This window comes from Electrona antarctica (assembly GCF_951216825.1).
Source record: "Electrona antarctica genome assembly, chromosome: 9".
Taxonomy (NCBI): Eukaryota; Metazoa; Chordata; class Actinopteri; order Myctophiformes; family Myctophidae; genus Electrona; species Electrona antarctica.
This window is the reverse complement of record NC_136790.1, coordinates 14,967,566-15,103,659: the sequence shown is the minus strand read 5'-3', so window position 1 is coordinate 15,103,659 and position 136,094 is coordinate 14,967,566. Positions and strand designations below refer to the sequence as shown.

The 136,094-nt window shown below is 42.6% G+C and overlaps 2 protein-coding genes, 3 long non-coding RNA genes and 1 pseudogene across 6 annotated transcripts in view; 2 read left to right on the top strand and 4 right to left on the bottom strand.

Annotated features, from left to right (window-relative positions):
- LOC306929518 (sodium-coupled neutral amino acid transporter 3-like) overlaps nucleotides 1-19,865 on the top strand; it is a gene marked incomplete at its 5' end in the record, with an annotated part of 39,398 nt that extends 19,533 nt beyond the window's left edge. Inside the window, 9 exons of the mRNA XM_079510079.1 lie at nucleotides 780-862; nucleotides 5,255-5,313; nucleotides 7,157-7,303; nucleotides 9,050-9,129; nucleotides 10,713-10,813; nucleotides 13,994-14,118; nucleotides 14,622-14,766; nucleotides 17,480-17,583; nucleotides 19,625-19,865. Of these exons, the coding sequence (XP_079366205.1) occupies nucleotides 780-862; nucleotides 5,255-5,313; nucleotides 7,157-7,303; nucleotides 9,050-9,129; nucleotides 10,713-10,813; nucleotides 13,994-14,118; nucleotides 14,622-14,766; nucleotides 17,480-17,583; nucleotides 19,625-19,729 (949 nt within the window). The 3' untranslated portion in view covers nucleotides 19,730-19,865. The remainder of the gene's footprint in view (nucleotides 1-779; nucleotides 863-5,254; nucleotides 5,314-7,156; nucleotides 7,304-9,049; nucleotides 9,130-10,712; nucleotides 10,814-13,993; nucleotides 14,119-14,621; nucleotides 14,767-17,479; nucleotides 17,584-19,624) is intronic.
- Nucleotides 19,866-27,841: 7,976 nt separating this feature from the next.
- LOC306929534 lies at nucleotides 27,842-45,859 on the bottom strand. Its single transcript, XR_013790804.1, has 3 exons — nucleotides 45,756-45,859; nucleotides 42,047-44,415; nucleotides 27,842-27,977 (listed from the first exon to the last, which is right to left on the bottom strand). It is a non-coding gene; the product is annotated as an uncharacterized lncRNA (long non-coding RNA).
- Nucleotides 32,846-35,726, bottom strand: LOC306929532. The gene is made up of 2 exons (XR_013790802.1): nucleotides 35,615-35,726; nucleotides 32,846-33,208 (listed from the first exon to the last, which is right to left on the bottom strand). It is a non-coding gene; the product is annotated as an uncharacterized lncRNA (long non-coding RNA).
- A 1,920-nt stretch (nucleotides 45,860-47,779) lies between the features above and the next one.
- LOC306929533 lies at nucleotides 47,780-49,555 on the bottom strand. Its single transcript, XR_013790803.1, has 2 exons — nucleotides 49,328-49,555; nucleotides 47,780-48,034 (listed from the first exon to the last, which is right to left on the bottom strand). It is a non-coding gene; the product is annotated as an uncharacterized lncRNA (long non-coding RNA).
- Nucleotides 49,556-72,581: 23,026 nt separating this feature from the next.
- Nucleotides 72,582-93,009, top strand: LOC306929843 (inter-alpha-trypsin inhibitor heavy chain H3-like; annotated as a pseudogene). The gene is made up of 18 exons: nucleotides 72,582-72,587; nucleotides 73,859-74,002; nucleotides 74,248-74,352; nucleotides 76,200-76,362; nucleotides 76,842-76,952; nucleotides 78,153-78,281; nucleotides 79,432-79,497; nucleotides 80,297-80,462; nucleotides 81,940-82,065; nucleotides 83,437-83,618; nucleotides 86,212-86,384; nucleotides 86,465-86,604; nucleotides 86,752-86,918; nucleotides 87,981-88,094; nucleotides 88,603-88,787; nucleotides 91,800-91,972; nucleotides 92,358-92,469; nucleotides 92,988-93,009. The product of its transcript is annotated as an inter-alpha-trypsin inhibitor heavy chain H3-like (transcript).
- A 4,029-nt stretch (nucleotides 93,010-97,038) lies between these two features.
- Nucleotides 97,039-133,954, bottom strand: LOC306929842 (equilibrative nucleobase transporter 1-like; the record flags this gene model as incomplete). The annotated part of the gene is made up of 11 exons (XM_079510578.1): nucleotides 97,039-97,152; nucleotides 102,865-102,988; nucleotides 104,635-104,821; nucleotides 105,339-105,446; nucleotides 106,738-106,896; nucleotides 107,711-107,829; nucleotides 110,988-111,127; nucleotides 111,266-111,358; nucleotides 111,536-111,612; nucleotides 113,724-113,918; nucleotides 133,867-133,954. 11 exons carry the CDS (start codon nucleotides 133,952-133,954, stop codon nucleotides 97,039-97,041), a joined length of 1,404 nt encoding a protein of 467 aa, XP_079366704.1.
- Nucleotides 133,955-136,094: the final 2,140 nt, after the last annotated feature.

The following is a 136,094-nucleotide window of genomic DNA, read 5'->3' as shown; positions in this document are numbered from 1 at the left end:
CGCTTTACATGTGTGGGGGCCGGGGGGGGGTCAGTCAGTCAGTCAGTCAGTCAGTCAGTCAGTCAGCACGCCAGTCAGTCAGTCAGTCAGTCAGTCAGCATGCCAGTCAGTCCGTCAGTCTGTCAGTCTGTCTGTCATGGCCTGATGATTGAGTGTACGATCGCTACCATGTGAGAGTTCATGCTGACTGCAGTGTCCTCGTTTCATTCTTAAAGGGCAGACAAAGCAATTAAGCGAAATAAAGGTTTCACAAACTGAGTTTGACTCGCACAGGGCAGTATTTTGTGTTTTCAAGGTAAAATGGATTGTGAGGGTCAATTATATGTACACTCGGGGAAAACAGTTGCACACTTGACTTGGCTCCATATGCAGTGATTTATTTGATTGACGTTTCGGGCAATTTGGCCTTCCTCCGAATCGACGTTGTTTCTGAGTAAGGCCAAAAGGCCGAAGCGTCAATAAATCATATGCAGCAAGAGTCCAAGTGTGCAACCTTTTTCCTCCTTTTTAAGATTTGTTTTCCAAAGGTGCGCCACCGTTCTGGCTAGCTTATAGGGTCTTACCCCCTGGTGGTGTGTGTGCACCTCTCTGAGATTCCATTTAAATTGTTTAGTCTTCATCCTCTTAATCAGGACATGACAAAGCTGTTCATGCTGGAAGCCTCTTCAGGCTCATCAGAGTGTGTGACGCCCCATTACCTTTAAATCACTACAATGGATTGTGTTTGTGTCGTTCTGTTCTGAACCAGTGGTTCTCTCTCTCTCTCTCTCTCTCTCCAGAGAATGGTACCTGGAGGGCAACTACCTCGTGATCGCTGTGTCCATCGCCGTGATTCTGCCGCTGGCACTGATGAAACAGCTAGGTGAGAGACCTGTCTGTCTGTCTGTCTGTCTGTCTGTCTGTCTGTCTGTCTGTCTGTCTGCCTGCTAGGGTGAGCCTCCAACTAAATACCATGCTTCTTCTGTCACTTTTTTTTTGCCTTTATTTTACATTTTTATGGAGGGACAGACAGTAGGCTGACAGGAAATGGGGAGAGAGATGGGGGGGAAGACATGCAGTAAAGGCCGTCAGGATCGGGAGTCGAACCCGCGGCACACTGCCAGACTGGATTACCAGCCAAGGTGCCTGGACCACTGAGCCATGGCCCAGGCCCTTCTGTCACATTTATGACACAAAAATGAGCCACAAAGGCACAACGCAAGTGCCAAAGAAAACAGCAAAAAACACTTTCACCCTGGCATCCCTATTTTGTTTTTAATTACAGTCGACAAGACAAGATTTTTCTTTATTTCAAACTAATCTTTGGTAATCACTGGTTACCGGTAACCTCGAACTAAAAATGATACAACAACGATGCTGTTGTTGTTGTATAGAGGGTATATACATACGCGTGAAATCATCAAACTCTTGGGAAGTTATGTGGGAACGCCTACCGAGTGGCCAAAAAAACTATTTTCTGGCCTTGACAGCCCCATACATCCACACAGAAAAGTCCTATCTGATTGCATTTAAACTCACTTTGCCACTCGATTTGCCACGCGGTTTGCCACTCACTTTATGCACGCACACATACCCGCTATTATACAGCATCATTATTTCAAACCTCTCTGTCCTCAGTTGTCTGTCTCTTTGCACTGTCCCTAATTAAGCTATCTAATAATTTAGCGATCGCCTGCCCGCTGTCTATTTTGCTCGGTCGCTGTCTGTCAGTCCACTGTCTTTCAGTCAGTCAGAATACTTCCTTCCGGCTCACCAGTGAAATGCATTTTGGGACGGACACAGATTAATACTGGGACACACTTTTCCGCGTAACAGCGGGCGAGCGATCGCTAAATTATTAGATAGATTACCGTACCCACACTGAACATAATTTGCTGTTCATATATTCAGAACGGGTAAGGACTAGTATTATAGAATTCACATAAAGAATTATTAAATATAAAATGTCCTGGTGGAACCTGTTCTTTGTCCTCTTGCCTTTCTCTCAACGACATCCCGCTGATGTTAGATTAGATATCGCTGTTTGGCCACGCGCTGTGACTCTCAATAGTCCTGCTCTAACGTGGGCCCTTAGTTCCGTTGTAATACATCATTGCTTTGCTAACCTTTGTTGTTATTTCAAGGGCGCCCCCCACAAACACTGAGACCCTTACGGGTCCGTTTGGTTCCATGGACCGTCCGTTTTGTACATTCAGAGTTACAGACCTGTAAGGGTCCATTTGGTTCCATGTGTGCACACTCTCTTAGTTAAATTAACATTCAGGGTTTTGCAGTATTGTGTGGGCTTATTCAGATGAACCTCAGTGCCTGCGGAAGCAGTGTCAAAGTAGGCCTGCTACGCAATTACATGAGAATATGGAGCCAAAGGGAGACAGATTAAAGGTCCCTGATCACGTACGGGGGTCTGCTTCCTGAAGACAATAAGGAGCTAGCGGAACCAATCACTGACATCCAGAAACCCATAATGGGCTATAGCTCCCCTAACATCATTACATCAGTCCAGTCTGCTACTGTACTGTACATCCCTTTGCAAGGTTCAACTGCATTTACTACAGCAATCTACCACTGAATCCAACCGTCATTTTGCAGACCCAGTTGAGCCTTTGTGTGTGTTTTTGTGTGCTTGCTTTTACCTTCTTCTTCTAGATTCCACAACCGATCACGACCACTTTACACTTACAGTGGTCTAGAGCAGTGGTTCTCAACTTGTGGTTCCCACACCATTTTTTTGGGGGGTCCCCAAAGTCAAAGTCGTACGATTAGTCACACACGTTACCGCAGTGAAATCTGTTCTCCGCATTTGACCCGTCTCTTGGAGCGGTGAGCCGCAGCGTGCGCCGCGCTCGGTCACAGTCTAGAAGCTAAAGCCATGGCCAATGCTTGTGATTCCACCAGGCGCCTTTTCAGGCCCACCCAGATTTCTCCAGAGTCCAGGCCCACCATGTCATTAGGCACATTCTGCATCTGCCCCCTGGCGTGGCATAATTCACTGTTGACAGTGGAGGCTCTCCACGTTAATGAGCGCCCATTGTGATGAGGGGACTGTGAGGTGGTCCGAACCAGTGGTTCCCAAACTTTTTAGCTCGAGACCCAAAACAGAGATTTAGACGTTTGCCCCTGGGACCCAGACTAATGATAATAGCAGATAGATCTACAAGCACGCGTTGTGGACTCGTTTCACTACTACTTAATTATTAGTATTATTATTATTTATTTATGTAATGTCTTAGATTTGTTTGTTTGTTTTAAAATGTAACAAACATATTTTAAATGTTTTCATTAAAACATTTTTAAATATACATATTTATTTTAATGTAGGAAAAAGAAAATGGGATTTTTACTTGAGTCGTGGTCCATAAAAAATGGTCCGTGACCCACAAATGGGTCCCGACTCCTCGTTGGGGAAACAGTGGTCCAAACTTATAGTTGTTCCGATACCGATAGGTTACTCGTACTTGGTACTCAGAACCGGCCCCGATACATTGACCCGAGTACCAAAACATCCAATTGACAGTAGGCTGAACGAATGCAACGGGAGCAAGTCTGACCCAACACTGCAGCAAATCGCCAAAAACAGCCGATCTACAAGCATAAATGACAAATGACAAGTGTAGATCGGAGATCCATGTGCATCTATAAGAAAAAGGGGTTAAAATAAGTGGTTACTCAACAAAAATAAAGTATTCATATCGGTACTCGGTATCGGCGAGTACAAAAAAATGAAGTACTTGTACTCGTACAAAAAAAAAAGAAGATAATCGACTGTTATGGCTCGTACACACTGCCCGATATTTGCTCCGATTATGCTGTCGGGAGCATTTTTGGCGCTCGCCGACAAAACCCCCCGATCTGACGTAAAATCGGGGTTTGATCGGCGAGGTTTTGCTCGCTGTGTGTGAAAGGAGCTGCGAGAAGATCCAGCACCGATAAAAGCGCTCGCCGACGCCTCCCCGACCATTTCTGAACATCTAGCACGTTTGATATTTGACTCTGTCGCCGACTGGATATCATACAGTATGAACTGGGTTGCGACTGCGCCCCGATAAGGCTTGTATTACAGCCAATGAGAGCACACTGCTCACAGCACTGCTGTCTGTCTGTCTGAATATATAACCATTATTCCTTGGGTAAATCCCTGTCCTGTGTCGTACATGGTAGCATTATCCCAATGTTGCTGTTAAATAAACCATAACCAACATGTGTGACTATACTTCCATGTGACTACTTCTATGTATTTGATGTATTACCATGTGTTGTTCTTGCTTACTGTTGAGTCCCTCCAGGATTAAAGAGTGTCTGCTAAATGCCTAAATGTGTAAACTGTGTGTTGTTTCAGGGTATCTGGGATACACCAGTGGGTTAATGTGTAAACTGTGTGTTGTTTCAGGGTATCTGGGATACACCAGTGGGTTAATGTGTAAACTGTGTGTTGTTTCAGGGTATCTGGGATACACCAGTGGGTTAATGTGTAAACTGTGTGTTGTTTCAGGGTATCTGGGATACACCAGTGGGTTAATGTGTAAACTGTGTGTTGTTTCAGGGTATCTGGGATACACCAGCGGGTTAATGTGTAAACTGTGTGTTGTTTCAGGGTATCTGGGATACACCAGTGGGTTAATGTGTAAACTGTGTGTTGTTTCAGGGTATCTGGGATACACCAGTGGGTTAATGTGTAAACTGTGTGTTGTTTCAGGGTATCTGGGATACACCAGTGGGTTAATGTGTAAACTGTGTGTTGTTTCAGGGTATCTGGGATACACCAGTGGGTTAATGTGTAAACTGTGTGTTGTTTCAGGGTATCTGGGATACACCAGTGGGTTAATGTGTAAACTGTGTGTTGTTTCAGGGTATCTGGGATACACCAGTGGGTTAATGTGTAAACTGTGTGTTGTTTCAGGGTATCTGGGATACACCAGTGGGTTAATGTGTAAACTGTGTGTTGTTTCAGGGTATCTGGGATACACCAGTGGGTTAATGTGTAAACTGTGTGTTGTTTCAGGGTATCTGGGATACACCAGCGGGTTAATGTGTAAACTGTGTGTTGTTTCAGGGTATCTGGGATACACCAGCGGGTTAATGTGTAAACTGTGTGTTGTTTCAGGGTATCTGGGATACACCAGCGGGTTAATGTGTAAACTGTGTGTTGTTTCAGGGTATCTGGGATACACCAGCGGGTTAATGTGTAAACTGTGTGTTGTTTCAGGGTATCTGGGATACACCAGCGGGTTAATGTGTAAACTGTGTGTTGTTTCAGGGTATCTGGGATACACCAGCGGGTTCTCCCTAAGCTGCATGGTGTTCTTCCTCATCTCGGTAAGTCTGATCCTCCTGATCACATCACACCACAGACAGCATGTGGCAACCAGTGCATGGGGTCCTTGAGGGAGTTCCAGGGGGTCCCCGAGGCTAAATGATAGTTAGGAACCAAATGGACCCATATGAGACTGTAACTCTGAGAGTGTACAAATGGAACCAAATGGACCCTTTATGAGTCTGTAACTCAGAGAGTGTACAAATGGAACCAGGGTCCATTTTGATCCATTTGTACACTCTCAGAGTTAAATTAACATTGATTTTACAATATAAATTGGGGTCCCAGAGATAGAAATGCCATTAAATGGTGGTCTGTAGACTAATATGCATGTCAAACTGGACATCTTCCACCACTGGTACCACCATGATACAAAACAACGTTTTATAAGCTTATATGTAGTCACTATTCATTGATTCACTGCTATACCAAAATCCATTTGAAAATAAATATCACTGTTCTCAATCTCAGGTTGAATATTGATATGCGATCAATTGAGATTCATTCATTACAAAGCCTCAAATTAATTGAGTCCCAGCGCTATTTTCCATCTGGGAGTATTTTGACTAAATCAGTGTATGTATTGTATTACAATGGGAATACATTTATTCATTTCGCAATCTGAGTGGTGCTATTCTTTTTTAAATTATTTTTATTCCGGGGACTGTATACATTTGCTTTGGGACGGTTCAATTGTATTTCGGGACGGTTTCCGGGATGTTTGGTGAAAAAAAGGAGCCGTGGTGGTAATCAACCCAGGTGTGACGGTAATCAACCCAGGTGTGACGGGCCGGGCGGGCGCAGAATGATTGGCTGAAATCAGACCCAGTGTTGAGAGGCTTGTTTTCCTATCCTGACCTCCTTAGTATTCCACTCCCCGTCTCCCCATTTCCATGGGCTAGTTTCTCTCTCTCTCTCTCTCTCTCTCTATCTAGCCTGCAGCTCCCCGACTGCCACGATTCTGTGTGTGTGTGTGTGTGTGTGTGTGTGTGTGTGTGTGTGTGTGTGTGTGTGTGTGTGTGTGTGTTTTCCCTGACCTAGTTTGGATTGTGTGTGAGCTGTAATCCATGCACACTGCTCTCTCCCCCAACTCTGTGTTTGTGTGTGCGACTGTGCGTGTGTGTGTGTGTGTGTATGCGGTTCCCGTATGAGTCCTGTCATGTTTATCCCCCCCCCCCCCCCCCTCTCTCTGCCGGGACGCTGACTGAAAGTCTTATAGATATTGTCCTTGTTTAGCCTATGTTTGACTCTGTGCTCCTCGACCGCGCACAGTGGTGGGAAGTAACTAAGTACATTTACTTAAGTACCGTACTTAAGTACAATTTTGAGGTTTTTTAAGTATTTCCATTGTGAGACAATTTACTATTTACTATTTACAATTCAGGCATTTAGCAGACGCTCTTGATCCAGAGCGACTTACAATAAGCAAGAACAAAAAAGCATGGCAATACATCACATACATAAAAAGTAGTTATCATGAAACATGCGTAAGCTAAGAACGTAACAGTGGAATATCTATATAATGAAAACTATACATATAAACTATACATACTATACTATACTATAGCTTGTAGATCGATGCGTTGTGAGCTTGTAGATCTGATGTTTTCAAAATATTTTTTTTATTACATTTGAAAACTTGAAATGGGACATTCTGTATAATGACTTAATGAGTGCTTTTACTTTTGGGTAACTTTAAGTAAATTTTCATGCCAAAACCTTTGTACTTTCACTCAAGTAAATTTGGAATTCCAGACTTTTTTTTAACGTGATACTTTTAGTCACGTAAAACATTTGAGTACTTTTCTTCCCACCACAGTGTGTGACTCTGTGCTCCTCACACAGGTCATCTATAAGAAGTTCAACACTCCCTGTCCGTTCTCAGACTACTCCTTCAACGCCACTCTCGTCCGCACGAGCAGCGTGAACGCCACGGATCCCGGAGTCATCGACCCCGCCTGCATTCCCAAAATGGTTAACCTCAATTCAGCGGTAGGTCTTCTGTGTAAAGTCAGTGGTTCCCAAAGTGGGGTCCGGGGACCCCCAGGGGTCCTTGAGGGAGTTCAAGGGAGGCCCCAGCTAAATGATAGTTTGTAACCAAATGGACCCTTATGAGTCTGTAACTCTGAGAGTGTACAAATGGAACCAAATGGACCCTAATGGGTCCATTTGGTTCCATTTGTACACTCTCAGAGTTAAATTAACATTGATTTTACAATATAAATTGGGGTCCCAGAGATAGAAATGCCATTAAATGGTGGTCTGTAGACTAATGCATGTCAAACTGGGGTCCTTGAAATTAAACGGGTTGAGAATCACTGCTAGAGCCGTAAACATCTTCTCTTATGGGGGTCCCTGGCATATCCTTTTACAAATGGGGGTCTGTGGGGCTAATTAGTGTCAATTTGGGGGTCCTTGGCATGAAAAAGTTTGGGAACCACTGGTGTAAGTCACTTATTGTTCATCCGCACCGCACAATCCACACAAGCAACCACCTTCCGATTCACCGGCATCCATTATGGCCGTCTGGCATGTCACTGACGATGACACGACACTTCATGTATCACACGCCTCGCCAGCACGTGAATCACAATTCAGCAGCATTTTATCATCAGACTTAATTCGCTGCCCTGCAGAAGAGGAAGCCTTTTTTACAGTTTTTAATTAGGTTCATTCTGATGTTTTGTTGACTTATATAACAGTAAAGGTTCTAAGAGACAGATTGTATTTTGGCATCTGGTGCCAGTCACGCACTGTGAGATTCACCCTCTGCATATTAAATAGCTGACTGTGATGGTGGTGATACCGCACTCTTCTAAATAGCCTGACATTTTACTGTACTCGCACACTGTACCGTTACATTCAAATTGTTGGCAACAGAATCAGAAACCTAAGTAACCTGATGTGTTACTTAGGTAACCAGTACGCTAATAATAATAAGTAATCTAAGATGACTATTTTGGCACTCTGAATTACTACTAAAGATCGCTACATTACACTGTTAGACAGATTACATTAGTTATAGGTTACTGGATACAACCCGAAGACAGTTAATTCATAATCTGCAAGCGACTACATATTTGGATGTAATATTCCCAACCCTGCGTACAGGAGAGGACTGTTGAAAGCCCATTAACCCATTTTGGGCGGGAACCCCTTTTGGTGTTAGCAATATGTTATGCTTTAGCTATTGAAAAATAGCAGATCTACAAGCTCATAGCTTGTAGGTCTGCTATTTTAGAAAAATCAAAGAACGACTGACATAGAAACATAGCTTTTTCAGAAAACAGACATTTTTAGAATCTGATCTCAGGTCAAAATGGGATAATATTAGGAGCTTCTCGCTGAAGCCGATTTGATTATAACCATTACTGATGTCATTTACTGTAGTAGAGTGCATCAGCAGCAGAATATTAACCGGCGGTCATCCTCGATTTTGTTCCACGAAATCTATCCTACTACAGCTCTTTATTTGCGTCCCTTAAAGTAGTTTTTTTCCCCTCCCAACACCCCGGGTAGTAAGTCCAAGCTCGGCTGCTTAGCAGCTTACGAGGAAAGCATTCTTAAATAAAGGCCCGAGCTGGTAAGTCGCCAGGACCAAGTTAATCACAGGGAAACAATTAGCTCTCTGTGATGTGTGCGAGGGAATAATGGGCCAGTAATACTGCAAGGTTGGTGGTAGGACGCCTGGGATCGGCACCGCTGTATCTATGGTGACCTGTTGGGCTTCATTTTCAGACGGCCTACACCATCCCCATCCTGGCGTTTGCGTTTGTGTGCCACCCCGAGGTCCTGCCCATCTACACAGAGCTGCGCAAGTATGTTCACCCCCTCTTTCCAACACGGCAATAGTCTCGCGTATACAGACCAACTATTCCACAATCTCCGAATGCTATATAGAGTCTGGAACTACACCACTACACCACCGAAATCCCAGTAAAGAAGCTGCCATTTCTGTTCACGAATATATATTTTAAAATATCTTTAGAGCTTATTTTTTGTTATTTCCTTTTCTGCTAAGCAACAAGCTATACAGTAGATGCTTAGATGATTTCTATTTATATTAGGATAAATGTGCGCGACTGTAAAGACGAAACGGAAGTGGGGAGGAGGCTCCACTTCCGCTTTATATTTTACTCATGATAGAACTTCCGTTGCTCCAGACTGTATGACGGAAGAAGCATGTGGAAATTGTGAGAGGCAACAGTCTGAGTCAGACTAAGGGCCGATTCATACTCCTATTTTACTGCTGTAGTGCCGAAATGATTTCGGCTCGTCAGACATTTTCAGTAGCACCGAAGAGCCGACTTTAGGACGATACCCCCCCCCCCCCCCCCGAACCTCAAATTACGTCACATTGTAGGCTCTACAGAGCCGAACCGACTTTTATTCGGCTCTAAAATAGGAGTATGAATCGTGCCTAAGACGCCAACAACACTCCTGCTTAAGCCTGATTTATAATAGCAGATCTACAAGCTCGCGACGCGTCGTACCACGATTGCGTGCAAGTGTAAATCAGGCTGATCACAACCCCCGTCACGTCACGTCACGTCACACCACGTGCACTGCTTTGACTTTATTTTGGTACATGTATACTAGGGTGTAACGATATAGTAACTGCATCGAGAAATCGATTTTAATTTCAAGAATCGAAGTATATCGAAATGAAAACAGCAACGTTGACTATGTATCGTATCGTATCGTTTTGCAATGCAAATAATCAATTGTATCAATACTACATTTGTGCGTGGTATTTAGCAATTTTAGAAGAAAAAGGAAAAAGAGGGGTTTAATTACTTACGGTAGTTTAAAATAATGTCAATGTATTTTAAATAGTTACTGTATCGATTTCAAATAATTGAATCGTATCGTATCGGATCGCCATAATGAACCAATATCGTCCATGTATCGTATCGTAAACCATGTATCGTGATACGTATCGTATCGCTGTAAACCATTTTGGGTGGGAACCCCTTTTGGTGTTAGCATCATGTTATGCTTTAGCTATTGAAAAATAGCAGATCTACAAGCTCGGTGGCGCGCTACGAGCTTGTAGGTCTGCTATTTTTGAAAAATCGAAGAACGACTGACATAGAAACATAGCTTTTTCAGAAAACTGTCAGGATGTAGAAGACATTTTTAGAATCTGATCTCAGGTCAAAATGTGTTAAAATGTATCGTTACACCCCTAATGTATACGTATGCTTGTATGTTCTAGCATGTTATCACGATCATCACTGCAGAAAAAGCTCAACGCTTCTTTTTTTTAAAAAGTTGGGTCTAGGCATTCTACTTTGTGGTCAGGTGGATTGTCAGTAGGGTTGTTGATGCTATATCTATGCAGGCTGGTTTATATCATGTCTGTTGTGTGACAACGTGTGGCGATGTCTTCTGATTTCAGCCCCACCAAGAAAAAGATGCAGCACATTTCCAACATCTCCATCGCAGTCATGTACACCATGTACTTCCTGGCTGCTCTTTTTGGATACCTGACGTTCTATGGTGAGGCCTGGCACACTATCGTCGACTAAACTGTGACGGAAAATGTTCGTCGACTACCTTTCTTCACTGACGAAAACTACCGAATGCAAACTACATGAAAACTAAGCTATGATGACAAGAACTAACACTAAATATATTGACAATTTTGTCAATAAATAAAAACTAGACTAAAATGTTAGGACGTTACTAGTGGACTAGTAGAGATCCAGTATAAGTAAAAGACACAACTCATTTTACACTTGGTTGCATGCTGAAAATATCAGATCTACAAGCTCACAACGCGTCGCACTGCGACACATTGTGAGCTTGTAGATCGGCTATTTTCAGCAAGCGTAAAATCAGCCATTACGATGGCATCAAGGCCCGCCAAAATACATTCTAGTCGACTAAATCAACTGTAGAGTTAGTCGACTAAAATCTTACATTTAGTCAACTAAAACTAGACACTACAACTATTCAAAAGACTATGACTAAAACTAAAATCTAAATTGTTGCTGTCAAAAAACAACACTGGCACACTCCCATGGGAGTATAATTATCTCATTATCACGCTCTGTCTCCGTCTGTCTGTCTCTGTCTCTGTCTGTCTGTCTGTGTCTCTCTCTTCAAACAAACAAACAACAGCAGAGCCAAGTCATTATTTTGAGTTGCGGTTTTGTACGGTTTGTACATTTTGTTTTAACCTTTCCACCCACCGTCCTTCCGGCGTGGACGGTTCCCAGGGCTATGGGACCACAACGACGGTTCCACTAGCCTGGGGGAGGGAACACAACACAACCGTGACAAAAAGATCCCATAGCCGGTGACGGAAAATGCTAATAAACAGTATGAATTTGGGAAAGGCAGATAACTGGCTTCCTCACACCCCTGCTTTATACGCCAGAGGTCAATGCCCATGTACAGTTTCAACTTGTTTGGTCAACCCACTGTGGAGAAAAATGGACGGGGGAGGACACATTTTTAATATTAGAATAGTAGTAGGCCTGCCTGGGCCATGGCTCAGTGGTCCAGGCACCGTGGCTGGCAATCCAGTCTGGCAGTGTGCCGCGGGTTCGACTCCCGATCCCGACGGCCTTTACTGTATGTATTCCCCCCATCTCTCTCCCAATTTCCTGTCAGCCTACTGTCTGTCCCTCCATAAAATAAAGGCGAAAGCCACAAAAAAAACCATTAAAAAACAAAAGAATAGTAGTAGGCCTATAGTAATGTTGGAACACTAACGTACTACCTACACCTATTTCTCTTGATTTGATTGCGTTTTGCCGGTCCAGCCTTCGTCAACATCAGGGAAGATCGTAGTTGTATTCTGAGCACCTCACTAATATACCTGGTGTGCAGTGGGGGAAAGTAACTAAGTACATTTACTTAATAAGCAATGTATGTAAGTACATTTTTGAGTGTACAATTTCCAATAGTTTTTACGTCTACTCCACTACATCTCGGATGCAAATTGTATTTACTTGAAAACTTTAGTTACTACCGGTAGTTACTTTGTAGATTTTGATTATCATTACGAAACATAAATTAAACACCAGCTGTATACATTTTGTCCATTTAAGAATAGTCAATATACAATGTGATGCGATGTGTCGCATTGTGAGCTCGTAGATCGGCTATTTTCAAAAGATTTTTTTATACATTTGAAAACTCAAAATGGGACATTATATATAATGAGTACTTTTACTTTTGGTACTTCAAGTAGCCTACATTTTGATACCAATATACTTTGTACTTTTATTCCATGCCATTTACTTGTAACGGAGTAAAAATGTGAGTACTTTTTCAACCACTGCTGGTGTGTGCTTTCTTTTACATTGGGAAGAAAAACAGAACAGCTGGTTTGTGTTGAGGTTGAGAGGATAATCCTGATACAAGTATGCCCTCTAGTGGTCATGACTGAAATGGAAACCATTTGATCTGCAAGGCTGTTCCATAAGGCATTGACCGTTTCTGCGGGAAGGTACTGGCCCCCTTTTTGAAACTTAACTCCTCGCCACTCGCCCTACACACTTCCACTCGGTTTGAGCATAGATGTATAAATAATTAGAGACGGCACCGGAATTCCCCTCCCATCCACTTGCCCTACACTCGTCCTACACACCGAGTAGAAGTGTGTAGGACGAGTGGCGAGGAGCCGGTTTCAAAAAGGGCCCCTGGGGCTCCTTGTGTGTGTGCTTCACTTCCTTCAGCCAGTGTTGCCATGTCTGCTTATTATAAGCGACCTTTGGCTTGTTCTTTTTCCGTAAAGTCGCTTGCAAATAAATTATTGGTAGTTGTTGGTTGTGTTTTTTTGGCCTTGTTTCTAAAGTGTACAGTAGTTGCTTATTTGGGCTTGCTTCCTAATGTTGTTTAAACCAGTGGTTCCCACATTTCGTCACATCAAGGAACCCCGGACTAATATGTAACTGTCCAAGGACATCCAGCTGTAAATATTTTGTGCCATTTTTGTTATACAAACTTTTTTTCAAATAACAGATGTACAACCTAGCCACTTGTTTCTCTTGTTTATCTGGCAACACAGCAAGAGGAAGAGGAACTTATGCACACACAAAACGCAAAGCCTTATGGGGCATAGGAAACGGGTCAATAGAGTGAAATTACAGTTACAATGCTTTTGTCAATACACAGTAATTAGGTCTGGGACTTGATTAAAACAGATATCGAATTAGAGGCTTTGTAATTAATTGATCGAAATGAATCACATCAATATTTGACCTGAGAAGCACCCCCCCCAATTAAAACAGAGTGAATCAATGATTGAATACATAAGTCTAAGCAACAACATATAGTTTATTTTTTTTATCAAGGTGGTACTAAACAGTGCAAGTTTTACCATAATAAAATGCCGCAATTTTAGGAATATATATATCTATATTCAGCGATTCAGGCATCAGTATGATCAGTATGCCCGAAACCCGTCCAAACAAGTGAAAGAATGTGGTGCAAAAATAAGCACGATTAAAATGCGTAATGTTTTTTTTTTTATGTGTACATTTTTCTGTAATTAATGAATCAAAATGAATCCGTTAAAGTCCCAGCCCTAAACAGTAATATCATTGGTTGGTGTGTGTACTGTATGATGTTGTGTGTTGTAGGTGAGGTGGAGGCAGAGCTGTTGCATACCTACAGCCGCATCGACCCGTACGACACTCTGATCCTGTATAATGTTGTGTGTTGTAGGTGAGGTGGAGGCAGAGCTGTTGCATACCTACAGCCGCATCGACCCGTACGACACTCTGATCCTGTGTGTGCGTGTGGCTGTGCTCATCGCTGTCACCCTCACAGTGCCTATTGTGCTCTTCCCTGTAAGTCACATTTTATTGGACGAATAATGCACGCACACACACCCACGCGCACACGCACGCGCACACTCGCACACACACCCTGTAATAAGCTATAAACCAAACAAGGGAGTTTGTATGTATGTTTTTATGCTTTGTTTCCTAGTGTAATGCTTCACCGTCTACTGATTGATTGATTGATTGATTCTTTATTTAAGTGTCATGCTTCCGAAGAAGCCCAGCCCATAATGGACTTACAGGACACTTTTTACAGTTTACAAGAACAATTACAATAAACCGACATGACGGTTTGCAAACAATGATCAATTGAATACCAAACTGACACTCCAGATCCTTACGAGCAGATTACATAACTTGTTTTTATGCTTTGTGTGGGGATGTACAAAACTAGCATTTTTGCTAAATCTGGTGTATTTACGTTTCAATTATATGCATTGTTCATTAATATGCATCGAAATAAACTAAAGTAAAGGGAGGTTGACTCGCTGGTGTTTTTGGGGTTCTAGGTCCGGAGAGCTCTCCAGCAGATGCTGTTCCCCAACAAGACGTTCTACTGGCCTCGCCACATCGCCATCGCCATAGTCCTGCTCACCCTCATCAACATGTTGGTCATCTTTGCCCCCAACATCCTGGGTATCTTTGGCATCATCGGTATGTTAGACCAGGAGTCCTTGACCTTGAGGGAGTTCCAGGGGGTCCCCAGCTAAATTATAGTTTGGAACCAAATGAACCCTTGTGGGTATGTAACTCTGAGAGTGTACCAATCGGACCCCAACGGGTCCGTTTGGTTCCATTTAAACACTCTCAGAGTTAAATTAACATTGATTTTACAATATAAATCGGGGGTCCCAGAGATAGAAATGCCATTAAATGGGGGTCCGTGGACTAATGCAGGTCAAACTGGGAGGTCCTTGAAATTAAACGGGTTGAGAATCACTGCTAGAGCTGTAAAAATCTTCTCTTATGAGGGTCCCTGGCATATCTCTTCAAATGGGGTTTCGCAGGATAATTTGTGTTAATTTGGGGGTCCTTGACATGAAAAAGTTTGGGAACCACTGTGTTAGAAAAATATGTTTTACCCAAACTATAGTGAAAATAGCAGATCTACAAGCTGCACAAATGCAGAAAGTTTAAATGACCATTTTGAGACTAATATTAATCAATGAATGATACATTGACCATGTTTTACCAGACTGACTCCAGCATGCCCCCACACACCTTTACATTGACCATGTTTTACCAGACTGACTCCAGCATGCCCCCACACACCTTTACATTGACCATGTTTTACCAGACTGACTCCAGAATGCCCCCACACACCTTTACATTGACCATGTTTTACCAGACTGACTCCAGCATGCCCCCACACACCTTTACATTGACCATGTTTTACCAGACTGACTCCAGCATGCCCCCACACACCTTTACATTGACCATGTTTTACCAGACTGACTCCAGAATGCCCCCACACACCTTTACATTGACCATGTTTTACCAGACTGACTCCAGAATGCCCCCACACACCTTTACATTGACCATGTTTTACCAGACTGACTCCAGCATGCCCCCACACACCTTTACATTGACCATGTTTTACCAGACTGACTCCAGCATGCCCCCACACACCTTTACATTGACCATGTTTTACCAGACTGACTCCAGAATGCCCCCACACACCTTTACATTGACCATGTTTTACCAGACTGACTCCAGCATGCCCCCAAACACCTTTACATTGACCATGTTTTACCAGACTGACTCCAGCATGCCCCCACACACCTTTACACTGACCATGTTTTACCAGACTGACTCCAGCATGCCCCCACACACCTTTACATTGACCATGTTTTACCAGACTGACTCCAGCATGCCCCCACACACCTTTACACTGACCATGTTTTACCAGGCTGACTCCAGCATGCCCCCACACACCTTTACACTGACCATGTTTTACCAGACTGACTCCAGCATGCCCCCACACACCTTTACATTGACCCTGTTTTACCAGACTGACTCCAGCATGCCCCCACACACCTTTACATTGACCATGTTTTACCAGGCTGACTCCAGCATGCCCCCACACACCTTTACACTGACCATGTTTTACCAGACTGACTCCAGCATGCCCCCACACACCTTTACATTGACCATGTTTTACCAGACTGACTCCAGCATGCCCCCACACACCTTTACATTGACCATGTTTTACCAGACTGACTCCAGCATGCCCCCACACACCTTTACATTGACCATGTTTTACCAGACTGACTCCAGAATGCCCCCACACACCTTTACATTGACCATGTTTTACCAGACTGACTCCAGCATGCCCCCAAACACCTTTACATTGACCATGTTTTACCAGACTGACTCCAGCATGCCCCCACACACCTTTACACTGACCATGTTTTACCAGACTGACTCCAGCATGCCCCCACACACCTTTACATTGACCATGTTTTACCAGACTGACTCCAGCATGCCCCCACACACCTTTACACTGACCATGTTTTACCAGACTGACTCCAGCATGCCCCCACACACCTTTACACTGACCATGTTTTACCAGACTGACTCCAGCATGCCCCCACACACCTTTACATTGACCCTGTTTTACCAGACTGACTCCAGCATGCCCCCACACACCTTTACATTGACCATGTTTTACCAGACTGACTCCAGCATGCCCCCACACACCTTTACATTGACCATGTTTTACCAGACTGACTCCAGCATGCCCCCACACACCTTTACATTGACCATGTTTTACCAGGCTGACTCCAGCATGCCCCCACACACCTTTACATTGACCATGTTTTACCAGACTGACTCCAGCATGCCCCCACACACCTTTACATTGACCATGTTTTACCAGACTGACTCCAGCATGCCCCCACACACCTTTACAGTAAACTCAGAGCCCTCATGCTTTATTATAATATTCTTATTATCTTTGATCTCAAATAAATCCTATAAGTATTCATCAGACATAATACTGTATACGCTAAGCTAAGGCTTTAAAGATATTTGACGCAAAGCTTGACAAATCACCTCAGGAATGCTTGGTATTTCACAGACCTTATCAAAAGGTCTAAATAAAAAATTAAAATAAAATAAAAACAATCTTGTGACAGTTATGCAGTTGAAACGTTAATTCCCCCCCTCAAACCAAAATGTGGTTTCCATAACTTTTCCCTGCTGTGAGATACAGCTTTGACAGTTATCTGGGCTTCAAATGTCTTCTCCCAGTCCATCTCGCAGCAGTTTATGGGAACTGAAAGAACTTGGTGTACTACAGTTGATGGCTGTATTAGCGGCAATATCGTTCCTTTTAACGTGTTTTGTTTTGCCTCCTGTCTGCCAGGTGCCACGTCTGCCCCATGTCTCATCTTCATCTTCCCTGCTGTTTTCTACATCCGTATCGTACCCAAAGAAGAAGAGCCGCTAAGCTCACCCAACAAAATACTGGTGAGGTCTGAGGAAGAGTCTAATGACAATCTACACTAGTAATAGTGTTAGAGCTACACTATGTCACTTTTGATGGTGAATACAATGTGTATGGATGAGTATGTTACAGTACATAATATTTACATCATACAACATATACAGTAACTTACACAATTGTGGTGGATGTTGGTTGGTTTCCCCATTCGTTTATTGAGACATTTACAGTATATCCTGTGGCCTGACTGGTCTGGTCTGACAGTTGGTGCTGAAGGTCAAAATTCCGTTTTTGCCCTGAGCAAGCAGGCAAGCTCCATTAGCTCAGTGGTGAAAATAGGTGCGGTTCCATTAAGCCTTTGCGAAAAAAGGAAGCGTATGTTCATTAAGTCGAAAAAAGAAAAGCGAATTGTCGGTGTTTCCATTAAACTGATAAAATGCGCATATGCAATAAGTTCATGAAATGTGCAGTAGGTTGCACTGTTTTGCCAGTAAAGTGAGGCTCATGTAAAGTAGTCCTAATCGATGTTCACACCATTGATTTGATGCGCTGTATGTATGCTGTATGTATCTCAGTTTAACAGACGGGACCCCATATACTGCGCTGTAATCTGATCCCTGGTCAGCGGCTGACCGACCGTCTGCTGCTTTCACAGTATTGACGACACCTACAGTCAAAGAACGTACAAAGAACGATTTGTTTTGTAATGCTTGTCTTAATATATTCGGGGCACATGTAGCCTATATGTCACGGGACTCCATTGGAGCATACTGGTCGTTTATACTGTAAATTGATTGATTGCAGCTGCAAACAGTTGTGAATAACTTGTTTCATCGGCTATATAGCCTATAGCCTACACGTTTAGGTTGCTTATCTTATGCAATGAATATAAATATTAAATAAATAAGAATAGATGAAGCATATGCATGGATCGAAATCGAATAGCCTGCAGGGAGTAGGGACCCAGGCAGCTAGGTTATATAAAAGTTTAGTCTACTACACTACTCGTAGTCCACGTGTGTGTGTGTGTGTGTGTGTGTGTGTGTGTGTGTGTGTGTGTGTGTGTGTGTGCATGTGTGTGTGTGTGTGTGTGTGTGTGTCTTGCATCCATACAGTAGCGATCCAGATATCAAAATGATCGGAGCGCCCCGATCAACTCGGGAGGATTCAGACTTCATATGGGATCTTTGAACACGCTAAACAATTATTAATCGGACGGGTCGGGTAGTAGTAAATTGGGACCTTATATGTATCCACAACATCACTCCGACACTCCCTCTCCCTCTCTGTCCACCATCCCATGCACCGTTCACTCCACTGCCTCCCCATCGTTGTTTTATTTTATTTTCCAACTGTTCAAAAGCGATATAATGCGAGTTCAATGCTTTCTAATTAAAAACCTTTTCCGCAAGTGTTTCCATACACTATTTGCGCATTTCCCTTTTTTCGAAAAAGCCTAAATCCGCAACCTCCAAGCGAAAAAGTGTTTTTGCGAAAAATGGAGACTTATTCGCATGTTGATGTGTTTCCATCCAGGAGATTTTGCGCAAGAGCCTTAATGCACAAAGAAACGGCTTTATGGAAACGCACCTAATGTCAGCACTTGCGTGTGGGACTGACCATGGTTTGAATTCGGCGTAGGACATGAAAGTGTAGCTCCAAAACTATGGAATGCACTTCCCATTGCAATCAGAACTGCAGACTCACTCCCAATCTTCCGCCGTAGTCTGAAAATTCACCTCTTCAGACTCCATCTTAGCCCGCAGCACTTGCAGCAGCCTCGACGATCTTACAGGCGTATGCAAAGGCTAAACTTATGTAATTTACATAGCATTTTATGTAGACATAGCACTCTATAGTGTATACTCATAGCTTCACTGTACAAATATTCTACTGTTAGACAGCTGTAAGGTGCTTAGCTTGCTTATGATTCTTGACGACTATTTATCTGTATTTGATGTATTACCATGTGTTGTTCTTGCTTGCTGTAAATCACTCTGGATTAAGATCATCTGCTAAATGCCTGAATTGTATCTTTCTCATTCACCCTTTCCTTCTCTCTTCTAGGCTTTTTGTTTTGCTGGGATAGGCTTCCTCTTCATGATAATGAGCCTCAGCTTTATCATCATCGATTGGACATCTGGGAGCAGCAAAGCCAGTACTGGTCACTAGGCTCTGTCGTATCATTCGTTTTTTCAGGTTTTATATTGTTAAAGTAGATTTGAGTTGTTGTTTATTTTCGTTGTTGTTGTTATTGTTATTGTTGTTGTTTTTATTTTGGATCATGTTGTTGAAGATGCCCTGTCACTTCCAAGAGAAAGTTGTGGACACAGACCTTTAAGGTTGGAGGAGCCAAGTGTAGCCTAGCTCACCATAGTCTCACATAGCCAGAAAACCGGAGAGCGCCCCGCCTATCTAAATTATATCTAAGGGTGAATAAACCAGAAACAAATACAGACATGTAAAAACCAACCGCGTTATAGAACCAATGCAAAACATTTTAGGGTGGTCCTTGATATTGGGACAATATCAGGATTGGCTTCCAAAGCAGTAGGTTTTGTTACCAGCTGTTCTCGCTGCTATTTTTCCATCTCCTATCGTCTGGCTACGTGAGAAAAAAGTTCACAAGATCTCTCTCTCTCTCTTTCTCTCTCTCTCTCTGTGTAGACGGCAGTGGCGTGCACAGACATTTAGAGGGGCAGGTGCTCAAGTGAAAAAAGGGCACCTTGTGCAGCGCGTGGAACCGGCCGGTTGCCTTAACCCATTTTGGGCGGGAACCCCTTTTGGTGTTAGCATTATGTTATGCTTTAGCTATTGAAAAATAGCAGATCTACAAGCTCATAGCGCGCCACCGAGTGGCGCGCTACGAGCTTGTAGGTCTGCTATTTTTGAAAAATCTAAAAAAAAAACAAAACTAAAAGTTTTTTTTTTTCAAAAGGGCACATTGCCAAAAGGGCAGGTGGTGCTCTAGCACCCCCTAGTGTCTATCTGTGCACGCCACTGGTAGACGGACTGCCTTTCACTCAATAGCACACAGGAATTGTACATTCTGCCAAATTCTATGAACAGGTGCAGGCCAGTATAATTTCTTGGGAAGTTTAATAGCACATGAATTTTTTTGCACCTTTGCGCCGGGTGAATAAACATGGCTCCTTTCCATTCAGGGGCTGTGCCTTATAGTGAGACTAAAATAGCAAGACGAGTAACACGTTACAACATCAGTGCAGAAGGCTGTCATCTTTAGGCAACCTAGCTGGCCCCACTGAAGACTAAAGCCGTATATTTATGCTTATTGCTTAGTTAGTTGTACACTGTTGTCGTACAACAGCCGATGTACGAGTGTGAACTTGTAGATCGGTTGTTTTCGGCATGAGACTTACATCCGCCAACCCTTTCCATCTGTCGCTACCCTGTCCTTAGATTGACCTATAACCTACCAACCCCCTACTCAAACGTGAAGATCTGTGCTGCCTTCAGGGTCACAGGAAACTATGGCATTGAGTGATATATACCTTTCTTTTTATGATTTTTAAGCCTATTTAAGTTATTCGAGTCATGGCAATATTGTGTACAGCTACAGTGGACGTGTGGCATTAGAATCTGTTATGCACAGGGACATCCGAGTATCGAGCAGGCCTGCCCCTGCTTGTTGTGTGTCTGTGTATTTGTCCTCGATCTGGACAAAATGGTTCTCGTAACTCTGACAGTGTACACATTTGTACACTGTCAATATATGTACAAAACATATTTTCCATTCGGTTTCATTTATGCGCTCTCAGAGTTACAGACCTGTAAGGGGTCCATTTGGAACCCAGAGGGTCCCTGAACCCCACTTTGAGAACCACTGACATAGACAGCGCTGTAAGCCAGCAGGGGACAGAGACACACAATTTACACAGTAAAATCCTCCGTGATTAACTTAACTTTAGAGTGCACAAAGCATTACATTTGTACACTCTTTTGGAGTAGCAAATGGGATGCCGGGTCCCATTATATATACGTACATACACACACACACAAACCACAGGGTCACTTCAATTTGGTGTCTGTAAATATTGCTTCATTTCAGCTTGTGCCCTTTACTGAAATGAAAGTGATGTGATGCCATATGCAGAAAGACATGTAATCTCTTTACTGTCCTGCAAAGTTGATGGTTAACTATAGCACTTTTTGTCTGATAATAAGCACAAGTTCTCTGTGCAGCCATTAATCAAATAACATGCAAATGATGTCTTAGTATAATGCTCATGACATAGAATATATAGGGAGGTCCTCGAGGCACGTCCCACTGGGAGGAGACCCCGGGGCAGACCAAGGCGCAGTTGGAGGAATACACATCGACTCACTGGCCTTGGAGCGCCTCGGGATCCCCCAGGAGGAAGTTACCAAGGAGAGGGAAGTCTGGAGCTCTCTCTGGTGGAGCCGTTGAACCCGGCCGCGACCCGACTAACGGATAAGCGGTTGAATGGATGGATGGAGATATGATTTAAGGGAATGCCCCCCCAGATTCAACTAAATCATTGATCATTATATATCTATCTAAAAAACAAATCAATGTGTGTGGAAGGTCTAACATGGTACATGGACGTTTTGTCAGATTACTACTTGAAGCTAATCTTCCTGTGCGTTTTGCCCCCATGGTCCACATAGGACCCCTCCACTACTCTAGTGCAGGGGTTCTCAACGTTTTTGGCCGGGGACCCCCGGAAATGCTTTGGCAATGTCTCGGGACCCTCGCCCCGCCCCCTCCCGACCCCCAATATAAATTGACTGCTACAATAACCTTAAACCATTTTGGGCGGGAACCCCTTTTGGTGTTTTAAGCATTGTTATAATTTAGCTATTGAAAAATAGCAGATCTACAAGCTCATAGCGCGCCACCGAGTGGCGCGCTACGAGCTTGTAGGTCTGCTATTTTTGAAAATCGTGAAATTAAAATTTAAAAAAAAAATATATATATATATTTTTTTGAAAATAATTTGGGGACCCCCTAAAATAATTTGGCGACCCCCCGAGGGGTCGCGACCCACGGGTTGAGAACCCCTGCTCTAGTGAGTAGAGTAACTAATCAACGGTCGTACTGTAAAGGGGTGTTAATTGAATTGTCTGTGTTGTTTGAGAAGAAACATGGCTCTATTACTGTATTGGAGTTGTGGTGCTTAATGTACACAATGTATTGTTAAATCTTAATGTATACTCGAATGGCAGTACAAGTGAAGTGTTATATTGGTCTCTTATCATTAATAGACGAGCTGTTGTTTTAAACCAGCTGTTCTAACACTTGTTCGGGCTAACGAGCTGGACCAGACTAAAATGACGTCATAAACACTTCAAAAGCCTGATAATGTATATCAGTGTTATTTTACGTTTTGTCTTTTTGTAGTATTGTCTGACATGATGAGTCCGTAGCGTAATAGTGAGGGTTGTTTAGTATTATTATTATTTTTTTTTAACATGTCCCATGTTGCTGCTTTGTGGGATCATACCAGCCCTAACATGGAAATATACCATTCGGCTCTGGTCCCATTTTTATTTTATTACTTCTTTTTTTTTAATGATAAATCTTGTTCTCACACCAGTGCTGTATGAGTATTGTTGTGTAACTGTTAGACTTGTTCTGTCAAACTTAAACCTTTTTTGTGACTAAGCACAAAACATCTTTTCAATTAATTTTGTCTTCAATATTTCTGCAGGTACTGTAACAGTGTTCAGCACAATTTATGGAGTAGTATGGCTGTGTCGCATGCTAAAAGATAACTGATAACACACTTTATTTTTATTTTCAGTTATTTTTGGTGAGCGGGATGGTCGAATTAGCCATGACTTGAGGGCTGCTCATATAGCCATTTTCGTCAGAAAGTCTCATTACAATCTTTGACTCGTCTACGAGATTGTGACGTGAATTACAATTTAGCAAAAAAAGAAAAGAAAAAACATACGGCCTACTGATTTTTTTGACACATTCATTTGTCACTTTTCATGGGTGAAAATGTTATGCGAGATGGAACAAAATCCATAGACCAGTAGTGCTGTTTGCAGCATACAATAGAACTACAGGGGCTTTTTGACATGCACAATCATTGCACATCTTTCCATTATAGAAAAAGCTGCAGTCCATTGTGATTTGGGTGATGCAGCAATGTGTCACAAGTTATATGTTACAAAATTGAAAATACATTTTTGAGGAGTCCAACGTGTTTTTTTTTTCTTCGCCGAGGCACATGATTCCAAACATTCCATCCCAACTCAAACGCAACCACTTAAGCCCTATTTTATACTTCTCGCACAACGACACAAAGATTTTTGAAAATCTTCGCAAATGTGTTCGCTTATAATGACATTCCCCAAAAAAGTAGGGACATCAGGGTTGGAAGTGGTTGAAAATGGCCAGCAACGCAGCGAAGAGCAGATATATATATATATATATATATAGGGGAGACACTGCAACAGTGCAGATAACGTCTGGTGACCTCTCGTGTTGATATTTCAGACTTGCTGTTGAGACCTACAAGCTCACAATGCGCCGCATTCCGCGACACGTTGTTTGCGAGCTTGCAGGTCGGCTATTTTCGACACGTGCCAGTATGAGTGCGGGCTATAAATCCTCATTTTGTCTGATTTATTGAAATGTGTTTGACTGAATAATGACATAATACATATTGACTTCAGCAGCATTTATAAATAATGTATATAAATGTAAACCCTTTATATTCTACTATATATATATGCATATCTAGTTTGTATAATGTAAATAGCAAGGTACAGTTTTAGTCTGATTAAAAATATAAATGTAATCATTTATAAAAGTGCTTTTAAACCCTTTCCCCTTCAATTCATGTCTATTTTCTTGTATCTATCTATATTTTAATACATTGCTGGCAGTTATTGTACTGGAAACAATGTTGCAATAAAGTTGAGGTAACAATATTGGAAAGTGTCTCTATATTGTGTCTATATATTATGTACCCATTTACAGTGGCCGTGTGAACTTGATTTAGATCACGGGTGGGCAAACTTTGATGATTTAGTTTAGAGCATGGGCTTTCAACTGGTGTTCCGTGGACCACTGGTGGTCCTTGAAGGTATTGCATGTGGTCCCTGACCATGCATCTAGTATGTATTATGTAAGCTGTCTGCTCCGCTGTAGTGCTGACATAATGAAGTGACATTATTCCTGTAGATGTCCCAGCCCTGTGGTCGCTTCTCGCCTAAGGAGTCTTACTGGTACAGTACTTAACCCATTTAGGGGCGGGAACCCCTTTTAGTGTTTTAAGAATTACTAGACTGTTATACTTTAGCTATTGAAAAATAGCAGATCTACAAGCTCATAGCGCGGCACCGAGTGCCGCGCTACGAGCTTGTAGGTCTGCTATTTTTGAAAAATCTTGAAAATGTGGCGCAAATCTTTTGAATATATATATTCTTTCAGCGCGAACGTTTTTAACTAAAATCTTTGCTTCTGGGGGGTCCCTGGAACAACATATTTCCAAGTGGGGATCGGCGGCCAATTACATATATTTTTGGGGGTCCTTGACATGAAATATTTTGAAAACCACTGACATAGAAACATTTTCAGAAAACTGCCATGATTTAGAAAACATTTGTAGAATCGTCCTCAGGTCTAAAAATGGGTTAAATTATTCAACCACTAGTTGAGAAACAATGCAGTAAATTACCCCTTGACGTATGATGACAATGTTGTCAGTATTGGGAAGTCGGACATCAAGAAATTACACAGAAAAGGGAGTTAGAATCTCAAGGGAAGCTACCGGATTGCCTGGTTTGCGTCACCAATAAGGAAAATGTTCCCACAATCAATCAAAGTCATGTCTGCTCACTGCTCGCTCATACATAAGTTGACATGAATGGCATCATGAGTTTAATATGGAAGGTTAACACCAGAAAATCCCCCATATCCCCCCTCCCACCACAACAGTGGTCCCTCCCCAGGTTGATTCTCTGTCAGGTTGGTGGTCCCTGGTTCATAATTCAGTTGAAAACCCCTGCTCTAAATCAGAGGGTTTTCAACAGATTTTGACCCAGGGACCACCTTGAACTGTATTGCACTGTATTGTCACTTCACTTGCACTCTCTCTCTCTTTTTTTTTTTTTTCTTTGCACATAAACTAGTTTGTTTATGTCCTGTGTATATAAGACAGAGTGCTCTGAGCAAAATATTTTTCATTGTATTTATTACATATTTGAACATATGACAAATAAACCTGAACCTGAACCATCCTGACTATAAGAGCAACCTGGGGACCACCACTATTGTGTCGGGTGCAGGGGTCCATCATAGATCCTGACACAATAATGTGGTGGGGGTTCATGCACCATTCCATGGGTTAAGAAGATTAGGTTTTTCTCTTTCTTCCTTGTTAAGGTGGTTGCACAGTGACTGGACACGTTTTTCGGAAAACCGACGGAAAAACGCAGCAAGAAAATCAAAAAAACGTGTCCAGTGTGCAACCATATTTACTCACTGATCACACTATCACAGGCTACATTCATGTAGCCTGGCTAATAAGCCAGACTCAAATCACACTGTCGTATGGTATTTGAGTCTGGAGATGCTGTGTATGGATCTTGTTTCCCGGGGGGCGGGTTCAAACATTGTATCTTTGACGCAATTGGTCAGAGCTACTGTCAGTCAAAGGTCTCAAGCATTGAACGTCACTGTACCAAAGCCCGCCCATATTGCATACCGTGTCCCGATTGGCCACACCAGTTCTCTGGTGTAGGAAATGGGCGTACAATTGAGCCTCTCCAGACCGTAATCCGCCGGCAGGCAATTCTTTTTTACCAACGGCTGATTCGGTCTGGCTTATTAGCCAGGCTAACATTCATGAGCTGGACAGAAGAATTATATAGTTTTCAAAGGCACAACATTTTTGTTGGATTCAGCCACATTTGAATGCATCAACTATTTAAGTATTTTTCCATGGACCAAAGAGGACAGACTCATAATCCGTATAATATCGGAATCGGTCAGAATCGATATCGGCAGATAATGACCCTGCAAATAATCGGAGATTGGATATATAATTTCATAATCGTGCACCCCTAATATAACCACAACACAACACAACACAACACAACACACATAACCTACTGTTTATCAGTCTTCAACTGAAAATGAACATTTGGAATTGATGGCTGTTATAAAGCCCAAAACCTCTAGCTCGAACCGAAAGGAAATGGCAAATTCACGGATTATTGAGTGATCAAGAGCAACATACAGTACAGATACTGTACTGTTCCAACTCGCATACCTTCAACGGCAGATACAACACAACATACAAACTGTAGTAGATTCACATCAGCATTCAATTCCAGAACCACAGTTACTGAACATGTTTCATTGCCACCCAGTCAATGGGTCCCATTCCAAAATCACAGTAATAGCAAAAGCTTGAATCACACTAGTTGCGAACGAAGTGAGCACTAACTATAGAAGCTGGCCAAAACTGTCTGTCTGTGTGTGTGTGTGTCACGCTGTAACACCACCCACCCGCCACCAGAGGGCAAAAGATTGGGAGCAAACCAATACGAACTGAAATTGGAACGATACAGAGGTCTCTCTGTGTGTGTGCGTGTGTGTATGTATGTATCATGTATGTATGTATCAAATGTATGTATGTATGTATGTGTGTGTGTGTGTCTGTGTGTGTCACACTGTAACACCACCCACCCGCCACCAGAGGGCAAAAGATTGGGAGCAAACCAATACGAACTGAAATTGGAATGATACAGAGGTCTCTGTGTGTATGTATGTATGTATGTATGTATGTATGTATGTATGTATGTATGTATGTATGTGTGTGTGTGTGTGTGTGTGTGTGTGTCAGACTGCCACAACAGCTGCTTCGTTCGCTTCCCGCGTTTACGCGTCTTACTTGTATACACACAGCATACAACACAAGCAGCATCAACAGCAAAGAAGCAAAAAAAAAAAGAAAAAAGTTCCTACTCTGAGCTGTCTTCTGCTTGACTTCATCAATTGTGTAAGTGATGCCAGGGTCAAACTGTGGAATCCATGGATAGAGAGATAGAGCCTCCGGCTCTCTCTCTAGTTCATGATGAGCTCTCCAGCGGCGTCTCCAGTCATCTCCATCCTCCATACATCTGGCTAGCTGGTCAGCACTTTCCTCCCAGTATCAATGGCATTGGCACCGACCACTCCAGCCTCATTCTCCTGGCTGCCATCTTCTCACTCAGCCTTGGATGTTTAGTACTGCACAGTGTAGTGCAGTGGTCAGGGATATATATATATATATATATATATAGGGCAGGCACTAGGGTTCAGCATCCACAGCATGTCACAGGAGAATGGACTGAGGGATGAGAAGAAGCTGAGCTTGGCGGTCTGGGCCCTGTCTGGGTCTGGGCCCTGGCTGGGTCTGGGCCCTGGCTCATGTACCTGTGGAGCAGGTTGAGAGAGAGCTTTAAGTATAAGTACTGTAAGTACAGACCAGTAAGGTAGCGATAAAGAAAGTGAGCTGACCAAGAATCCCATACTGTACAGTGTACACTGTACCCTGTCACAACTCACTAGCTCAGTGCCGTCGCTACCTATACACGCACTGCAATTAGGGCAACACGCCAAGGGGGGCAACAAAAAGTGCCAAGCCGACCCTCAAATTAACAATCACAAACAGTAAAAATAGCCGATCTGCATGAGGAATAGCAGCGCTCTCGTCGGGAGGGGGGGCAGCACAAATATCCTACGAGTAGGGCAACCAAATGGTCAGCTACGGCCCTGCACTAGCTACAGACAAACATATACAGCCTGTATACGGCATCCTTCCGGTTACAACATACCGTATAGGCCTACAGCCGCCCTAGTATACAGTACATCATCCTATTATATCCTGTCACACAATTATGTGTTGTACTTGTGTCACACAAGTACAACACATAATGTTGGTTTTATATGGGATAAATAATACATTTTAAGAAGGAAGCTGTGGGGACTTTGGACATGCCTGGACTAGGGTATGCCTTGAAATAAATTGAGAGATAGATATCTAGATGTGCAATTCAGGTTGTAAGTAACACCTGGTTCAATATCACTTTCAATTAAACCATCATGGGTAAACAGTTAAGATTCAAGGATTTGGTGCAGTAGCACCCCAAAACAAAGCATTGTGTCTGTATATTTATACTGGCTATTTATGTATATAGGACACATGCTGCAGCACACAGGCACAGCTAGCACTAGCCGCAATTTGCAACTCTAGATTTTTTTATAATGGGATGAATCTAGAGTTGCAATACCCTCCATTGACTCCCCACTCATCATTTTGCGTTTGCGATCTGCTTGTCTTAAACGACGTTAAACTCACCAACATTGAAGCTGTAGTCCAAGCTTGAATTATTCTCTTTCAATCTGCAAAGCTTGTTTTTCATGAAAATCCACCGTAGACATGTTATGAGCTACTTTCTGTCAAGAAGTAGAAATGTTGGAGTTTGGAAGCGCTCGTTTGTATTAAGGGGTCGCACTGCTGCCTCCTGCATTATGTGCAAATGCGAAACAGATGCATGCAGGGACGTTCAGTGACTTACGATGAGCGCTTCCAAACTCCAGCACTTAGAAAAAGAATCACTTGCACAGAATTTCTTGACAGAAAGTAGCTCATAACATGTCTACGGGGGATTTTCATGAAAAACAAGCTTTGCAGATTGAAAGAGAATAATTCAAGCTGCAATGTTGGTGAGTTTAACGTCGTTTAAGACAAGCAGATCGCAAACCAAATTGGAAGAGTGGGGAGTCAATGGAGGGTATTGCAACTCTAGATTCATCCCATTGTAAACAAATCTAGAGTTGCAAATTGCGGCTAAGGTAGGGATAGGTTATAGGTCTCACCTGCAGATAAAACCATAGACATATATACATAGACGCCCCTTCCGGCTCTGAGGCGTGTGTCAAAATTGAAGGCACTATTTTCCCGACATTCCTTGCGAAGAATAGCGGAAGCAAAGCGGAAGCTTGTCAAGCTTCCGCGTGCGTAACATAAGTCCCGGAAAAGACGCGCTGTGATTGGCCAGTAGTCACTTGAGTGACAGCGAGAGACATGGAGGAGTCGCCTTCAGCAAATGCCTTCAGCACTTCTAAATAATAAAGCTGCGGAGAACTGTTGCTTTGTGTTCACTCTTTAATGTTTTCTGTTAGTAATCTAACCCCCCTGGCTCTGATGTTGTATTGTTAATAACTTTGTTGTTTGTGTTTGTTTGTTTGTCTTGTTTTGTATTGTAATGTATACGGTCATGACTGTTATAAAGATTTGTTTAAAAAAAAAAGCCTTCAGCACTGCACTTCCGCCTTCATTGGGATACACGTCGCTCCAATGAACTGCAGCGGCAAATGAGGCATCTATTTCTTAATATCTATGGATAAAACGACCAGCCAGCAGTTTGTTATGAAGATTAATTAACTTCAATTTCCAACTGGCACACACTTTTGTCGCACAGTTTTCACTTCCAACAACCCAGACTACTCCACTTAACTTCCATGAAGTTACATTATATTTCACTCTTTTTTACTACCGAGCTCGTGTATGTCTGTTTTCTTCAGCAGGTGTGTGTGGAGGCTATGGTGGAGGGGGCGTGGCTACCAGAAGAGCCTGCTCAGGCCAGGGAGTGTCTACCAATTCACTGTGTCTACTTTCTAGTGCAGTGATTTTCAATCCTTTTCATGTCAAGGTCCATTATTTATTCTGCATTTAAGCCACGGACCACCATTTAATGACATTTACCCTCTAAGACCCAAACCTTGTCTTAGAATCTTTTGTTGAATAAGATGTTCATTGTTCACAATTCCATGCCGAGCATCCTTTATCTATCCATACATACTCCATAGGAGATAACAGGCAACTACATTCTCTAATTGTGTGGATGTCGCCTGTTATCATTCTCAACGTTTCCAACTCTCCATCATTTAAGTTTAACTGGGGACCACCTGGAACAGCCTCAAGGACCACTGGTGGTCCTCAGACCACTGGTTGAAAACCATTGGGTTAAATAATCGTCAGTGTTTATAGTAGGGGATATTAATAAAATCTGGGAATACATTTCTTACCAAGAATTTTCTTCACCAATGTGTTTGTAAAGGTGTCTACTAACATATCCCATATTGGTTTATATTCAACCACCCTAGGGGAATTTTTGACAGCTGCTGAAAGTTGGGGTACCATACAATACATTAAAGGCAAAATGTTCTAAATTTCATTATGCTTTAAGTAGCATGTGACGTGTCAAACTAGGGGGTTTTCATCATTCTGAATCCATGCCAAGCATTAGTTTTGCACAAAAAACACTCCTTGGCCTAAAAAAGGCCATAGCCGTCATCACAAATATGAGGTCAGCACATTTGTGCACATTAGGGCAAGTGTCTATGGCCGTGTAAAACTAATGCTTGGAATGGATTCAGAATGATGAAAACCACCTAGTTTGACACGTCACATGCTATTTAAAGCATAATGAAATTTAGAACATTTTGCCATATAGCCTATTGGCTGTTGATGGTACCCTAAATTTCAGCAGCTGTCAAAAATTCCCCTAGGGTGGTTGAATGTAAACCAATGTGGGATATGTTAGACACCTTTACAAAAACATTGAAGAAAATTCTTGGTAAAAAATGTATTCCCAGATTATACAGATAATATTCCCTGACTAGTTATTTTGTGGTGATTTTAATATTACATGGAATCATGTGAAACATAGGACTGGCCAGAGGGGGGCGATAACATGAAGTTTAGGATACCATGGGCTTCACTCACTGTAGTGGCTATTTATCACTTCACTCTACAAGACAAAATATTTACTCAAAATGTTTGCCTCTAAAAGACATCTTAGAGGATTCTAGTTATCTATAAATTCACCGATCGCTCACTGTCTATTTCGCTTGGTCGCTGTCTTTCAGAATACTTCCTCAGCATAGAGCAAGACAGCTGCTCGCTTCGAGCGCCTCCTCACAACGCACGGACAGCCTCACGGAACCTAGCGCCACGCAGCCCTGTCCTCCAACCTCAATCTGCATGAGACACACCAAACAGTCTAACAATCATCTTAATTAAATTAATTTGCGTCAAAAACAACTCATCTCCCCGCAATCCTAAAAGTGACTGAGCTGTTTCAGCGTACAATGTAAGTCAGTGAGGAGCATATTTTGAATTATCATTTTTTTTTATTTGGCAAGGTGACAACCCAAACCTAAAAAAAAAAAAGAAGTATTTTAGGCCTCACACTGTTGCAACCATAGACATATATACATAGACGCCCCTTCCGGCTCTGAGGCGTGTGTCACCATTGAAGGCGGAAGCAAAGCGGAAGCTTGTCAAGCTTCCGCATGCGTAACATAAGTCCCGGAAAAGACGCGCTGTGATTGGCCAGTAGTCACTTGAGTGACAGCGAGAGACATGGAGGAGTCACATGAGTGACGTCACTTGGGCAGCGACGCAGTCACCTTCAGCAAATGCCTTCAGCACTTCTAAATAAGAAAGCTGCGGAGAACTGTTGCTTTGTGTTCACTCTTTAATGTTTTCTGTTAGTAATCTAATCCCCCCTGGCTCTGATGTTGTATTGTTAATAACTGTTGTTTGTGATAGTTTGTTTTGTATTGTAATGACTGTTATAAAGATTTGTTAAAAAAAAAAAAAAAAAAAAGCCTTCAGCACTGCACTTCCGCCTTCATTGGGATACACGTCGCTCCAATGAACTGCAACGGCCAGTGAGGCATCTATTTCTTATAATCTATGGTTGCAACATCCATACATTTGTCTTGTCCATGTTTAATGGCCGCCCCAATGGAAGTCACATGGTTTGACAAAACATTTGTTTGATGCTGTGTTGTGCCCCCCCTCCCCCGAATCAAACACGGACAAGACAAATGTATGCGGCTTCGTACAGACATATTAGACGAACATGCTCTGTGCTGTCCGTGTTTCATGGCCGCCTCAATGCTTTTCCAATGGAAGTCACGTGGTTTGACCAAATTGTTGTGTGTGTGTGGGGGGGGGGGGGGGGGGAATCAAACACGTGTTTGGTCAAACCGCATGTGACTACCATTGGAAAAGCATTGGGGCGGCCATGAAACACAGGCAGAGCACAGCACAGTTGTTCTTTATGTGTGTACGAAGCCTGCATGTTGCAAAGGTGCGAGTCAGGCCTTACTCTTTAACTGAGTGTTTTAAGATGGGATTCATATCACTAAACCTCAAATATTCAAATGTTACAGGTTGAACCCACATTTGGTAAATTGTCTCAAGTTTAGTTAACAGGGGAACGAAGGAGGTTTAAAAAACTTTAATGACGACAACAGATTGAATTGACAACATCTTGATGAAGTTGACCATCTCATTGTATAACATTGTCGCATCTTGTGTCCTCGCATCTTGTGTCCTCTCCTATCTCTATCCCTTTTCTTTTTTTTCCGTCTTTCTTTGGAATTCTCCATATCAATCTTCTGCCGTCAGGCCAAGTCACGTTGGCCACTGGTATCATCAGTGAAGCGGCCATTAAACATGGCAAATGTATGGATGTTGCTGGTATCATCAGCCATCATTGTGCTGCCGTTGGTGGACACGCTGGACATGGGGGAGGTCAACACGGAGGCGTCAGGCGAGCTCAGGTTGGCGAGGGAGAAAGAGTATCCTGGAGACGACGCAAGACATTCTGAGTTTTAATACAGTTGTAATGACTTGAGGAATAGACAAATTATTAATTAAGTTGGATCCAAATTTGTTGACAACTCTGACCCAAATTAACTACTATAGGGAAGCAAGACTGCAATCAAACTGTGGGGAGCAAACAGTGGGGATGATGAACGTCGATGTCCACTTAAGTGTCAAGTATATACTGTAGGTGATGCATAAATTTAAGATAAGGGAAGGATCGAAGACCAATCAATCATCTGGACTCTGGAGGAGTCCCGTTGAGGAGAATTTGTAAGAATGTAATAGAGTACAAATACTCAAGAAGTCAGAATTAAGGACTGTAAACCTTTTAAACCAGTGAATATTAACTTTATCTTTACTGTTATAATGTTAAACTGTAATTCTATATTAATACCTTTTAAGGATAAATACTTTAGAGGAAAACTATAATACTAAAAGGAGAGACTTAGGCAGAGTAGAAGTATCAGAGTATACCAGAATACCTTAGAATGAGTTTGACACCAGACACGGAAGAAGAGAAGTCACACCAGAGCTAATGATTTTCCATTTGATATATATTACAAATCACATCGGGAGAGAAATGGCAGGTCCGTACAGCGTTAAAACGATCTCTCCCTGACACATCATCAGTGACCACATTTTATACTACATAAGTCATAACATCCTTTTCACATGGGGAAGTAATGCATCTGGAGTTCAGAGGGTAACCAAAAAGTGAATTATGGCGACACCTATTGCCGGGAGGTTCACTTGGGACAGTACAACTGACGTGGCACATCACACTTCCGGGAATCCAGAAAGTGTGATCAAAGGGAATCGTAGTTCTTTTAAGGGTAGATGTAGTTTATAACTGGTTACTGACTACTAGTAGGAGACAATTTGTCTGCTCTGGCACCGTACCAAGGCCGAATAACATGTTTTTCACCAGAGGGGCAGATAATGCAAGACGTCAAACAGGAGAAAACAATCTTTTATCTTACTCGCTGACTGGGGGAGAGTGAGATTTAATACTATCTGTTTTACGCTGGGGCAGAAATGATATGTAAACTCAGTGGGATACAGGGCATGAAAAATACATAGTTATTGAGAACATGGAAACTACCATCCACCAAAAATAACAGATCTACAGATCTAATAACTCAAAATTATCCATCAGTAGGCTTACATAAATGCACAGCAGCCACATTGGAAAGAAATTGGGCCTCTTAGTCTTCCTTAACGAAAGCAGCACCATGACCAGCAGTGGTTCCTTATGGAGACACAAGGAAGCACTGCTGGTCAAAATTAATGAAACAAAAACAAAAAATATCCATAAATGCAAGTCTCCATGGGGTGAGTAATCTGAAAATCCCTTAATAGTATGCCCTTACCGAGCTGCAGTCAAGATACTTGCCTTTGTCTGACACCTGACTTGTGTCTGAACACAGCTTTGATGGATGTGTTCTGCGCCCCTCCCCCCCATCAAACAAAATGTTTGGTCAAACCATATGGGCTTCCATTGGAAATTCATTGGAGCGGCCATTAAACACAGACACAAGACAGAACAAGACGGGTGTCTTGAATGTGTGAACGCAGCCCAGTAAGGGCATACGTCAACCCCACCTGCTCACTGCCGCCCCACCCCCTCCTGGTGCTGCGGCCATCTTGGAAACTAAACACAATAACAATTGGAGAGGGGTGGGGCCGAGTAAGGCCCTTATTGATAAAACAATGTGAATAGTTTAGCAAAAAATAAAGTCTGTAGTATTGTAGTAATTTCTTTCTAATGTTGAAAATGAACCAAAATGCCACTGGTGTAAATTGAGACAATTTTAAAAATATGAATCACCCTTAAGCCTCCATTCCATTTAGTGTAGCACAATGTTTCTCAGACTTGCAAGGCTTTTGAAGATTACATCATATGGCAGCAAAGTCTGTGGGATTTTGTTTGTTTAGAGCACTTATGATATAAATTGTTTGCCAGCCAAGTCTTTGGACTTTGTTTAGGGCAGTAAATGACGACACAAATTATAGCAAATATATCTACTCACTTCACACAAGTGTGATTTTTAATTTAAACAAAAGGAAAAAAAATTACCTCCTCTAAAGAGTTACAAACCCTTAAGGGGCCATTTGGAACCCCCTCAAGGAACCATGAGGATAGAGAAACACTAAAGTTGACATCATAAACTATCATAAACATAAACAAGTAGTCATAGACGGAATGGAAAATGTTAGCATGAATTCTCTGGAGCTGTATTAAGGTGACGTTCTAGAATTAATTCTCCCTAAAACTATCACGAAAAAATTATAACATTTCAGAGTTGAGTTGTTTAGTCTTCCTATGAATCTGCAACAGACCTACAATTTAATGCACACTGGAAACAAAGCAAAAAGCTTTTACCTTGCAGGACAAACAAAAGACTCACTGCAACAAGAACAAGATATCTGCTTCCCATTGCTGCATACGTGAGTTACTTTAAAGTGCTGAGGAAGAAGTGAGGGCTGGATGGCCCTCAGCAGAGGTTTTAAGGCTTGCTGCTCGTCCCACAGCTGTTCATGATCAGCACTAATGACACCTGTCTGTCATTATTTGGATGCATGGGAAGGTTTTGAAATCTGGGAATACATTTCTTACCAAGAATTTTCTTCACCAATGTGTTTGTAAGGGTGTCTACTAACATATTTGTAATTGACTTGTGTTGTCCCTACTTTTTACTTGCATTTAGAGTAGACAAGAGGCGCCTCTTAGGTAGCAGTATGATGGCCTGATCAGCCTGAGTTCTCTGTGTATGGTTACAATGTCTGTAAATGTTTTGGGACAATAATGAATATATTGTATATTGTATATGGACTTTGTATATCTTGTGCAATGAATATATTTTGAGACTTGTACATATCACTTGTGTCAATGTCACCTGATCGGTGACGGTGATTGGGACTGATGGTTGATGGGCCACATACAGGTGTGGTATGTCACACTACTATATATACACATGTATTGTCTACTCATTCCTTGAAGGTCTGAGGAAGGGCTGCGGCCCGAAACGTTACCGACCAGTAAAGATATTTTGGGAGCATAAAATGGTGTGCAGAGTTTTTCATTTCTTCATTGTCTACATTGGTTTCTATTCAACCACCCTAGGGGAAGTTTTGACAGCTGCTGAAAGTTGCATCAACAACCAATATATGGCAACATGTTCTAAATTTCATTATAGCCTACTTTAATTAGCATGTGACGTGTCAAACTAGGGGGTTTTCATGATTCTGAACCCATTCCAAGCATTAGTTTTGCACGAAAAACACTCCTTGGGCTATATTCGGCCATAGCCACTTGCCCAAATGTGCCCAAATGTGCTGGCCTCATCACATGTATGACTGTTATACCCGTTTTCAGCCCAAGGAGTGTTTTTCGTGTAAAACTAATGCTTGGAATCAAGAGCGAGAGAGAGAGAGAGAGAGAGAGAGAGAGAGAGAGAGAAAATAGCAGGGTGCTGCTCTAAAATGGAGTCATGCTGTAAAAGTGTTGTTCCTCAGTCTGAATGGAGAGGTTTGGAGAAGAAGAGAATGGCCTGCCCTGGGCTGGCACTGGCAGGCAGCCAAGACTATAATGGCTGCTCCTCCACAGCCTATATCTGTTGGTCCCATAGAGTATAAAGAAGGATAGAGACTGAACTGGCGTGGCCGCAATTCATGTCAGTGGAAGTTGCTCAGTGGCGTTTTGAAGCACCCGGAGGAGCCTTCTACTTCCGCCTTTTTTTCGATTTGGGCCCAAAATGCGGAAGTGTAAATGCGCTCACCGTTAAAGCCCAGCTGCACGGGGTTTCCTCATCATACTTCCACGGGTCCGCCTGCAGTCCCTCCTCTTACCACTAGGGCCCAGTGCTTCAACGTTGGAGAGCCTCACTGGCCCCTTGGTTGGTCCCTGCAGGGAGAACACTATCTCTCACCTGGCCTGGCCTCTCCCTGCCGGGACCTGTACCGTATCACCAGAACAGAGAAGAAAGACCTTTTCCTGCCGGGACCTCAGTGGCGTGGCTGACAATCCCGAGGCCGCCCTGCAAGGAGGGCCCCTTTCACCACAGTTTATAGCCTATCACATCACGTTAATAATAGTGCTTGCTTCAATAATGATTGAATTACAGAGGCAAGGAGGCAACCAGGTGCTCAGGAGGTGTGTAGGTATAAAAAATGTATAAAAATGGTAAAAAGGTGCTCCTGGGATCAATCGGGATAACAACACGATATAGAGAAAAGAGGAGATCCGGGCACACTTGATGTCAAAAGGAGGAAATATTTTATTAAACCGACATGTTTCGACCTGTTACGGTCTTCATCAGGGCTAACAACACACAGAGCAACAAACTCATTAAATAGGGCTGGAACCAGGTGGGGACCAGTCCAGTAATTACAATTAACCACTTAGAAAATGATCACGTGGTTCAGCTCATTACATCGTTATTACAATAGGAACAATCAGGCAATCATTAAGTAGAAAAAAAGGAAAAAGAAACAAGTGAAAAAAAGGAACCAACACAAGAAAAAGTACACTTAAAGCTATATACATACATTAGGAGGCTACACCATTAAAAACAAATATAGATGCAAAAATAATCTATAGGATATAAAATGTATACCGGAGGACACAGACAATAGTAAATTAAGCACAGGTCAATAAAGAGCCCAAATTAACCTATAAGAAACACATGAAGTCTATGTCCTCATTCAGGCCAGGCGGGGTAATTGCATCCAGGGTGTGAATCCAGAAAGTTTCTCTCTGGTTCAGTCTCCTGATGCGATCACCCCCCCTGGTGAGAGGTTTTATGTATTCAATACCAGTGATTCTCAACAAAGTGTCATTATTGTCATGACAGTGACTAAAATGTCTGGCTATAGGGTAATTAGAATTATTGATACGAATGGCATATTTATGCTCAGCCAGGCGGTCTCTTAGGCGGCGCTTGGTTCTGCCTATATAAAACACATCAGGACAAGGACATGTGAGACGATAGACCACATGTGTGGTACTACAATTAATGAAATCATTGATTTTATATATCTTCTGTGTTTTGAGGTCTGAAAAGGTTTTTGCCTGAAGTACATTAGAACAATGAGGACAATTCATACATTTATAGGTCCCTATGGGTTTGTGAAGCCAAGATGTCTTATTATCAGGAGGAAGATAACTGTGAACCAATTTGTCCCTTATTGTGGGAGCTCTCCTAAAAGAAAAGATGGGAGGTTCAGGAAACACACTGCGGAGGGATGGGTCACTTTCTATAATAGCCCAGTTAGATCTGATGATATTTTGTATACGTGAGGCCGCAGTGCTGTATTGGGAGACAAAAAAGGGGCGGGGTTGACTATGGTTAGTGCGCTTCCTTTTTACCAGAAGCTCAGGACGGTTTATTTCAAGTGCCTTATTACGTGCACACGAAATATTGGTGGGTTTATAGCCCCTCTCCCTAAAGCGGTTGCCCATATCTGCTGCCTTAGTATCAAAATCGCTGTCACAAATACGGCGCAATCTTTGAAATTGGCCAAAAGGAATATTTTTAATTAGGTGTGGCGGGTGGAAAGAATCCGCTCTTAACAGTGTGTTCCTTGAAATCTCCTTCCTATAAATCGTTGTGTGAAGGTTCCCCAAGTCATCTTTGTAGATGGTCAAATCAAGGAAATTAATGGTCTGCTGCGAGTATTCAATAGTGAGTCTGATGTTTTCATTCAAAGAATTTAAATAAGTATGGAATTGTAGAAGTTGTGTCTCAGACCCACTAAACACCAGCAGCAAATCATCAATGTAACGACCGTACCAAGTAATATATTGAAACCAAGGATTAATAGGATTTAGCACAAACATCTCCTCCCAATGGCCCAGGTAAAGACAAGCATAGTTAGGAGAGAAGCAGGAACCCATCGGTACACCGATAATTTGTTTGTACACTTCATCAGTAAACAAGAAAACATTATTATGAATAATCCATTCAGTTAACATAAGGATAAACTCAGTAGGAGGTGAAGTCTCTCTGTCGGAGAGAAAATGTTTCAAAGCATGTAAACCTTCCTTGTGATCGATGTTAGTGTACAGTGACTCCACATCCATGGTGACTAGAAGTTGTGACTTACAATTACCCAGGCTAGCAATTTTATTCAACACATCGGTTGTGTCCTCAATAAATGAAGGAAGCTTCTTATTAAAAGGCTTAATATAAAAGTCAATAAATTTAGAAGCAGGTTCACTCAAAGTACCGTTGCCTGATATAATCGGGCGGCCAGGAGGATTATCAAACGGTTGTTTGTGAATTTTAGGAAGTAAATAAAAAGAAGCGGTCATAGGACACTCAACCGAGAGGTATTTAAATTCTTGTTCAGAGATCCAATTGGACTCCCTGGCGTTAGTTAAGAGAGCCCGGAATTCTGACATCATGTTGCCTAGGGGGTTGTTAGGAAGTTTAATATAATGTTTAGAATTCAACTGTCGTTTCGCCTCAATGATATATTGCTCTTTGGACAGAACAACAACAGCGCCACCCTTGTCCGCGGGTCGAACAATGATATACTCATTCTTAGATAGTTCATTAAGAGCTAAGCGCTCCTTGTGTGTCAAATTGTTTTTGGGTTTAATACCCGAGTCATATGTGTCACCAAACAGATTGTCAATGTCATGATCAACTTTCCTGGTGAATGCAATGAGAGAGGGATTAGAAACCAAGGGAGTGAACCGGGATTTAGGTTTAAATATAGACGAGGGGACAGGTGGCAATTCAGTGTCTGTCTGGGTTGTGCAAGAATCAAAGCTCGAAACCGGACTTGTAGCAGAGGTCGGGTTCGGGAAACGGTGGTTAATTGTAATTACTGGACTGGTCCCCACCTGGTTCCAGCCCTATTTAATGAGTTTGTTGCTCTGTGTGTTGTTAGCCCTGATGAAGACCGTAACAGGTCGAAACATGTCGGTTTAATAAAATATTTCCTCCTTTTGACATCAAGTGTGCCCGGATCTCCTCTTTTCTCTATAATGATTGAATTACATTCTTAAGAATGTGTACACAAAATCAGATACAATCACATACGATTAATGATCCATCTAAAATACAAATATGCTTGTGTAGCATTGCGCAGAAGCGGGGATTGAACCCGGGCCTCCCACTCGCCAGACCAACGCGCAAACTGTGGTGGCAATAGGGCTGAGCCCGATTGGCAGGGCTGTTGCAGGCTGGGTCTTGGGTCTTGAAGCACGTCCTCACGCTTCTCACTTCACACCGCGGACCGCCGCACATGGCTGAGGGAAGTAGGGGTGCTGGGGGGGCTGGAGCACCCCCTCCCCCCAGGCACAGCACACCCTCGGACAGGAGGGGGAAAAAAATAAATAATTTTATTCAAAACAGATTTCTGTTACTAGGCCTAATACATATGCTGTATCACAGTATTACGCGTGCGCACCCCCTACTAAACGTTCAGCACCTCCTGCTGTAAATATCTTCCCGCGGCCCTAGCCACACACGATGTCCCTCATGTCCCGCACACGAGGATATCACACTCCACGTCCTGCCGACTACACCAGATTGTATAGCATACAGGGACTAAAAGGACAACACGGTCAAGTTCAAAACCAATACAGCTATAGAGACACACAGGGACTACATACAAATTTCACGCCTCCAAATGAGACAGCGGCCCCACTTCGTTAGAACGAAGGTCCGTTAGAACCGTGTACTGCAGGCCAGCCCATAGAAGTCCATTGAAATTTCCAAATGTATAAAGTTTCTTTGTCAACATATATTGTTGTTTACTCAATAGAGGATGTATTTCAGATTTAATTTACCACTTGAATGAGTTACCCATAATGTTAACAGAGCAGAGGGGAGACGACAGACAGAGAACCTGACGCTTTTAAGGGACGTCACTGCCTTTATGAGGCTGCGAGCGCCGACTTTGAAGAGTGGAATTCTCAATAATATATCCCGATCCCGACTATCTATATTTTGAACATGTATGTCATGGGCTTATATATATATGCTCTACCTACCGCGGAGCTCCGACGGTGTGTTTTACCGTTGTCAACTTGTTGTGGGCTATAAACTATAATTAACATAGCTGAATAGTTGGGAAAATAACACCGCTAAATTGGCATATCCTGACATTTTCAACTACCTACACAATTCTCCAGATGAGTATTAATAATTAGTCTTGCAAGATGCTGTTTAGATAATTTTCCACAAATACATATATAAAACGAAAAAAAAAAAAAAACCTCAAGGGATGCGACCGTGACGTATATACCGTGCAACCCCTTTAACTTGATTTACAATGCTATCACTTTTGAATCTCTGATGGACTATATTATAGTACATTGTGGGTTGTATATTCAGATGGCAGGTATGTGACATTGACAAATCAAACATATGGGAAACTTTATTAAACACAAAAAAAAAATCGCTACAGCCTCAGTAATGGACCACCCGTGTTTAGCTAGGTTTAAATAAGACTTCCCCACCTCACTCAATGATGGTATAGAGAGGGGAAAACACAAAGTACAGTGCTAACCAATCAATTCACAAAGTATATTCCCAGCTTGTTTTCAAAATCTTTCCAGTTTAACAATGAAATCCACAATTACACGAGATCAGCAAATGATCTTCATTCCGCTTTCTTCAGGACGACATCTGCCCAATTCTCCATCAAGTTCAGAAGTGAGTTTAACGTTGTTTAAGACAAGCAGATCACAAACCAAATTGGATGAGTGGGGAGTCAATGGAGGGTATTGCAACTCTAGATTCATCCCATTGTAAACAAATCTAGAGTTGCAAATTGCTACTAAGGTAGGGATAGGTCTCACCTGCAGATAAAACGACCAGCCAGCAGTTTGTTATGAAGATTAATTAACTTCAATTTCCAACTGGCACACACTTTTGTCACACAGTTTTCACTTCCAACAACCCAGACTACTCCACTTAACTTCCATGAAGTTACATTATATTTCACTCTTTTTTACTACCGAGCTCGTGTATGTCTGTTTTCTTCAGCAGGTGTGTGTGGAGGGGGGAGGGGGCGTGGCTACCAGAAGAGCCTGCTCAGGCCAGGGAGTGTCTACCAATTCACTGTGTCTACTTTCTAGTGCAGTGATTTTCAATCCTTTTCATGTCAAGGTCCATTATTTATTCTGCATTTAAGCCATGGACCACCATTTAATGACATTACCCTCTCAGACCCAAACCTTGTCTTAGAATCTTTTGTTGAATAAGATGTTCATTGTTCACAATTCCATGCCGAGCATCCTTTATCTATCCATACATACTCCATATAAGGAGATAACAGGCAACTACATTCTCTAATTGTGTGGATGTCGCCTGTTATCATTCTCAACGTTTCCAACTCTCCATCATTTAAGTTTAACTGGGGACCACCTGGAACAGCTTCAAGGACCACTGGTGGTCCTCAGACCACTGGTTGAAAACCATTGGGTTAAATAATCGTCAGTGTTTATAGTCAGGGGATATTAATAAAATCTGGGAATAAATTTATTACCAAGAATTTTTGGAATGGTTTATATTCAACCACCCTAGGGGAATTTTTGACAGCTCCTGAAAGTTGGGGTACCATACAATACATTATAAGGCAAAATGTTCTAAATTTCATTATGCTTTAAGTAGCATGTGACGTGTCAAACTAGGGGGTTTTCATCATTCTGAATCCATTCCAAGCATTAGTTTTGCACGAAAAACACTCCTTGGGCTAAAAATGGCCATAGCCGTCATCACAAAATGAGGTCAGCACATTTGGGCATATTTGGGTAAGTGGCTATGGCCAAACTAGGGGTCAAACTAGGAGGTTTTCATGATTCTGAATCCATGCAAAGTATTAGTTTTGCACGAAAAACACTCCTTGGCCTTAAAAAGGCCATAGCCGTCATCACAAATATGAGGTCAGCACATTTGGGCACATTAGGGCAAGTGTCTATGGCCGTGTAAAACTAATGCATGGAATGGATTCAGAATGATGAAAACCACCTAGTTTGACACGTCACATGCTATTTAAAGCATAATGAAATTTAGAACATTTTGCCATATAGCCTATTGGCTGTTGATGGTACCCTAAATTTCAGCAGCTGTCAAATTCCCCTAGGGTGGTTGAATGTAAACCAATGTGGGATATGTTAGACACCTTTAAGAAATGTATTCCCAGATTATACAGATAATATTCCCTGACTAGTTATTTTGTGGTGATTTTAATATTACATTGAATCATAGGACTGGCCAGAGGGGGGCGATAACATGAAGTTTAGGATACCATGGGCTTCACTCACTGTAGTGGCTCTTTATCACTTCACTCTACAAGACAAAATATTTACTCAAAATGTTTGCCTCTAAAAGACATCTTAGAGGATTCTAGTTATCTATCTATAAATTCACCGATCGCTCACTGTCTATTTCGCTTGGTCGCTGTCTTTCAGAATACTTCCTCAGCATAGAGCAAGACAGCTGCTCGCTTCGAGCACCTCCTCACAACGCCACGCCTCACGGAACCTAGCGCCACGCAGCCCTGTCCTCCAACCTCAATCTGCCCTGCATTACACACGCCAAACAGTCACAACAGTCAACAATCATCTTAATTAAATTAATGGTGTGGGGTGGGGGGAGGGGGGGAAATCAAACACAAGTGTTTGGTCAAACCGCACGTGACTTCCATTGGAAAAGCATTGGGGCGGCCATGAAACACAGGCAGAGCACAGCACAGTTGTTCTTTATGTGTGTACGAAGCCTGCATGTTGCAAAGGTGCGAGTCAGGCCTTACTCTTTAACTGAGAGTGTTTTAAGATGGGATTCATATCACTCAACCTCAAATATTCAAATGTTACAGGTTGAACCCACATTTGGTAAATTGTCTCAAGTTTAGTTAACAGGGGAACGAACGACAACATCTTGATGAAGTTGACCATCTCATTGTATAACATTGTCGCATCTTGTGTCCTCTCCTCCTATCTCTATCCCTCCATCTGCAGTTTTGCAGGTGGAGTTTTTTTGATCCTCCATCTGTCTCTCTTATTAGTTCTCCATGACATTCTTCTGCCATCGGGCCAAGTCACGTTGGCCGTACCACTGGTATCATCAGCCATCATTGTGCTGCCGTTGGTGGACACGCTGGACATGGGGGAGGTCAACACGGGGGCGTCAGGCGAGCTCAGGTTGGCGAGGGAGAAAGAGTATCCTGGAGACGACGCAAGACATTCTGAGTTTTAATACAGTTGTAATGACTTGAGGAATAGACAAATTATTAATTAAGTTGGATCCAAATTTGTTGACAACTCTCTGACCCAAATTAACTACTAGGGAAGCAAGACTGCAATCAAACTGTGGGGAGCAAACAGTGGGGATGATGAACGTCGATGTCCACTTAAGTGTCAAGTATATACACTGTAGGCTTACATAAATGCACAGCAGCCACATTGGAAAGAAATTGGGCCTCTTAGTCTTCCTTAACAAAAGCAGCACCATGACCAGCAGTGGTTCCTTAGAGAGACACAAGGAAGCACTGCTGGTCAAAATTGATGATTGCAACAAAAACAAAATATCCATAAATGCAAGTCTCCATGGGGTGAGTAATCTAAAAATATATAGGGGAGAACAAGGTTAGTTGAAGCACCCCGTTTATCTAGAAAACTGTTTTCATGCAACCTTAAATCTAGTGAATCCATCATTTACACCTGCTGTGAAGTTGCAAGCAATTATGGGTAAAGTAGAAAATCCTTTTTTTTGTCGGTCGGTCAAAGTCAGATTTTGTCAAATCAGGCAAATTTACCCAGGTCTAAAATGTAATATCATACATGTTGGTGATTTACCAATATTGATAAAACAATGTGAATAGTTTAGCAAAAGTCTGAAGTAGTATTGTAGTCATTTCCTTCTAATGTTGAAAATGAACCAAAATGCCACTGGGGTAAATCGGAGCAAATTTTCAAAATATGAACCACCCTTAAGCCTCCATTCCATTTAGTGTAGCACAATGTTTCTCAGACTTGCATGGCTTTTGAAGATTACATCATATGGCAGCAAAGTCTGTGGGATTTTTACTGTTTGTTTAGAGCACTTATGATATAAATGGTTTGCCAGCCAAGTCTATGGACTTTAATGTTTGTTTAGGGGAGTAAATGATGACGAAGTCATCATATGGCCAATATACATCTACCGCCCCTCACTTCACACAAGTGTGATTGTTAATTTAAACAAAGGCAACCAAAATTACCTTCATGGTTCCATTTGTACTCGAGTTACAAACCCTTAAGGGTCCATTTGGAACCCCCTCAAGGAACCATGCTAGAGAAACACTAAAGTTGACATCATAAACTCATCCCGAGTCGTCATAGACAGACTGGAAAAGCTTAGCATGAATTCTCTGGAGCTGTAAGGTGATGTCATAGAATGAATTCTCCCTAAAACTATCACGACAAAATTATAACATTTCAGAGTTGAACATTGTTTAGTCTTCCTATGAATCTGCAACAGACCTACAATTTAATGTACACCGGAAACAAAGTGAAAAGCTTTTACCTTGCAGGGCAAACCAAAGACTCACTGCAACAAGATATCTGCTTCCCATTGCTGCATACGTGAGTTACTTAAAGTGCTGAGGAAGAAGTGAGGGCTGGATGGCCCTCAGCAGAGGTTTTAAGGCTTGCTGCTCGTCCCACAGCTGTTCATGACACCACTAATGACACCTGTCTGTCATTATTTGGATGGGAAGGTTCCGACTAATAGTCAGGGGATATTAATACAATCTGGGAATACATTTCTTACCAAGAAAAATGGAGGGGTGTGAAATTATGACAGGCATTATGAATTATGACTCCCCAGTCAAAAACAGTGTTTGAAATAGACACTCATGCTTTCTAAGGTGTTTTTGGGGCCCTAAGGATGAATACAAAACATCATCTTAATACTGTCCAATACTTAGATAGGGAGGGGGTGACAACCGTGACATTGACAATAATGTCACAATAATAAGAGACAATTACTGCAGATATTATCAAGCTTGGGAAACACGTCCTAGTCACCCTGCTCTTTATTAATGTTACTACTAGTATCATTTCTGAATACATAAATATATGCAAATCCAACAATAACCACATTATAAAAAACACTTAACACTCCTCTGAAACTGGTTGATGACTAAGTGCTATTTCCAAACGCGTTTAGCGTACTGAGCGCATTGTGCAATGCAAACGAATAGGCGAGTGCACTCCCGGTGCGCATTTCCGAACGCACCCTAAGTATTTGGGTTCATATATATCTTCTTCCCAAAAGGACTTTCAAACTAGGAAGGGTATGGCCTGGTCAGCCTGCAATGACATGCATAAGATCTAGTCATCACAGCTTAGTAAGATGTTGAAAGTAAAAATATTTAGGACGACCGCTGAGACGATTCTATATGGCCCTTTTTTAAACTAGCTCCTCGCCACTCGCCCTACACACTTCCACTCGGTTTGAGCATAGATATATAAATAATAGAGACGGCACTGGGATTCCCCTCCCATCCAGTGCCGTCGCTATGATTTCTATTATGTATGCTCAAACCAAGTGGAAGTGTGAAGGGTGAGTGGCTCCGAAACATGGACACTTTCAAAGAAATTAGAGAAACGGTTGGATGGCACTTACACCCGCCTTCTATTGAGCGCAAAATCTGTCTTGGAAGAGCCACCCATTGACTAATCTAATATACGGCAACCTTCCGTGTTTCTTCACTAGTCCGATCCAGAAGAACAGTTTGCCGGCCACTGCTACAGAGCGGACAATGAGGTTATATCTTCCCTTCTTCTCTGGAATCCTGCCTCAAAGCAGACCAGAGGTAGAAAACTGTCGTTCCCTGATGTCATTGCGAGGGACATGCATCAGTAAGCAGGAACTGGGGATGGCAATGAAGGACCGGAAAGTCTGGCGTGGCATTGTGAAATCCATTCTCGACCGCGGTCGAAAAATGATGAGTATCATTTCTTGTTATTATATTTAATACTATATTATAATTAGTTTAAGCTCACTTGGCAGCTTTTAGGAAGGCCACTCGATAATACCCTGGCTAATAAGCCAGACTCAAATCACACTATCGTGGCAGGCAATTTTGTTTTGCCAACGGCTGATTCGGTCTGGCTTATTAGCCAGGCTAAGTCGATAAGCCCTTCTGGGTTGTTTTGGCCCTTCCGGCACATTGTTTTTCAGATTTTTTATTTTATTACAAACGTATTTCATCCCAATTGAATCTTTGTTTTATAATGTACACAAGTACAAATAAACTAACCAATTTAGCCTACTAAGTATTGAGGGTCAAAAAGTGTTTAAAGGGTAAGACCACTTTTTTTAGAGGTTTGGGTTGTGTAGTTACCTTTCCATGACTCCAAATGTGAGTATTTTTTTTATGAAAATCTTATCTTCCTGTCGATTTATTTTTTATTATTACTTTAACTGTGTGAGTGTTTTTAAGCTGGGATTCATATCACTCAACCTCAAATATTCAAATGTTTTACAGGCTGAACCCACATTTGGTAATATTGTCTCAAGTTTAGTTAACAGGGGAAAGAAGGTTTAAAAAAAAAAAAACTTTAATGAAGACAACAGATAGAATTGACAACATCCTGATGAAGTTGTTAAACATCATGCCATTGTCGCATCATCTCGCATCATCATTCCTACGAATCCCACTGTCTGGCGAGGGCGGGCGATACCACCACTGGTATCATCAGCCATCATTGTGCTGCCGTTGGTGGCCACGCTGGACATGGGGGAGGTCAACACGGGGGCGTCAGGCGAGCTCAGGTTGGCGAGGGAGAAAGAGTATCCTGGATACGACGTAAGACATTGAGTTTTAATACAGTTGTAATGACTTGAGGAAAAGACAAATTATTAATTAAGTTGGATCCAAATTTGTTGACAACTCTGACCCAAATTAACTACTAGGGAAGCAAGACTGCAATCAAACTGTGGGGAGCAAACAGTGGGGATGATGAACGTCGATGTCCACTTAAGTGTCAAGTATATACTGTAGGCTTACATAAATGCACAGCAGCCACATTGGAAATAAATTGGGCCTCTTAGTCTTCCTTAACGAAAGCAGCACCATGACCAGCAGTGGTTCCTTATGGAGACACAAGGAAGCACTGCTGGTCAAAATTTATGATGAAACAAAAACAAAAAATATCCATAAATGCAAGTCTCCATGGGGTGAGTAATGTGAAAATCCCTTAATATTATGCCCTTACTGAGCTGCAGTCAAGATACTTGCCTTTGTCTGACACCTGACTTGTGTCTGAACACAGCTTTGATGGATGTGTTCTGCGCCCCTCCCCCCCATCAAACAAAATGTTTGGTCAAACCATATGGGCTTCCATTGGAATGCATTGGAGCGGCCATTAAACACAGACACAAGACAGACCAAGACAGGTGTCTTGAATGTGTCAACCCCACCTGCTCACTGCCGCCCCACCCCATCCTGGTGCTGCGGCCATCTTGGAAACTAAACACAATATAAACAAGAACTGCACTCTGTCGAGTGCCTATGCTTGTTGCACACAAGTACGGCCTACTAGTGCGCAAGCAGAGCGTGCAAGTACTGTCGACCGCTACAAACTGTCAAATCTCAGCTTCTCTTTGAAAGAACGATTGAAATATTGAATTATTAGGTTTAGCTATTTGCTACGTCTCAGACTTGCATGGCTTTTGAAGATTACATCATATGGCAGCAAAGTCTGTGGGATTTGTTTAGAGCACTCACTTCACACAAGTGTGATTTTTAATTTAAACAAAAGCAAATAAAATGACCTTTATTTGTACTCTCAAGAGTTACAAACCCTTAAGGGGCCATTTGGAACCCCCTCAAGGAACCATGAGGATAGAGAAACACTAAAGTTGACATCATAAACTATCATAAACATAAACGAGTCGTCATAGACGGAATGGAAAATCTTAGCATGAATTCTCTGGAGCTGTATTAAGGTGACGTTATAGAATTAATTCTCCCTAAAACTATCACGACAAATTTATAACATTTCAGAGTTGAGTTGTTTAGTCTTCCTATGAATCTGCAACAGACCTACAATTTAATGCACACTGGAAACAAAGCAAAAAGCTTTTACCTTGCAGGACAAACAAAAGACTCACTGCAACAAGAACAAGATCTCTGCTTCCCATTGCTGCATACGTGAGTTACTTTAAAGTGCTGAGGAAGAAGTGAGGGCTGGCTGGCCCTCAGCAGAGGTTTTAAGGCTTGCTGCTCGTCCCACAGCTGTTCATGATCAGCACTAATGACACCTGTCTGTCATTATTTCGATGCATGGGAAGGTTTTGAAATCTGGGAATACATTTCTTACCAAGAATTTTCTTCACCAATGTGTTTGTAAGGGTGTCTACTAACATATCCCACATTGGTTTCTATTCATCCACCCTAGGGGAAGTTTTGACAGCTGCTGAAAGTTTGGGTAGCCTACCATCAACAACCAATATATGGCAACATATGTTCTAAATTTCATTTTCTAAAACGGTTAGTCCCAATACTTGATTCTGATTGGCTGGTTACCGTCACGTGACCGTTGTCAATTTCACCGATAACCCACACCTTCAATCACTTTGTATCATCCTGCAGCCTTGTAGCTGTACTAAGGAAGGGGAGCGCTTGATTGCTTTACACACGCTGGCCGTGCGGGTGTGTGTAAGCACCGCCCAGCTCATATGACTGTGAATGTGTGGCTCCAGGCGGCCCCATAAAGACATCAAGCGCTATTCTCTCGTCACATACCCTACTTGCCGAGAAAAACAAGGAAGTGTGTGGCTCGCTCTGGTGGCGCAGCTACTTTTGTGAATTTAATAGTTTTATTAGGTTAATATTGCTATATGTTTGTAACCGTTTTAGAAAAGCAATAAGCCACTCGAGGCCCCAGCTTACCTTGTATTTTACAATGGCTGGGAGCCATTGTAAAATACCCGGTAACCTGAGACCTCTCGTGGCTTATTGCTTAAATAACCTATACTTTAAGTAGCATGTGACGTGTAAAACTATAGGGGTTTCCATGATGCTGAACCCATTCCAAGGCTCCAAGCATTAGTTTTGCACGAAAAACTTGCGCTAAATTCGGCCATAGCCACTTGCCCAAATTGTGCCCAAATGTGCTGACCTCTGTTCCTGGGTACAGACTAGGACCACCTCACTGTGTTCCTGGGTACAGAGGACCACCTTACTGTGATGCATGAAGGTCTTCACCACCATCTTGGGCCTGCAGACATCTCCTCTTTGGAGATCTTGTCCGAGATAACTTTGACCCCCAGGGGGTAGGTGACCTTCCAATCAGAGTGAGCCTTAGCTCTGCCTCTGCACTGCCTGTTCAAGTATAAATCCTGCTCTCTTCTTGTGTGTGTATGTATATTTATAGAGGAGGCCATAGGTTTAAAGGACCACATCACCACTTTTCAACTTCTCTTCCTATAATTGGTCCTCACTAATGTTCATGATAAAATACCACAATTTTTTCCTACTCAGTCTGTGTCTCATAGGAAGGCTGTGGGCAGTTCAGAAACCCGTCCACCAGTGACATCATCGATGGTGAATCCAAGCTAATAGAAACTGCAGGCTTTCTTTTCCTGAAAAGTTGCAATGCAAAAGTTGAAGCCATCGTTCTCACGATGATAAAAATCTAAATATATTTTAAAACAAATCGTGTTTAAAAAAAAATCTGCCTAATGATGATGTCACTGGTGGACGGGTGTCCGAACTGCCCAAAGCCCTCCTATGAGACACAGACTGAGTAGGAAAAAAATGGTGGTGTTTTATCATGAACATTAGTGAGGACCAATTATATGAAGAGATGTTGAAAAGTGGTGAAGTGGTCCTTTAAGAGAATGAGGTGACTGATTTTTTTGTCCCTTTATCCCCCAACGGAAATGTACTGTCGAAGGGACATTTTTGCACTGGACATTATGGACTGATGGACAGCCTGACAAGGGCTATTGGGGCTGGGTTTGGGATGAGTATTTGATGCCATGTTCTTTTCTGTATTAAACCCTTTTTAACTTTTACTCTTGGTTTTGTTCTTTAACTTGGCTCAACTCTCTAGGTCAGGGTTCCCCAATAGGAGGCCCGCGGGCAGCGCCCCCTTGTGGCCCCTGGAAGATTGTTTTTAGGTGGTCCCAGATATAAATGGCATTACATGGGGGTCAGTAGCCTATGCATGTCAAACTGGGCATCCTTTTCAGATGGGGTCTTGCCCTGAAAATGAATTTTCAGGGCAAGACCTCGACCTCGTGCGTGCGGACTCGGCCCCCAGCCTGGTACCCTAGTCAAAATATGGCCCTTGAGGAAAATTAATTGGGGAACCCTGCTCTAGGTCGTCCTCAGATGAGCCCTCCATGGTTGCTTCCAGTCATCCCGGTTCTCCATACATCTGGCCAGCATCAACCCTGGTTTTTAAGAACCTGTTAACTTGGTGTGGCCACCATCCACGTTGATGATACTGTACTAGGCTACAGCTAAGTGACAACCAAATGTGCGAGAGGTTGTGATACTGATTACACATTAGCTTTAAAAAGTTGTGTCCAGCCGTTCTCATGCATCTTTGAAATTGTAATGCTTTAGTTAATGATCTTTGGCCTCTGAGATTTTGTGTAGGTTATAAGGTTCACAGAAGCTTTCCCCAGCTAGTCCATGTGTTTGAAAGCAAACATTGTAGCATAGAATATTAGAATCCATTATGTTGCAACCACGCAAACCTCCCTTTCAATGACCACCTTGACCGGCTCCTTTTTCAGCCTCTGCCCATAGGCATGGTGTAGTTGGACAGAGGTGCGATCTGATTGGCTGAATGGTGGGTGGAGGAGGAGTAGTAGTAGAGGGAAGAAGTAACATATTCTTTTGTTCTATATATCTTTTGTTCTATTGTGTGTAATTATTAGACATAATGGACATAATTTCTATAGATTTCTATACATGCTTTGTGTGCTGTTGTCTATAGTATGTACAAAAGAAATCTATTCAGACTCATGTATAAACAAGACTCTTTAGAAAAAGGGGTGTTCTTTTGTATAGTTTGTGTGGTTTTTGTTCACTGTTTGTGCATGTGTTTATGGTGTACACTTTCTGTTAATGTGTGACCCTCTCCTGCAGAGAGTGGGATGCTAGAACCGTCTCATGCCTTTTTGTCTCTATTGACAAAAGGCACTCATTAGTACATAATTGAATTGTAATGTCTGTCTGGCTGAGTGAGTGTGTGCGTTAGTGAGTGATCCTTTGGAAAGAGGGGCTTTCTTTTGTGTTATTATTGTGTACACTTTCTGTTAAAGTGTAACCGTGTCATGCCTTTTTTGTCTCTATTGACAAAAGCCACTCATTTGGACTTGTGACGACTCAAAGCCATTGAATTGTAATGTCTGTCTGGCTGAGGGAGTGAGTGAGTGTGCGTGCGTGCGTGCATTAATTGAATGGACTGTTCCCCATGGGATTCAGTCTGTCTGTCTGTGGGTGAGAGCTGTAAAGGAACCATAAGCCTTTGGAAGTAGGGTCTTTCTTTTGGGTTATTAGCAGGTTATTAGCAGGTTTTTGTGTTCACTTTCTGTTACACTTTAACAGTCCCGTGCCTTTTTGTCTCTATTGACAAAAAAGCCACTCATTTGGACTTGTGACGACGCAAAGCCATTTAATTGTAATGGATAGGTCTGTCTGGCTGAGTGTGCGTGCGTGCGTGCATTGTAAGGACTGTTCCACACTTTAGGGGCTCAGTCTGTCTGCCTGTGTCTCACTCATAAAACCTGTTTGTGTGTGTGTGTGTGTGTGTGTGTCTGTGTGTGTGTGTGTGTGTGTGTGTGTGTGTGTGTGTGTGTGTGTGTGTGTGTGTGTGTGTGTGTGTGTGTGTGTGTGTGAGAGATGTAAAGGCCAATCTATAGAAAAAGGGGGCTTTCATTGTAATTCATGAACAAAAGCCTTTTGTTATGGATAGGTGACTGCTTAGAACTAATGGACTAATTACTTAATTAGATCTCTCTCTCTCTCTGTGTGAGCATGTGTTGCGTGCGTGCATGCATGGGTGCAGGAAGCATGGTTTATCCAATAACTTTAGAAATATAATATATATAATATAATATTATATATTTAATCCATGATTGGGCAACAGTGTTAAAACGGTGTTCACCCCATAACTCTGAGACATCCTGTGACATAACAGCTGTAACTAGTACTAAAAGTAAAACATTTCGTAAAATACATATAGGGCATGCATGTTTAAAAGTATAATTGACATGATTATGGGCATGTCTTTTAGACCACTAGATTTTAGTTAAACAGAACTGTCAAACATTCATGTTTTGACACACTGCAAATAATTACAGTAACTGATGGTCTGCTAACATTTACACATTTTAACCAAATACATGCGTACATGCGTACATACATATACACATTTTAACCAAATACATGCGTACATGCGTACGTACATACATACGTGCATACGTACATACATACATGCATACATGCATACACATGTATGCTATTACGTTCTTAGTCTAGGCATGATTCATGATAACTACTTTTTATATATGTGATGTATGCCATGCTTTTGTTATTGCTTAATGTAAATCGCTCTGGATTAAGAGCGTCTGCTAAATGCCTAAATTGTAAATTGTAAATTGTATTATTATTGTCTTTTTTGCTTGATTTTATATGACTGGACATGACTATATTCTATACCAAGCACCAACATGATGTTTGTTACATTTATTCAGTACATAAGTCTAACCATTAATAACTGATACCATTTTTTCTTATGTTTTAAAGTTACTAAAGTATGTAGAAGTATGAAGAAAATGTGTTAGACACACTTTTAAAAATTATACGAAAGTATCAGATCTACAATATCCCAATGCATCACTATTCACTGCCATTGTTTTATAGAATGCGATGGCAAATTATAATACACACCATACAATTGCAACACCTAGGTCATTCTGCATTATGCTGTATTCTACTGCAATAAGCTGAGCAGAGACCGTTTTTGTTTTCTCTAGTTCTCTATTTTCTCAGCGACTTGCAAAAGTCACTGAGTCAAGTTTTTAAAACTGTAGTGTTTATGATAATTTATGATATAAATATGCTCACGTAAACATCAGTTATGTTTATCTAACACATTTTGTATGCCTATGCATACATGCAAATCTACAGTATCATACATATTTTATTCTTACATGTCCCCCGTAGTCCATACTCATACTCCATACACCATACAAACTTAGCTGTAACATTATTCCATTTCTTAATATCTGACAATGTTCATTTCAAATTAAATTAATTTGAAAAATCTATATCCATTATGACAAACCATTAGTATATATATATATTTAGGCTATTGTATGATCTGTCAGTGGTCAGGGATGGATTAACCCAAGCATTATATGTGAACGGTGTGCAACAGGGCCTACAGTAATTAGGCAACTACTGCTAGAAAAGCCATATGCTAGAAATTTTCTCACAATGATTGGTATAGCCTAATTGTATTTGTAGTAATTAGTGTTATGATTAGGCCTAATGATCCAATCCTTGTAGGTAGATCGGTAGCGAGACAAGTTTTATGCCTCCTGGTAAAAGTTATACCCATTGTAAAGAAACTGTGATACGCACACATGCTATGGTAGAATATCAGCATGTGAATGCTCTTGCATAAGATGGTTAATTACTAAACTAGTGTTTTTTTTTCTAGGACATTACAGTAGACCTAACTAATTTCACTTGTAGAAATTCATGAAGAATAAGCCTATAGCCTTTTACTAAAGAACAGGCAATATTTTGAAATAAGGCCTCATTATGGCCATGGCAAGGCATATGACTCAACAAGTTACATTTAGACAGTTTATGCTCAAGAGACAATCTTATTATGATATTGTGTTATACAGTAGGCATGGTGAATATTACCGGTTGTCTGTATCGTTGAACAGAGGTATTATACCTGCAAGTCTAGCATGACTACCAGTTATTCAATGCAACCTATTTTTTCCTCTAACTATAGTGTTTTTAGATGGATGCTAGTCCACATCCATGAACCTCTGCAAAAAATGTACTCACAATACCTACAAAACCATTAAAAACATCTATACCATACACCCTACATTATGAGAATGCAAAACATGAAACAAAAACATGCAAATACAGAACAGAATGTTCTGTTACAGCCAGTGTAATATCAAAAGAAATTGATACAGATCCTATACAGATCAAAGAAAAAACTAAAACTATACCTGCAATCAACACAATGGACCAATACCAGATCACCGAAACATAAGTTCATCACAAATGTATAGTGACACCTACAGTATCATCAATAAGGCACTAACATCAACACCATACAATACATCACAACACCGCAAAACACACGTAACATGAAACATGCAAAAATGCATACAAATAAAAAGTGCCATCTGACTGACTGATCAATAGTTCAAGTCAAAAGCCAATGCCTCCAATACATATCCATTAGCAAAAGGCATCGGTATCAAACATAATGTTTTGAATAGTATGATATAGGCTGCAAAGGCAGCAATATGTATGAATATATATATATGCATTATAGCATAGAGGTCCATACTACAATCATATAATACACAAAAACAACTATTGCATATTATTCAGAACCAATACACACCACTACCCAACAGCATAAACACTGTACAACACCAATCAATATTAGCTGTACATCTACACATCATTACGACTAATGAAGTGCTCAACAGTCTAGTTCAACAGCCACTTAATAACAAAGTATGTAAATATCTGAATACTTTGCCTTGGCAACGTAACTGTATATGATTTCTCATATAAAACTCAATTGAAACGAATTGACCGGACTATTTAATTTTAGGTGAACACATTATGGTGAACACATTATGGTGCTGAAGTTAAGTAGATATTGTTGGTTATAGGTAATGATGAAGCCTTATGTCCAATAGGGGACGAAGAGGAGTAAGTAAGTAATAGGTAATGATGACTAGGGTAGATTGATTGCATGATATTTGATTGATTGACATTTGATAGTTCATAGACTATAGTCTAGACTACAGGGGTATAAACTATGCTGCTATAGGCATACAAGGATGTATTTGCAGTATATTACAGTATATTTTCAATCCAAAAACTGTAGATAGGGTCTGCACACAAAACACACTGTTTTGTGCTGACAATAACTATTGACAACAACAACCCAACATACTAGTATATATGCAATAGTATCAAGCATATATATATATATATATATATATATATATATATATATATATATATATATATATATATATTTTAAATAAAATACTCTGTACTGTGTATGTGTAGAATAATAAGATATGCTTGAACGGTTCAACTACGTACTAATATATATATTTGTATAACCTCCTAGAAAAAACTGTATGGGGCATATAAAACACATTAACATCAGTATGTCTGATGGTGCAGTGTGTAAATGTAACAAAGGCCATTATAACAGGTTATGTACACTATGCTTATATATGGTAATATGGTTTTCCAAGAATTCAGAAACTACAGTTTAGAAAAACGTGTACACCTAAACCTGCACAAAGACGATATGGTATGAGTGACATCCTATAGTGTTTATTGTTTCAACGTTCAGATTATTGATATTCCATGCATTTGATTCATTACCTCGGGGTTCCTTGCTAACTTGCTAACTATGAGTACACCATATTGTTCAAGATTGTTCAAAATACTATATGTATAATAATGAACAAATATTGATGCATGTTCAGATATAATCATGTACTAGTTATGTTGACTTATTAGTTAAAGAATAGCGTTAAAGTGTCAGAGAATAGTTGTGCTGTAACTGCAATTGTAACTTTAAAACCATATGGATAATAAAATAATCATATGGATAATAAACTTAGGCTAAAGGATTACTTGGGCAAAAGCTGTCCACTTCAATTATTATTATTATTATGTATTATATATATAACCTGTCCTGTAGGGTAGGCTACTGTCTCTACATTTTCTGTAAGAAACCATGTAATGGACCATCTAGTAAAACTAGACTCATGTATACACTCATGTTTACACTCATGTTTACACTCATGTTTATGGGTTATATGTTATTCGTACATTCTTCTAGACACTTAAAACTACTATGAGTGTATGATATTGTTGTTTGACAAGCAAGTATGTACATGATCATTTAGTTTACGCAGATATGCTATGCATAACGACTGAATGTTACAATTATCCACCAATGGTGGTTGTTAGTTACAGAATATATCAATTCTTAGTTTCATGAGTTTCAGAATGGTATTTAGTCAAATTCCATGTAACGGTAAAAAGTTATGATCATTGTCATGACAAAAACTGTGTATAATGATAAATTACTTATCTGATATACTGTACTGTACAAGTAGTACTGTATGTAGTACTATACCATAATATTGAAAAACATAGATATTTCAAATCCGTACACTACCGTACAATCCCTAACCCAGGCATATATTATCTACATCTAGACATCTACTCTATGTCTGCGCTATTCTATGACCCCATACATGATTCTAAATGTTAGGCCTTCTTAAAGTAGTTTCATGTCCAGTGTATGCTACATGCTTAAATTATAAATTGTACACAATATTGTTCAAAATCATATATGTCTAATAATGAACAAATATTGATACATGTACATATAGAAACCTGCACTATTTTGCGATACATTTGTTTGAAAATGCTGTTGCATCTTGAATTGTGACATTGTAAATGTACATGTAAACAATGAATTGAATAATCATTGAGAGGGTGTGTTGTTTGGAGTCAGGTCCCTATTTAAAAGGGTGGTCACAGAGCTGTAGGCCTGCAGAGAAAAGACAGCTAGGCTTATTTGCACCAGATAAGTTAGGAGATACTTCCTCATCAATTATTTCCTCTCAATTTTGTCATGGAGCCTATGGTTAAAGCACGTACCCCTAATGAATCAGTGGAACACCAACCGTTATTGCAGACTGAAACAACCAATGCAGATACAATTACAGTACCTAGGTACAGATCATACAACCCTCTCAAAGTATGGGGGTATAATCCGCCAGAGGACAGCTTTGCCTATACCCCTGATTTCAAAATATATGAAGAGAGAGCGGAGGACGATGTTATGACAGCGGACCCATGCTACATGAACATACCTGTATACAGGCCAAGAGATGATGAGGAGGACCTGGTGGACTCTGATCTGGTGGACTTAATAATCGATACGGATGACGAGTACTATGACCAGAGAGAGCCGTTAGATTTGACTACAAACAGGAAAACTCCTGGACTTTCCGAAAATGCACAACTACCCATCACAATCCCATCATTCCCAGCACCGAACTATGAAACACAGAACTATTCCAAATCACTGCCATCCCCTGCAAACTCTGGTGATGAGGATGCAACATCCTCTCTAGCTGCATCCAAGGCCTGTATCTCGGAGTCTGCTTTACCTACAGTCAAAACTAATTGGCTGAAACACAAATCTAGCGGGATGAAACCCAAAACTAACTGGATGAACAGAATGGAGGACATTCTTCAGGTCCCCACATACGGAATGGGTCGCATGAATGTTAAAGATATAAAGATTGCATTAAAGTTATGGGATATCGAAAACGAACAGAAAATTTGAGATTCACATGAAGGGACATAGGGAATAATAGATATTAATGTAATAGACTTAGTGTAAAAACTACTAAAAGTCATTGATTTGTAAAATAATGAGGTAATATTGAACTGTGTACTACATGATTTAATATGGATATCTATGTCTATTAAATGTTTCTTGCTAAATAAAAAATATCAAATACATATTCTTCCTCTTTTTTATTACATGTTGTTACCCATGTTAAATTCTAGTTAGATTCTGACAATGTAATGCAGGTACTAACTTGGTAAGGCTATGTCACTGTGGGAGTGGACCTAAAAACGCAAAATGCAAAATTTGTGCTATGACTAATATGACTATTGTGCATGTACACGAACAGAAAAACAGGCATATATTATCTACATCTAGACATCTACTCTATGTATGCACACCATGTAGGCCTATGTAGTAAAAATGATAACAAAATATACATTTTTATGATTACATATTTATTTTGATTACATATTCAAGAATGAACACAGCATCCATTATTATTATTCATATGTATCATTGTCATGATGATCATGGATTAGCAGCCACCGAAGTAGCAGCTACTCTTCCTGGGGTCCACAACAAACAAGTGAAACAATACATACAGTGTAACACAACAATAACCGTATCATCATATTCAGCGTCTTCGTCCGTATCCCCAGTACTGGTGGGATTCCACCATGATGGTGCCTCATACACAACCCGCCGAGGGTCCATCCACCAAGCTTTGTCTCCTCCACTTGAGCTGGATTCGCCCACTGAAAAAGTAGAGTCCTCCATGGTGAATGGTGATATCACAATTATACACAGAGTATAAGGTAGAGGTTGCGGAGTGAGCCTTTTTACCTATAGTGTAGGAGGGGTGGGCGTAGTAGTTGCATATGTTGGTGCGTCAGTTTCCAGGCTGTCATCAGGCATTGAGAATAATGTAGCTCCCTCAGATTTTGCGAGATCGATACCAGTATGCCTATTAGGTATATAATCGCCAAATGAAATCCCTGTACGGCCTCTAGGTCTAGGACATGCGCTGCAATCCACACGCCTCTGTTTTACACGAGGACAATCCCCCGAATACCCTGAATCTACACGATTGAAGCCTCTAATCCGTTCTTCCATCAAAGCTATCTTTCGGCTCTCTTTAGTTGCTTTGAAAAAAACAGTACCTTCCCTTAACACATGCCTTAGAATACCTAAATCGTCCAAACCAACGGATAGTTGGATTGGAAAGTATTTTTCTTTCTCCATTATAGATTTAGGAAATTCAAAAAGAGTATGGCCTTGAGATTTGTATCTCACTAACAGCCATAGTTTTGACCTAGAACAGTCAACGATGAAGCCCTCATCATCACTACGAGCTGGTATTGTATCATCCACACGCACCCTTCGAGATGGTTTGACATAGGCAGGTTTTAGCTTCTGCTCCAACTGCAGATAATTGCAGAAGTCCAAAATACCATTTACCAAACTCTCAAATTCAGATTCATAGACTCGTATGTAAGGCAATCTGTCTTCAAAGATACTGTCCCCTGAGTCCAATGTATAGAGTTATAATATGGATAATTCTTGAACTGAAAAAAAGACAACCGTATTTTCCTCCTGTCCGATAACGCCCAAACTTTTCTATCCTCATCCTCATAGCTCAGACCGGTAGAGCACATATTTTCTTTCTTTTCTTTTTCTTTCTTTCTTTGGGACAGCTCGTGTCTAGGCTTACTCACTCATGCTGGGGTCCTGTCCCCGCAGTATTTAACACCATGGGCCCTATTATGCGTGTCTTAAGTACCAGGTCTTATTCCTTAACTTAAGACCTGGAGGCGTGGTCAATGCCATTTGGCCACTCAGAATAGCCAAATGGCATTGATCACGCCTCCAGGTCTTAAGTTAAGGATTAAGACCTGGTACTTAAGACACGCATAATAGGGCCCTATGTCTCAGAGAGGCGGAGCCTTCTAAGAATAACTGCTTTTGTTATTCATGGTTATTACCTTTGAGGTCATACTGTGTGATAGTATAAATCAGAATCAGTTCATCAGTATTGAATCAATGATAATGATATATATTTTTTTGTTTCACGAGAAACATGGCATGGCCTATAATATTTACATGTAATAGTTAGTAATAGTCATGTTTTAATAGTTTAATAGTTCAATACTATTAGTATGCAATCATTGAGTCATTGAGTACACATGTGTAGTGTAAAACCAATACACTAATTCACTGATACAGCGATTAATGTACTAATGTTACTCTAATAGACCTTCATGTGAATCTCTATTTTTCTGTTCGTGTACATGCACAATAGTCATATTAGTCATAGCACAAATTTTGCATTTTGCGTTTTTAGGTCCACTCCCACAGTGACATAGCCTTACCAAGTTAGTACCTGCATTACATTGTCAGAATCTAACTAGAATTTAACATGGGTAACAACACGTAATAAAAAAGAGGAAGAATATGTATTTGATATTTTTTATTTAGCAAGAAACATTTAATAGACATAGATATCCATATTAAATCATGTAGTACACAGTTCAATATTACCTCATTATTTTACAAATCAATGACTTTTAGTAGTTTTTACACTAAGTCTATTACATTAATATCTATTATTCCCTATGTCCCTTCATGTGAATCTCTAATTTTCTGTTCGTTTTCGATATCCCATAACTTTAATGCAATCTTTATATCTTTAACATTCATGCGACCCATTCCGTATGTGGGGACCTGAATAATGTCCTCCATTCTGTTCATCCAGTTAGTTTTGGGTTTCATCCCGCTAGATTTGTGTTTCAGCCAATTAGTTTTGACTGTAGGTAAAGCAGACTCCGAGATACAGGCCTTGGATGCAGCTAGAGAGGATGTTGCATCCTCATCACCAGAGTTTGCAGGGGATGGCAGTGATTTGGAATAGTTCTGTGTTTCATAGTTCGGTGCTGGGAATGATGGGATTGTGATGGGTAGTTGTGCATTTTCGGAAAGTCCAGGAGTTTTCCTGCTTGTAGTCAAATCTAACGGCTCTCTCTGGTCATAGTACTCGTCATCCGTATCGATTATTAAGTCCACCAGATCAGAGTCCACCAGGTCCTCCTCATCATCTCTTGGCCTGTATACAGGTATGTTCATGTAGCATGGGTCCGCTGTCATAACATCGTCCTCCGCTCTCTCTTCATATATTTCGAAATCAGGGGTATAGGCAAAGCTGTCCTCTGGCGGATTATACCCCCATACTTTGAGAGGGTTGTATGATCTGTACCTAGGTACTGTAATTGTATCTGCATCGGTTGTTTCAGTCTGCAATAACGGTTGGTGTTCCACTGATTCATTAGGGGTACGTGCTTTACCCATAGGCTCCATGACAAAATTGAGAGGAAATAATTGATGAGGAAGTATCTCCTAACTTATCTGGTGCAAATAAGCCTAGCTGTCTTTTCTCTGCAGGCCTACAGCTCTGTGACCACCCTTTTAAATAGGGACCTGACTCCAAACAACACACCCTCTCATTGATTATTCAATTCATTGTTTACATGTACATTTACAATGTCACAATTCAAGATGCAACAGCATTTTCAAACAAATGTATCGCAAAATAGTGCAGGTTTCTATATGTACATGTATCAATATTTGTTCATTATTAGACATATATGATTTTGAACAATATTGTGTACAATTTATAATTTAAGCATGTAGCATACACTGGACATGAAACTACTTTAAGAAGGCCTAACATTTAGAATCATTTATGGGGTCATAGAATAGCGCAGACATAGAGTAGATGTCTAGATGTAGATAATATATGCCTGGGTTAGGGATTGTACGGTAGTGTACGGATTTGAAATATCTATGTTTTTCAATATTATGGTATAGTACTACATACAGTACTACTTGTACAGTACAGTATATCAGATAAGTAATTTATCATTATACACAGTTTTTGTCATGACAATGATCATAACTTTTTACCGTTACATGGAATTTGACTAAATACCATTCTGAAACTCATGAAACTAAGAATTGATATATTCTGTAACTAACAACCACCATTGGTGGATAATTGTAACATTCAGTCGTTATGCATAGCATATCTGCGTAAACTAAATGATCATGTACATACTTGCTTGTCAAACAACAATATCATACACTCATAGTAGTTTTAAGTGTCTAGAAGAATGTACGAACAACATATAACATATAACCCATAAACATGAGTGTAAACATGAGTGTAAACATGAGTGTAAACATGAGTGTATACATGAGTCTAGTTTTACTAGATGGTCCATTACATGGTTTCTTACAGAAAATGTAGAGACAGTAGCCTACCCTACAGGACAGGTTATATATATAATACATAATAATAATAATAATTGAAGTGGACAGCTTTTGCCCAAGTAATCCTTTAGCCTAAGTTTATTATCCATATGATTATTTTATTATCCATATGGTTTTAAAGTTACAATTGCAGTTACAGCACAACTATTCTCTGACACTTTAACGCTATTCTTTAACTAATAAGTCAACATAACTAGTACATGATTATATCTGAACATGCATCAATATTTGTTCATTATTATACATATAGTATTTTGAACAATCTTGAACAATATGGTGTACTCATAGTTAGCAAGTTAGCAAGGAACCCCGAGGTAATGCATCAAATGCATGGAATATCAATAATCTGAACGTTGAAACAATAAACACTATAGGATGTCACTCATACCATATCGTTTTTGTGCAGGTTTAGGTGTACACGTTTTTCTAAACTGTAGTTTCTGAATTCTTGGAAAACCATATTACCATATATAAGCATAGTGTACATAACCTGTTATAATGGCCTTTGTTACATTTACACACTGCACCATCAGACATACTGATGTTAATGTGTTTTATATGCCCCATACAGTTTTTTCTAGGAGGTTATAAAAATATATATATTAGTACGTAGTTGAACCGTTCAAGCATATCTTATTATTCTACACATACACAGTACAGAGTATTTTATTTAAAATATATATATATATATATATATATATATATATATATATATATATATATATGCTTGATACTATTGCATATATACTAGTATGTTGGGTTGTTGTTGTCAATAGTTATTGTCAACACAAAACAGTGTGTTTTGTGTGCAGACCCTATCTACAGTTTTTGGATTGAAAATATACTGTAATATACTGCAAATACATCCTTGTATGCCTATAGCAGCATAGCTTATACCCCTGTAGTCTAGACTATAGTCTATGAACTATCAAATGTCAATCAATCAAATATCATGCAATCAATCTACCCTAGTCATCATTACCTATTACTTACTTACTCCGGTCAATTCGTTTCAATTGAATTTTATATGAGAAATCATATACAGTTACGTTGCCAAGGCAAAGTATTCAGATATTTACATACTTTGTTATTAAGTGGCTGTTGAACTAGACTGTTGAGCACTTCATTAGTCGTAATGATGTGTAGATGTACAGCTAATATTGATTGGTGTTGTACAGTGTTTATGCTGTTGGGTAGTGGTGTGTATTGGTTCTGAATAATATGCAATAGTTGTTTTTGTGTATTATATGATTGTAGTATGGACCTCTATGCTATAATGCATATATATATATATTCATACATATTGCTGCCTTTGCAGCCTATATCATACTATTCAAAACATTATGTTTGATACCGATGCCTTTTGCTAATGGATATGTATTGGAGGCATTGGCTTTTGACTTGAACTATTGATCAGTCAGTCAGATGGCACTTTTTATTTGTATGCATTTTTGCATGTTTCATGTTACGTGTGTTTTGCAGTGTTGTGATGTATTGTATGGTGTTGATGTTAGTGCCTTATTGATGATACTGTAGGTGTCACTATACATTTGTGATGAACTTATGTTTCGGTGATCTGGTATTGGTCCATTGTGTTGATTGCAGGTATAGTTTTAGTTTTTTCTTTGATCTGTATAGGATCTGTATCAATTTCTTTTGATATTACACTGGCTGTAACAGAACATTCTGTTCTGTATTTGCATGTTTTTGTTTCATGTTTTGCATTCTCGTAATGTAGGGTGTATGGTATAGATGTTTTTAATGGTTTTGTAGGTATTGTGAGTACATTTTTTGCAGAGGTTCATGGATGTGGACTAGCATCAATCTAAAAACACTATAGTTAGAGGAAAAAATAGGTTGCATTGAATAACTGGTAGTCATGCTAGACTTGCAGGTATAATACCTCTGTTCAACGATACAGACAACCGGTAATATTCACCATGCCTACTGTATAACACAATATCATAATAAGATTGTCTCTTGAGCATAAACTGTCTAAATGTAACTTGTTGAGTCATATGCCTTGCCATGGCCATAATGAGGCCTTATTTCAAAATATTGCCTGTTCTTTAGTAAAAGGCTATAGGCTTATTCTTCATGAATTTCTACAAGTGAAATTAGTTAGGTCTACTGTAATGTCTTAGAAAAAAAAACACTAGTTTAGTAATTAACCATCTTATGCAAGAGCATTCACATGCTGATATTCTACCATAGCATGTGTGCGTATCACAGTTTCTTTACAATGGGTATAACTTTTACCAGGAGGCATAAAACTTGTCTCGCTACCGATCTACCTACAAGGATTGGATCATTAGGCCTAATCATAACACTAATTACTACAAATACAATTAGGCTATACCAATCATTGTGAGAAAATTTCTAGCATATGGCTTTTCTAGCAGTAGTTGCCTAATTACTGTAGGCCCTGTTGCACACCGTTCACATATAATGCTTGGGTTAATCCATCCCTGACCACTGACAGATCATACAATAGCCTAAATATATATATATACTAATGGTTTGTCATAATGGATATAGATTTTTCAAATTAATTTAATTTGAAATGAACATTGTCAGATATTAAGAAATGGAATAATGTTACAGCTAAGTTTGTATGGTGTATGGAGTATGAGTATGGACTACGGGGGACATGTAAGAATAAAATATGTATGATACTGTAGATTTGCATGTATGCATAGGCATACAAAATGTGTTAGATAAACATAACTGATGTTTACGTGAGCATATTTATATCATAAACTTATCATAAACACTACAGTTTTAAAAACTTGACTCAGTGACTTTTGCAAGTCGCTGAGAAAATAGAGAACTAGAGAAAACAAAAACGGTCTCTGCTCAGCTTATTGCAGTAGAATACAGCATAATGCAGAATGACCTAGGTGTTGCAATTGTATGGTGTGTATTATAATTTGCCATCGCATTCTATAAAACAATGGCAGTGAATAGTGATGCATTGGGATATTGTAGATCTGATACTTTCGTATAATTTTTAAAAGTGTGTCTAACACATTTTCTTCATACTTCTACATACTTTAGTAACTTTAAAACATAAGAAAAAATGGTATCAGTGATTAATGGTTAGACTTATGTACTGAATAAATGTAACAAACATCATGTTGGTGCTTGGTATAGAATATAGTCATGTCCAGTCATATAAAATCAAGCAAAAAAGACAATAATAATAGCATACATGTGTATGCATGTATGCATGTATGTATGTACGTATGCACGTATGTATGTACGTACGCATGTACACATGTATTTGGTTAAAATGTGTATATGTATGTACGCATGTACGCATGTATTTGGTTAAAATGTGTAAATGTTAGCAGACCATCAGTTACTGTAATTATTTGCAGTGTGTCAAAACATGAATGTTTGACAGTTCTGTTTAACTAAAATCTAGTGGTCTAAAAGACATGCCCATAATCATGTCAATTATACTTTTAAACATGCATGCCCTATATGTATTTTACGAAATGTTTTACTTTTAGTACTAGTTACAGCTGTTATGTCACAGGATGTCTCAGAGTTATGGGGTGAACACCGTTTTTAACACTGTTGCCCAATCATGGATTAAATATATAATATTATATTATATATATTATATTTCTAAAGTTATTGGATAAACCATGCTTCCTGCACCCATGCACGCACGCACGCAACACATGCTCACACAGAGAGAGAGAGAGATCTAATTAAGTAATTAGTCCATTAGTTCTAAGCAGTCACCTATCCATAACAAAAGGCTTTTGTTCATGAATTACAATGAAAGCCCCCTTTTTCTATAGATTGGCCTTTACATCTCTCACACACACACACACACACACACACACACACACACACACACACACACACACACACACACACACACACACACACACACACACAGACACACACACACACACACACACACACACACACACACACACACACACACACACACACACACAAACAGGTTTTATGAGTGAGACACAGGCAGACAGACTGAGCCCCTAAAGTGGGGAACAGTCCTTACAATGCACGCACGCACGCACACTCAGCCAGACAGACCTATCCATTACAATTAAATGGCTTTGCGTCGTCACAAGTCCAAATGAGTGGCTTTTTTGTCAATAGAGACAAAAAGGCACGGGACTGTTAAAGTGTAACAGAAAGTGAACACAAAAACCTGCTAATAACCTGCTAATAACCCAAAAGAAAGACCCTACTTCCAAAGGCTTATGGCTCCTTTACATCTCTCACACACAGACAGACAGACTGAATCCATGGGGAACAGTCCATGCAATTAATGCACGCACGCACGCACACTCACTCACTCCCTCAGCCAGACAGACATTACAATTCAATGGCTTTGAGTCGTCACAAGTCCAAATGAGTGGCTTTTGTCAATAGAGACAAAAAAGGCATGACACGGTTACACTTTAACAGAAAGTGTACACAATAATAACACAAAAGAAAGCCCCTCTTTCCAAAGGATCACTCACTAACGCACACACTCACTCAGCCAGACAGACATTACAATTCAATTATGTACTAATGAGTGCCTTTTGTCAATAGAGACAAAAAGGCATGAGACGGTTCTAGCATCCCACTCTCTGCAGGAGAGGGTCACACATTAACAGAAAGTGTACACCATAAACACATGCACAAACAGTGAACAAAAACCACACAAACTATACAAAAGAACACCCCTTTTTCTAAAGAGTCTTGTTTATACATGAGTCTGAATAGATTTCTTTTGTACATACTATAGACAACAGCACACAAAGCATGTATAGAAATCTATAGAAATTATGTCCATTATGTCTAATAATTACACACAATAGAACAAAAGATATATAGAACAAAAGAATATGTTACTTCTTCCCTCAACTACTACTAGGAGGTCTTTGTAGCCTTTTCCCAGACACTAGACTTTGCCAAAGAGTGGGCGTAATGCAGATAGAACATTGATGGTAAAATGGCTGTATTGTGCTATAAAGAGGTTTCTTCAAAATGCACTGGAATTAAAAACACATCTAGTGTTTACACTGGACTTGTTTGGATACAGTTTACACAGTAGCCTAGATAGCTCCCCTACAGTGGACACATGACACTGGCTCCTTTATTGTAGATAAAATAATTTTGAATTGGGGACAGAGATTCTGTTTTTGGCCATGTCTATGTGTGACCACGACAGTATGACTAAATAAAAAAGATGACACCATTCGTTGTTTGCATGGGACCTTATTTTTCTCTTCTTTTTTTTCTTTGGTCATTCTCATTGCTATACTGTATACTAATTTTCACCGACGCCACTAATGGTGCTTTAAGTACATTGATTGCGATAAAATGAAATGCCAGTACATCTGGGAATACTGTAGTGCAGTGTTTCCCAAAGTGGGGTCCAGGGACCTCCGCAGGGGTCCTTGAGTGAGTTCCAGCAGAGGTTTTAAGGCTTGCTGCTCGTCCCACAGCTGTTCATGATCAGCACTAATGACACCTGTCTGTCATTATTTGGATGCATGGGAAGGTTGTTGCATGGGAAGCAGCTGTCTAATGGGACCATTTTGGTTCCATTTGTACACTCTTAGAGTTAAATTAACATTGATTTTACAATCTAAATTGGGGTTCCCAGAGATAGAAATGCCATTAAATGGGGGGTCCATAGACCAATGCATGTCAAACTGGGGGTCATTTAAATTAAACTGGTTGATAATCACTGCTAGAGCCGTAAAAATCTTGTCTTATGGGGGTCCCTGGCATGTCTCTTTAGAGGGGTCCGTGGGCCAATTAGTGTCAATTTGGGGGTCGGGAACCACTGCTGTAGTGAATATACAAGAAGTGCAAACATGCACTTATGTATGTCGTTTTCAACCAGCCAAATGTGGGGTCGTTGCTCAGGACACAAAAAGCCCTCTTCTTTGCTCTGCAGGGTCAGAGATTGCTGCTCTGCTCTCATATGCAGCACTATACCAACACCAAGCATTTTGTTAGAATGCTGCAATTAACTCACTAATTTATTTAGTATACTGTAGCCCTCGGTCATATACTGTACAATGTACACATTGATTGCATCCAGTGTCCCATACAAGTGGTAAATTCTGGATTCAACAGGAGTGTGCGTGCGTGCGTGCGTGCGTGCGTGCGTGTGTGCGTGCGTGTCGCGTTTATTTTTCCTTTTTTTCCCCTCCACTTTTTAGCCCCCCCAATGTCTGGCTTTTGAAATTACGTCATATGGCAGCAAAGTCTATGGACTTTGGGTATTGTTTGTTCAGAGCAGCAGTTCAACAAACATTGATGACGTGAGATGCCATGTGGCCAATATGAATCTTCTGACTGATTTCGGTGTATAGCGCACACCGATACTCAGCAGCATGACTGTGGCTGCTTTTTGTAGATGCACTAATGTTTCAATTTTGTAGTAACATAAAGCTAAAATGTCATAGGTAATGCAACAAAAACTAATTGAGAAAATAACCTGATGGATCTGACAGAAGATGTACTGACTGTATGAATCCACAGAGGGGTGCCCCGGGCGCAGCCATAGCTGAGGTGTACCTTTAAGCACAGCTTCACACCTCAGCATTGATTAGCTACACCTGGCCTACATGGCACTGCTCCATGGATTACTCTATAGGCTGAAGCCATAGATATTTATTTCGCCTACCCTTTTTACCAAACAAATTGAGGAAAAACTTGGCATTAATGCGGCTCAGGGGTCTGCCATGGCAATAGTCACACCAGGGGCCATGTGTGGCACCCAGGGCCCTATCAGGGGCCCAAAGCACAAACACTGTTCATGCCTATAGGGCTCTAGCAAGCACACCAAAAAAAGCTACATTCCAAATGGGGCACTACATCAATGTCAGAGCAGTGTTTAACTGCACTTTGCTCTATACAAACTGCTATGCAAAGAAGAAAATGTACTATTGCATTTATCAGCTACAATGAGAGCCCTCCTCCTGGGCAGAGACATTGGGCTCTCTTCTAAGCAATGAAGTGAGTGAGTGTTTAGTGGAGTTTAGTCATGTCTAGGTGGAGGAGTGTTGTGCTGGTGTGGGGCTGTGTCTGCCTCTGGCTTCTCAGCCAGGCTCAAGGAGCTTTGGTTATCTCCCGCCATGATGCTGCCATACAGGTAACATCACTGCTTGTCTTCTGGGTAACTCTTTCTGCTATAGCAGGTATGTGCATGCATAATGTAAGTGGCAAATCGAGTGGCAAAGTGAGTTTAATGTCATTTAATGCAATCAGATATTACTTTTCTTTTTGGATGGGGTTGGACTGTCAAGACCAGAAAGTACTACGTCATTTTTTGCCACTAGGCGTTCCCGCATAACTTCTGGGTATGATGATGATGTCACACACATATATTTTGTATGAAATTATAATAATGTATTTCATTCATAATGCAACTAGATATGTTAATGCAAATGAAAACAGTTCGGTACTCAGTTTTCAGCTGTGGATCCTTTTTGAACTGTTGGATCTCAATGCTGCTTTGCCTTTAGTCCTCTTTTGTGGCCCACATGTGTTCCATGTAGGAATCACAAATCCTAATAATTAGAAAATCCTAATAGTTAACTCAGAGAATCAACATTGTAGTGTCTGAACTTATCAATTCCTTTTTACCAAAGCCGGCATGTTTTTCCTGACTGTTTGTCAGTGTCTTTGCAAAACAATGCTGTTATGTGTCTATATGCAGCTGAAAAGGAAAAGATAAGGAGAATTTGTATTATACAGTACAGCAGTGGTTCCCAAAGTGGGGTCCGGGGACCCCTAGGGGTACTTGAGGGAGTTCCAGGGGGTCCCCAGCTACATGATAGTTTGGAACCAAATGGACCCTTATGGGTCTGTAACTCTGAGAGTGTACAAATGGAACCAAATGGACCCGTTAGGGTCCATTTGGTACATTTGTACATTTGTACACTCTCAGAGTTAAATTAACATTGATTTTACAATATAAATTGGGGGTCCCAGAAATGGAAATGCAATTAAATGGGAGTCCGTAGACTAATGCATGTCAAACTGGGGTTCCTTGAAATAAAAATAGTTGAGAATCACTGCTAGAGCTGTAAAAATCTTCTCTTATGGGGGTCCCTGGCATATCTTTTCTAATGGGGGTCTGTGGGCTAATTAGTGTCATTTTGGGGGTCCTTGACATGAAAAAGTTTGGGAACCACTGCATTACAGTACATTATACTGTATCAGCCGTGGAGTGCAGCCAACAGGGCACAAGAAAGCTGAGAAGTTGCTACGTTTGTGGCACGCCTACTGTATGGGCAGATGGATGGATGTTTCATTTGTTTATTTGTAAGAAATGGGCTCTGCCAACAAATGTGTTAAGGCAATTACAGGCAGATGGTATGAAGTATGAAAACTGGTACCTGTTTGAAGGTCATTGTCAAACGACTCACGAGACCATTGTATACACGCCTAATGCCTGTGGTCTCTGAGGCTAGTACATGCCTGGTGTGGTGGATAAGACATTTTGGGCTCCATCTTGTGCCACCCTTATCCCTTATCCCTAAACGTATTTGCCATTTTTTACTTATTTTGAAAAACATTTTAAAATAGTTCAACTAGCCGATCTACATCGAGACATTGTGAGCTTGTAGATCGGCTATTTGAACTATTTTAAAAGGTTTTTTAAAATAGTAAAAAAATAGCAAATTAGTTTAGGGACAAGGGTTAAGGGGTGGCGCAAGATATACCCCTTTATGTTTCTGCAATAAACAATAATGATCTTTGTTGTATTTGTCATGCCACCTACGTATGTGTGAATGTGACATTTGAGCATACGCCATTAGCAGAATCGCTAATGGCAATAAATTAAATTGTATAATTTCCCATCCCTATGGTCATCTGTACTGGACTGCACAGTAGTGTACATGCTAGGGCATTCACTTCTAGTCATTTTTACTAGTTGACTAGTTGCCTAGTTGTTTAACCACCTATTATGTTTAAAAGAAGGAAAAAAACAACCCTTTTTTTTTTTTTTATATTTGTACATTTAAAAACTGTGTACATTGGTGACTATAACTATAATCTACCTGATCTTGAGGCCTACATAACATTTTTTTCTTATCAACTAGTCAACTAGTACCAACAAGGTCGACTAGTGGATTTACTAGTCGACTAGTTGCTTAATGCCCTTTTTCTTTCTCTCCTCTGTGTATGAATAGCGTATAAAGTGAATTGCATCGGTTCGTACCCTGTATCTTAATTCACCTTTTCATCTATGTGAATTCTAGGAGACAGTGCACCCCACCAGGTTACTTAAGGTATAGTTAAAATGACATTATTTCCACACACAAAATCCTTCGTTTCACCGAATAACATTATGATCATCTTTTTGTTATTGCAGAAAATAAGTACAAACGACATGGAGGTAAGAAACAATAACGCTTCTTTCAGTCTGTTAATGAAGAAATGTAAAATACAACTTGTCATTAAGACTAGCCTGACATCGAAATAAAAAAAATAAGTCTTCTGAAAGAATATATATTCAAAGATTTGTGCCGCATTTTCACGATTGAAAAAAATAGCAGACCTACAAGCTCGTAGCTTGCCACTCGGTGGCGCGCTATGAGCTTGTACATCTGCTATTTTTCAATAGCTAAAGTATAACATAATGCTTAGTTAAAACACCAAAAGGGGTTCCCGCCAAAAAAAAACTAGCCTGACTCTCCAAAAGGAGCGATTCACTGTCGCTGTAGATGCACTGTAACTGTAACTGAATGTTTTTCATGGGAGCAAAAATGCTTATAGTTTTCCAATGACACCAATGGTAAATGGTGCATTTCTATAGCGCCTTTATCCAAGGCGCTTTACATAGATTGTGCATCAATTCACCCATTCACACATACATTCAAACACCGATGGCGGCGGAAACCATGTTGCAAGGCACCAACCAGCACATCAGGAGCAATTAGGGGTTCAGAGTCTTGCTCAAGGACACTTCGACACTAACTCTGGGGGAGCCCACGGGTTCGAACTGGCAACCTTGCGGTTACCATCCGGCCAAGGCAGCACTGTGTATGCCTTGATCCCGCCTCTAGCTGCCGCTGATTGGCCAGGCCGTTTTGTGGCCGGAGCATCAAGTCTGCCTGAGAGTTCCCAGATGGGAGCAGGAGGGGGGAACCCAGTGTACTCTCTGCTGCCCCATCTGGCGGAGTCAGGTTACCCCTGACCCACCGCCGCCCCAATAAGCCTATCTCACAGAATTTCCCCGCCCCCCTTAATACGCCCCCTTTCGGGGTTAGTGGTGATAGCGTGACGTCACTCCATAGACGCTACATGTTAACAGAGGTAATTTAATAAGTCTACAACTTTTGTTTTCTCAAGGTAAGGTTTGTTCTATGTGTTCGAGCTGATTTACCATCTTGTTTGCTTCATAATATTGGTCTGTCACATTTTTACATTAGAAAATGTACTTAGATTCTCCAGAGAAAAAAACGTGTAAATGCTAATGTTAAAGACACCAATATTTACCGGAAGTGGGCGTGGAAAGCGGGCTGTGAGATAGGCCTATTAGAGGCAGCTAGCACCTGAAATGCTGTTTCATGTCCGCAAGATAAGTGGAGAATGTCGAATGTCAACTGACACTTTTTGAGCTGTATCAACACCCCCCCCCCCCCCCTCTCTCTCTCTCTCTCTCAGGTGGAGCTGGACAGTGTTACAGTGGACTGTACCGTAGCATTTCGTTTCGCTCACACCGTCATGACCTCCACTGCTCTGAACAAGGCCAACTCCTCACAGGAAATATTCTTTGAGATGGAGCTCCTTCATCACCAACTTCAGCATGTCAGTATAGTGCCTGCATCTCTCTGTCTCTTCTCACAGCGTGTGTGTGTGTGTGTGTGTGTGTGTGTGTGTGTGTGTGTGTGTGTGTGTGTACCCCCCTGTATGTCTGCCTCTCTATCCCCCTGACCATTTTCACCACAAAGTTCCAAAGCACAGTCATACGTGCCTGCTTTTGGAATTTTAAATGACAACTATTAGTGATGAAACGCCTTGTTGCGTTCTAACTCTCCCTGTTTGCTTTTCAGGGAAATTGATAATCAGATGTACGTTGGGGAGGTGAAAGAGAAGAAGAAAGCCAGGAAGCAGTATGAGAAAGCTGTCTCATCAGGAGAGACTGCTGGACTGGTCAAGTAAGTCTCGGGGCAGTGTCGTTTTTGGCAGCAAATTTCTATTTTAGTTTAGTCATCATAGTCTTTGGAATGAAACTTCATTTAGTTTTATAGTCACATTTTAGTCACCTGAAATGTTTTAGTGTTTTAGTCTAGTTTTAGTCGACTAAATGTCATGTGATTTTAGTCGACTAAATCTGCAGTTGATTTAGTCGACTAAAGTGTATTATGGCGGGCCTTAATGCCGTCGTAATGGCTGATTTTACACTTGCTGAAAATAGCCGATCTACAAGCTGACAACGCACTGACAACGCACTGACAACGCACTGACAACGCACTGACAACGCGTGACGCTTTGTGAGCTTGTAGATCTGCTATTTTCAGCATGCAACCAAGAGTGAAATGACTTGTACTGGATCTCTTGTCCACTAGTTTTTATTTGTTGACGAAAGTGTCAATATATTTAGTCTTAGTTTTAGTCATCATAGCTTAGTTTTCATTTAGTTTCCACTTAGTTTTCGTTAGTGAAAAAAGGTAGTCGACGAACATTTTTCGTCTTAGTTTTTAGTCTACGAAATCAACACCGTCTCTAGGGCATGTTACTGGGCAGTAAGTAGTACAGTAGCTATAGCAGACGACGACATTGTCCTAGTCTTGGATACAGCAGAGAAGGGAAGGGAACTCCTACTGTCAGTCGAAATGGAGTGCAGGAAGAATGATACGAATGGCACTACTGTAGGTGTCAGATGGATGGATCACATCAGAAATGTGGTCCTCTGTGGGGACCTACCACGGGTCACCTACAAGGTCAGAGAGAGAGAATGGATGAGGCTGGCCGGGCACTGCGTCAGGCACCCGGAACTAGTGGCAAGCAAACTGACACTGTGGGAGCCAACCCAAGGGCACAGCCAGGGAAGGCCATCGATATTGTCCTTTTCTTTTTGCTGAGGTTTGCGTGATCTGCGCAAAAGGACAGTTAACCCATTTTGGGCGGGAACCCCTTTTGGTGTTTTAAACATGTTATAATTTAGCTATTGAAAAATAGCAGATCTACAAGCTCATAGCGCGCCACCGAGTGGCGCGCTTACGAGCTTGTAGGTCTGCTATTTTTGAAAAATCGTGAAAATATTTATTTCAGAAAACTGGAGGATTTAGAAGGATTTTTTAAAATTTTGAGGTCAGGCCTAAATGGGTCAAAAGATAAGGGACAATATCGGTGGCACCCAACTGTACTGTAGATGCAGAGCAGCAGCAGAGCCATAACAACATTGCAGAGCTCAAGACCCTGATGCTAGACACACTTACTTACTTTACTTTACTTTATTTGTTTATTTGGACAGGACAGTGCATATTAATGGACGTCACATGGACGTAAATACACCGGATATAGCACAGTTGCTAATTTTCATCCGCAGTCCTCACAAGAAACACTCTCGCACTCTCGCATTGCTTCACATGTATACATACATATTCCCAATCATTCTTTTACTGCGGTCTCTAAAGTGCAATACCTCCCGCTTTAAGAATAGCACTTATCCCGAGGCTGTGCGCCTCCTGAATGCTGACCCTCTTTTCACTCGCACTTTACAGCGCGAAGCTGCTTTGTAAAACGATGAACTGCGATGAATTGCTATTTATTTATTCAACATGAATTGTAACGTCTTGCATTCTTCTTATTTATTGGTCCCCCTCATATGATGTTTGTACTTTTGTATCTTGTTCTACTGTCTGAATATGTGACGTGAATATGTGTCTTTTTGTATGTCTGTTTTTAGTGCACTGAAACAAATTCCAATCAACTCTGTTGACATGGCAATAAAGTCTTGAATCTTGAATCTTAATCATTGTTTGGTTTGCCTGTGTTCTAGGGCCTCTGGAAGAAAAATGGAGAAGTTCTCTGTGTCAGTAAACATCGCTGCCAACAGCAGCGTGAAATTCATTCTGACCTACGAGGAGCTTCTGGACAGGAAACTAGGTCAGTATGAGATCCTGATCCGGGTCAAACCCAAGCAGCTTGTCCGCAACTTTCAGGTGGATCTCCATGCATGCAGTATGTTCACATCACACACTGCTTAAAGGACCACTTCACCACTTTTCAACCCATCTTCATATAATAGGTCCTCACTAATAATCATGATAAAATACCACCATTCTTTTCTACTCAGTCTGTGTCTCATAGGAGGGCTGTTCGGAAACCCGTCCACCAGTGACATCATCGTTAGGCAGATTTTTTTTAAACAAGATGTTTTTTACTAAAATGTTTAGATTTTTATCATCGATAGGAATCGTTAGGAATTCCAAGGTAATGGTGCGTTCGCACGGGCAGATGAGACGATGCAGTAGGAGTTGATTTGGACACAAATGAAGTAGACAGAAATGGTGACAGAAATGTATGACTGTGAGCATTAGTGAGGACCAAACATATTCAAGTTGAAAATGGCTGAAATGGTCCTATAATTAAAGGCCAATCTCACTTTGTGTGTATTATGCTTGTGTCTAACTTTGCACAGATTGTAGCAGATATCTACGAGCCACAGGGTATTGCATATGTTGATGCCTATGGAACCTTCTTATCCAATGAGCTGCTCCCTCTGGTGGAGAAAACAGTCACAGACAAAAAGGTAAGGGGGATAAAAATGGTTCTGCATTCTCATACATTTTGGGTGGGAACCCCTTTTGGTGTTTTAAGAATTATGTTATGCTTTAGCGATTGAAAAATAGCACATCTACAAGCTCATAGTGCGGCACCGAGTGCCGTGTTATGAGCTTGTAGGTCTGCTATTTTTCTTTGCTTCTGGGGAGGTCCCTGGATCAACATATTTTCAGATGGGGGTCGGCGGCCAATTACATATAATTTTGGGTTCCTTGACTTTTGAGCACCACTGATATAGAAACATAGGTATTTCAGAAAACTGTCATGATTTAGAAATGATTTAAATTTCGACGTCAGGCCTAAATGGGTTAACTGTCAAGACCCCTCCCAAGCAGGGGTCATCAATGTCCATACACAGACAAATGTGTCTGTGACAAGACTTGGCCTCATCTGTGGCAAATTCTACATTTTGTTTTTACACACCATTAATGTTCTTACAGTACGTATTTTGATCATAAGTCAATTATACAGTATATGTCAGTCTCCAGATTTTCTTCAGAATATGTATGACAATGATACACTATATGGCCCTTTAGGAGTCACTAGGACAGCGGTTCTCAGACATTTTATTTCCAAGCACCCCCATAAGTCTCTGATTTCATCTCTCAAATGTATCTTTGTGTATCTTCTACCTATATACCCTGTTGAATAACATCATACCTCATTACTCATTACTGACCAACTATCCTGATGACCATCAGAGCAGGCCGTGTAACTTCTAGGACGTTTAAACAAAAAACTGCAGTGTGCCTTGGATTTGTTGAAGGAAACCTGCTGTTTACAATCTCGCTTGAGAATGAATAATTTATTCCAGCGCACCTGTATGTGACAACACACATATAAGACCATCCATTTTGTACACTCTCAGAGTAAAATAAATAATTTTACGATCTAAATTGGGGTCTCAGAGATAGAAATGCCTTTTCATGGGGGTCCGTAGACTAATGCACGTCAAACTGGGGGTACTTGAAATTAAACGAGTTGAGAATCACTGCTAGAGCCAAAAAAACCTTCTCTTATGGGGGTCCCTGGCATATATCTTCCAATGGGGGTCCGTGGGGCTAATTATAGTGTCAATTTGGGGATCCTTGACATGAAACAGTTTGGGAACCCCTGTTCCAGTAGACATGTCAGATGTATTGTGCAAAGTATTGTATACTTCTTTCAGGCACACATCTCGTTCTCGCCGACGCCGGAGCAGCAGAGGAAGTGTCCGGGCTGTGATGGAACTCTGATCGACGGAGATTTCATCATCAAGTACGATGTGAACCGGGCCACGAGCCTAGGGGACGTTCAGGTCAGTACGATGTGAACCGGGCCACGAGCCTAGGGGACGTACAGGTCAGTACGATGTGAACCGGGCCACGAGCCTAGGGGACGTTCAGGTCAGTAGGATGTGAACCGGGCCACGAGCCTAGGGGACGTTCAGGTCAGTAGGATGTGAACCGGGCCACGAGCCTATAGGGGAAGTTCAGGTCAGTAGGATGTGAACCGGGCCACGAGCCTAGGGGACGTTCAGGTCAGTAGGATGTGAACCGGGCCACGAGCCTAGGGGACGTCCAGGTCAGTAGGATGTGAACCGGGCCACGAGCCTAGGGGACATACAGGTCAGTAGGATGTGAACCGGGCCACGAGCCTAGGGGACATACAGGTCAGTATAGGATGTGAACCGGGCCACGAGCCTAGGGGACATACAGGTCAGTAGGATGTGAACCGGGCCACGAGCCTAGGGGACGTTCAGGTCAGTAGGATGTGAACCGGGCCACGAGCCTAGGGGACGTTCAGGTCAGTAGGATGTGAACCGGGCCACGAGCCTATAGGGGACGTCCAGGTCAGTAGGATGTGAACCGGGCCACGAGCTTAGGGGACGTACAGGTCAGTAGGATGTGAACCGGGCCACAAGCCTATAGGGGATGTTCAGGTCAGCGGCCTTTTCTATTGTATCTATTTTCAACCCATCTTTCTTTTTCCTGATGCAATTTTGATTGCAATTGTTTTTATTCTGTGTTATTCTTTGTTTTGCCCTGGTGTATGAAAGGTGCTGTGTATTATAAATGAAGCCTTCAACAAAAGGGTTGTCCTTAAAATGTTTCTGCAAACTATTTAATAGAGACTTTACTGTTTAACTCTGATCACATACAGGTTGCAGAGTTCTTTACTGTTTAACTCTGATCACATACAGGTTGCAGAGTTCTTTACTATTTAACTCTGATCACATACAGGTTGCAGAGTTCTTTACTGTTTAACTCTGATCACATACAGGTTGTTCAGTTCTTGACTGAAATGAAATGTCCCCATTCAACATAACGAACATTCCTAACGCAAAGCATGTCCTGCAACTCTAGCAATTAATGCAGCAAAGCTGTTGACCAAAAATGGCTACTGTTCTCCCTTCCATCACTGCTTTCTGAGTATACAGTACGATTGCCTTTTTCCCCCCCCCTCAGATTGTGAATGGATACTTCGTCCACTCCTTTGCACCTCCCGACTTACCCAGAGTTCCAAAGAACGTGGTGTGTGTGAGAGTGTGTGTGTGTGTGTGTGTGTGTGTGTGTGTGTGTGTGTGTGTGTGTGTGTGTGTGTGTGTGTGTGTGTGTGTGTGTGTGTGTGTGTGTGAGAGAGAGTAAGGCCCGACTCACACCTTTACAACAGACTGATGTATGCTTGTTGTATGAGATGTATAGCTGATGCAAGCTCGCAATGCATTTCCAATGGGAGTCACATGGTTTGACACAACATTTGTGTTGTATGAGGGGGAGGGGGGCAGTCAAAACACAGCCGAAAGCCATACAACACAACTGTTGTGTCAAACCATGTGACTCCCATTGGAAATGCATTGCGAGCTTGCATCAGCTATACATCTCATACAACAAGCATGCATCAATGTTGTATGCTAGAGTAGGCCACTGACCAGCTCAGTGGCCTTGTGGTTAGAGTGTCCGCCCTGAAACTGGGAGGTCGGGGTTCGATCCCCGGCCGGGTCATACCAAAGACTGTAAAAAATGGGACCCAATGCCACCCTGCTTGACACTCAGCATCAATGGGTTGGATTGGGGGTCAAATCTACTAATCAAATGATTCCCGAGCGCGGCACGGCTGCAGCTCACCGCTCCTTGGCTGTGGCTCACCGCTCCAAGAGATGGGTCAAATGCGGAGAACAAATTTCACTGCGGTAACGTGTGTGACAAATCGTACGACTTTGACTTTGATGTAAAGGTGTGAGTCGGGCCAAAGATGTCTACAGTATTTTATGTGGGCTACGGTGTTGTTTATGCATGACCTCTGATCTTGTTGCCTGCCTGTGCACTGCAGACTCGTGAGGCTTTGGTGGCCATTCTCCAGGACCTGCATGAGGACGACTACTTTGCCATCATCCCGTTTTCTCATTGGGTTTTACCCTGGAAAGAATCTCTTATTAAGGCCAGCAAGGACAACGTGGCTGAAGCCCTGACATGGGTGGCCAGTAGGATACGTGAAAGTATGTGTAAGTATCATAATACATTGGGGGTGTTTTCAGCGAGCCCACGCAGTTTCTGCAGGATCTGCTTTTCTAGTTAAATATCTAGTCTTCCCCTTCCAGTTACCAGTGGTGGAACGTAACTAAGTACATTTACGTAAGTACTGTACTTAAGTACAATTTTGAGGTATTTGTACTTTACTTGAGTATTTCCAATTTCCAGTACTTTTACTTCTACTCCACTACATCTCAGAGCCACAATTTGTACTTTTACTTCACTAAAATTATTTGAATTATTACTAGTTACTTTGGCGATTTTACCACTTCAACACTATACATTTCGGCCATTTGAAAATAGCCGATCTACAAGCTCACAAATTAGATTGAGAGCTTGTAGATCTGCTATTTTCAATAGATTTTCTACACATTTTGAACTTGTGAAATGGGACATTCTGCAATATGAATACTTTTTGATGCCGATACTTTTGTACTTAAAGGTGTAGTGAAATGAAAAATACGTTTTTCACACTTTTAGACCATCTCCGTGGTCATCATATGGGCATACCTAACAATGGATGCCAAAAAAATGGGAAAATTCACATTTTTTTGTGTTTTTATATCAAACGTCCATAAAAAAATATTTTGTATTACTTCCTGAAAACGTGCTGCGTGATGACGTGTTGAGGCCCACAGCGATAAAAGCCAATAAAAATGAAGCTCACCCGTTTAATTCCCCATATCTCTGCATCCGTCCAAACAGGCAAACACAGCTGCTACTGATTACAGAAATCCTCCGTTTTTATTCCCATTCAAGATAACATCCAGAGAGTGTATTACTCGGTTTCAACTTAATCATCACGCTAAAATATGTATCTGAAAACAGTATAGGGTAGAAATAAGCCACATAACAGTAAACTGGTACAGCTGTCCGTCTATCTGAATTGTAAACAAACACACAGCATGCGCTGGTATAGCATAGCTACCGACACTAGCTACCGTCCCATCGCCTGAAGGGATGCGACACTCTGATTGGTTCAGAAACTTCAGACCGGTGTTTCAACTTGAAACCGTTTGAAACTTCAAAATAAAATGTCCACCATTTCCGTTGCATTACACCTTTAAGTAAAACAATTGAGTACTTTTTCCCTAGCCTGGCTAATAAGCCAGACTAATATCACACAACACTGTCGCGGTATATTAGTCTGGGCTGGCTCCACTTGGATTTCATTTCCCGGGGGGCGGGTTCAAACATTTTCTCTTTGACGCAATTGGTCAGAGCTACTGTCAGTCAAAGGTCTCAAGCATTGAACGTCACTGTACCAAAGCCCGCCCATATTGCATACCGTGTCCCGATTGGCCCGACCTGTTCTCGGTTGTAGGAAAGAGGCGTGCTACTGAGCCTCGCCAGACCCTAATCCGCTGGCAGGCAATTTTTTTTTTGCCAACGGCTGATTCGGTCTGGTTTATTAACCAGGCTACTTTTTCCCACCAATGCCAGTTACAAATCTCAACGGTGCAACAATGCGTGCTGTAAACATGCTGCTGAAGGACAGGCAAGACAACGTCCTCCCAGAACGGAGTTTCGACATGATTATCTTAATGACAGACGGGATGCCGAGAACAGGTGCGTTCAACTTCTGATTTAACTAATTTAGTTGGCGCTGTGACAACGCTGAGGCCTCATTCACACGTATCAAACACCAATCACGCAAATGTTTGGTCGTTTTTTTTGTTTTCTTGGGCCACCACAATGCTTTTCCAATGGGAGTCACATGGTTTGATCAAACAGTTTTGTTTGATGAGGGGGGAGGGGCAGAAGACCACCAGCAATCAGCAATCAAACAAAAATGTTTGGTCAATCCATGTGACTCCCATTGGAAAAGCATTGTGGTGGCCCAAAAAAACTACCAAACATTTGCTTGATTGGTGTTTGATATGTGTGAATGAGGCCTTACTCTTGAACCCGTGCTGTGTGTGCTTTTGCATGTAAGCTATTATTGACGTGTTGATTTTAACATAATTTGCAAATTATGTGGGAGCTAACCTCCTGTAATCTATTCTGAGAAATGTTTGTGGTGCTGTCAGTGAAGGGAAAGGTACCATTGTACAGTACTACAAATACAGTTGGAGGCCATCGATATTGTCCTTTTCTTTTTGCTGAGGTTTGCGTGATCTGCGCAAAACCCCTTTTGGTGTTTTAAACATTATGTTATAATTTAGCTATTGGAAAATAGCAGATCTACAAGCTCATAGCGCGCCACCGAGTGGCGCGCTACGAGCTTGTAGGTCTGCTATTTTTGAAAAATCGTGAAAATATTTATTTCAGAAAACTGGAGGATTTAGAAGGATTTTTTTTAAATTTTGAGGTCAGGCCTAAATGGGTCAAATGATAAGGGACAATATCGGTGGCACCCAACTGTACCATTGTACAGTACTACAAATATTTGTGGTGGTTATATTCTACATAATTATACTGTATATGTACAACATACCGTATAAAGTCTGGAAAGAGTCCAAAAACGGGCTTGCAGAATCATTCTTGGCCGGAGGTACTCGGGATACACAGGAGCTCTCCTCTCCTCACATTGTGCACCCTAGCAGAGAGGCGCGCCCACCTACTGTATGCCTTGACTTCGCCAGGACGCTGTTCAAATCTAACTTCAGGAACTGGCTACCTCCCCTCAGAAAAGAGATCTCTGGACGTCAAACTAGAAATGGAGATGACCTGGACACCCCATCATGCAGAACTGAGAGATTCAGAAAATCACCAATCCCATATATGTGCAGACTTTTAAATGATAGTGGATTTTAGATTTGAGTTTTACACCATTTGGATTTTTAGATAGGCTATTGCATTTTAGATTTGAAGTTTTATATTTGTGATCGGCAAAATAATTCAGTGTTTTTAATGGCACCTGTATTTTAAAACCTGTGATCATGCTGAAAGTTGAATAAACAATAAACAATAAACAATGTCATATTTATATATATTTAGGAGAGACGGACCTCCCAAAGATCCAAGAAAATGTCCGTAAAGCTGCTGACGGAAAGATGTCTCTCTTCTGTCTGGGATTTGGAAATGATGTGGATTACTCCTTTCTGGATGAGCTGGCCCAACAAAACAATGGACTGGCCCGCAGAATCTACGAGGCCTCCGATGCCACTTCCCAACTCCAGGTGCAGTAAGGGAGTGTGTGATATACGATTTATGATATCGTTGATGTCGGGAGGAAACCTCATAACTACATTTTTGAGGTTTTTGATCTTTTTGGCATAAATCAGTGCCATTGAACACCCTTTACGTCTGTGTGTTGTTTCGAAAATATTGAACCAATGGAAAGTAGTAAAAAGTGCTTTGGACAAAACCTCTTAACTCCATTGGACCCTCAAAATGTCTGCTAAAGCAACTAACTCCACCACCTCTCCCCCTCTCATGGAAGTAAGTGACGTGAAAAATGAATATTTTTAATTTCCTGAAAAATGAACATTTTGGAGTTATGAGGTTTCCTCCCGACAGCAGAGATATGTGACATGTGACAGGAGGACACAGCTATCAAAGTTACGTCACTGTGTAGTAGGTCAAATACAACATACAGGTAGTGAGATGCAGAATTCTGCATAATTACTACTAAGAAAAAAAGTTAATGAAATGGAATCACACACTACAGTGTTGGATGCTGCTGGCTGAATAATAGATCAACAGTTTCAGTGACACGTCAACTGGGCCCTAACAAGACCCAAATGAAAGCATTGGCCAAAAATGTTGTTGACCCCAATGCATTCATCTGGGTGTTATTGAGACTCATTTGACCTCCAAATGAGTCATATTTTTCAAAATGACTATAGGCCTATTGAATTTATACTGTGCCAGCGGACATGGCCTGCATGGTTTAATTCTAGCCAGCCCCATCTTATTGTCACAATACTGGTATACTGTACTTTCCACATCCATTGTTACATTTATGATATCATTTATGATTTATTCCATTTAGATCCAGTGATCCTTACAGCTTAGCCAAAATAGCCTAAATCTAAAGGAATGCCTTCCTTGAGCTTGATCGTCTTGCCACAAACGTTAAGCAAAATGGTAAAAACAGAGATGGATTAATTATGTTCAATCATGATCTCCGTTTTAACAAGCAACTGAATAAGGTTGTGGTTAATTCTGCAACTCACTTTATATGGAATCAGTCAGAAGTCCCTTTCCGTTCTTCAACTGGAGAAAAATGCTGCTACGACAGTTCTTACCAGGTCTTAGCATCTTTACACTGGCTGCCAGTTGATACTATATGTGACAAAATTTGACTGAGGGACTGCCATTGGACTTTTTTGAAAGCAGGGAATCATAGCTTGAAATTGACATATTGGTTGTTCAGTTTGACCCACCAGTTTTGGAGATATGGCTTATAGAGTAATGTCTTGCAGAAAACAGCGAGTTGAGAAAACAGGCTTGAAAGGTTCACTTCTGTGGACTCTAACATTACACCTAGCTGCATGTTTGGGCATTTATTTCATATTTACATGTCAATTTCAGCTCTGATACTTATTTCAGACATGCTCTAGTATGTGAAGAGTCTGCCTGTGCTATTAACTCATTTTGGAAATGTGGTAAATTATCTACCATTCACCATACAAACTTAACCACTTCGGCACCATCTGTCGTATCTGATAGACACGAGACACTCTAAATAACTCTAGTTCTACTTAACCAAAACGGGAGAGCAAGATAATTGTGAGACGCAGCAGACAGCAGAGTAGATGTTCCTTGATGTTTATTCGGAGTACACAGCATACAGCAAGGCATGGCATACCTCCGGACAGCCTGACGCCGTCCGGTGAACTGACAATTTGACACAGAAATCAACTTGCTTAAGTACAGTTTTACACAATACACATAGCTCCAGACAGCTGGCCACTGGCCACCCCCCTAGATAGGTAGAGACCCTTTGAACCATTTACCATTTGATCAACCATTCCAACAGTGACCACTTTGAACCCCTGTTTACAACACATGTAAATGTCCTTTGGGTGTTTCCCAGGAACTGAACTCAAGACAAAAGGCACAGTAAAAACAACCCCTGTCCCCAGGTGGTCCTTGAATATCAAAGACAGACGAATTGACTAGTGCAATTAAGCCAGCCAGCTAGTCTGACCAACAGGATCACCATATGCCCCAAGAACATGAGATATTGTAAGAATTATTGGTTCCTCAGATTCCACAGAAAAATAAGAAAAAAAAAAGGTTTTCTCTGGTGAAAAGCTGTAATTTGCGCGATGGCAGTCTCTCAGTCAAATCTGGTCACATATGTGTGTATGTTATACTTACAAGTAAGACGCGCGAACGCGGGAAGCGAACGCAGCTCGTAAATTGCAAAAACAACAATTAGAATAAATTACGTAATTTTTTAAGGTTTTTTTTTAAGTTAAGGTTTTTTTTAAGTTAAGTTTTTTTTAAGTTAAGTTTTTTTAACCTTTAACCTTTTTTTTCCTTTTAAAGTTTTTCCTTTTTAAGTTTTTTTTTTAAGTTAAGTTTTTTTTTAAGTTAAGTATTTTTTTAAGTTAAGTTTTTTGTGTGTGTGTGCGTGCGTGCGTGCGTGTGTGTGTGTGCGTGCGTGCGTGCATGTGTGTGTGTGTTTTTGTGTGTGATACAGCTGCGCCCTCTGGTGGTGGGCGGGTGGTGTTACAGCGTGACACACAGACACACACACAGACGTGATCTGCTGGGTCTCATAGTAAATGCTCACTGCGTTCGCAATCATTATTTTCCCAGGGTTTCTATGAGGAGGTGGCCAGTACTCTACTCTTAGAGGTGGACCTTCGTTACCCTGACAACACGGTGGATTCTCTGACCAAGAACCACTTCAACCAGCTGTTCAACGGCTCAGAGATCGTGGTGGTGACAATGACATCGACAACTTCATGGTGGAGGTGTTCGCCAAGGGGGTGAGACAGATTACTGCAGTCTCTTTAGCTGAGAAAGCACATTATAGTGAACAGATATTTACTCTCTTCCCTTTCTCTAGTCTTATGAGGACTTTCAAGTGCAGGGCCAGGCAACCGCTGTAGATTGGAACGTTATCTACCCAGAGAAGGAGTACATCTTTGGGGACTTCACAGAACGTCTGTGGGCCTACATCACCATCCGACAGCTGCTGAAGCAGAGGTCTGTTTGAATCATCTCAATCTAGCTTTTCTGTCAAGACATTGAGACTGAGAGTTTCTTACAGTGTAGGTATAGTCTATGACTAATACTGTTGAATAAAACAATATTAGCCTTCAAAATCATATTTTTATATATATTTTTTCCCAGTAAGACAAAGACTGGTACAGCAGAGGAAAAAAGCATTGCCACAGCCAATGCTCTGGAAATGTCCCTGCGGTACAACTTTGTCACTCCACTGACATCCATGGTGGTCACCAAGCCTCAGACTGAGGATGGCGAGAGTGATTCCCTCATCGCTGACAAACTGACGGAGGGTAGGGACGATGGAATGGGAAGGAAACCAAGTGTGACACTTCATTGTGGTCTTGTGCACTTGTATGAATCTGCTGTGCATCCATATACGTTGTCATCCTTATCTTATCTTTTCACTATTTATTTTCTACAGAGCAACGACAAGAGGCAGAGAGACTACTAGGTATAAAACTTTCAATTTCCACCCAAAAGACTAAGAAAGGTTTCCGCTTCATTTTTGTTTTATCTGGATGCCATTTTGTGTATTATTAACCAGGTATATCAACATAGCATACCAGCAACATCATATCAACACAGCATAAAGGATGTCCCCACTTTGTTTTGTTGCTTTCTTTTTACCCATTTTTCTCCCCAATTTAGTCCCTCCCCAAACTGTGTTGTCACTGCTGTTGTTGTGTCCTACTGACTCACCAACCAGTGAGGAGCCCCCACCGGGAGGACATAGAGTCTTCGTTCTACTCCCTGCTGACAGGTGCCGTCCCAGCCCCTATAGGATTACGTGCAGTAACAATTCTCACCCTCCCCGCCCGGCTACCCTCCTCCAAACATGGGCCAATTCATGTGTAGACAGCTAGACGGTCAACAAAGCCGGATGCACCACGGTGGATTTGAAGGGCAGCTACTTTACCACTGAACCACCCGAGCGCCTCTAGTTTAAAACACTATTGAAGCAGTTTAATCCATACATTGTCATCTTCTAATATATTTTCACTATTTATTTTCTAAAGAGAAACAACAGAGAGAGGCAGAGCTCGAGAGACTAATAGGTAAAACATTCACAATTTCCAGCACCCAACAACAGAACGAGAAAGGTTTCTGCTTCCAACGGATTCATTTTTGTTTTAATCTGGGTGCCATGGTGTTGTGTATCAACCAGGTATATCAACATCATATCGACCGAGCATACCAGCAACAACATATCAGCACAGCATACATGGAAATGCTGATCCTACATATTTTGGTAAACAGTAAACACTCAAGTGCTAACATTATAGCTCGGCTTCAGATATTGGCAGCTGACTTTGAGTGTTAAATGAGCGCTCACCTTGATGATGTCCTTTCAGTGGATGGAGATCCTCATTTCATGATAGAGCTTCCACAGAGAGACGACGCACTGTGCTTCAACATCAACGACACGCCAGGCACCATCTTCAACCTGGTCAGAGACACAACCACAGGTGATTATTAAAAAAACTCTTTGGATGCCAAGGATTAATGGTTTAATTAAATCGCCAGTGTCAGTGTTTTCAGCGTTTTTACCTTTTTTAAGAGCCACAGGCACATGTATCCACGATGTAAACAAAGCTGCATGTGGAGGCAGAGGTGACCTCTCTCATTTGAGTCCTTTCACATGGAGAAAGAAAGCAAACAAATAAACAACAGTGACCATTGGTCGACAAGCGCCCTCTAGTGGTTAACACTGCAAACTCATATTTGGCACCGAGCTTTGGAAGAAAAAGGCGAGAAAATCTTATACTTCGCACCCAAAGATTAAAATTTGATTATCTATTTGTTAAATTATTTACAAAATGTGGGCATATTGATGTACATTTGAATACTCAATACATCTCAATAGTGTTGTATTTTGTATGAGTTAAAGGATAAGTTGGGGAACCTTTAATATAGGCCTATAGTTTTTTATCTGTGCTTTGTGAGTGACTGAATCCAGTTTTGCTTCCTTTATAGGCATTTTAGTCAACGGTCAGACTATTGGAGATAAGAAAGTTGCCCCTGACGGTAAAATCAACACCTACTTTGGACGTTTCGGCATCGTTCACAAGACCCTCGGGGTGAGACTGGAGGTGACCACTGAAGACATCTCTGTGTTGCAAGATACTGTGGTCTGATAAAGCTGCCCTCAAAGGACCCAAGTAAGTTATTCGTATAACTTAAGAGTATCTTCTCACTCAATGACAGGACAATAAACACAATTATATTATATTTCACCCATTTAGACCTGAGGCCGATAAAAAAAAGGCTTCTTAAAACAGTTTTCTGAAAATGTCAGTGGTGCTCAACCATTTTCATGTCAAGGACCCCCAGAATTATCTGTATTTGGCTGCAGACCCCCATCTGAAAATATGTAGTTCCAGGGACCCCACAGAAGCAAAGATTTGAGTTAAAAACTTTCGCTCTGAAAGAATATATATTCAAAGATTTGCGCCACATTTTCACGATTTAAAAAAAATAGCAGATCTACAAGCTCATAGTGCGGCACCGAGTGCCGCTCTATGAGCTTGTAGATCTGCTATTTTCCCATAGCTAAAATGCTTAAAGCTGCTATAAGCAATAATACATTTTAAGACCTTTTTTTCCTTTTCTTTTTTTGTATTCAGACAGACAGCAATGGGTAAAACGCTCCAAAAAAAATGTCTTTGTGACACATCTAGCAATCTGCATTCAAAGATTTTCCTAGAAACTTTCTCATTGGTCGATTTGCCTGTCTGCTTCCTGATTGGTTAGTCATTGCGACCGGGTATTTTTCGACCAATGACAAAGCTTCTATAGGAACATCTTTGAATGCAGATTGCGGCCCCTAGATGTGTCACAGAGACTACATTTATTTTGGGAGCGTTCTACCCATTGCCATTGTCTGAATAAATAATAATAATTAAAAAAAGGACATTACAATTTTGACATATTATTGCTTATAGCAGCTTTAAAACACCAAAAGGGCTTCCCGTGCTGAATGGTTAAAGTTAAGACTCCCTGCTGCCCAGCCTTCCAGTGTACACCTATCACTCTGCCTTCTCCCCTGCCTCCCTCCCCTCTAGTCTCTTCCATCCAGCCCCACCGCCTCCTCCCTCCCCTCTAGTCTCTTCCATCCAGCCCCACCGCCTCCTCCCTGTCCTCTAGTCTCTTCCTTCCAGCACCACTGCCTCCTCCCTGCCCTCTAGTCTCTTCCATCCAGCCCCACCGCCTCCTCCCTGCCCTCTAGTCTCTTCCATCCAGCCCCACCGCCTCCTCCCTCCCCTCTAGTCTCTTCCATCCAGCCCCACTGCCTCCTCCCTGCCCTCTAGTCTCTTCCATCCAGCCCCACTGCCTCCTCCCTCCCCTCTAGTCTCTTCCATCCAGCCCCACTGCCTCCTCCCTGCCCTCTAGTCTCTTCCATCCAGCCCCACTGCCTCCTCCCTGCCCTCTAGTCTCTTCCATCCAGCCCCACCGTTTCCTCCCTGCCCTCTAGTCTCTTCCATCCAGCCCCACCGCCTCCTCCCTGCCCTCTAGTCTCTTCCATCCAGCCCCACCGCCTCCTCCCTGCCCTCTAGTCTCTTCCATCCAGCCCCACCGCCTCCTCCCTGCCCTCTAGTCTCTTCCATCCAGCCCCACCGTCTCCTCCCTGCCCTCTAGTCTCTTCCATCCAGCCCCACTGCCTCCTCCCTGCCCTCTAGTCTCTTCCATCCAGCCCCACTGCCTCCTCCCTGCCCTCTAGTCTCTTCCATCCAGCCCCACCGCCTCCTCCCTCCCCTCTAGTCTCTTCCATCCAGCCCCACTGCCTCCTCCCTGCCCTCTAGTCTCTTCCATCCAGCCCCACCGCCTCCTCCCTGCCCTCTAGTCTCTTCCATCCAGCCCCACTGCCTCCTCCCTGCCCTCTAGTCTCTTCCATCCAGCCCCACCGCCTCCTCCCTGCCCTCTAGTCTCTTCCATCCAGCCCCACTGCCTCCTCCCTGCCCTCTAGTCTCTTCCATCCAGCCCCACTGCCTCCTCCCTGCCCTCTAGTCTCTTCCATCCAGCCCCACCGCCTCCTCCCTCCCCTCTAGTCTCTTCCATCCAGCCCCACTGCCTCCTCCCTGCCCTCTAGTCTCTTCCATCCAGCCCCACCGCCTCCTCCCTGCCCTCTAGTCTCTTCCATCCAGCCCCACCGTTTCCTCCCTGCCCTCTAGTCTCTTCCATCCAGCCCCACCGCCTCCTCCCTGCCCTCTAGTCTCTTCCATCCAGCCCCACCGCCTCCTCCCTGCCCTCTAGTCTCTTCCATCCAGCCCCACCGCCTCCTCCCTGCCCTCTAGTCTCTTCCATCCAGCCCCACCGTCTCCTCCCTGCCCTCTAGTCTCTTCCATCCAGCCCCACTGCCTCCTCCCTGCCCTCTAGTCTCTTCCATCCAGCCCCACTGCCTCCTCCCTGCCCTCTAGTCTCTTCCATCCAGCCCCACCGCCTCCTCCCTCCCCTCTAGTCTCTTCCATCCAGCCCCACTGCCTCCTCCCTGCCCTCTAGTCTCTTCCATCCAGCCCCACCGCCTCCTCCCTGCCCTCTAGTCTCTTCCATCCAGCCCCACTGCCTCCTCCCTGCCCTCTAGTCTCTTCCATCCAGCCCCACCGCCTCCTCCCTGCCCTCTAGTCTCTTCCATCCAGCCCCACTGCCTCCTCCCTGCCCTCTAGTCTCTTCCATCCAGCCCCACTGCCTCCTCCCTGCCCTCTAGTCTCTTCCATCCAGCCCCACCGCCTCCTCCCTCCCCTCTAGTCTCTTCCATCCAGCCCCACTGCCTCCTCCCTGCCCTCTAGTCTCTTCCATCCAGCCCCACCGCCTCCTCCCTGCCCTCTAGTCTCTTCCATCCAGCCCCACTGCCTCCTCCCTGCCCTCTAGTCTCTTCCATCCAGCCCCACCGCCTCCTCCCTGCCCTCTAGTCTCTTCCATCCAGCCCCACTGCCTCCTCCCTGCCCTCTAGTCTCTTCCATCCAGCCCCACTGCCTCCTCCCTGCCCTCTAGTCTCTTCCATCCAGCCCCACCGCCTCCTCCCTGCCCTCTAGTCTCTTCAATCCAGCCCCACCGCCTCCTCCCTGCCCTCTAGTCTCTTCCATCCAGCCCCACCGCCTCCTCCCTGCCCACTTTCTTCTCCTCACTACCGTTCTTCTCTCTGCCCCCGCATGGCACCTCCTTTCCACCACCAGTATGGATCTCCTGCTGACCAAAGACCACGGCCTGATGGTCAGTCTGAAGGATTCCGTGACGTTTGTGGTCCTGCTGCACCGGGTCTGGAAGAACCACCCATACCACCAAGACTACCTGGGCTTCTACACCCTGGACAGCCATCTTCTCTCCCCGTTGGTGCACGGCCTGCTAGGTAAAGACGGAACCACACACTAGGGGGCAGCACTAGGACAGGATAGAATCTTGGATAGTAAAACTATCCTCCTCCCCATCAAATCACACCTACAGTAGGATTAGGATACAAGAAAAATATGTAAAAATAATTGGCCCCTTTATAAGTTAAGTAAATTTTCAACCCTTATTCATGTGACAGTATTATAGATTTAATGGTTAGAACTTCCCATCCAAATGCTTTCAGATGCTCAATTATTGTGCAATGGGCTATAGAGTTAACTTGCTATAGAGGGCTATAGAGTTAACTTGCTAATGTAGTTTCAGTGCAGATTAATAGAGAATAAACTGAAGTCCAGAATGACCCTTCTAAATAATAAATTACAATGGTGGGATGTGTCCTCCAGGTCAGTTTTACCATGGGGTTGAGTTTGAGGTGCGAGACCTGCGTCCAGGAGAGGTCCCTGAGAAACCTGATGCCACCATGTATGTGAAGGGACAGGAACTCAATGTGACCAGGTACACATGCATCGCGCGCGCGCACGCACACACACACACACACACACACACACACACACACACACACACACACACACACACACACACACACACACACACACACACACACACACACACACACACACACACACACGTATGTGAAGGGGCCATGGGAGCTCAATGTGACCAGGTATTCAATGCATCATTACCTCTTCCTCCAGGCTGAATGAATGTTTCTGGATCTGGTACAGAGTAGTCTCGCGTAGCCAGATAACTATTCCGGGGGCACGGTGGCACAGTTGGTAGTGCTGTCGCCTCACAGCTAGAAGGTCCTGGGTTCGATTCCCGCTCGGGGCGCTGTGGGTGCTGGCGGCGTGATTCCTCCTCCACGTCATCAGTGCCCATACCCGAGGCGGGGGTTGGCGAAAAGGCCTTTCTGTGCGGAGTTTGCATGTTCTCCCCGTGTCCCCTAGGGTAGGCACCCTCACAAAAACATGCAGTAATCCTGGTCTCTAAACAAACTGCCTCCCCCTGGCCAGCCGGGGCGCCTGTCACGTGTAGCAACTTGGACACTCAGGCAGGAAGGAAGCATGAGTTCAAGTCCGTTGCTCTCCCCATGTCCCCCATATATGGGGACTATGGGGACCTCAGAGTACATCGTGTCTGGCCGGTTTAAGACTTACTGATAAGTGTTGCAATAACAGGACTCATCCGGGTTCCACATTTACAGAACAAAATAATATTCATGATTATCATTCTTTAATTGGAACATTTATTTCGATTTTTGAGGGGCGGTAGCCCATCCAACATCTGGCTTTTGAAATGTGGACTTTTAAACGTGATGTCATGTGGCAACCAAGTCTATGTTAAACAAACATTGACGTCATGTGACGTCTTGTGGCCCCTCACTTCACAAGAGTGTGGTTTTTATTTTAGTGGGGGCTTTAATTGATTGACACAGCGAAAAGAGACAGCAAACACGAAGAGGGCATTGGTTCTCAAACGTTTACATTTCAAGGACCCCCATAACTCTCAGAGTTATACAGACCTGTAAGGCAGTGGTTCCCAAACTTTTTCATGTCAACGACCCCCAAATTGACACCCGTGGAACTCAAGGACCCCTGGGGGTCCCCGGACCGCACTTTGGGAACCACTGCTGTAAGGGAGCCCTGTCAAAGAACACAGATGGTCCCTGGATCCGACTTTGTTGTAAACCACTGTGACATGCAGCAAATATTCCAGCCAGTCAGGAATCGAACAAGGGACTTGCTGCCAGGCATTATTACCTGAGGAATGTGGAATGTGCCCTAACCATTCAGCTATTGGGTCGCCCCCGATCCACCCATTGTTTCAAGTGAATATAATGTGAATTGTAAATCAAAAATCACACCCGTGTGAACTGAGTGGTGTAAGGTAATGAAATCATGTCTGACGTAATGTGTGCAGAGAAAATGAGCATGGTTGCTATGTTCACCCTGTTCACCCGGGTGTGATTTAATTACGTCAGAAATTATTTTGAACATAGCAACCATGCTCATTTTTTCTGCACACAAAAGCCAGTTGTAGGAGTGGTTTACACCACTCAAAAATGTTGAAAGGGAATGGTTGTAGTCTGGTGTTATACCAAATAAAAAAAGACTGTCTGTAACAATAATTGGAGTGTCTGTGTGTGGGCTACAACGGAAATGTTCATGTGTTTTGGAAACCACCAGCAGCATGAGGTCATTGCACCTTCTTCAGCTCAGCTCTGACTCAGCCTGGGCACACTTGAACTTCCATGCGCGGCCAAAAGAAGCTGTCTTTTGCGTCATTTCCGGGTTTTTAGACAGCTGGTGGATGGAAATGAAGCTCCACCCACACGGCAGAATGCCGCTGGGGCAAGCTTTTACGGGAATCTGGCCGACGCGGCAACCTGCCGTGTGGGTGGAGCTTACAGGGACTGTGTAGCATGGGGCTCTGTACTGAGGAAAGTGACTGTGTAGCATGGGGCTCTTTCTGAGGAAAGTGACTGTGTAGCATGGGGCTCTGTACTGAGGAAAGTGACTGTGTAGCATGGGGCTCTGTACTGAGGAAAGTGACTGTGTAGCATGGGGCTCTGTACTGAGGAAAGTGACTGTGTAGCATGGGGCTCTTACTGAGGAAAGTGACTGTGTAGCATGGGGCTCTGTACTGAGGAAAGTGACTGTGTAGCATGGGGCTCTGTACTGAGGAAAGTGACTGTGTAGCATGGGGCTCTGTACTGAGGAAAGTGACTGTGTAGCATGGGGCTCTGTACTGAGGAAAGTGACTGTGTAGCATGGGGCTCTGTACTGAGGAAAGTGACTGTGTAGCATGGGGCTCTGTACTGAGGAAAGTGACTGTGTAGCATGGGGCTCTTACTGAGGAAAGTGACTGTGTAGCATAAGGGCTCTGTACTGAGGAAAGTGACTGTGTAGCATGGGGCTCTTACTGAGGAAAGTGACTGTGTAGCATGGGGCTCTGTACTGAGGAAAGTGACTGTGTAGCATGGGGCTCTGTACTGAGGAAAGTGACTGTGTAGCATGGGGCTCTGTACTGAGGAAAGTGACTGTGTAGCATGGGGCTCTGTACTGAGGAAAGTGACTGTGTAGCATGGGGCTCTTACTGAGGAAAGTGACTGTGTAGCATGGGGCTCTTACTGAGGAAAGTGACTGTGTAGCATGGGGCTCTTACTGAGGAAAGTGACTGTGTAGCATAAGGGCTCTGTACTGAGGAAAGTGACTGTGTAGCATGGGGCTCTCTACTGAGGAAAGTGACTGTGTAGCATTGGGCTCTGTACTGAGGAAAGTGACTGTGTAGCATGGGGCTCTGTACTGAGGAAAGTGACTGTGTAGCATGGGGCTCTGTACTGAGGAAAGTGACTGTGTAGCATGGGGCTCTTACTGAGGAAAGTGACTGTGTAGCATGGGGCTCTTACTGAGGAAAGTGACTGTGTAGCATAAGGGCTCTGTACTGAGGAAAGTGACTGTGTAGCATGGGGCTCTTACTGAGGAAAGTGACTGTGTAGCATGGGGCTCTGTGCTGAGGAAAGTGACTGTGTAGCATGGGGCTCTTTCTGAGGAAAGTGACTGTGTAGCATGGGGCTCTGTACTGAGGAGAGTGACTGTGTAGCATGGGGCTCTTACTGAGGAGAGTGACTGTGTAGCATGGGGCTCTTACTGAGGAGAGTGCTTTTGCTAACTGGGGACAACATTTTTATATTATATTGAAATTAGATAAGATTTTACTGTATGTTGAAATATACCGTATTTCCACACTTTGTTAAAATATACATAAAAAACAAGAAGACATCTACATAATTGTGCAGCATTTCCAATATCTAGCCAGATAACACATTTGAGACATGGCATATTATGATAATGCAAACATACATTTGTGTAGAAAACCAATTTATTTAAAACCAACAAAGAATGTACATGTACAGTATACAATAAAACCGCATTGCTACAGGTTTCAAATGTAGAATAAAATATTGATAGACTATGTCAGAGGCAGCATGAAGCAAGAGATTCACCGTTTTGAGCATTACCCAATGCACCCAACCCACTAAATCCCACCCCAAAAAGCGATTGTCCAACGCCAATCCAAATAGTTTAGCAACAGTTGCTATACAGGTCAAGCTTTCCTCGCTGCTAACGTGCCTATTGGACAAGAATGGGTTGGGGAGGGACTTATAGTGAAGGGCTAATTGCATAGTCAGTCAGTCGGTAACTAAACGATAACTAAGTTTCAGTTAGTTATCGTTTTTGTCTTTTTATTATAGTTTTAACTTTCAGTTTTTGTTATTTCGTTAGTTTTAGCCAACTATTGTAGTGAACCTGGCTTTGGGTGACGTGATCATTCACGGCTGGACAGAATTAGTTTGAGGAAGGAGAAACTATAAAACTGCTTGCTCAGTTACAGTACGACTATTAAGAGTGTCTGGAGAGCGGAGCTCAGTCCATGTTACTGTTTAGATGAATTAGTAGTAAGTACATTTTATTTATAAAGCACCTTTCGAAACAATGTTATAAAAGTGCTGTACAATGGACACAATACAAGTAAGACGCGTAAACGCAGGAAGCGAACGAAGCTGGTGTGGCAGTCTGACACACACACACACACACACACACACACACACACACACACACACACACACACACACACACACACACACACACACACACACACACACACACACACGCCTGTATCATTCCAATTTCAGTTGCCCTCTGGTGGCGGGTGGGTGGTGTTACAGCGTGACACACAGACAGACAGACACACACACAGTTTTTGCCAGCTTCTATAGTTAGTGCTCACTTCGTTCGCAATAAACAATCGAGTTAAAACAAGACATAGTGTAATAATGCAAAAGATACAGTACGACAAATACATAAAAAAGCATTATATTAATGTTCTGCTCCCATTATTAATGTTTACAGCATAAATATTCTTAGAGCGGGCTCTTTACAATTCTCATACCTGAGACAAGGTTTATTACTCTATAATAACCTTAAGGCCTGTAGAATGGTTGAAGAAGTATAGTCGATTGTCAGGGCTTCCCTTTTCATTGAGCACCTTCAACTGCAGGAGCTACTGTAGTTTTGTAGTTTGGAAACATCGACTTTGTGTCTGGCGGCAGTGCAGGTAGACAGAGAGGGGATGAATGAACGTGAGCAGGCTGAGCAGGGTGAGTGCTGCGTTCACCTGTATATACGGGTAGACAGAGAGCCAATGAGTTAATGCCAGCAGCCTGAGCAGGCCTCAAGAGCCCCAAAACGTTTTCCGCACACATTGCAACTATAGGGCCTCATTCACACCTAAGAAATACGCAAGACACACTTGTGTCCTTTGTCTTCTGTGTGTTGCGTGGGGGGGGGGGGGGGGGGGGGGTGTCTTAGTGAGGCTTAAGGCCCCGGAGCAAAAAAATCCTGAGTCCTTAATTGCTCTGCCTATAGCAAGGAGGATGTGATGAAGGAAGTGTAGTGAATCTGAAAACGAATTGACTGAAGAATGTGTGTGCATGTGGCCGTACTCTGCACCGTCCTGTAAGGGCCTTTCTCGGCCCCACCTCTCTCCCTGAGGTGAGCGGGCGGGGTAGACATAATGCCCTTAGTGGGCTGCATTCAAGACACTTGCCTTGTGTCTGTCACCTGACTTGTGTCTGAACACAGCTTGGATGGATGTGTTCTGCCCCCCTCCCCCCATCAAACAAAATGTTTGGTCAAACCATATGGGGTTCCATTGGAAATGCATTGGAGTGGCCATTAAACACAGACACAAGACAAACGCAAAAAGACAGGTGTCTTGGATTTGACGCAGCCCAGTAAGGCCACCCCCTCCTGGTGCTGCGGGATCCTAAAACACAGGGAGAGAGGTGGGGCCGAGAAAGGCCCTTCATTAATTTACCCGTTAACCGCCAGCATTTTTCAGTGAAACCCTTATTTTGAAGGATCCACCGGGACCCAAAAATCGGAACCGGATGTTACTTATACGACATGTGTTGTGACGGACCAGAGGGTTTACTTTCGCTTTCAGAAGACATAGTGTTACCGCGATCGTCACTACTTTGGCTAATATGGGTCAAATAAAGCTTGTTTTGACCCGGGGCAATTTGAGAAACGATCCCGAGATTAAGGCATTTGAAAAGACTCCTCAAGGAAGCATGAGGTCAGGGGGGGGCAGCGGCAGAGGAAGTGGCTGAGGAAGTGTAGCGCCCATAGGATTACATTAGATAATTGACACTGGGTGGTGGAAACAAATGGGTTGCAAAATTGTGGGATAAAAATTATTTAAAAAAAAAAGAATACAAAGACAGCATACAAAAACATAGTACATTTCAAACAGTGGCATGCACAGACATTTAGAGGGGCAGGTGCTCAAGTGAAAAAAGGGCACCTTGTGCAGCGCGTGGAACAGTGGCGTATCCAGGAATTAAGTTTTGGGCAGACAAGATGTGTTAATAATTGTCGTCTTCCCGCGCACAATCGTAGCACTAAAGGTTTTCAAAGAGATATACCTGCCAGACGAGTAGGATACAAAGGCTGAAAGGCATGCATTTACATTCCAGTGGGTGATTGAGGGTTGCGCTCTACCGCAACGGCCAATCAGCTGTCCATTAACACTTTGATTGCTACAGGATCTCGGCAGGCCTATTTTGATGTTGCTACCGTTTAACATTGCACAAAGGCCTTGTTCGGGGGCCCACAGCAAAATGTTCTCTTATAGCGAGAATCACACGCATACATCAAAAGAAAGCTGAACTTGTCCACTTCAATTTAAAAAATACATTTTGATTTTACCATGTTCCATTCTGGAGATATTGACCTTTTTGCAACACCTGCATTTGCCTGGAAGTGGTTATCTTGAACAGCGAGCAGAGTTATGGATGGTTTAAAGTCAGAGACATTGACAGGCAGATATAAAATTGAACCCAATAAATATCCTATACATCCTATACACCAAATGAAAGCCCTGAATGTGTACTTTTACGAGGAAAACAGTATACATTGATCCCATCTACAGTTAGACAGTAATTGGTTATTGAATGCAGCTTGTGCCCACCAGATAACTTGACATGGACAGTTGCACCGCTCACTTCACAGGGGTGTGATTTTTATTATTACAGTAGAAGTTTACAGACCAAACTGTAAATAAAAGGTTTACATGACTTTCTGTCTCAGTCCGTATATAGCGAGCTGTAGTGAATAAGTACAGAACAGTTGCAACGCTCACTTCACAGGGGTGTGATTTTTATTATTACAGTAGAAGTTTACAGACCAAACTGTAAATAAAAGGTTTACATGACTTTCTGCCTCAGTCCGTATATAGCGAGCTGTATTGAATAAGCAGAGAACAGAATATGGGACAGAGTTGCACCACTCACTTCACATGGGTGTGATTTTTATTATTACTACAGTAGAAGTTTTTGAGTGGTGTAAACCACTCCTACAACTGGCTTTTGTGTGCAGAAAAAAATGAGCATGGTTGCTATGTTCAAAATAATTTCTGACGTAATTAAATCACACCCGGGTGAACTGGATGACCGTAGCAACCATGGTCATTTTCTCTGCACAGAAAAAGCCAGTTGTGAAATCACATCCGGGTGTGATTTCATTACGTCAGATCAGAGCTGATCAGGCTACATAATACCTTACCTTATTTCATTACGTCAGACATTACGTCAGACCACAGCTGATCATGCTATATAAAACCTTACACCACTCAGTTCACACGGGTGTGATTTTTTTCTTATGAAAGCAGAGAGTCTTCTGTTTCATACGGTATATAGTATTTATATGTCGCTATAGGCCTTATTTTGTGAATATTGAGTTCGGGTCCATGTCTTCTCTGCAGTTATATCTGGTGGGCGCAATGTGCATCCACCCAGTAACCAATTTATGACAAACTGTACATGGGATCAATGTTTACTCTTTTCCTCGTAAAAGTACACATTCAGGGCTTTCATTCGGTGTATAGGATGTATAGCATATTTATTGTGTTTATTGTTATATCTGCCTGTCAATGTCTGACTATAAACCTTCATAACTCTGCTTTCTTTAGATGATGATGATGATGATTCACTGCTTTCATTGTTTTGATCGCAGTAACATTGGGGGGGGGGGGGGGGGGGGATCATGGGCACATTGGGCAGCAAAAGTCTTGATCCGTACGGCTATAAAAAGTCCCATTCCACCGTTCGGTTCAGAACTATAGTATAACGGTGAGACGCGTTGTCATCATCAGCTGATTTTGTTTTTCAAGCTAGTATAGGGGAACATGCCTGGGCATGCACGGTTTAGGACGCGGAAAAGTTCGTTATACATTACACCCGGGTCGATTACGTCCCCGACGCGTTCATTGCGGTCTTATCACTACAATTATAATGAATAAAAAAGCGTTACAATCACACGTCCGAGCGATCTCCGATTATGACGGCTCTGCATGGCGATACGTGATCCCCCAACGGTAGACTGTCTGTTGTCATGGCGGCCCCTCTCGATACTGTAGTTCGTTTGTTAGTTCGTAGTATTGTAGGCTCGGGGATCGTTTGGTCGCTACAGTATGAAGAAGTAAACATGCATCTGTCCATGTGTGTTGCAGACGTTGTGCAATGCCGATCTGGTGCAGATCATGTGTTAGGCAGCGTAACAGCGTTCCGTTCATCATGTTTTTTTCCGAGACAGAGCCCCCATCTCGCAAGGCCCTCCTCCTGCAGGAGAAACAGGAGGGGAGGGGGGAATCGAGTATTATAGTGTTGGGTGAAAGCCAATAGGTGGAGGAAAGCCTGGTGAGGTGAGGTTAGGTGAAATTTTATTCTTTTCACACACCGACTAGATCATTCCATGGGCGCGTCCATTTTACACTGGCTTCTACACGTAAAGCGGCCCGCCCTCCTGTTTTCAGGAGGGGAGGGTTTTTTTATTATTACTACAGTAGAAGTTTTTGAGTGGTGTAAACCACTCCTACAACTGGCTTTTGTGTGCAGAAAAAAATGAGCATGGTTGCTATGTTCAAAATAATTTCTGACGTAATTAAATCACACCCGGGTGAACTGGATGACCGTAGCAACCATGGTCATTTTCTCTGCACAGAAAAAGCCAGTTGTGAAATCACATCCGGGTGTGATTTCATTACGTCAGATCAGAGCTGATCAGGCTACATAATACCTTACCTTATTTCATTACGTCAGACATTACGTCAGACCACAGCTGATCATGCTATATAAAACCTTACACCACTCAGTTCACACGGGTGTGATTTTTTTCTTATGAAAGCAGAGAGTCTTCTGTTTCATATGGTATATAGTATTTATATGTCGCTATAGGCCTTATTTTGTGAATATTGAGTTCGGGTCCATGTCTTCTCTGCAGTTATATCTGGTGGGCGCAATGTGCATCCACCCAGTAACCAATTTATGACAAACTGTACATGGGATCAATGTTTACTCTTTTCCTCGTAAAAGTACACATTCAGGGCTTTCATTCGGTGTATAGGATGTATAGCATATTTATTGTGTTTATTGTTATATCTGCCTGTCAATGTCTGACTATAAACCTTCATAACTCTGCTTTCTTTAGATGATGATGATGATGATTCACTGCTTTCATTGTTTTGATCGCAGTAACATTGGGGGGGGGGGGGGGGGGGGGGGGGGGGGATCATGGGCACATTGGGCAGCAAAAGTCTTGATCCGTACGGCTATAAAAAGTCCCATTCCACCGTTCGGTTCAGAACTATAGTATAACGGTGAGACGCGTTGTCATCATCAGCTGATTTTGTTTTTCAAGCTAGTATAGGGGAACATGCCTGGGCATGCACGGTTTAGGACGCGGAAAAGTTCGTTATACATTACACCCGGGTCGATTACGTCCCCGACGCGTTCATTGCGGTCTTATCACTACAATTATAATGAATAAAAAAGCGTTACAATCACACGTCCGAGCGATCTCCGATTATGACGGCTCTGCATGGCGATACGTGATCCCCCAACGGTAGACTGTCTGTTGTCATGGCGGCCCCTCTCGATACTGTAGTTCGTTTGTTAGTTCGTAGTATTGTAGGCTCGGGGATCGTTTGGTCGCTACAGTATGAAGAAGTAAACATGCATCTGTCCATGTGTGTTGCAGACGTTGTGCAATGCCGATCTGGTGCAGATCATGTGTTAGGCAGCGTAACAGCGTTCCGTTCATCATGTTTTTTTCCGAGACAGAGCCCCCATCTCGCAAGGCCCTCCTCCTGCAGGAGAAACAGGAGGGGAGGGGGGAATCGAGTATTATAGTGTTGGGTGAAAGCCAATAGGTGGAGGAAAGCCTGGTGAGGTGAGGTTAGGTGAAATTTTATTCTTTTCACACACCGACTAGATCATTCCATGGGCGCGTCCATTTTACACTGGCTTCTACACGTAAAGCGGCCCGCCCTCCTGTTTTCAGGAGGGGAGGGTTTTTTTTTTTTTTTTTTTTTTTTCTGATCACGTGAGCGGGACTAAGCAGCAATGACAGGGGGATGGTTCTTCATTGTCCGGGTGGGTAAAAAGACGAATGAAAGTATGCTTTAAAAAAGTGATTAAAACGTATTGATTAATTGATAACGTATTGATACGCGATTAGCGTTCGCTGTGTTAATAGTTCTCAGGTCTTGTTTTTGTCCTCTTTTTTTCTCATTGTATGGATTTTGGCCAGACAGAAATTGTAGATACGCATCTGGCGTGGAACCGTCCGGTTGCCTTAATAGAGATGTATAGATTTTGGGGCATAATATATTAGAAGCTTTTTATCAAGAATTGATCAATGTCACCATGATCCACATACTGTAGAATGGGCACATTGCTGTCCAGAGGGCAAGGGCAGGTGGTGCTCTAGCACCCCCTAGTGTCTATCTGTGCACGCCACTGATTTCAAACACAGTAGGCCTACTTACGTAGAGCGGGTCACCTCCCAAGGCTCTGTTAACCAGAAGGACACAGGGCCACTGCAGCAGACCGAACACAGCAGCCAGAGACATGAACAGGCCGAACAGCTTCCCAAAGTGACATTGCGGGAAACTAAACACACACACACAGTCACACACACACACACAGTCACACACACACAGTTATGTGGGTTCCAGTGGAAACGTTGCTGCAGGAACGAGCCAATTGACGATATGCAGACCGTGGCCATCTTGCCAGCAAGGTGCTAACTAGGTGCAACTTCCCATAGACAGCCCATTCATCCAAATAGAACAGTCCTATCTGATTGTAGTTTTTTTTTTGTTTGTTGTTGTTTTTTGTGAGGACGCGGGGAGAACATGCAAACTCCACACAGAAAGGCCCTTTCGCCAACCCCGCCTCGGGTATGGGCACTGATGACACGAGGAGGAAGCACGCCGCCAGCACCCACAGCGTCCCCAGCGGGAATCGAACCCAGGACCTTCTAGCTGTGAGGCGACAGCACTACCAACTGTGCCACCGTGCCCCCTGAAGTGTTGGCTTCATACAAATCCACTGTAGACTTGTTATGAGCTAAATGCCTTGCAGGTGATATTGTTTCTAAGTGTTGGAGTTTGGAAGCACTCGTTTTCAGTAAAGCAACCTCCTGCTGCCTCCTGCATTATGTGCAAATTCATAACGGGTGGTACACAGGGCTGTTGAGTGATATCCAACGAGCACTCCCAAACTGGGACACTTGGGCAAAAATAACCTGCACAGAATTTCTTGACAGAAAGTAGCTCATAAAATGTCTTTTATGAAACAAAACCTTTACAGATTGAAAGAGGATAATTCAAGCTGCAAGTGCAAGTTGCACCTAGTTAGCACTTTGCTGGCAAGATGGCCGTGGTCTGAATATCGTTGAGTACCACAGACGAATAACAGTCTAAGTCCACACTATTGATCCATAATATATAAATGATAGATAAGGGTTCAGGACAACAAGGCCTTTTCGTGGAGGGGTCAGTCTGAAATTTGGACTGTTTTTCGTCTGTGGTACTCAATTGGCGAGTTCCATAAGCAGCGCAGAAGTGCCATTAATGACGGTAAAGTACGACCCCTGAGTTTAATGCGATTATACAACAGTTACCCTAAAAATAAAAATAAAAACATGTCAACTCAATTTCATTTAAGTTATTTGCTAAAAAAAAAAGCATATTCTTTTAATGATAGATGTAGCCACTACGACCAACAATGTTCAGAGAAAAGAAACCCAGTCGGCTCCGGTCTGGGAGAGCAGCACAGCTGATTTATATAATGTTTTGATTTGGTGTTCCATCATACTCGTTTAGCTAGATGGCTACTTCAACCAATCAGATTGCTTTCTCGAAAACGACCTGTTGTATAATATATGTTTTTGTTTTGTAATAACAATCAAAATCTACAAGTTACTCTTATCCAAAGCTTTCCAATTATTGGAGTAAATGGTGTGTGTGTGTGTGTGTGTGTGTGTGTGTGTGTGTGTGTGTGTGTGTGTGTGTGTGTGTGTGTGTGTGTGTGTGTGTGTGTGTGTGTGTGTGTGTGTGTGTGTGTGTGTGTGTGTGTGTGTGCGTGCGTGCGTGTGTGCGTGTTTGTGTGTCCGAGACACATGTTTAGAGTGTGTGGGACAGTCACATCAGAAGCAACTGAATTATAAATGTGGGCTCAAATAAAGAAATTGAAATGTGTGCGTGCGTGCTTGCGTGCGTGCATGCGTGCGTGTGTGCGTGCGCGAGACTCACGCTATGCTGATGAAGGCTGCGTTGCCGCCGTACAGGAAGGATCGATTGAGCACCTGCAGGACGAAGGTGAGGTACTGGAGGGGCAGGATGGGTATGGTGGCACAGAGAGAGAACAGCACACACTGCAGCGCCGTCAGGGACAGAGAGAGGACCGACGCCCTGAGGTCTGCCTCACACTCACTCTCCCCTGCACGCACGCACACACACACACACACACACACACATGCGCACGCACGCGCACACACACACACACACACACACACACACACACACACACACACACACACACACACACACACACACACACACACACACGCACAAGAAACAACACAGCAAGGATTTTTTCTGCATCCTTTTGGACTAAGTCTTTGACTGTGCTCTGTACCGTTTACATTTTTGCCAATCAATCAATGAAACAATCAATCAAAAAATCACTCAATCAATCAAACAAACACACAGATCTGCAAGCTCACATGTCACATTCACCATTTCTAAAATAGCGCTTCAGTGAATAATACATTATATATTTTGTAGGTTTGGGTCAGACACTGAATTTCTTTTGGGTTTCAAGAGAAAATAATGTGGGAACCCCAGCTGGCCTAGCTGTCCCGCCTTCCCCAAGTCCAAGAGACTTATATCCTTACACTTAACTTTTCATGTATATGTTCTGGCTTCACCTAGTTGTTCGCTGCCTAGAGGTGTACCTGCGGCCTTGGGCTTGCCCTTGAGTCTGTCAATGATCAGTCCGTTCCAGGGAGCACACAGCAGACCAAACAGCTGCGTGAAACCAAACGCATCAAGGTACTGGCTCACTGCAAGGACACATAACCATGGAATAGTCTGTTAGACAAAATAGAGTGCAGACTTGCAGAGTCACTAATACAACAAGTAAGACACGCAAACGCGGGAAGCGAACGCAGCTCGTAAATTGCAATAACAACAATTAGAATAAATTACGAACTTTTTTTTTTTCAAGTTCTCTTTTTTTTTATTATAATTTTTAAGTGTTTTTTTAACATTTTGTTAAGTTATTTTTTAGTGTGTGTGTGTATGTGTGCGTGCGTGTGTGTGTTATTTTTTGTTTTTGTTTAAGTTAAGTTTTGTGTGTGTGTGTGTGTGTGTGTTTTGTGTGTGATACAGCTGCGCCCTCTGGTGGCGGGCCGGTGGTGTTACAGCGTGACACACAGACAGACAGACAGACAGACTTCAGTCTATATTAGTAGCTTAACAATGGTGCTTGTAAGGTATGTCGAGCCCGACCTTTTTTCTTTCCATGCTGGTGTTGGCTCACTGTGTTGTCGCCAGGAACGAGCTCAATGTTTACAGAAACAGACCACCGTCACTCTATTCTGAGTCATGTGGGCTAGAGTTTAAATCCCACAAAAATGGCGTCGCTAGCTTTTCTGACACCGCCCCCCATCTTGGTGACGTACACGTTTTTACACTCTATACCAACAGTCCTGTCATGAGTCCAAATCACTGTGGCTTCCGTGTGTGGTATAGGTCGATCTCATGACTGTAGGACTGTTGGTATGTCTAACAAAACACATGCACCCCTGTTTGTGTGTATGTTTTTACTAGGGATGGCCCGATACACTTTTTTCGTTCCCGATCCGAGGGCCCTCGCTTTTTACCCAGCGAGGGCTCTCCCATGGTCAGTCTCTGCAGCATGGGGTTGAGGGTGCGTGCGTATGTTTTTACCCAGCGAGGGCTCTCCCATGGTCAGTCTCTGCAGCATGGGGTTGAGGGTGCGTGTGTATGTTTTTACCCAGCGAGGGCTCTCCCATGGTCAGTCTCTGCAGCATGGGGTTGAGGGTGCGTGTGTATGTTTTTACCCAGCGAGGGCTCTCCCATGGTCAGTCTCTGCAGCATGGGGTTGAGGGTGCGTGTGTATGTTTTTACCCAGCGAGGGCTCTCCCATGGTCAGTCTCTGCAGCATGGGGTTGAGGGTGCGTGTGTATGTTTTTACCCAGCGAGGGCTCTCCCATGGTCAGTCTCTGCAGCATGGGGTTGAGGGTGCGTGTGTATGTTTTTACCCAGCGAGGGCTCTCCCATGGTCAGTCTCTGCAGCATGGGGTTGAGGGTGTGTGTGTATGTTTTTACCCAGCGAGGGCTCTCCCATGGTCAGTCTCTGCAGCATGGGGTTGAGGGTGCCGATGAACAGGTAGTGTCTGAGCTGCATGACCGACAGCCACAGCAGGTGCCACAGGAAAAACCTGGATAGTACGCACTCTCTGAAACTCCTCTCTGGCGCCGGAGAGACTTCAATCATCCAGGAAAAGAAGGAAAAGCAAGACATTGAAAGAGAACAGAGGACATTTTGAGAAGTCAGTCTGCTATAGTCAACGGTATACCAGTGTCAGTGAATTCCCAAACTGTGGGTTGTGACTCATTTATATGGATCACGACAATCCAAGACATAACAAACTATAAAAACAAGGAGATAGTGAAAATAGCCAATTGACAATTTTCAAATTGCATCACTGGTTGTGAACACTTGGGGACCAGTAAGGGTCCATTTGGAATTAATTCAATGAACACTGAGGAATGTACCGTGTCGATTGGAGTCTCAGAGATTTAGCCTACACGTTGTGGCGAATTGGGCTCTGTGGCCTAATTAGAGTAACCAGATCCAAACTGTTGACTTGAGGGACAGGGGGTACCCACACTTTTTTGACTTGTTACTTTCAAAATGACCAGCTCAACAAGATCTACCCACCAAACAACAGTATTATCCCATTGTTTTAAAAATGTACCTAGTGGCGCACTAGGTATAACTTTCTAATGCTACTGCCGTCTGAGTATTCTTGAAAACAAAGTATTGCGTTGTGGGTTTGAACTGACAGGCCCTTTTTGAATGCAATTCAAGTGGCAGATGCCATTTAATTAAATTCAATATATTTTTAGGGTCATGTCATGTGGTCTACCTGCACAGCCTTTGTGATCTACTGGTAGATCACAATCTACCTTTTGGGCACCCCTGCATAGGGGTTCTCAATGTTTTTGGTTGGGGACCCCCGGAAATGCTTTGGCCATGTCCTTGAAATTAGACACCACTTGTGCATACACTACACACCTTTCTTTGGAGGGCTCTCCTGGTAAACTGGTGTAGCCGCTGTAGCGTCGTCACCCTGTAGGTCTATCTGACCTCTCGCTGCCTCCAGCTCTGCACTGATGGTTTTTCCACAGGTCACCCTGGCAGATCAAAGATCACACACACCATACAATCCTTTATTTAAAGCTGAAATCTGTAACTTGTATACGTCCTGCCCTGCATGAGAGAGAGACTAAACTTAAGGAGTGTCTAAATTTGTATTAACAAACCATTTAAAGATGAATTAATTCCGCAGTCAAAATGTGTCAATTTTTGACTCTTTGTAGTTAAATGGACACTATGGATGTTACTGCACAGACTAAAGAACCTTGTTTTTTAATGTCTTACCGATATGTATAGCTGTCAGGTAAGAGGTAGGGAATCTTACCCATATGTATAGCTGTCAGGTAAGAGGTATAGGAATCTTACCCATATGTATAGCTGTCAGGTAAGAGGTAGGGAATCTTACCCATATGTATAGCTGGCAGGTAAGAGCTATAGGTAGGGAATCTTACCCATATGTATAGCTGTCAGGTAAGAGGTATAGGAATCTTACCCATATGTATAGCTGCCAGGTAAGAGACAGGGAATCATACCCATATGTATAGCTGGCAGGTAAGAGGTAGGGAATCATACCCATATGTATAGCTGTCAGGTAAGAGGTAGGGAATCATACCCATATGTATAGCTGGCAGGTAAGAGGTAGGGAATCATACCCATATGTATAGCTGTCAGGTAAGAGGTAGGGAATCTTACCCATATGTATAGCTGGCAGGTAAGAGCTATAGGTAGGGAATCTTACCCATATGTATAGCTGTCAGGTAAGAGGTAGGGAATCTTACCCATATGTATAGCTGGCAGGTAAGGGGTAGGGAATCTTACCCATATGTATAGCTGTCAGGTAAGAGGTAGGGAATCTTACCCATATGTATAGCTGGCAGGTAAGAGGTAGGGAATCTTACCCATATGTATAGCTGTCAGGTAAGAGACAGGGAATCATACCCATATGTATAGCTGTCAGGTAAGAGGTAGGGAATCATACCCATATGTATAGCTGCCAGGTAAGAGACAGGGAATCATACCCATATGTATAGCTGTCAGGTAAGAGGTAGGGAATCATACCCATATGTATAGCTGTCAGGTAAGATACAGGGAATCATACCCATATGTATAGCTGTCAGGTAAGAGGTAGGGAATCATACCCATATGTATAGCTGTCAGGTAAGAGGTAGGGAATCATACCCATATGTATAGCTGGCAGGTAAGGGGTAGGGAATCATACCCATATGTATAGCTGGCAGGTAAGAGGTAGGGAATCATACCCATATGTATAGCTGTCAGGTAAGAGGTAGGGAATCATACCCATATGTATATAGCTGTCAGGTAAGAGGTAGGGAATCATACCCATATGTATAGCTGTCAGGTAAGAGGTAGGGAATCATACCCATATGTATAGCTGTCAGGTAAGAGGTAGGGAATCATACCCATATGTATAGCTGTCAGGTAAGAGACAGGGAATCTTACCCATATGTATAGCTGGCAGGTAAGAGACAGGGAATCTTACCCATATGTATAGCTGTCAGGTAAGAGGTAGGGAATCATACCCATATGTATAGCTGTCAGGTAAGAGGTAGGGAATCATACCCATATGTATAGCTGTCAGGTAAGGGGTAGGGAATCATACCCATATGTATAGCTGTCAGGTAAGAGGTAGGGAATCATACCCATATGTATAGCTGTCAGGTAAGAGGTAGGGAATCATACCCATATGTATAGCTGTCAGGTAAGAGGTAGGGAATCATACCCATATGTATAGCTGTCAGGTAAGATACAGGGAATCATACCCATATGTATAGCTGCCAGGTAAGAGACAGGGAATCATACCCATATGTATAGCTGTCAGGTAAGGGGTAGGGAATCATACCCATATGTATAGCTGGCAGGTAAGAGGTAGGGAATCATACCCATATGTATATAGCTGTCAGGTAAGAGGTAGGGAATCATACCCATATGTATAGCTGTCAGGTAAGAGGTAGGGAATCATACCCATATGTATAGCTGTCAGGTAAGAGGTAGGGAATCATACCCATATGTATAGCTGTCAGGTAAGAGGTAGGGAATCATACCCATATGTATAGCTGTCAGGTAAGAGGTAGGTAGGGAATCATACCCATATGTATAGCTGTCAGGTAAGAGGTAGGTAGGGAATCAATTTACAATTTACAATTTAGGCATTTAGCAGACGCTCTTAATCCAGAGCGACTTACAATAGGCAAGAACAAAAAGCATGGGAATACATCACATATGTAACAAAATGCATTTATCGCGAAACATGCGTAAGCTAAGACCGTGACTAGAACATATCTATATAATGACACTATACATATAAACTATAACTAGAACATATCTATATAATGACACTATACATATAAACTACACATATGTGCTATACTATGCTGTACATATATACTATGAAGTGCTATGACTACATACAATGCACTTATTGTGCTGTCTACATGACATGCTATAAGTCTGTTTCAAATGCTATATAAGTCTAAGAAGTGCTGTCTAAGGGGGTAGGGTAAGTGCTATGGGCCATGATGGAGTCTGAAAAGGTGGGTTTTCAGACTACGGCGGAAGATCGGGAGTGATGCTGCAGTTCTGATTGCAACGGGAAGTGCATTCCACAGTTTTGGGGCCAGAAGGGAGAAGAGTTTGGGACGTGTGGAGCGTTGTCCCGGCGTTTTTAGTGAGGGTACTTCCAGCTTCCCTGCGTTGGCTGATCTGAGTGCGCGGGAGGGTTTGTAGGGTTCAATCATGCTGGCAAGATATGGGTCATACCCATATGTATAGCTGTCAGGTAAGAGGTAGGTAGGGAATCTTACCCATATGTATAGTTGTCAGGTAAGAGGTAGGGAATCATACCCATATGGCAGGTAAGAGGTAGGGAATCATACCCATATGTATATAGCTGGCAGGTACGGTAAGAGGTAGGGAATCATACCCATATGTATAGCTGTCAGGTAAGAGGTAGGTAGGGAATCTTACCCATATGTATAGCTGTCAGGTAAGAGGTAGGGAATCATACCCATATGTATAGTTGGCAGGTAAGAGGTATAGGTAGGGAATCTTACCCATATGTATAGCTGTCAGGTAAGAGGTAGGTAGGGAATCTTACCCATATGTATAGCTGTCAGGTAAGGGGTAGGGAATCTTACCCATATGTATAGTTGTCAGGTAAAGGGATAGGGAATCTTACCCATATGTATAGCTGGCAGGTAAGGGGTAGGGAATGCTGGATGTGGGCATCAGTAGGAAGGTCCTGGCTGTGTGAATGACACCACAGGCAGACACGAAGAGGAGGCAGTCACGCAGAGAAACACCCGACTCAACCAGCAGCTAAAGAGGAAGAACAGGAGGGATGATGTCTGTCATTTAATAACATAATTTCCCTCCTCCTTCGGCACCTTCTTAGAAGATACTATACCCTCACGTATTCATTTGTGACATGGAGGTGTGTGTGTGTGTGTATTTTACCTTGATAACGAGGAAGACTGCTGAGGAAGAGTCAAAAGCTCCAGTATATAGTGTGATGATGGTGGAGCGACGGGAGCCAAATAGGTTTCCGACCTGCAGTAGATAAAGAGATGCAAATATAAAGTGTAGGCTATATATGTTTAATTTTATACACTCGCACGCACGCACGCACGCACGCACGCACGCACGCACGCACGCACGCACGCACGCACGCACGCACGCACACACACACACACACACACACACACACACACACACACAGTACCATACCTGAATGTTGGTCGTCAGGAGCGAAGTGCCTCCCAGAGTGATGAAGGTGAGAGCGGGGAAGAGAATGTTGGAAAGGGCTGAGGGAGAGCAGGTAATGTGATCCACAACTGTAACTCATTTTCAATGCAGTAGTTTAGTGTAGTTCAATGTGAGCAGCAAGATGGAGTGAGGACTAACCTGAACTTGATAATGCCAAAAACAAGGTACCCAGGGTGTAGAGTAATCTGGTGGGAGAGAGGATTAACAATAACACATAAAATAAAGATTAAAGTGATGTAACTTTTTATGCTAATTCAAATGGTTTGATTCTGTTGCCATCCGAGATCAATTTGCTGAAGGACAACATTTTTTACAGTTTAAATATTTCGAGTCTATTTACATTTGGACATTCAGCCATTATTCAGTGTATCTCTGAATCCATCCAGCCATTATTCAGTGTATCTCTGAATCCAGTGCCGTCTCCAGGCACAAATCAGCAGGGGGGCATACTTTTTTCCAAAGGGGGCACCTAATTTTTCAAACCCCCAATATGTATAACAAATAGTCACCTATCAACAAAGTGATGCTTGAAAAAGGCTAGTAGGCTACAATTATGCAGCAGCACCAACAACAAACAAAGAAATACAAATATGTTTATAACATACATTATAATGTCTTCTGCATGCATATATTACCTTGTATTTCTATTAACTATTCAATTAATTTGAACATGTATATATTTACAATAATCATGGAGAACTTATAGATTTAACATTTGTAAAACATTAAAATATTGGTAGGGTAAGCTACTACTGGCCGATCTGGACTGGAGGGGCACACAATCCAATCTGGGGGGGGGCTATGCCCCCCAATGCCCCCCTGTAGAGACCTTCATGCCCTGGCACTTGGCCTTGTGCCCTCAAAAAGTTGACCACACTAAAGGCCAAGTGGCCTTGCCCCTAAAAGGATGAAATTCCAGGCTTGCTCTGAATCCATCCAGCCATTATTCAGTGTATCTCTGAATCCATCCAGCCAAACAATCAAAACGACTCACATTCCAGTCAGTCGAGCCACTGCAGTGCCGTAACGGTCAAACAGGAAGCCAACAGGCAGTGTCAGGGCATTGTCCACAAAGACAGCGGTGGTGAAGACCAATGAGAACTGGTCATCCTGTCCGCTGCAGTCTGTGTGTGTGTGAGAGAGAGAGAGAGAGAGAGAGAAGAGAAAGGATAAAACAGCTGGGATCTGGGTAATCAATGAAAGTGTGTGTTCATCGAGGTGATAATGGAACAGAAACAATTAAAACAATCTCCTTTATCTGACTCTCTGAGGTTGGCAGGTATGGATCATGCTGTAGGAAAGAAACACCATGGCACCTTCTACATTTGTAGGCCCTAGTGAATGAAAAACAAAAAACCCCGGTCTGTTGTTGTTTGTTTGTTCGTTTCTTTTTTATCGTTATATCTTTGTGAATTAATAGAATATTATAATATGTGAGTATTAAAATATGTGATATTTGAGGAGAGGATTTCTGATGTCTGTCTGGATGTACTTTTTGTTCTGTAAGGATAAAAACACCAGCTCAGTGGACTTAGAGTGGTTAGAGTTAGAGTGTCCGCCCTGAGACTGGGAGGTCGGGGTTCGATCCCCGGCCGGGTCATACCAAAGACTCTAAAAATGGGACCCAGTACCTCCCTGCTTGACACTCAGCATCAAGGGTTGGTTTGGGGGTAAGTCCCTGCGACATACTAGCGTCATGTCCAGGGGGTGTACATCAAGCTGCCTCACGCTACAGACACAGGAGATAGGCTCCTGCCCTATGGGCCTCATGGCTCGGAGAGGCTACTTAAGGATAAAAACACATGCACATGAGCTGCTGCTGCTGCAGAGACTGACATAAATGCAGTCTCTGGTGAGATCCGTATACTACAGTGTCACAGTATCACACCATTATTATGATTACAGTTGTTTGTGAGAAAATCCTAATTAACTAAGTTTCAGAATCATTGTGAAACATAAAATCATGATTTTCAATTACTTGCAGTTAATTGTGCAGACCTAATCCAAAGCTATTAGTAAAAGACTTTAGAGAACACCATTATTGACTTACATCTTGCCTGCAAAAGGATACAGTTTCAGATGAAGGACATTCAAGTGGAAATCCGACGTCAAAAGGATACGCAAGAAGACCAGAGTGAGCAGAACTTACCCATTGTTTGTGTTCCGTTGACATGTGTTGTGTTGACACACAGCGAACTGAAGTAGCCCTCTGTCTTGAGGACAAAAACAAGGGAAGCCCATCCGAACACAACCCCAGTGAAACACAGGCACTCCACCAGACCCGTAGCCAGTGTGAACCAGCGACGCACCCTTGAGGTGCCAGCACAAGTCAGCAGCATCGTCCCTCCTCACAAAGGAACACACAGTGGCGTCCTTGGTGAGCTTTCCTGACTTTACCTGAGAGAAATGGAGAGGGAACAAATTACTACTAACACTCAAAATATATTGTCACATAGCAGGTGGAAAATTAGCCCCTTTCGGGACCTTTTCTGAAGTTTGTGACGTCGCTTTACGTAGGGTCCCTGTGCATTTATTCCACACTCTATGCAGATGTACATACGCTAGGTTCAGGCCGTGCTGCTCTCCGCTTAAGTAGTCGTGAGATGTTTCAAAGATGCATAACGCTGCTATAGGAGACCGTTTGACCGTTTTGGCTGCTCTGAAATTCTCTCTTCCTCACTTCCTTGACTTCCTTATTGACTTCCCATTGTAAATGGTAAATGGTAAATGGTGCATTTATATAGCGCTTTTATCCAAGGCGCTTTACATAGATTGTGCATTACATTCACCCATTCACACACACATTCATACACCGATTGCAGCGGAAGCCATGCAAGGTACCAACCAGCACATCGGGAGCAATTTGGGGTTCAGTGTCTTGCCCAAGGACACTTCGACATGTAGACAGGAGGAGCCGGGATTCGAACCACCGACCCATGGATCATTGGACGACCTGCTCTACCTCCTGAGCCACAGCCTCAGCCACAGCCTCAGCCACAGCCACAGCCTCCCTCACCGAGAGTGGCTAGTTGCGCGTCCCTACGTTCCTGCCTCTGATCTGCTCTGTCTCAGCTATTCAAACATTGTCTGAAGTCATTATTCAGATGATAGTCCATTACAATGATGACTTCAGTGAAATAGACAAATTACCCATGGAGCTGTGCCCTGCAGGCCAGGACAATACTGAGGTGCTCTTAATGGTACACTTCAGCTATGGCTGTGCATGCCCAGGGTACCACTCCGTGTGGATTAGTCTATAGCACATACAATGCAGACAACAAGCATTAGTTTTGCACAAAACAACACTCCTTGGGCTAAGAACGGCCATAGCCACTTGCCCAAATGTGCCCAAAATGTGCTCTATATCCCACGGTTAACCTTCTCATAACGTCAACTGATATACTGATTGTATCTTACGTATGAGCGAGCAGACACATGTCATTACATTGGCACATTTCCTAATGATGATGACTCAACCAGGAACACCTTCTCTTCTTGACATTCTAACTCCCTTTTCCTGTGGAAAGTTTCCCAGTAACTGACAACACTGACATGAATGATGTACATCAGCGGTTCCAACAGCTTATTGCAACACAACCTCTGATAGTTCAGACACATAGCTTGCATCAAACTATTGTGACACTGCATTCAATTTAAGTCCTGTCATGCCTTCATTAATCACTCCTCATCAGCAACCACTTAGGCCTCATTCACACGTACCAAACACCAATCAAGCAAATGTTTGGTAGTTTTTTTGTTTTTTTGGGCCACCACAATGCTTTTCCAATGGGAGTCACATGATTTGATCAAACATTTGTGTTTGATTGCTGATTGCTGGTGGTGTTCTGCCCCTCCCCCCTCATCAAACAAAATGTTTGGTCAAACCATGTGACTCCCATTGGTGTTTGATACGTGTGAATGAGGCCTCAGTGGCCGGTTAGCGATGGAAGCACTGTCTCTACTGATGAGCCTCAATTACCGACACCCCAAAAAGCTGATGTACAAGCTCACAACATGTGATGTCTTGTGAGCTTGTAGAACACATCTCTAATCATGTTAATAATGATCACTAATAAACACAAATAATCTACATTGTTGTTTATTGTGGATCTGTGGCTCAGACATGCACAAATACTGTTGTTTTTAAAAGTGTGACACAGTGGAATAGACACTATATGGACCATTTGGATTCATTAGTCTATATTTAGGCCTGTGTGTTTATGGTAATATTATTGACAAACACATTAATAACCATATAATTAACCATATACTGTATATGCTGGACAGTGTAAATGAACAAGGACCAATTTGGTACGGGTTCAGAATGAACTAGAAAAAGTGCCCTTCTGGGCACAGGTCTCCACCAGGAGGATAGGACTGTGTGAGATGTTTGGCAAAATGTTTAGGAGTAGTTTGCCTTTGATGGCAATTGGATGACTTGAGGCATTTTGTTCCAAAAATGTGTTTTGCAAAAATCAACCTGTTGGTGGCGCTATAACAGGCGAATGTGAAAAGGGTGGGATATATTCCTCAGCCTAGTAATAAAATGTGTGAAAGATTTCACGTAAATTGCATGCTGCGTTCATGATTTGAGGCTTTTGTTCAAAATGGGGCAATCTTGCAAACTGTGAAAGCCAATTATAGCCAATTAGGATGGAATATGAAATATCGGACAGATCCGACTTGAGCACATGACCATAGAGATACTGTGTAACGATTTGTGAGATTTTTGGACAGAATCTGGAGGAGTAATATAAAAAAATGTGTTTTACAAAAGTCGGCCTCCTGGTGGCGCTATAACAGGCCGTTCTGGAAGATGCGGGGCAGAGGTTCATCGTTGGCATCCAGGGAGTGTGTGTGCAAAGTTTGGCATCGACCAGGTTAACGGTGCCGGAGATTAGCTGGTAACAGACGGACGGAAGGACGGACGGACGGACGGACACACACACGGACGGACACACACACGGACGGAGTGCAAAACATACTCTCTCCCCATGCCTTCGGCCTGGTGGAGACAACCATGTAACAAAAGTATCAGGTTTGTAGAAAAATATATTCAAGTTATAATACAGAAGGGAAGAGGGGTTACTATAGCTGGGATACTCATGATGCTAAGTGGGACTGAGCCCAATTAAGGGCGAATAGGATGATGGCTTCAGGGCTTACTGGGTCCTCTGAACTAAACACAGCAAATAATCAAATCAAAACAATACAAATATGCAAAACCAAAAGCAAATAAAGTAATCACAGCAAACTAAATTTGAGTCATTACCCCAGGTGAAGGAGTTTAAGTATCTCGGGTCTTGTTCACGAGTGAGGGGAGGACGGAGAAGGAGATCAGCCGGAGAATCGGAGCAGCAGGGGCGGTATTGCAGTCGCTGTACCGCTGTACTGACAAAAAGAGAGTTGAGCAGGAAAAGCTCTTTGTCTACCGAGCAATCTTCGTTCCTACTCTCACCTACAGTATGGTCATGGAGTGTGGGTCATGATTGATTGATTGATTGATTGAAATGTTTAATTGAATAAAGCAATTTAAAAAAACAATATAAACAGAAACGTCAGAATAACAAGCAGTACAAAATAATTTAAAAAAAGCAAATTCAAAATGAGTGATAACTTAAGAAGCATATAGCTTATTGCTCCCACCCCCTTTTAGTCCATGAGCCGGACAAGTTTTCATTACGAAATGAGTGGGCAAAACCATACCTATATTAAATTGTTTAGAAGGTCAATATAAGTAAATTAATATATGATAACACTTCCACAGGAGCAGCTTTTTCATATTTATCACACATTTTGTTATTTTCACCTATATACATGATGGGTGAATAGGATGAAAAAAATTAAGAACTAGTGATCACCATGAAACTTCCCTAGTTGATTAATTACATGCAAACAATGATTTATTGTATTACAAGTTTTCTGAAATTGTATATTTAAATATGCAAATTAGGTATTATATAGGAAAATATGCCTGATTTTGCCTAACTTTCCCGAATCAATATTCAATCCAAATATTGGATTGAATATTGTATTGACAGAGTCAACATTCTTATTTCATTTTGTTAACATGTCAAAGTCAAAGGTTTTAAACGAGGGAATATTCAATGTCCATATACCGGTAGTAGCCAATGTATCATCTAACTATAAATGTAAATATAAAAGTCTCTGTGTCTGTACAGCTGTACGTCTGTAATCCATGTAACACGAGAACCGTTCGCCCCACCTACTTAAAATTCGACACACGCGTTCCACACCCCCACAGGGAGTGCAGTGCCCGGTGTCGGACCCATGGTTGTCCAGAACCGCCACAAAAGGCCTCTGCCCGGGCCACAGCTGACATCACAAGGCCTCTGCCTCTGCAACTCTATATTTGGGCATGCCTAAATACGGGTTCGTCCCACCGACTTCTGACATCTGCATAGACCCCATATTTGGGCATGCCTGACAAAGATGGGCATAAAAGGTGATACCGCTGACATCACCATGACTTGACCAGCTCAACAGAATGATACATTGGCTAATAGATGGCAGTTACAGATCACCTTTTTTACATGCCAATAATTATGCCGAAAGGTACCCGAGCCTACCGCAACTGGATGCGTGACACACAACAACGTGCACAGAGAGCTGAGTCAGACAAAGCACGAGATGCACGCCTAAAGCTGCAAGATCTGTGATTGGTGTCAAACTGTCAATGCGGGATGCACACTCAGTCCACGCATCACCCTGTGTCCAACCGACATCTATCCATGCACTCTGCCCCGCCAACAGTTTCCAGTGAGACCCTGCTTCGGCATGACTCAATAAGTCTCAGGGCCAGACACTACACCGTGTTGGGGTCTTCTGCATGAGGGACTTCTTCAGCCATGGCCAGTTCTATGTGGCGTAGGGTTTAATGCCGGGATCCCGGGATTTCGGGTCTCCCGGGCATAGGGCACGCAATTTCCCGCCCGGAAATTTCTTCGGGACCCGTCGTCCCGGAGTTTTTTTTTTCTTGTAGGGAAATTACACTAAAGGGGTTTTCACACAGTGCGCGTTCTTTCCCCTTATCTATGAGTGATCAAATGTCCAATCTGAACCCTCCCATCATTTTCAAACATGTTTGATGATATTTATATGGAATTATGGATTACACTCGAGGGCTGCAATGGGAACTGGAGCCAGCGGGACCCAACGTAAATGTTGGCGGCGCGGGCGGTATTTAAATAGCCTACCTGCGGACGGGCAGGCACGGCCGGTCAAGATGAAATCAGTGGGACCCCGCAAATCCTGCATCCTCCCGCAATTAATCAGATAGGGCCTACAGAGTTTATATACACTTTAGCAAAATATGAATGTCTGACAGTCAGACATATCTTCAGGCACGCTCCCAAAGCTGCTGCACCTGTCAATCATTAGCCTAATCAGTCACTCTGTGAGAATTGTGTGTTTTACGGACGGAGCGAGGAGTTTCCTTTCTCTGTGATGGACATTGTCACTTTTTGCTTTTGCCTGCATGTGTGCAGCAATAACGTGAAACGGAACACAAACAAAGATGAGTAGGCTACACTTTGTTTTATAATAACCACCAGCACGCAGCGTCTCTCTCTCTCTCTCTCTCTCTCTCTCTCTCCCTCTCCCTCTCCCTCTCTCTCTCTCTCTCCCTCTCTCGCTAGTCGCTCTCTCTCTCTAATAATCAGTGTGCTGTGCACTGGACGTGCTGGCTAATTTAACACCCAATCGGACTTTTCATAAAGTACAAAGCGGGATGATCACATTCTCTGCAGCGGAGAAGGGGACCCACTGCATGCTCAAAGGGTGAAAGACCATAGCTAAGGTATCTATGTGAAAGACGTGAGGTCGTTTATTTTTTCCCCCGTGCTTAGTCACATTAGTGCAAACTCCTGTGTCCCTTTTTCTGAATAGCGTAGTAGGCCTAATACATTATTAATATTTTAATGTAATACTTTTATTGTAGGATATGCTCATATTTCGTTCAAATAAAACGTTTTAAAACAAAAAATATCACTATTCTATTGAACATATGAAGTATCTATACATATAAATGCATTTTGGTGGGCACTTTTTTTCTTTTTTTCCTGACGGGAATTCCCGCGGGAGCCCGGGAAAAGGTCCGCAAATTCCCGGGAATTAAAATGAGCCAAATCCGGGAAAATATTAAACCCTAATGTGGCGGCCAGTAGGGTTAGCAAATCAAGCAGGCATTCTTGCTCGAGATGAAGAGACAAACAAGAAGTGCCAGTTCATCAGCAATGTTGTTTTTAAAGAGGTCCTTACAATATAAGTGCAGTGCCCGGTGTCGAGTCGGTCAGACCCACGGTTGTCCAGAACCGCCACAAAAGTCCTCTGCCCAGGCTCTGGGCAGGGCCCCTGCCCAGGCTCCCACGGGCACTGGCCCATGGGCACTGGCCCACTGGCCCATGGCCATGACCTTTACTTGCCCACGGGCAAGTAAAGGTCATGGCCACTTGCCCCCCAAAATATATTCGTAGGCCTACATTTTGCATTACTGTTTATTTTAACGTATTTTTGAGTGGTGTAAACCACTCCTACAACTGGCTTTGTTATCGAGTGGTGTAAACCACTCCTACAACTGGCTTTGTTAGTTTGTCTGTCTGTCTGTTCGTACCAAAAAATGAGCATGGTTGCTATGGTCACCCAGTTCACACGGGTGTGATTTCATTACGTCAGACATTACGTCAGACCACAGCTGATCAGTCTATATAAGACCTTACACCACTCAGTTCACACGGGTGTGATTTTTTACTTTCTACTTGCATGCTTGCAACGTTTCCTTTCCCAGTTGAAAACTTTGAAAATTATGTTTTTTTTAAGTCACAGTCACAATAGGCTACAGTGAACAATCAAGTTATGTAAATACTATATTTTATTTTAACAATATGAGGTTTATTTTAACATTAGAGGTAGCTATCTTCATAGTTGTTCTTCCATTGGGAGGACACCTCATTACTGGAGGTTCCACTTTCACACATCCATTAGCATACTATCAGTATCAGCATGAGATGAGTATTGAATGACTGGCAACCATTAAACAACGACGTTCTGAAAACACAATAAACCAACCAGTGATGGTATTGTTGACAATTTGCAGGCAATGTATATTGATGTGTGCACTGTGCACGTTCTGCGAGATTTACTTTGTGGTACAACGGTGGTGTGTGCGTGAAAACAGCTGATCCACACACAAGCTCACGGCGCATCGCATCCCAAGCGTTGTGAAGCATGCATGCAACACTCGAGGCGCGACACCGCCGTACGACGGAGCATCGCCGCATAGTGTTGCTCGGGCAGAGCTTTATTGGCGACTCGCGAAGCGGGTTGTGGCGTCGTCATGATGCCATGTTTAGATTGTTTACCGACTGAACATACCGGTCAGAAAGCCTGTGGGGGAGTCACGGCAAAACTTTGCAGAGAAGGACGGTGCTGTAGTAGCAGCCATGGAAACGCGACAGTCCACTCCTCGAGAAACTTTCGCTGACGTCGTTCTGACCCATTTACTTTTTCTGTCATCACTTTTTCCTCTCTGTGACTGTGTCCGTAGTATTTTTTACCTTTTCCCCAGGCTGCTGGCCTGTTTTGGGGGGCTCAAGATTTTGCTGGAGCAGGGACCTCTCTCATAGCTTCACGCGTGCTAGTAGAGCTACAGTGTGTGTGGTGGTGGTGGTGGTGGTGGCGGCGGTAGGAGGTTGCTTGGGAGAGAGATAGAAAGCAGGGGAAGATGCAGAGGCGGCGCGCAATGACCACGTTCAATATCTCATGTTGTGTAAATGTTTATATAGCCAACTAAACTAAGACGTTCACTCAAAATGCACACTTGCCCGATCGGGCAAGCCGGTAGCAACCTTCACCTGCCCGACCATTTATTTTACTTGCCCCGGGCAAGCGGGCAAGCATTAGTGTCAACCTCATCCATTCGACATTTCTGGCCCAGCCATGCTGAACTAGGCTTGGGACTTGCAGGTGTTGTTGAAGACTCCCTCTCCAAATGCCAGCCTGGTAGTTGTCACAAAAATCACAAAACGGGTGTGTTTTTTTGACTTGTTGTGCATCTCTACTTCACAGTTTGGCATGATAACCATTGAAGACACATAGCTTAGTGGTCGTTATCATGCATTGAATATGTGGACACCTATATTACCACACACATTCTTACAAAAATATATGATCAACGTTTGAGCCATTATTGTGTAGAGACCTATAATCACACCTTTCTGCATAATTCAAGTGGGTAATTGATTGGAATAGTCATTTTACTTATTCAATACTTTCATATATGCTTAAATGGCTTTTTAATGCAAGATTCTGCACACAAATGGAATAATTTGAAAATAAGTCTTTCCCAATTTGAAAGTATATGCTGAATGAGAAGGAGCATGTTCAGTATCTCCCTGAGGGTAAAACACACATACTGTATAAATAGTTACTGTAGATTCAAGTCAATATTTGACCAATATTTCACATGTCCTGTGACTATAGTGACTACAGTAGCCTGGGGAACTAAGCGCTCAGTCCCAAGCCATGATGAGGCAACACGCGTGAACATGTGTGCTGTACATTGAAATGTAACTCATGTTTGCTTCCCACAGACCCTAATAACCGTAACAACACCTATGCTTTCTATTCTTTTGTAAGAATGTGTGTGGTAATATAGGTGTCCACATATTCAATGCATGATAACGACCACTAAGCTATGTGTCTTCAATGGTTATCATGCCAAACTGTGAAGTAGAGATGCACAACAAGTCAAAAAAATCACACCAGTTTTGCCCACCCATTTGATTCTATAGCTATGGCCCTGGCTTGTGTTATCACACTATAATAGTGTTTCTGATTATATCTCTAGAGTTACAAAACGTATAAACACATGTTACCACTCAAATTAAAGCTTAGAATGGTGAGCAGTTTTCTATAGCCATTAGGAACATGTTGGTTCTTAGCACACACTTCCAAAATGTGGATATTTGCAAGCCTTATTTTAAATTTCTTAGATGTGTGTGCAAAATACTGCATTAAAAGCCCATTTAAGCATATATGGAAGTTTTGTGGAAGTAAAATAACCATTCCAATCAATTCCCCATATTTGAATTATGGTTTCATTGGTCTCTGCACAAAGTAAGGTTCAAAAGTTGATCATATATTTGTTGTCACAATTTGCATGTGGCAATATAGGGGTGCATGTATTCAATGCATGATAACTACCACTAAGCTGCTAGTCTGCGATTGTTATCATACAAAAATGTGAAGTAGAGATGTACAGCTAGTCAAAAATTCAAACAAGAATTTGCCCACCCATTTCGTAATTAACGCGCAAATTAGGGGGGTCTGGCTCATGGACTATTTCCATCAATACTAAATATCATTCAATAATCTTTTCAATACTTGTATAACTATATCTGTGATATCTATGCATACAAATTAATATTACATACACACACAAACACCCCCCCCCCCCTCCCCCACACACACACCTAGTGAGATCCCGCACCTAAATTTTCATGTTTGCACATCTTTTTAACACCGTAAAACCATTCCATAACCTCACCCCAGAATTGGAAATGCAAAAATGTTTTCTCGTTGTACGCCTAAATTTAACTTTAAAGTTGCAATTTGATTTTCCCCTTAAATTATAATCCCCCTCCTGGTCTCTAAACAGTTTTTGTATGTTACTTGGTAGTAACAAATTGTTTGCTTTGTACATTACTTGTGCTGTTTGGAAGTCCACAATGTCAATAATGACCGAAAGAATAAGGTCGCGAATACAAGCGGCCGAAATGAGTTTTCTTCAACGGGTGGCTGGCATCTCCCTTAGAGAGTCGCTGTCGCTGTCGCTGCTTCTTCGCCTGGAAAGGAGCCAGCTTAGGTGTTTCGGGTTCCCTAGGGAGGTCCTCGAGGCACGTCCCACTGGGAGGAGACCCAAAACCTACCCATTCAATATACTCACGGCTTCCACTGCCGTGGCTCTGGATGTTGTTATAAACCAGGATAGCACCCGAAGGCTCTGGAAGACGATCAATCAGGCTAACAGTTGACATGCAGGTCAAAAACCCATTCCCCTTATACCCTTTACTGACCCCGGCAGCATACTTCCACTGCAGTACGGCCACCATTAACATGAACCAGCCCATGACTGAGATTGATGTCCATCTTCATGCTCATATTATGTCTAAGAGTGGCCTCAACTGTTTCCCAATGTATCTCGCAGCTCCATAGTACAACTTTCTTGATCATTTCAGTTTTGCTTGTTGTCTGTGCTGCCCTATTAATTACATCACCTAAAAGTAAAACATTACAAGGTCCTTTTTGTTCACTGTCATCATAGTGTCCTCTTTCACCAATTGTCACATGTTTCACATTTCCTTGTTCCTTGATAGTCTGACTCTGCAGTGTTTCTCTTGAAACCAGCTTCTATACTTATACTGCCTCTGCAGGGCCGTGGGAAGATATTTACAATAGGAGGTGCTGAACGTTTAGTAGGGGGTGCGCGTGCTAGCGCGCGCTAGAGCACGCTGCAAAATGCACGTGCACACGCCTCGTGCACGAGCATTTTCGCACATTTTCACACAGAAAAGTGGCTTTTACTTTCCCTCTCCACACGCATGAGCAAACTGACACAGGCAATTAACCAGGATAAGGCGCCGATACTGTGATACAGCATAGCCTATTTATTAGGCCTAGTAACAGAAATCTGTTTTGATTAAAATTATTATTATTTTTCCCCGCTCCTGTCCGAGGGGGGGGGGGCTGTGCCTGGGGTGAGGGGGGTGCTTCAGCCCCCCCTCACCCTCAGCCATGTAGCTGACTCATTGAACAAACCTGACTTTCTGTTCTTCAGGGTTCCGTTCATGAAAATCCTGGAAATATCTTAAAATTAGAAAAAATGGAAAAAGTATTTGGATATGGATTGTTTATTTCCAAAACATGTATAACATTACACAAAATTTGTAACATACCGAAAGTCGTTATTTGGCCGAATGGGCTGCGTGATTGCAGCCTGGCTAATGTGTACCGGATGTGGCAACAATAACAGATCTACAAGCTCACAACGTGCTGCAGCGCGAAATGCCCTAGGATAGGTGGTGTAGCAAAAAAGTTGGCACAACATTTGGAATGGAATTATACCATTATATTCTATGGCTGCTTTATTGTTGCTACACTGCCTGTCTTTGGGCATTGCACATGGAGTAAAATACCCATTCTTGCGCTGAATTGATTGTTATATACGTAGGTCTGGAAATTGGTTTAAATATTCTGGAAAAGTTTTGGAAATTCATTGGTAAAAATGTGTGGGAACCCTGGTACTTCTTCTGCCTTCTTGCTGACCTCATCTTCCAAACCTTCCCCTTACACATTGCAGCTATTATGTCCAAATGCCTGACATTTAAAAGCATCCGAGCGGTGGGGGAATGTATACTCTCACATCACGTATCCATCTGAGTGGTGGGGGAATGTGTACTCTCACATCACATATCCAATGTAGATCTTTTCCAAAAAAAATTCCTTGCCAAATGTGATCAGAACTGATCGAGAGACTATCCATTTTTATCTCATTCCTGTTTGACTTCATGCGTATGACCTCGCTTATCTTGGCACGCTGAATACCTTTTAACATCCTCTTCTGACACATCTTTACCGTGCCAAGTTGCTCTGTTATCATCTCAGTAAGTTGCATCAGATTCCAACCAGCGAAAGACGCTCCCAGCCTCCCCACTTCTTTTTTACTTCTATAGTCTTTATCCCACGATTTTGTAACCCATTTCCACCCCTGTGTCAATTATCTAATGTGATCCTGGGCTCTACACACCCTCCATCAACCTAGTCCCCATATATGGGGGACATGGGGAGAGCAACGGACTTGAACTCATGCTTCCTTCATGCATGAGTGTCCAAGTTGCTCCTTTACACCTGACAGGGGGGAGTTTCCCTGGTTGGACGTAGCAATGTAGGAAGGAACACGTTATTCCAACCAGTTCCTTTCCCCTCCATCAGGCGCCCCGGCTGGCCAGGGGGAGGCAGTTTAGAGTCCAGGATTACTGCATGTTTTTTGTGAGGGTACCTACCCTAGGGGACCTGGGGAGAACATGCAAACTCCACACAGAAAGGCCCTTTCGCCAACCCCGCCTTCGGGTATGGGCACTGATGACGCGGAGGAGGAAACACGCCGCCAGCACCCACAGCGTCCTGAGCGGGAATCGAACCCAGGACCTTCTAGCTGTGAGGCGACAGCACTACATCTGTGCCACCGTGCACACTCCTCCCCACTTCTGCTGGTCTAACAATTACTTCATGATCTTCTTCCGTCCTTTGAGTCCTTTCTGCCACGTTTGCTATATCTATCCCAGCCCCGCCATTACGTCTACACTCCTGTAAACATTTTGATAACTTTCTCTCGCCGCTATCATCTCCCTCCTCCATTTCGCCTGGGGAGATATTACACTTTTGAGGCCACATCAGGCAGAGGCTCTGAGCCACTCTGCTACACTCACCCCCCTTTTGACCTCCCACGGGGAAACCCGATCCGGGTCACGGCATCAATGTAATGGCCTGGGATTCAAACTCGGGTCTCCCGCATGAAAGTCCAACATCTTAACCACTAGACCAAAGGGATATCCCTATGGACTGGGGGAGATATTAGACTTTTGTGCTGCCTGGAGGCCATCAGGGAGAGGCTCTGATACATAAACAGGTATATATTGTCTGGTCATGCCAGGCTACTCATAGATAACTCTGAGGAAGATGTTTCGACATCCAAACACTGACTCATTCTTTTGATGTCGACATAACAAATGTATGTTCCGAGAGAAGGGAGGGAGGGGCCTACAAGAAATGCTGGTATAAATTTCTGGTAATTTGTGTCAAATAACCAGAAGACACGTCTTCATTCAGACAACATATCTTCATTCAGACAACATATCTTCATTCCAGGTAAAATAACGTTTATTTTATTTTAATGTTAACACAATGTTTTGTAACCGTCACACTGGTTATACAATATATACCAGTGATGGAAGAAGTTTTCTGTTTAATTGTTACCCTTTTTTTTTTTACATTTATTTTATTTTGGAGATATTTTAAGTGTTTGCTGTGTATTCATGATGTCCTGTTTGTAGTTTATGTTTGGCAAATAAGTGTAGTTTTATTTCTGCCTCTTGGCCAGTTCACACTTCCAAGGAACAGCAATGTCCGTGTTAACCTATGTGTTGGTCTATCTATGTGTTGGTCCACCTATGTGACTATGAGTACCAGTAGGGGCAAACGTGGCGCTGTTGTGCCAGAAACAGAGAGAGAGAGAGATAGTGCTGCACTGTTGCCTGCTAATGACAGAGAGAGAGAGAGAGAGAGAGAGAGAGAGAAAGAGAGGGGGGGGTAGGGGTAGAGGGGAGTTGCACCACTCAGTTCACACAGGTGTGATTTTTACTGTTAAAAGGATTTCAAATATGTTTTAGGTCAATTCCTCATCTACTCTGGCTTTTGTGAACACCCCAGACTGTTTTTAAGTTGACAATATCAGTCACCAGAACCAATGACTGGGTTTTTATAGGAAGCAGCTAAATACTGAATCGAGCAACTTAAAAAACGGTCCTGGGTGTTAACAAAAGCCTGAGTAGACGATAAAACATCCCAAGTCCCAGTTTTTGAAAGTCAAATGTAAGAGGTTTCTGTCAGTATATGCAACATGTGGCCCTCTGGAGTGAGTGTGGAAATAGTGGTCCCTTGTCTCATACATTTCCCTGTAATTATTTCCCTCTAGATTTGAATCTTTCATGGTGAGAGATGGCCCAGCATGACAGAGAAGTGACACGTCGTGAGGAGGAGGGGATCTCTGCTGGTCCTCCAGGGAGCACAACAAGAGAGGACTTTTTAAAATGTGAGTATGTGTTCATATAATACAATTACATGTAACATTTACATTACACTAGACCTGTACGTGCCCGTCGGCTACTGGCCTACTTGAGAACGATGCAACTTGGGAACCTAATAATACCCGTTGTCAACTTGTCATAGCACCCGTTTTAACTGTCTGTCTGTGTCCCAAATGGAGATCTCTCTGTATCTGCCTGTGTGTGAAGAGGGCAAACTGACTGACTGTGAAAAGTGGACTGGTTAAGTAGGCTAATCAATTGTCAGGTGTGGGGTTGCCATGGCAATCAATTGGCTGAGGCAGAGGCTGGAAATTGCACAGGTGAGGGGATTTAGGCTGATTAGGCCCACTGGCAGAGCCTGAGCAGAGCCTTTTGTGGTGGTTCTGGAGAACCATGGGTCCGACCATGGGTCCGGGCACTGCACTCCCTACATTGTATGTAGTCATAGCACTTCATAGTATATATGTACAGCATAGTATAGTATATATGTATAGTTTATATGTACAGTGTCATTATATAGATATGTTCTAGCTACGTTCTTAGCTTACGCATGTTTCTTGATAAATGCTTTTTATATATGTGATGTATTCCCATGCTTTTGTTCTTGCTAAATGTAAGTCGCTCTGGATTAAGAGCGTCTGCTAAATGCCTAAATTCTAAATTCTTACGGGGGTGTGGAACGTGTGTGTCGAATATGAAGTCAGTGAGGAAAACGGTTCTCGAGTTACGTGCATTACAACCGTACACACACGCATTACCTATAGTAGATGTTATGGAATCAGGACAGACTCATAATTATCCGTATCCGTATAAACAGATTTGTATTCGTATAGGCAATTCGTAACAAACAGTATGCAAGTGTAAATCAGATTTGTATCTGTAATGTACAATTCGTAACTCTTATTCTCAGATTCGTAATTCAAATGTTCACTTCTGTGTCTCAAATAACCACTTTCGTGTCTCAAATACCCACATCTGTGTGTCAACTTATACATTTTAGAAGGAGATTTATTTGTGACTCTCCACTGAATTTTGTGAGTAATTATGAGACTCTTTTACCTCGCTGTTAGTCATATGATTTGTAACTTGTAAGAAATAAAATCACCTATGCACGCACCAGATTTGTACTCGTATAGGCAATTCGTAACAAACAGTATGCAAGTGTAAATCAGATTTGTATCTGTAATGTACAATTCGTAACACTTATTCTCAGATTCGTAATTCAAATTTTCATGTCTGTGTCTCAAATACCCACTTTCGTGTCTCAAATACCCACATCTGTGTGTCAACTTATGCATTTTAGAAGGAGATTTATTTGTGACTCTCCACTGATTTTTGTGCGTAATTATGAGACTCTTTTACCTCGCTGTTTGTCACATGATTTGTAACTTGTAAAAAATAAAATCACCTATGCACGCAGAGTCATTTGTATTTGTATCTCACATTTGTGTGTCAACTTAACTCAAATTTAGCTGTTAATTTGCACGGATGTGTGAGTATTTTTGAGACTGAGAGAACAGTCTCATAATTATCTGTATCTGTAACAACAGATTTGTACTTGTGAAGTGCAATTCGTAACTCTAATTGTCAGATGTATCTCAAATCTTAACATTTGTAATTCAACTTAGAAATTCTAAACGCAAATGTAGCTGTTAATGTCCACGGATGTGTGTGGCAATTTTGAGACTATTGTACCGTGGTGATTTCACACCAATCTGTGACTTGTGTAGGGAGCAGTACCGAGTACCTCCAGTAGATGGTGGTGTGGGTACCAGATCTTCGGCTCTGTATAATTAGCTAGGATTAGACTTCCTGTTTACTTCTGGGTTGGGAGCTAGCTAGGATAAGGCCTTCAGAATAAGAGGTTAAGACCTCGTAATTAATGTGTTCTTTTAAATGTCATACATTTATTTAAAAAAAATCACACCCGTGTGAACAGAGTGGTGCAACTTCTCTGTATCGTTCCAATTTATTCTCTGTATTGTTCCAATTTCAGTTCCTATTAGTTCTCTGTATCGTTCCAATTTGTATCGTTCCAGTTTCTTCTCTGTATCGTTCCAATTTGTATCGTTCCAATTTCTTCTCTGTATCGTTCCAATTTCAGTTTCCCCTCTATTGGTTCTCTGTATCGTTCCAATTTGTATCGTTCCAATTTCTTCTCTGTATCGTTCCAATTTCTTCTCTGTATTGTTCCAATTTCAGTTCCTATTATTTCTCTGTATCGTTCCAATTTGTATCGTTCCAATTTCTTCTCTTTATCGTTCCAATTTGTATCGTTCCAATTTCTTCTCTGTATCGTTCCAATTTCAGTTCCTATTGGTTCTAACACGATCTCTCTCTCTCTGTTTCTGGCACAACAGCGCCACACAGAATATGGTCAGAATGGTCAGAATAAGAGGTTAAGACCTCGTACTTAATAATACTTAATAATACTATTTGAATTGAAATCCTGAATATTTTTTCAATTTTTGAAAAAAATCTGAAAAGTAACATAAAATGGGAGACCTCTACAACACCACACCATCCGCTAAGCGGGAGAGGTGTAAAATAAAAAGTTACCGGGCCCCCAGTGGGCTCAGAGGTCAAAAGTGTGCCATTTCCAGACCAGAGTGGACGCTGGACCAAAATCGGCTCTTCGTATCAACAGGTCTGACATATGCACGCGTATAGATTGGCTATTTTTGCTCCGACCTGTATGTATGCAGTGTGGCCGTCTGGAGTGATTGTGGAAATATAGTGGCCCTCTCCACCATCAAAGTTGCCCACCCCTGAAATAGGTGACGCTGCTCCACAGTACAAGGGTATAGGAAAATGTACCAAGACTGCAAAGTGTCCAATTTAATAGGATAGCCATTTTAAATCGGTAAAACATTTTAGGGCACATATAAGTACTCTAGTAAAAAGACATATAATATCATATCATAAATGCATTTTTTTTAAATAAATGTATGACATTTAAAAGAACACATTAATTACGAGGTCTTAACCTCTTATTCTGAAGGCCTTATCCTAGCTAGCTCCCAACCCGGAAGTCTAATCCTGGCTAATTATACAGAGCCGAAGATTTGGTACCCACACCGCCATCTACTGGAGGTACTCGGTACGGCTCCCTACACAAGTCACAGATTGGTGTGAAATCACCACGGTACAATAGTCTCAAAATTGCCACACACATCCGTGGACATTAACAGCTACATTTGCGTTTAGAATTTCTAAGTTGAATTACAAATGTTAAGATTTGAGATACATCTGACAATTAGAGTTACGAATTGCACTTCACAAGTACAAATCTGTTGTTACAGATACAGATAATTATGAGACTGTTCTCTCAGTCTCAAAAATACTCACACACATCCGTGCAAATTAACAGCTAAGTTGACACACAAATGTGAGATACAAATACAAATGACTCTGCGTGCATAGGTGATTTTATTTTTTACAAGTTACAAATCATGTGACAAACAGCGAGGTAAAAGAGTCTCATAATTACGCACAAAAATCAGTGGAGAGTCACACATAAATCTCCTTCTAAAATGCATAAGTTGACACACAGATGTGGGTATTTGAGACACGAAAGTGGTTATTTGAGACACAGAAGTGAACATTTGAATTACGAATCTGAGAATAAGAGTTACGAATTGTACATTACAGATACAAATCTGATTTACACTTGCATACTGTTTGTTACGAATTGCCTATACGAGTACAAATCTGGTGCGTGCATAGGTGATTTTATTTCTTACAAGTTACAAATCATATGACTAACAGCGAGGTAAAAGAGTCTCATAATTACTCACAAAATTCAGTGGAGAGTCACAAATAAATCTCCTTCTAAAATGTATAAGTTGACACACAGATGTGGGTATTTGAGACACGAAAGTGGTTATTTGAGACACAGAAGTGAACATTTGAATTACGAATCTGAGAATAAGAGTTACGAATTGTACATTATAGATACAAATCTGATTTACACTTGCATACTGTTTGTTACGAATTGCCTATACGAATACAAATCTGTTTATACGGATACGGATAATTATGAGTCTGTCCTGATTCCATAAGATGTTGCATAAAGGGCCTTGCAAACGGGGAGCGATAAAACGTGCCTATAATTCATTTTCAATGAGACCTGCGTTTTTGCTCGGAGAAGTCGCGGTGCGACAACGCAAGCGTATTTACGTGAGCGCGGTCCCGTGAATTTGTTGCGCGTGTGCTCGTTACGTGCACACGCCCACGACTCACCAGACCTGGATTCTGTTTAGCTTTTTTTTTTTTTACGCTTGCGTTGTTGCACCCCTCTTCAACAGACCTGGAGGAGACCTGTGTTCATCCAGGCAACAACGCCTGCGTTCCTCGCTTCACGTTTGCAAGGTCCTATCTATCGGTCCAAATGTGTTACGCAGGAAAAAAATATTACGCCTGTGGGCATCATGGTCGCGAGATAACAGGCAGCCCACTTTTGTTTTGGACTATAACTCTTGCGGAACCTACTTGACATAATAATAATAATAATAATAATAATAATAATAATAATAATAATAATAAATACTGTAAAAAATAAATCTATTTTTATTATTTGAAGTTATTATTTTTGAATGTATGAAAATGTTGGTGTACAATAACATGTCCAGAATAGAGTCATCAGGTAGAACGTGTTTAATTATTTGTGATATTTTATCATGTGTTTTTCTATAACAGATTCCTCTCCTCTGTCGTTGGACCCAAACACGGTAAACGGTGAACTCATCCTGTCGGAGAACAACATGAAGGTGACGTATACCGTGGAGGACCAACGTTATCCTGATCACCCAGAGAGATTCACCAGTTACCCTCAGGTGCTGAGCAGCGAGGGTCTGTCTGGACGTCGTTACTTCGAAGTAAAATGGACCGGATGGTGGAATGTCGAGGTAGCGGTCAGTTATAAAGACATCGACAGAGAGGAGGCCTTTGGACTCAATGACCAGTCCTGGAGCTTACGTTACTCTAACTCTAATAAGCGCTACTGGTTCACTCACGACAGCGTCGATACCGAAGTGACAGGACCTGTTGTCTCCTTAGGGGGGAGCAGGTGGGGGGTGTATGTGGATCACGGAGCAGGTGTTCTGTGTTTCTACAATGTTCGTGGAAACGACATGACGCTCCTTCACACGGAAAGAACAACCTTCACTTCACGACCTCTGTATGCAGGGATATGTGTTAGTGGTACAGCAGAGGTGTGTAAGATCTGGTGAACAGTTGCTGGGAGGGTCATTTGAAAATATTTTTAAATTAGCACCATTGGATTTTCTGACCCTAAAAATGTAGATTTAGCCTCTAGATTAATCATGATTCTATGTAATCTAGAAGTCGAGATATTGAAAAACTATTCATTTTGTGAGGTACCCTCACAAAAACATGCAGTAATCCTTGTCTCTAAACAAACTGCCTCCCCCTGGCCAGCCGGGGCGCCTGATGGAGGGGAAAGGAACTGGTTGGAATAACGTGTTCCTTCCACGCGCTACGTCCAACCAGGGAAACTCCCCCCTGTCACGTGTAAAGGAGCAACTTGGACACTCAGGCAGGAAGGAAGCATGAGTTCAAGTCCGTTGCTCTCCCCATGTCCCCCATATATGGGGACTAGGTGGAGGGTGTGTAGAGAGGGTGTGTAGAGAGCCCAGGATCACATTAGATAATTGGCACAGGGGTGAAAAAATGGTTACAAAATCGAGGGATAAAAATTAAAAATAAAATAAAAACTATTCATTTTCAAAGGTCACCATTTTTCAAAATCTTTCTGCACACATGTACTCATGGATTTCATGATTTGTCATACGCCAAAAATGTATAGTTTTCCTAATCTCCCAAAAATGTCAACAAACCTTCCTATTTGGACATACTGTAGAACTGGACTATAGGGTTGGTAAGAGTGATTTGGTCATCTTTAGTCCGTATAGTGCTGGTGTCTCCAACAGCTTCTGAGTGTATGCTCAGTATTCACAGACAGTATGTGTCGGGCATCTGAGTCAGTAAATGACATCATCATCAGTGTCATAATGGACCCGGTCAGGTTCTCATCTAGCCCATTCAGGCCTGACCTCAAAATTTAAAAACATTATTCTAAATCCTCCAGTTTTCTGAAATAAATATTTTCACGATCTTTCTAAAATAGCAGACCTACAAGCTCATAGATGAGCTTGTAGATCTGCTATTTTTCAATAGCTAAATTATAACAATGTTTAAAACACCAAAAGGGGTTCCCGCCCAAAATGGGCTAGACAGAACGTAAGTTATGGCTATAACTATGGATCTATGAGACCGAACGATGACCGTCACTACGGTCATAACAACGAATGATGCCCTCATCTTCCTCTTCTCGAGACCAATATATCAAAAATGTCATGCCCACATGACCCGGGGAGGCGGTCTCACCGTATAAATTATGCCCGGTGAGGGCGGCTCCGCCTCCAGCCTCGAACGCCTCAGAACGTTCCGAGCGACAGGAGATAGTGACGGTCATCGTTCGGTCTCATAGATCCATAGTTATAGCCATAACTTACGATCTATATCGACCTCACTCTGACCGTCACTACGGTCATAACAACGGATGACTTATACCAACCGGGTCGCGAGGAACAGGGTACTCAGCCCCATCACCATCTCGCTGGGCAGCTGCAAGCAGGACGGTGGAACCCAGCGATAGCTGGGATTCCACGTTTAGTCTGTAGAACCTCGCAAATGTGCAAGGCACAGTCCATGAAGCCGCTGCACAAATGTCCTCCATGGACACTCCACTTAGTGCAGCCCAAGAAGTGGCCACTCCCCTTGTGGAGTGGGCCACCACATTCTCAGGGACCGGCTGGCCTAGATCAACATAGGCCGCCGAGATTGTGTCCACAAGCCAATGCGACAGCCGTTGCTTGGACAAGGGAAGCCCCAACCTCCTGCCCCCATAGCAGACAAACAGCTGCGTGCCTGTGCCTCGTATGGCCTGTGTGCGATCCACATAAGCACGAAGTGCTCGGACTGGACACAATGTAGAAAGGCCCTCCACAGTTTCCTGGGGGCCCAGAGCAGAACGCAATGCCGTAATTTCCAGCACTCGGTTCACCGTCTGCGGAGTAATTACTTTGGGCAGAAATGCCGGGTTAGGCCACAGCGACACCCCTGTGCCCTCGGGTTTCCACCTCATGCAGTCTTGGCTGACTGACAAGGCCTGCAGCTCACCGACGCGTTTGGCAGAGGAAAGCGCCAAAAGAAGTGCCGTCTTACGAGAGAGGGATTTCAGATCGGACTGATCCATCGGCTCATACGGGGTTCCCATCAAGGACCGCAGTACCAGAGGGAGATCCCAAGCAGGGGCCCTCAAGGCCCGTCCGGGGCGTAGCCGCTTGACACCAGCCATGAACTGAGTGACAAAACTATGCCTACCAACTGGTAGCCCATCAACCTCCTCATGCCGGAGGGAAATAGCGGCGGAATACACCCTGATGGTGCTGGCTGCTCTGCCAGCATCCAAGAGGGACTGGAGAAAACGTAAAACCAGGGATACGTTGCAGGTGACAGGATTCGCCTGCTGGGCAGCACACCAGGCAGAGAAGCACTTCCACTTGTGGTCGTAATTGGCCCGGGTGGAAGGCGCCCTGGCATTACGCATTGTGTCAAGGACGGCCTCATCTAGCCCTTGAGGGAGGGGCTCAGAAGAGGCCATGCCCAGAGCTGCAGAGTCATCGGCTTGGGGTGCCAAATCTGACCCTCTGCCTGGGACAAGAGGTCTGCTCTGGCCGGCAGAGGCCATGGAGACCCCTGAACCAGCTGAAGGAGGTCTGGAAACCAATGTCTCCCTGGCCATCGGGGTGCAATCAACAGAATCCTGTAGCAACCCAGCCTCACCCGATGCAACACCTGAGGAATCAGGGGCAGTGGAGGGAAAGCGTACATCAAGCCGTCCGGCCATTCTCCTGACAGAGCATCCAGGCCCAAGGGGCCCCCCTGGCCCGTCAGGGAGAACCATAGCTCGCAGTGAGCATTCTCTCGAGAGGCGAACAGGTCTGCTCGGGCCCGGCCGAAGCGGGTCCATATCTGTGAGATCACCTGTGGGTGAAGTCTCCACTCGCCGGAGAGGGGGCCGGACCTGGACAGAAGGTCTGCTGCCGTGTTCACTACTCCCGGCACATAGATTGCCCTGAGGGAGGCCAAGCAAGGCGCGGCCCACCACAACAGTTCCTGAGCCACCTGTAGGCAACGAAGTGACTTCGTGCCCCCCTGGTGATTTATATGATAGACCGCTGAAGTGTTGTCTGACCTCACCAGGACATGCTTGTCGCGGATAAAGGGGAGGAGAGCCCTGAGGCCGAGGTGAACAGCCCTCAGCTCCAACACATTGATGTGTTCGGACGTCCAAGGAAGCGCCCACTGACCTCTCGCTGTCCTGCCTTCCCATACGGCTCCCCAGCCGGTCTGGGAGGCATCCGTCGTCACCACAGTCCTCCTGAACGGAAGGTCCCGAAGCGGGACCCCTCGTGTCAGCATCGTGCAGTCCCTCCATGGCCGTAGAGCGTGAAGGCAAGGCCTTGTCACCACCAGCTTCACATGCCGGTCCTGCTTGGGATCGAGGCCGAATGAATTCAGCCACCTCTGGAGAGGTCTGGCCCTGAGCA